This window comes from Panthera leo, chromosome A3, assembly GCF_018350215.1.
Source record: "Panthera leo isolate Ple1 chromosome A3, P.leo_Ple1_pat1.1, whole genome shotgun sequence".
NCBI classification, from domain to species: domain Eukaryota; kingdom Metazoa; phylum Chordata; class Mammalia; order Carnivora; family Felidae; genus Panthera; species Panthera leo.
Genome location: NC_056681.1, coordinates 57,571,463 through 57,715,641, shown reverse-complemented (window position 1 = coordinate 57,715,641; position 144,179 = coordinate 57,571,463). Strand labels below are relative to the sequence as shown.

General features: G+C 41.6%; 3 protein-coding genes across 7 annotated transcripts; all 3 read left to right on the top strand.

Moving 5' to 3' along the window:
• The first annotated feature begins 42,150 nt into the window (after nucleotides 1-42,150).
• IL1RL1 (interleukin 1 receptor like 1) lies at nucleotides 42,151-61,546 on the top strand. Its single transcript, XM_042931892.1, has 11 exons — nucleotides 42,151-42,523; nucleotides 43,340-43,549; nucleotides 44,104-44,314; nucleotides 45,343-45,517; nucleotides 45,633-45,795; nucleotides 48,591-48,662; nucleotides 50,069-50,210; nucleotides 50,304-50,449; nucleotides 56,062-56,208; nucleotides 57,205-57,372; nucleotides 60,055-61,546. The coding sequence occupies exons 2-11, from the start codon at nucleotides 43,489-43,491 to the stop codon at nucleotides 60,438-60,440; spliced, it is 1,671 nt and encodes a 556-aa protein (XP_042787826.1). The 5' UTR covers nucleotides 42,151-42,523; nucleotides 43,340-43,488; the 3' UTR covers nucleotides 60,441-61,546.
• A 5,333-nt stretch (nucleotides 61,547-66,879) lies between these two features.
• On the top strand, nucleotides 66,880-101,509 carry IL18R1 (interleukin 18 receptor 1). Of its 5 annotated transcripts, none has more exons than XM_042931890.1 (12): nucleotides 66,896-66,984; nucleotides 70,815-70,922; nucleotides 72,219-72,304; nucleotides 76,249-76,492; nucleotides 80,360-80,525; nucleotides 84,125-84,275; nucleotides 86,440-86,502; nucleotides 90,161-90,281; nucleotides 91,998-92,137; nucleotides 93,301-93,459; nucleotides 98,637-98,795; nucleotides 100,689-101,509. In XM_042931890.1, the coding sequence occupies exons 3-12, from the start codon at nucleotides 72,247-72,249 to the stop codon at nucleotides 101,042-101,044; spliced, it is 1,617 nt and encodes a 538-aa protein (XP_042787824.1). In that variant the 5' UTR covers nucleotides 66,896-66,984; nucleotides 70,815-70,922; nucleotides 72,219-72,246; the 3' UTR covers nucleotides 101,045-101,509. The 5 variants fall into 5 exon arrangements, with proteins under 5 accessions (XP_042787822.1, XP_042787824.1, XP_042787821.1 ...); XM_042931887.1 differs by having other exon boundaries at nucleotides 93,298-93,459; XM_042931889.1 differs by lacking the exon at nucleotides 66,896-66,984 and adding an exon at nucleotides 68,081-68,163 and having other exon boundaries at nucleotides 70,818-70,922; nucleotides 93,298-93,459.
• An 8,752-nt stretch (nucleotides 101,510-110,261) lies between these two features.
• On the top strand, nucleotides 110,262-143,336 carry LOC122215923 (interleukin 18 receptor accessory protein). Its single transcript, XM_042931881.1, is given in 13 exon segments — nucleotides 110,262-110,366; nucleotides 110,458-112,268; nucleotides 118,386-118,555; nucleotides 120,574-120,892; nucleotides 120,989-121,178; nucleotides 128,552-128,702; nucleotides 132,982-133,047; nucleotides 134,508-134,631; nucleotides 137,124-137,275; nucleotides 138,413-138,550; nucleotides 141,135-141,308; nucleotides 142,867-143,222; nucleotides 143,224-143,336. Coding segments are annotated over 11 exon segments (1,761 nt in total). The 5' UTR covers nucleotides 110,262-110,366; nucleotides 110,458-112,268; nucleotides 118,386-118,482; the 3' UTR covers nucleotides 143,242-143,336.
• Nucleotides 143,337-144,179: the final 843 nt, after the last annotated feature.

Here is a 144,179-nt window from a genome sequence, read left to right as displayed (position 1 = left end):
GGCTCAGTGGGTTAAGCATCTGACTTCAGCTCAGGTCACGATCTCAAAGTCCATGAGTTTGAGTCTGACAGCTCAGAGCCTGGAGCCTGCTTTGAATTCTGTGTCTCCCTCTCTCTCTCTCTCTGCTCCTCCCCAACTTTCTCTCTCTCTCTCTTTCTCCCTTCCTCTCTCAAAAATAAATAAACATTAAAAAATACTTTAAAAAAATTTAAAAAGATAAAATGGATTGGAGATTAAAGGTAAAAATTAAAAATATAATACTCCTGTAAGAACAAAGGGAAAAATTTCACTCCACAACCTTGGAGTAAGCAAAAATTTCTTAGCGAGGACCCAAAAAGCATTAACTTGAAAAGAAAAAATATATATATTGGGCTTCATCAAAATTAAAAACTTCTGCACATAAATATTCACAGCAGCATTATTAATTTATAATAGCCCAAAGTGGAAACAACCCAAATGTCCATCAACTGGTGAATGGGAAAACAAAATGTGCATCCCTGCATGGAATACTACTCAGCGATAAAAAGAAGCGAAGTCCTGATCCATAGTAAACATGGAAGAACCTCCCAGACATCCTACTAAGTGGAAGAAGTCAGGCGCAAAGACCACATAGTGTGTTTCCATGTGCATGGAAGGCAAATCTAGAGAGACAGAAGGCCGATGTGGTTGCCAGGCACTAGGAGTGGGCCAGGGGGTGGTTCATTGTAAACGGGCCTCAACTGTCTTGTTAGAGTGAGGGCCATGTTCTAAAATTGGATTATGATGGTGGTTGCACAATTTGCTAATTTCATTGAAAATCATTTGATTCTAGGGATGCCTGGGTGGCTCAGTTCGTTTAGTGTCTGACTCTCAATTTTGGCTCAGGTTGTGATCATACAGTTGTGACGTCAGCTCCATGCTGGGTGGGGAGCCTGCCTAAAATTTTCTCTCTCTCCCTGCCCTGTCCCTCCCCTGCTCTCTCTCTCTCTCTCTCTCTCTCTCTCCCTCTCTGTCTCTCTCTCAAAAAAATGATTATTCACTTAAAATAAGTGAATTCTGTAGAATTAAATTACACCTCAATACAGTTGTTAAAAATCATTAGAAATCGTACAATGAGTTAGAAGAATTAAATGAGAGGACAGGACAGAAGATATAAATGAAAGCACGTTTAAAAATGTTTCTACTGCGCATGTATAACCCATTTAAAAATTAAACACATTTAAAAAATGCAATGGCTTTGGGGATAAATAAAAAATGATATTACCGATGGCATGAAATATAAATACACATCAAATGCTTGAACAAGATCTGACAGACTTCTGTGATTAAATCTCTAAAGGTATAAAATCTCTTTAAAAAGCATGAAAGAGGACTTAAATCCCTGGAATGGCATGCTGCGTGTCAGCAAAAGAGCTCATCGTTGTAAAGATATCCATTCTCACTAAATCAATTTACAAACAAAATCAAAATTCTGAGGACTTTAAGAAATGAAACCAAGAATCTTGACTCTAAAATTCATCTCTCCCTATCAAATACGCGCATGGACTAAATAGACAGCCACTGCTCTGGTAATTGACAAATAGAACAATGGGAAAACATTTCCATAAGAAGACTTGCGTCTGGAAACAAGTTCAAAAATTGGAACAAGTGAGGAGGAGGGCTTGTTATTGAATTTGATTTTACTGCCAGACCAGTAAAAACAAGTTTAAAGCACAGATTCAAGGTTAAGTATACAAAGAAGAGAGAGGATGAGGCACACTTCTAACCCTCATGCCTACTTTCGTGTCACACTGGGTTGCCCCTGAGTACAGCGATGTCTCTGCCAGCCTTGTCCAGGTGTCCCACTTCTCACATCCAGGCTCTGAAAGGGCCAAAACGAGGGATGAGGTGGGGACCACCTGGCAGGGGAATGGGTGGGTTGTGTTGACAGCCTTTACCTGCATCCAGAGTCTCTGGGAGGTATTTGGATCTCTGGGTCTTTTCCCAGGAATGCTAAAGTCCTAGCCCAATGATCCTGGGATCTGGAAGGTGCTGCCCAAACACCTTAATCCCTCATTGGGGCAGCCAACTTTGCCTTTTCTGTACCCTTTCAGAGCCCAGTTCACAGAGCTGAAATCATAGACCCAGCTTAGTTATGGCCACTCCTAGAGAACCATTAGGATCCAGTAGATAATCAATCAATCAATCAATCAATCAAAACTTCTCATATTGGAAGACAGTGAGTGTTAAGAAAATGAATAAGCAAACCAGAGAACAGGATAATTACTCACAAAAATTCATATTTGATGGTTTTTTTATCTATATCTATATCTATATCTATATCTATATCTATATCTATATCCATCCAGAATATATACATGTTCCCTTTGACTCCACAGTCCCATTTCTAGGTATATATTTAAGAGAAATGAGAACATATATTCACAAATAGACTTGTACAAGAATATTTTTAGCTGATTTCTTTTCAGAATAGCCCTAAATTATGAACAATTCGAAGTTTATCCATAGGAGAACAAATAAACTGATATACATCGATATAATGGGATATTACTCAGCAATAAATAGGAATGAACTACTAGAAACCCATAACAACGTGGATAAATCTCAGAAACGTTATGGTGAGCAAAAGAAGCCATGCACAAGAGAGTACGGAATGTCTGTTTTATTTATATGAAATTCTAGAGCAAGTTGAGTCTATGATGCAAGAAACCTGAGCAGTGATTTCCATCAGAGGGCAAAGGGTTGGGAGTAGTCGTAATTGACTGAAGTGGTATGGTAACCAGCCTCTAAAATGGCCCTCCATGATTTCTCCCCTTGGTTCCCTCCCGTGTTGTACCAGGTTTGGTCTGTGTGACCAAAAGAATAAGGCAAAAGTGAAGGCGTGGAATGCTTCTTCTGAGTTAAGGTTATAGCTTGAGTCTTATAATTCTCTCTCTCTCTCTCTCTCTCTCTCTTTTTCTCTCTCTCCCTCCCTCCCTTCCTCTCTTCCTCCTTCTCCTTCTCCCTCTCTCTCATTCTCTCCACTACTCTGGGACTCTGCGTCGTGTCGTGAACATCCCTGTGGAGAGGCCAGCATTGGTAAGGAACCAAACCTCTTGCCAACAACTGAGCGAGCTTGGAAATGAATCTTCCAGTTCCAGTCAAGTCCATAGGGACTGTGGTCCTGGCCACCTGACTGACTGAAGCTTTATGATAGATGCTGAGCCAGAACCACCCAGCTAAGTCACTCCTAGACTCCTCGCCCTCAGAAATCATGTGAGGTAATAAAACAGAAAGCTTGTTGCTTTGCATTGCTAAGTTTGGGGGTAACTTGCTATTTAGCAAGATGTGTCTAGTACAGGTGGGCGTAGGGGAGCTTTGAGGGGTAGCAGAAATGTTCTATATCTCGACCAAGGCATCGGCTATTCAGGTTTATGTATTTGTCAAAAAAAATCATAGTGCTGAACACTTAACACCCGTGAATGTATGTAAATTGTAACTCAAGAAAACATTCTGTATATAAAAACACTTAGTTTCAACAGTGAAAGAGTACACGAAGAGGTGAAAATGGCTTTTTAGAGATGAATTTGTATAAAGCTTGGCACGTTTCAGAAATTTTCCAGAACAATGTGTGAATGGCTTCTCAAAAAATGTAGTTGAGAGATTTTTATGTAAGTATCCAACACTTGGGCATGGGCCTGGGAAGATGTGATTCTAAATGAACCTGTTAGCAGTTAATAGGGACACCTGAGTAGTATATACCATTGCTTCTCATGGTTTATGCCATACTTTGTAATATATGGGCAGACTCTTCAATTCTATTCTATTGCTGGCAGTTTGGGTGGTGAGATTGTTTCTGAAAATAGGTTCCATATATGAAGGCATGATTCTCTAATTGCAAAATTGTTAAAATCATAATCCTCATATGTGTAGATAGTATCTGTCAAAGTTTAATTAATGGGGGGAACAGCAGAACATCGGAACTAATTTCATAAGGTTATGAGAAACTGGAGTTTATATAAGAAGTTGGGGAAGGGACTGCTGAGACAATATTGTGAAGGTGGATACCAAATTGCTTAAGCCATTTCCATTGTGTTATCTTACATACCAGACAGGGAACAAAAAAAACTCATCCCACTGATCAGTTTACTGCAAAGTAACCTCTAACTTTACAGAGTTGCATGAGAGCTGAGCTCTAACCAATTTTGAGTCAAAATTGCATTTTTCGAGATAATATGATTTCCAGATTGGCTTGTTAGAAGATGTCCTACTACTGGGGTATGTGGGTGGCTCAGTCGGTTGAGTGTCTGACTTCAGCTCAGGTCATGATCTCGCTGTTCCCAAGTTCAAGCCCCACACTCTCTCTCTCTCTCAAAAATAAATAAACATTAAAAAATATTTTTAAAATTCAAAAATAATTTTTAAAAAGGTGTCCTACTATTTATTTTTAAATTATTTTCTTTTTTTTAATGTTTATTTATTTTTGAGAGTGAGGGAGGGAGAGACAGAGCACTAGCGGGGGAGGGGAAGAGAGAAGGAGACACAGAGTCCAAAGTAGGTTCCAGACTCTGAGCTGTCATCACAAAGCCTGATGTAGGGCTCCAATCCACAGACTGGGAGATTATGACTTGAGCCGAAGTCAGACGCTTAACCGCCTGAGCCACCCAGGCGTCCCACATTATTTTCAATATATCTTAAACACCAGTAAACCTTATGTTGACTTCAGATTGGGGGTCCTCCACTCATTTTTGTCTTTTGTCTTTGCTGTTCCACAGAATGAATGTATTGGAAGGGTGCCTGGGTGGCTCACTTTCTTGAGCGCCTGACTTCGGCTCAGGTCATGCTCTCATTGTTTATGAATTTGAGACTCACTTGGGCTCTCTGCTGTCAGCTCAGAGCCTGCTTTAGATCCTCTGTCACCCTCTTTATCTCTGACTCTCCCCTGCTCATGTTCTGTCTCTTAAAAATAGATAAACATTAAAAAAAAAAAAAAAGAATGACTGTATTGGAAAAATGAGTCAGCTTAGCAGAGGGTACACAGGAAACGAGCGAAGGCCCCAGAAATGCTGCAGGTTATGGGTGATGAGTGCCTGGACAGATGCTGGCAGCAGAAGGTAAGAGGTCTTATGAGAAAGATTCCGTGTTGTTAGAATCAATAAGGTTTGGCACCTGGTTGAACATGAAGGACAAGGGGGAGAGTTCCAATGTGTTGAGTCAGGGGGCCAGAGAACCATTATAAAAACAGAAACCTTCTGCACTTGGGGGCAGGGAGAGGGGGGCAGCTAGAAGGAGGAGTCAGTGAGGCAGCAGGAGAGGAGAGCCAGGACAAAGCAGCAACTTGACTTGGGGTGCCCTTGTCTGATGGTTCAAAGCATGGCACTGGAGTTCTATAGATAGAGGTGTATGTTTAGGCAAGTTACCTCATCTCTCCAAGCCTGTTTCCTCTCTCATAAAATAGGGAAATGATAGCTTCTTCTCTGGATCATCATGAAGATTAAAGTACAAGAGAATGTAAATGTATGGCACAGTGTTTGCCACATAATCGCCACGTGGGAAGAAGTTAGTGCCTAGCATGGAAGGGGAGCTCCAAAGGATGATGCTTTAAAGACGGATTCAGGAGAATGCAGACTGAGAAGAGCCCACTGGATTTTGTATTTAGGGTGTTGCAACCTTCGATGAGAACAATTTTAAGAGACAAGCAGGTGGGGGTAACCGTAAACAGCGAGTGGGGTCTTGAAAAATCGGGAACAATGAATGTAGGCGTTATTTTTTTGATGGGGTTGAGAACGCAAGCTTCGGGTAGATCAGGGAGTGGCATGGCTGAGGAACATTCTTCTTCATTCCAGCTTTTCTGAGAGCAGGGAAGACTGGGAAACACTTGTATCCCATTTGAAGGGAAAAAATGGAAAAAGATAAAGGGAGTTTGAGTTGAAGAAAAGTGCAGTGAAATATACATCTGTGTTATCACAGTCAACGGGGAGACAAGCTGGTCTGCAGAGACCAAGGAGGTGGGGTATGTTCTTGAAGCTGAGAGCTGGGTGGCATGGGCACAGGAGGGAATCTGATAGGGAGACCGTGCAAGGTGAATGACAGAATTAAGAAGCAGGTGTGGGGCAGGGTAGGAAGGAAGGAGGGGTGACACATGGCCTGTGTGAACAGGAACGGGCTGAGGAAGAGGATGGCCAAGGTCAGGACAAAGAATAGCTTTAGGAAGAGTAAGACATGTGGCAAGCTGGAAGCGGGTGGCCAGCTGAGAAATTTCTAAGACCAAATTTAAGTCCAAGGACGATCAATTACAGATGGGCTCCCAGGCATGTCTCCGCCTAAGTGTGACTGAGGCAGAGTAGAGGTGAACTTTGTTCAAAGTGTAGGAACCGGCGGGTGGGAAGTAAAGCCACAGAAATGGAAGCATGAGAAGTGGGTCAGCAACAACGGGGCTCAGCACTCACCCTTAGTGTCAGGGGGTCCAGACTGGAACCACCCTGTGAAAGTCCTGTCAAGCGGCCCAGGTGGGCATCATTAACAAAAGGGTGATTCTGAAACCAGTTCCTGAAACCCAGTCTGTCCCCTGGCCTGTGTGCCGAACAGCTTCTGAAGGCCTGTTGGGGGCACAGGGAACCTTTGGGTCCAGAGTCAGGGAAACAGCCTCCAGCATCTTGTGATTTAGCTTCACTCAGAGAACTCTCTTGGAGGGTCTAGGATACAGGTTCTATGCCAGCTGACACTCACCAGAACTAGAAGTCTATTACGTCTATAGCCTCCAGAAAGCCCAAACCCCATGTAACCATCACTCCAGGGGGGGGAAATGACTGTGCTTCTCAATTAAGCAACATTGGGTGGAAAGACTGAGAATTTCTGAAGAGAAGAAGTTGGTTTGGCCTCAGAGCTCTTTTTTTTTTTTTTTTCCAAATTCACATTTCAGCTGGAGAGTCTTAAACCTCTTTGGGTTATGGTTTCTATTTGTTTCTGACAGGACTGTTTTCACCCTGGAAATAGAAGCATGGGGCAGGCTTGAGGCATGGTTGTGAAATGGAAGTTTTCCAGGAATCTCTTATTTACAGATAGTCCCAGGCAACTCTGATTAATTATGTCTGGGAATCACAATTGAAAAATACTGCTCTAGGAATACATTCTAACTAAAACCCCTCTCACCTAGGTGTCAAGCAGGAAAATGAGTATGTACTGATTGATACTCAAATGTGAATGACTGATAGGAGATAACTGTGTCAGCCTCCTGTATGTCAGGATACAGTTACATTGCAGCAGCAATACACACCTAACTAAAAAAAAAAAATGACATATTAGTACTGGTGGAGGGATGTCTTCCCAGGTCATCTGAAATCACATCATATTGCAGGGGACTATAAAGAAACATGCCCTCATAAAGAATGGTGAATATATAAATGATGAATGAGTAAATGTTCTCTTGACTATTAAGAGTTTATAACGATAAACACACATTCATTTAAAAACAACAACAACAAAAGCAACATCCCTTGTGGATTAACAAGTCTTTTAATGAGCATCCGGGCCAGAAATAGATCAATGAGATAGGAACCACACCTTATGATTGTATAACTCTTTAATTTTGTAGTGTCCTTCTCACTAAATCCCCCAGTTCTATTCGTTACCATCATTATCTTTATTTCCTAGATTTAAGTTCAGAAAGCCTGCTTTGCTCTAAGTGGTGGAGCTATAACCCAAACGCATGTCTCTCAATCTAGCACCAAATCTTTCTGGTACTTCATAGTGGCCCCTGACATCATAGCTGACTGTGCAAAGCCTTCTTCAGAACTGTTCTCCCTCGGCGTGATTTACCACTTGACCCATCAGATATCTTCTGCTCCACGATAGATCATGTTCCCAGTGTTTATAAAAATCCAGCTAAATTGTTGCAGCCATCTGGTTTCATGTTGAGAAAGAGCATTTTTGTTTTGTATGAGGAAATATATCTCGGAGAACAGTAACAGTAGTTTTCATCATCAAAGAGGGTGAGACTTGAACTTGAATAAGAGAGGCCAAGAAGTACACCTGGCAAGTCTGGGAGTGGAGAGAAGGGGCACTAAAGATGTTGGGCGGGGGGAAGAGAGGAATAAAAGCTCAGAGAAAGGAATGTGGGAAGAGGCAAGAGAAAAAGGAAGGGAACCAGGAAAGAGGAGTGTTCAGGAAAGAGAGTTGGGGTGAGGAAGTATAATCGGCCCAGGGGCCGGTGCAGGATTTCTAAGTCAGATGACTGAAGGTTTAACCACTTCTTAGGGGAACTAGTTCCATGGAGAGTGTGGCATAGGGAATGTTATGTGCTGCACATTTGTGGCTGTGATCGATGCCATCAGCAAGAGGTTCTTCTTGTCAAAAGAGCTTTCGAAACTCTCTTTGTGGTGACTCTTGGAGAAGCCATCATCAAAGCAGATCCCTGCAGTCTGAACATAAATAGCATCCACTCAGAAATATGGTGCCTGCAAACATCCCCCAGGATCAACAGTGAAAGATTCATCAATGGGACCAGTAGCAACGCTTTATTTATTTATTTAGTTAGTTAGTTAGTTAATTTAAATTCCAGTCAGCAAACAGTCTAATATTAGTTTCAGGTGTACAATTTAGTGATTCAATACTTACAGCACCCGTTGCTCATCACAAGTGCACTCCTTAACCCCCATCATCTATTTCACCCATCCCCCCACCCACCTTCCGTCTGTCTGGTCACTATCAGTTTGTTCTCTATAGTTAAGAAGGACCAGGGGCGCCTGGGTGGCTCAGTCCGGTGAGCGTCTGACTTCAGCTCAGGTCATGATCTGCCGTTCTGTGAATTCGAGCCCCGCATTGGGCTCTGTGCTGACAGCTCAGAGCCTAGAGCCTGCTTCAGATTCTGTGTCTCCCCCTCTCTGCCCTTCCCCCACTCATGCTCTGTCTCTTTCTCTCTCTCTCTCTCTCTCTGTCAAAAATAAATAAACTTAAAAAAAAAAAAAGAAGGAACAAAGGGACATTGCTGAGCTGTCAGAACCAGCAGAGCAACCCCACTGGTAAATACTTGTGACTTAGGTCTATCTCTGTATCCTTAGTGATGCCAAGTGTGTCCTTTAAACTTGGTCAGATGAGCTTTTTAAAGTGCCTTTAAGGGGAATTTAAAAAAAAAAAATTTTTAACGTTTATTTATTTTTGAGACAGGGAGAGACAGAGCATGAACAGGGGAGGGTCAGAGAGAGGGAGACACAGAATATGAAACAGGCTCCAGGCTCTGAGCTGTCAGCACAGAGCCCGACCCGGGGCTCGAACTCACGGACTGCGAGATCATGACCTGAGCCGAAGTCGGCCGCCTAACCGACTGAGCCACCCAGGCGCCCCAAGGGCAATTTTTTTGGGCACAGAAGACAAGTCAGAATTTGTTTTGGGTTTCAAAACTAATCTTCTATTTGTCAAAGTTAGAAATTTTAAAAATCGGCTTTATTTTGGGTAGAGTTCACCTTTAAAATCATCTTATGCCATTTATAAGTCTAGTACATTTTAGCAAACTTTAACACCAGGTTACTCCATTTACAAATTTAGTAAACTAAAGATCTTCAAATATTTTAAAACTGCATTTATAAATTGAACGTATTTAATAATCTTTCTTAAGTACTTTGAGTATTTAATTCTTATATTAATTAATTCTTATATATTTAAGTTCAGAGCTTCCAATGCTACATATAAAATTAAATGTTATGTATAAGTAAGCTTAGTAAGAATTCCACTGAAAATTGCAAGTCTAAATCAATTGCTCAATTATACCTTTTTTTCCCCCCAAGTAAGGTCTATACCTAACATGGGGCTTAAACTCAGGATCCCCAAATCAAGAACTGTGTGCTCTACTGACTGAGCCAGCCAGGTGCCTCTCAATTGTGCCTTTTGAAAGAGTTATAGGTCTGTCATTCCAATAGGTTAATTTCTCAGGATTCCAAATACATAATTTCAAGCATGCAGATTCCTTAACACACAAAAATTATACTGTGGTCATGGTTTTCATTACACAAATGTGTGTGTATGTTCCTCCCTGGTCTAAATACCAATGAGCCAAATGTGGGTCTTGTATTTCTAGTGCCTCAAGCCTTTTAACGATTGTTAAAAAGTGACCCAGTTATTTATGGGTACCTCATGGATGTACCTCAATATGTGATCACAATTCCAAGGGCATTGTATTGACAAATTGTATAAAAATAGGCAAAGTATAAATTGCACACGCTACTCATTTCAGCGTGTGTGTTCAGGTCTTGCTAACGAATCTGTTTGAAATCGACTTAGTGTCCCTAGTTAGAGAAGCTGTGTTGGCTACATAGTGATATTTAGTACTGCTATAATGGCATTCACATCTTAGAGTCACCATGCTGGCGCCCAGAGCAAGCAAAATGAGGCAAGCAGTCTCCCTTGCAGAGTGATGTCTGGAGTGTTACAAGCCAAAGGACATTCAGGGTTTTGTGGTGAGGATTAAGTGAGATAATCTGTAAAGTCGCCTAGCAGAGCTTCTGGTGAATAGCAAAGTGTTCAAACAGCTGGCTGCAAAAGAAATGGACTGAACAGAAGTTGTAATAGAAAATTAGAGACCTTAAAGAAGCTTTAATTCCCTGTTACGATCATGGCCTCTATCTCTGTCCTTACCTTTACTCTTGGGGAAGGGACCGCAAACACTCGAAGGCAAGCTGTACTTCGTATTGTTAGTCATGATCCACACAGCTTAGTCGCTCTGTGTACACGATACCTTTTGCATTAGTCAGGATGGAAAAAAGAGAGAACCCAAATAGAGTGGCTCAAACAAGACACACATTTATTCCTCTCTCACATAACAGTGTACGGGTAGCCAGGAGCTCTGGGGCTGGCAGATGGGTATGCTTCAGAAAGTAATTCAGAATCCTGGATTCCATACAGCTGGCTCTTCCATCATTCCCCAGGGTGTGGTTCTCATCCACTTGGAGGGAACTGATTTCCCACTGATCTACACGGTACCTCATCTAAAGGAGAATATATACTGTTTCTGCTCAACTTGTGATATGGATACCAGTGCTTATCATACAGAAGTTAGCCAAGAACCTTGGTATTTATTTTGTAGATAATATAACATGTTTTTCTGTGGAGATAATTGGTTTAAGATTTTATTCTGCTACTGCTTAAGCACCAGCATGGAGGCTTTGCTTGTAGAAAGAGGAATTATCCTATATTTAGGCAAAGCATGCTATCCATGTGAAACCAAGAAGTGATTTCTTCCTAAAAATAGCCTCTCCATATGAATTTCCACCATTAACTGTGTGTTCAGTTCTCCCCCATTTTTCTTATCGCTCCAATGTACATGTAATTACTAGCTTAACTTGTATAATCTGTGCTCTAAAATGCTTAGTCTATAGTCATTTGGGAATAATGTCTTAGGGATGGAAAGGAAACTAACAGTTAAATTTCTACTATTGCCAGACACTATGCTAGGTTTTTTTTGCATATTATCTTTTTTATACCATTCAACGACTTGGAACTATCCCCCTTTTACAGATGAGGCGTCTGTGACTTATATTAGAATTTAAGTGACTTCCTCCATATTAGACAGGAGGTTCCTGGGTGGAGCAGTGGTCCCGGAGAGAAAGGGAAGCTCAAAAGACACGTGTCAACTATTTGTGTGAAGAGCTCTGACTCAGTGGCGTTGTTGGGTCTGCCTTTGGTCACAAATTAGCTATATGGCCTTGGGCACATCCTATTACATCACTGGGCTTCATTGTAAAAGTGAGTTGGGTGTAGATATTCTCTAACTTGTATTTTGTTCAAGATTTCTTCTCCATTTTCTCAACTTGGACTTCTACTGAGTATTTTGAGCGTATGCCAACTGATAACAATCCATCTTACCAGGAAGGTTATCTGATAATACTTTAGCTGGGTTCTAAAAGTGCAATGTTGTCTTTTTGGGAGCTTTTATGAAACAGCATTCAAAATCTCGTTTCATTTTTACAGTTGGCCTTGAATTGTTAAGTGTAAGAGGCACCTGTTGAGAAACTCAGAAGCTCTTTTACCTAATGTCTCTTGGCTGACGGGGGCTTTGGTGAAAGAAACACAAGACTTGCTCTCTGATTTGGCCCTCCAACCAGCTATGAGTCCTGGAAAGTTAGCTCCTTTACTCCTATGCTGAACATTAAGATTTTTTCTGATCTTTACCAATTTGGTACTAAAATGTTCTGGTACTAATCAGGATCCCACACCAAATTCCAATGTGTGTGTGTGTGTGTGTGTGTGTGTGTGTGTGTGTGTCGTGGGCAGGAGTGTTCCCCACACCAACAAACAATTCTCTGATAGCATCAGATCCCACAGGTCAAAGGCTCAGTCCCACAAGACTGCCTCCCTACCCCCACCCACCACCACTTGCAAATCCAGATGTCGTTCGTGCCTCTGACCAGTTGGCTATAGACCAGAAGCTCCAACGATCCCCTTCCTGGGTTTGATTAATTTGCTAGAGTGGCTCACAGAACTCAGAATAGCATTTTACTTACTAGATTACCCATTCGTTACACAAGGATATAACACAGGGACAGCTAGTTGGAAAGTGACATGTAGGGGGAAGTATGGGGAAAGGGCTAGGAGCTTCCATGCTCTCTGAGTGTGCCACTGTCCCTGAATCTCCATGTGTTCACCAACCTGGAAGCCATCTGAACTGCCTATTATTGGGATTTTGTGGAGGCTCCATTTCCATCCAGCCTCTCCTATCTGAAGGATAGGGAGAGAGTGGGGCTGAAGAATCCAAGCTTCTAATCATGGCTTGATCTTCCTGGTGACCAGTCCCCATCCAGGAACCCACGTTCAATAGAACAATGCTTCTAGTGTTCTTTTCACTTAGGAAGTTATAAGGATTTCAGGAGCTCTGTGCTGGGAACCAGGGACAGAGACCAAAATATATATTTTCTGTTATTTCATGGGTAGTTAAAACATACAGTATTTGTTTTAAATGTCTTTTTCATCTGATGGCCCAAAACCTTTATACGTACTTATTGGCCATTCGCATTTTTCCTTTGTAAATTGTTGAGTTGATTAATTTTTTTGAAATCATTTTTCTTAGTGACTGGTATGGTCTCTTAATGAATCAAGGATAGTAAAGACTGACATATAAGATGAACCTTTCTTTCTTCCAGTTTTCATTTGCCTTTTAATTTGTTTAATGTATTTATTTAAACTGTAGATAAGAAAGAGTTAACATTTTCATTCCAGAAAGCCTCAGATTTTGGGAGATATCACTATTCCTAGGGTTATATGGACATATAAAATTTTAAATGTTTATGTGATGATAGGTCTATCTTTTCATTGATGCTTTCTTGTGCATTTTATCATGGTCACTAGTCTAGATATGTCTCTGTGAAGATAGGAAATGCCAATTATTTCGTCTTATTATCTAACAATGACCAGGAATATGGAGCATGCATAATAGAAGTTTCTCCAGTAAATCAGTAGAAGGTGTATGGGAAACATTTGTTCTATTTGCATATTGTCCCCTGGGTCACTTTAGCACTGACTGAATAGCTGGGATCCATGTTCATTGTCGGTCCTGGCCAACGTGGGCTTGGACATTCTGGAATGGAGGTGGTTGACCACTGGCAATCAGGTTTAAATTACATTGAGGAGACTAGAGAACAGAGTTTGTAAACTGGTTTTAAATGACTACAGAAGGTTACCGGAGGAAGAATTTGCCACAGAGACAATAAACTTCACATGCCATTACTGAGGCATACATCATGCCATAATTTCCTTTCCTTGAGCCTTTACAATAAGGGGATTTGTTGTCTAAATTAGCTTAGATGTCATTTTGCCTGGACTTAGAAGGGTTGCATATCCTTTTATGTTTATCTGGGACATCTTCTGTGGACCTTCCACCTCTCAGAGCCAAAATTCAGAAACTTGCCAATGTCCCTTCATTGAGAATATCATAAAAGTGTGTGTGTGTGTGTGTGTGCGTGTGTGTGTGTGTGTGTGTGTGTGTGTGTGTGTGTGCAGGAAACAGGAACGCTCCTGCTATAAACAGGGATATCTTAGTGTTATCTTTTGCTTTAGGGTATTTGGTCTTGAATCACACTTGACCCATGGTTATATCCTTGACTTTGGAACAGCACAAACTTTTGGATTCGTATCTGTTCTAGGGTCTGCTTTTGCAGGAATAGAGGTGTATTTTCCTAGAGTGGAGACCAAAGTGTTCATCATCACTATCATATAGACATAATGTATAGAAATGTAATTTAGAAATTCACAAGTAATGGGGCACCTGGGTGGCTCAGTCGGTTAAGCATCTGACTCTTGATTTCAGCTCAGGTCATGATCTCACGGTTCATGGGTTTGAGTCCCACGTTGGGCTCTGGGCTGACAATGTGGAACCTTCTTGAGATTCTCTCTCCCTCTCTCTGTCTCTCTCTCTCTCTGCCCTTCCCCTACTCACACACACTCTCTCTCTCTCTCTCTCAACATAAATAAATAAACATTTAAAAAAATAAATAAGATTTCACAAGTTAAAGTCAGAAACATATTTGTTATAATACATGTTCACAAATAACACATTTCACTGTTGGAAAGTAGAAATCCAATGGGAGAAAGAAGAAAACACAAGTCGTTTACACTCCAACTCATGCAGATAATAATTGCTAAGAGTTTCGAGTTATTGTCTCAAACAGCACTTTCTGCGTGTGTGTGTGTGTGCATGTATACACATGTTTGTGTGCATGTGTGCACATATGGACTTGCCAGTGTATGTGTTATTAAAAATTATTAACCTATATTCCATTTGAAAACTATTTTTCACAACTTTACTGAGATACAATCAACATCTAATTAATTACACATATTGAAATTGTACAATCTGATAAGTTTTGACGCATGGATAAACCTCTGAAACCATCACCACAATCAGAATAATTAACATATTACTACACCCAGAAGTTTCCACACATCCTTTGAAATCACTCTCTACTACTCATCCCACCCCATCCCCAGTTATCCACCGATCTTTCTGTCCCTGTAAATTAGCTTGCATTTTCTAGAATTTTATATAATGGAACCAGGCAGCATCTAGCTTCATCCAGCTTCTTTCATTCCACACAATTATTCTTAAATTCATCCATGTTGTTGCATGTATCAATATGCCATTTCTTATTGTTCATAAAAAATATTTTATTAAAAATTTGATTTATTATTTTCATTGTTCATACTGTCTTCCTAATACCTGTGGAAACTTGCATTCCTGATATTGGTATTCGTGTCTTCTTTCTTTCTTTTCTTCCCCCCAGTCAATGTGGCTAGAGATGTATCAACTTTATTCATTTTCTCAACAAACCAGCTTTTGGTTTCATTGATTTTTCTCTCTTGTTTTTCTTTTATTTCCTTGTTTTCCACATTGATTTCTATTATTTCTTTCCATATGCTTACTTTGTCTTCCTTTGCTCTTCTTTTTCTAGTCTCTTTGAGTAGTAGCCAAGACTATTGATTGGTGGATTTTATTCTTTTCTGATTTAGTGCTGTAAAGTTTCCTGTAAGTACCACTGAACTGTTTCCCAAATTTTGATATGTTACGTTTTTGCTTCCATTCAGTCAAAATACTTTTGAATTTTCCTTTCAATTTCTTTGACCCCCGGGTTATTTAAAAGTGTGTTATTTAGTTTTCAAATATTTGAGGATTTTCTAGATAACTTTCTGTTGTTGATTTCTGATTCTATTCTACTGTTGTCAGATAATGTATTTTCTGTGTGTGCCTCAAAACTTTTCAGATTTATTGAGACTTGTTTGAGGGCCAACACATGGTCTATCATAGTAAATTATCCCTGTGCCTTTGAGAAGAATAAATATGTTGCTGCTGTTGGCTGGAGAGTTCTATAGGTGTCAATTAGATCGAATTGGTTGACAGTGTTTTTCAAAGTTTCTGTACCTCACTGATACTCTATTAATTCTGTCAATTACTGAGATCGGGATATTGAAATCTCTGACTCCAATTCAGGATTTTCTCTATTTCTCCTTGCAACTTTATCATTTTTACTTTCATGTATTTTGAAGCTCCATCCTTAAAAGCACGAATATCTAGGTTTGTTGTTATACTTTCTTGACAAATCGACTCTTTTATTGTTATGAAGTGACCTTCTTTATTCCTGATGATATTTTTTTGCTCTGAAATCTACTTTGTCTGATATTAAGATAGCCACACCAGCTATGTTTTCATTGGCATTGATATGGTATAGTATGGTGCATCTTTTTCCTTCCTTTTATATTAAGCTGGTTTGTATTGTATTTAAAGTTGGATTCATATAGGTAGTTTTTTGCTGGACTTTCCTTTTCAAATCCCATCTGATAGTTGGTGTGTTCAAGACCATTTTCATGTAATGTCGTTACTGGGATGGTCTGGTTGAAGGCGCTCATCTTGCTATTTGTTTTGTATTTGAGCCGACTGTTTTTTGTTTCTCTTTTCTCCATTTTCTGACTTGGATTAATTGCATGTTTTTTAATGAGAGCAATTTTCCTCCTTTTTAAACTCTTCACTGTTACTCTGTTGTTATTTTAGTGGTGTCTTGAGGGTTTGTATTCCACCCCTTTAAATAGCAGTCTACCTTCAGGGAATATGTTACCACTTCACTTACCTGAAGAGAGCTTCCCAGCAGTATACTTCCTTCCATTTCTCCTCTCCTGGCTTTTGTGCTATTGTTTTCATATGTTTCACTTCTGCCCATATTATAAACCTCACATTACCTGGTGATTTTTTTTTTCCTTTAGACAGTACATTATCTTTTAGGTGATTTCAATAGTATGGAATAAAAATCTTCATATTTCCTCCACACAGTTCACTTTTCTGGTGCTCTGCATTACTGTGTGTAGATTCAGCTTTACATCTGGCATCATTTCTCTCTGTGAAGGACTTTCCACGGAAATGTCTCATCGTACTGTTTTTTTGAACAGTGTTTTCATTGGGTCAAGGATTCTAAAGTGACTTTTTCTTATTGTACTGCAAAGACCTTGATCTCCTATTTTCTTTCCTGCAGGAAATCTGATATAATCTTTATCTTTCTTGCTCTATAGTAACATGGTTTGGTCCCTCCCCCCACACTTTTAAGCGTTTCTCTTTATCACTGGTTTTGAGTGATCTGATTCTGTTGTGCCTTGGGGTAGTTTTATTTGTTTTGAATGTTTGAGTTTCACTGAGCTTCTTGGACTTAGGGTTTTTGTAATTTTCATCAAATTTGGAAATTTGGGGCCATTACTTCTTCAAATAACTTTTTTCTTCCCGTCCCCTTTCTAGCTGCTTTCCTTCAGAGACTCAAATTACACTTACATTACATGAGTTGACATTTTTCCACAACTCATTGATGTTCTATTTTTTCTGGTCCTTTTTCTGTGTTTCATTTTGTATAATCTTTTTCTGTGTTTCCTTTTGTATAATCTTTATTCCCATACATTTTTTTTATTCCCATTTATTCCCATATATTTTTTTTTCCAAAATATTTTCGTTTTTACCTGCAAGAGTTATCTGGGTTTTTTACAAAAAGTTTTTTTTAATGTTTATCTGTGTTTGAGAGACAGAGAGAGAGAAAGAAAGAAAGAGGCAGAACGGGAGGGGGAAAAGAGCAGAGGGAGAAGGAGACACAGAATCTGAAGCAGGCTCCAGGCTCTGAGGTGTCAGCACACAGCCTGAAGGGGGGGCTCAAACCCATGAATGAATGATCCGAGCTGAAGCAGGATGCTTAACCAACTGAGCCACCCAGGTGCCCCTGGGTTTGTTTTTGTTTTTCAACCTACCATCCACTTAACACAATCATTCATGTCGTTTTCTGCAACATGGGAAAGTCAAATATATTGGCTGCTTTCATGACTTTTTCTACTGATTCTACCATCTTGTGTCAGTTCTGGGTCAGTTTTAATTGATTGTCTTTTCTTTTTCTTAAGGGTAGTATTTTTCAGCTCCTTCATGTCTTGATACTTTTGGATTCGATGTCAGAAAAAATTAATTTTAACTTGCTGGGTATTAAGTATTTTTGTGTTCCTATAGCTGTTCTTTGGTTATGCTCTGGATCACTGTTAAGTTGCACGGAAATAGTTTGATCCTCCCGGGTCTTCCTTTTAAGTTTCCTCGCGTGTAACCAGGGCAGTAGTTAGGCTAAGGTTAATGTACATTACTGATGAGATGAAATCTTTCTAAATAGGCTGAGTTTGATGACTTATGAATTATATCATTTTCCATTTCATTATATCAGGAATTATATCATGCACTGGGAATAGGTACTATTCCTGGCTCTATGTGACCTGTGATGACCATTCTCTGTCGTCATTTTGGGAGTTCCTTTCCTTGGCTTCAGATAATTTCCTCATAAGCATGAGCTGTTCAGTATCACGCTGAGTAATTGTGGGGCCCCTCTGCAGATCTCTCTATGCAGTACTCCCTGAACTCTTGACCTTGGCCTTTCCAGACCCTCCAGCTCTGACACCTCAACTCAGCGGGATTGCTGGGCTCCTTCTCTTTCCCAGTCCTGTGCTGCAGCCCAGAAAGTGTGCAGGCAATCAGCCCCAGGGGCCGTGGGCTGATCTCCTTTGCCTCTCATCTCTCATGTCAGTATCTTAAAAGCTGTCAGTTCATACATTTTGTCCAACTTTTAGTTGTTTTAGGAAGGAGAGTAAATCCAGTCACTGTTACTTCATCTTGAGTGGGAGCGAAAATCACAAGACCTGTTCTTGAAACACTTAAAATACGTCACAAACATACTGTGTTTCTTTAAGCGTCATTAGTCTATAGGATTTTTGATGACTGCAAAGTATTTTATTAGGTAGGAGTAGCATAGATTATTCAGTCAATTAGGGTGCATGGTTATTTCCCCACTCTTATCCACAACATGGCCAGTGAAAAGCTCAATATTTTTGAACATCCATGATTTCTTCAAATATATTAACAGAAAACAAATAACCAAGTTAAAGAGGAGTTTTATTCCAGTGTCCAACTTACCCTCTAGAAAGGTTGTACCAGTTTGTATATCCATCATCTTGCTGCACTTTTTGTCAGTATCAGATATTGTAGTTTTGTAAAGCTTTTTACAAATTCGATAAGTAGAAAAGGTACTTTTATGGATTTTAATGTATATTTCCTGGTTAGTTTTGAGGCATAATATTTGTAATTAGCTTATTGAAAAGTTCTATAATCTCTTTTGTGTATTGCCTATTTATGTCCTTTGACAATTTAAAATCTAAAGTTATGCATTCTGTTATTGATTTATAAAATATATTTGTATAGAAAGTATATGTGTGTGTGTCTATATATAAACTCTATAAGCTATATATGAATATATAAATTTCAAATATTTCCCCAGGCTTGCTATTTATAGTATATTCAGCTGTAATGAAATTGATTTGACCTTTGCAATTTTGGTTTCTGTCTTTATCATTGTGCTTTAGAAAGTCAAATATTACTTGCACCTCATAACCAAGGTAATATTTTACTCTGTTTGTTCACAGCTTAAGTTTTCTTAACTTTTAAACCTTTAATTCACTTGGAACTTAATTTTTTCATCAACTGAACTTTATTTTTCTCATCATAATATATTTTACAATGTTTACATTAAAACATTTACAATGCTAAGATAAATCTAAAATGTTCTTAACGCTATTTATTTAAAGCCTATTCTTGCCCCGAGAATTGATATGTTGTTGTTTTACCGTCTTGTGATAAATTCTTCTGCATGTTGAGATCTGCTTCTAGACTTTTTACTCTGTTCCATTAAGCAATTTGTCTCCTCCTGTGGCCATTCCACATTATTTTAATTACGTAAACTTTATTGAACAATGGTAGGCCCAGGAGAGAACATCTGGAAGGACCAACACCCATTCTCTTAACCTTCTATTATTTTTTAACATTTTCCTGGAAAATGTTATTCATTTTCTCAAGTATTCCTGGAAAGCTGAGAAGCAGTGCAGATATTGGGTGTAGTGTAAACTTTGCTTTCCCGGTAATTGAGTCCAAATCCCACCTCCCCAGCTGATTGACAGGGGACCCAGCAAAGTTATTCACTTCTTCATGGCCCAGTTTCCTTATCTAGAAAGTGGTGGTACCAACAGGCCCTAGTTTCTAAGTTTAGTATGGTGATGCTAGTTTGGTGGCTGGAGCCAATGCCTAGAACACATGAGAACTTAATAAAAAGCTAGTTTTGCTATTTTTATTTATTCTCCAATTTAATGTTAGAATTATTTTGTCAAAGTCCAAAAGAATTCATTGTGATTTTTATTGTGTTTTACATTGTTATGTTATTATGATTTATTATCTCTTATGAAAACATAACACGACTTCTTTTCCTTATTTTCCTTTTTGTCTCTTTCATGTCTTATTGGTTTTGTGTGTGTGTATATATATATAATATTATGCATAATTATATGTATCTTGCACAGCTATATTCTACACACACTATCAGAAGTAGGACTTAGAAATATATGAACATGTGCGAAGTTATTATATGTGAGCACTAGGGATAACACTCAGAAATACTCAAAATTTCTTCTCTGAACATAACTTATATAGCCAGGAACACATGATTTTAAAATGACTCTGGTGCCCCAATATTCCATTGTTTTGTGCTTCAGATGTAAGGATAGTACCTGTTAGATAGTACAAGCTATGTATTATGGAAGTATGTTGGCAAATAAATTGTTTGTTTGTTTTTTTAAAAAAACCATATAATTGATGAAGGAAGTTGATTTCAGGAGAATTGGACAGGACCCTGCAAAGAAACAACCTTGAGAGGATGAGTAAAGTGATTTCCTGAAAATGTGTATATGTGGTCTCTGTTGAAATCCCCTTCTTTCCTTTCTCAATTCTCTTTTCTCAGTAAATATAAGTTTTCTTGGAATGCTTCAAAGTATCTGGACTTGATCTCAGAAGACCATCTGTTATGAATATTCACAAGGGTCAAGAATTTCAGCAAATAAAGGCCATGTGTAACCCTTTATGAGCCCCGGATGGAAGCTTGCTTCTGGATTTCTAGGTTTAGGAGACCTAGGGTCATAATGGAAAATGTTGACATTTATTTAGATAACAGGAAAGAATGAGAATACGACTACAGCTGGCTTTCCTCTTGTGTTATGACAACATTAAAAGGTAAGGGAAGTGACTGAGACACCAGAGAACAAGGGCCACCACACAGGGGAAATATGGAGGACATGACCTACAGAATTGGATTTTCCTCTTACACGCTCACTGTGTTTGCTTGAGATTCCAAGGAGCAAAGGCCACTACAAGAGGAAGGTATCACATCACAGTAAGAACATTTCTGATCAAGACAAAGCCTGTTTGCCCAAAGTCACAGACCCCCTGCCCAAGACCCGGGCCCCAGCTCCCACCCACTGCCCTTGCTGACCTCTGCCTTTCATACTGAAACTTGGACTGCCTGCTGGCTGTGCTCCTGGTAACCACATGTGGGCCATCTCACTGTCCTTAGAGATCTGTCCCTCGAGGGCTCTCAGATGCCACTGCTGACCAGTACGGACATGGTACCAATCCTAGATTTTAAGGACAACACAATGAAATGTTGCTTTCTATGATAAAATGAGTTTATTTGCTTCTGATAAGTGGACAAAGGTCTGTTGAAGACATAGATTGCCTGTGTGGATAGTTGATCTGATGACACTAGGAGAGGAGGACTTTAAAGAGTGGAACAATCTCTCAGATAGGAAGTTCTGACAACACAGAGAGCAAAAAGCCTATTATGTAGGCGTAGAGGTTGCATTTTTGTAAGGGAAATAGAATGCAAAAACCCATGGAGACTAAATGATTTCATACTAGCAAGGACCCCTAGCAAAGACCCCAAGGACTAGCAAGGAGTCCTAGCAAGGACTCCTCATTGATAGAACCACAGGGAAAACAGTTGTGGACCTATTATTATCAACTAGTAGTTACCTACTGCTGTGTAACAAATTACTCTAAAATTTGGTAGCCTGCACAAGAAACGTTTATTATGTCACACGTTTTCTGAATCCAAGAGTGCCTTAGCTGGGTGGTTCTACTTTGGGTTCTTTCATAAAGTTGCGGTCACCTTGTTGGCCAGAAGTTGTCATCGCTGAAGACTTGACTACGCCTGGCAGATTTCCCTCAAACTCACTCATGTGACTTGTCGGCAGGAGGCGTTGTTACCTCTCTGTGGGCTGTTCATGGCATGGCTTCTCTTAGAACGAGTGATTCAACAGCAAGCCCTAACCCAATTTTGGAGGTGGCAAGTGCTCACTTATTCTATATCTTGTTGGCCACGTAGAGCTGCCTCGTACGGTGTGGGAAAGCACTACACAAGAGAGGCAGAGATCATTGGGGGCTATCTTGGAGGCTGGTTGCCACACCCACTGAAGGTGCTTTTTATTGGGACCTCACAATTTCTAGCTACCCAGTTGCTCATCCTTTTGCTTAAACTGCTCAAGTCTGGCAGGGGACACATGACCATGGAGCAAATCTAAATGTATTTTATAGAAGTCATTGACTAAATATTTTTCATTGTTTCCTTTGGAGAAGGAGTGTGTGTGTGTGTGTGTGTGTGCGCACGCGCGTGTGCATGTATGTATGTGTGTACGAGAGAGAAAGAAACAGAGACAGAAAGAGAATATAAAAATCTAATTTTTCAGCTCAATATTATTTCTTCTTCCAGCTGAACGTATGTCCCATTGCTCAGGTCTCAAAGTATCTCCGTTAACTCTGCCAAACAAGGACTTTTTTTGAACTTTGGAATAGGAGTAATGCTTTCATGCTTTCATGCTTTGTTTCAGTTTTGAATTTCTGAAAAAAGAGAAAGAGTACTATAATCCAAAGCTTCTAAATTGCATTGATTAGATTAGGATGAGCAGGAGATAATTATTAAGGATAATTGCTTCAATAAAATCATGAACAGCCAATTAAAGTCCTGAAGATTAAAAAAAAAATACCTATCTCTGCAATCCTGAAAGATCTGAAAAAACTTACAACAGTATGAATATGAAATAAGGTTGAATTTGATTTCCTCTTAAATATGATGAGGAGAACAGGGACCAAGCGTGAAAGGAAAGTTAGAGACACACAAGGCTAGTTTTATGAAGAAGTAAAGTTTCTGGCTACCTATTCAATTTGATTTGGGTTTTCTGGGTTAAAACACTACTCCTACAGTTTTCTTTTTTTTTCATAGATGCTGAGATTATTTTTTAAGTTACTCAGATTTAGTATTTATAAGGCTTTTCTATTCTTCAAGTAACTCTCTGCTCCTTGGGACAATAAAGCAGCAAGGTGTGCTAGTCAACATATTCAATGGGTTGTGGCAACCAGGTAAGAGGTGAGAAGGTGCTAGAAGGGGGATAAGGGTGCTCATGAGGAGTTAAAGGTGAGCCAAAGGTGGATGTGAGAGAGGAAAATGGATTTGCAATCCAGAAGCTTCAGCTTCTTTCTAAAAGGGGGGGGGGGGTGCCACCTTTTTAACTGCCTAGAAGCTTGGTGCATTCGGGGTGCGCTCATATGAGGACAGGCACTGGGACAAAGTGGAAGGCTCCTGAGCACTTTTGTGAGGGAAGGGGCAGTGATGAATGGACGAGAGAGGGGATGAAAGAGAGATGGTAGGAGGCCATGAAATCTGCCATGGGCTGCACAGATCTTAACTTGGTGCACCACGTTTCAGAACCATTTGGTGTAAAGGGATTTCTTGTGCACACTGGAAAAGGAACTGAGTTCTAGGCTGATGACAACCAGAACAGAGATGGGACTCCAGGGGCAGCAGCCAGGGACAGAGGAGACCTTGACATAATGAGCCCAGGAATTAGTGGACATCACAGGAAAGACCTGCTGTCGTTTGGTTGTCTGAGCCAATTGTTCCAAGCTCTCCAAGGGGCAAGGACCAGCCAACCTCTCCGTTTTGGCAATTTGGTGAGATTTTTGACATTTCAAAGCTGGTTTTGGTTTGGTGCAGAGCTAAGATGTCCTCTCCATGTGGACAAAACCCACATGCAAACACACGAACCTGCGCTGGGATGTGTATGTGCGTGCATGTGTGCGTGCACACACGCACACACGCACACACACACACACACACACACACACACACACATTTCAGCTCTTCTTCAGTGCCAAGTGGTTGTTCTCATTTCATATGAACAAGTTTGGCCGGTTTTGAGGTTTCCTTTCATGGCACTGAACGGTGAGTTATCACAGATGTTGCTCTGCTCTCTCATAGAGAAGCATTACCCCCCATTGGCTATGGGGTACTTCTGTTCAGAAGGGTCACCTCCAAGGAGTCCAGTCATTTTTAACGGGTGTGGCCTGAGGGCGAGTCACACTTGGAGTGCACCATGGAGGATCTTCAGGCCCGGGGAGGGACCTTTGAGGGGTTCGAGCTCTTGTCTCTTCCACAGTCTCCTAGTCTTTCCTCTGCTGAATTCAGAGATCGAGGGATGGTTAAAGAGAAACTTCCTGAAGCTGCCCATGGCTGTGAGGCCCCTCTATCTTCCTCCAAATAAACTTGATGGACCTTGATAGACATCGGCCTTTCTGAAGTTCAGATTTCTTGAAATGTTGACGGAAACACTGAAAATGCCATTAATCATCTTGATAACCATCAGCTTCGCACATACCAAAGCTAACAGTCTCTTTGAAAGATAAATTCCGCAGCAGATTTTAAATGCTTCCGTCTCAACACTCACATGATGGCTAAGGATACCAAGAGATCTAGAGTTGGGACAAGTAGCTCAACCATGCCAGGAGGATTTTTAAAATTCCATTTTTGAAGAAAAATGACTTGGTCTCTTGATAACCTACCCTACTTTTAAGAAATATTCAGGTTGTTGTAAATTTCTGTCTAATTGAAGCTCAAAATTTTCAGATTTGTAAAAGACTACATTCCCCGCCTCACACCTTAATTTTTTTCGTAAAGTTTAAGTTCCTTGAGGTCAGAAATTAGTCTTATATTTCTCTTACATCTCTCACAGTGCCTGCCAGCCTGTTGGGTACATCAATAAGTATGGGTAAGTTTCTTTGAGGCTATTTTTCCCAGTTTTCTAACAGTGGAGAAGAAATGATAGATGACCTCCTGGAAAAGCATGTTCCACATAAAGATCATGCAACATGTAATTAGATTTTGCTGTCAATTTTCATCTTTTATGTACAGTGACCATAGGTAAGGAGAAAAGGCAGTTTGGCTGCCTTGGTGCAGTTGGGGTCTTGAAGCAACCAGGAAAAAAATAAACAAATTTTGAAGTGTGCGTGTGTGTGTGTGTGTGTGTGTGTGTGTGTGTGTTTAGTACAATTGTGATAAGCACAATAGGTTGAGCATATGGCAGGGCAGAAAGCCATCGGTATCCATTAATATGGCTGCCCCCTTACACAGATTATTCATTTAATATTGATAACAACACCCTTATCACGAAAGATGTAGAGAGATTAAGGAATTTGCCCAAAGTCACGTTGTTGGTAAGAGGAAAACCAGAACTTATCTAAAACTCATGCTCTCTCTACTGTATTAGAGAACTCTTTAACAGATGGTACATCCTGATTGTTTGAAAGTCACCAACATTTTGAAAACAAAATCATGGAAGTGATTGAAGTTGGTTCATCCAGAATTCTAATAACTGTAATATGTATTCACAGATTTGTATTACAACCATCTGAGACATGCCATTTGGTGGTAAATGGAAAAAGTCCAGTTACAGAAGCTTTGCATTTTTCTGGCTTTTCCTTGTACTGCCTGTTGCCTTGGGTAAGGTAACTGTCAGCCTCCCTGAGTCTCTGATAAGGCTCTGAAGAGTGTAGGGCTTGCATGTGCAAAATCCTTGCACACAGAGCCTGGTGCACACTTAAGCACCCGATATGTATTGGAGTTTTCAAACCATTGACACTGAGGCACCAGCACTAAAACTTGCTGCAGTAATATGCATCCTTGAACTTGGAGCTGCAGCTTTCAGGAAGTTACAGCTGCCAACCCACTCTCCAGGCAATGAATGACAGGCCACCTACATGGAGTCAGGGAGGTTTTGCTGAGAAAGTCACCCACAGGGGAAGCAAAGTCTACTTAAGGTGAAATGTAACCATCTATGGAGATAACGTAACATTGGGAGGGTAGAATCATCAGAGATCTTTGAAATAGACAATGTGAAAACTGCAGTCCCCATTTGTGAACAGCACAGTTCATCAGTTTCAGCTTATCAGTAATGTGGTTCCTGTGTCTTCACTGATAAAGAAAATGGGAAGTTTTTAAAGAAAAGTGGCTATTGTATTTAGCAGAGATCTATTAGAGAAATTGTCGTTCAGGGTTAATAAACTCTGTTGGTAGAAAGTTGGGGAAGAAAGAGCTCAAGTACGACTTCCTGATGGTAAGTTCCCTTGTTTGTTTTTCTTTTTAATACTTTTATCTCAAAGGGAATGGAATTTTAAAGCAAAATCCAGGTTAAAAATAATTGCCATCCATTTTTTGTTTATGAAAAAAGAGTAATATTACCAATGGGAAAATCTCGTTACAGATTGATGGGTCTTTTGTAGTCTGGTTTGTACAGTACGGTACTCTAGCCTCCTGTGTTGGAAAATATCTGGTGGAGGTTGGGAAAGCAAGGGGCCTTGCATTGTACATGCAGAGTGCACGTATTCCAACTATTCTTCCTGGAGTCCGTGAAAATACAGATGTGGAATCTCAGATGGTGACAGGAGAAAGAACTCAGGAAGTTAGGAGCCTCAGGACAGTAGGGGAAAGGAAGAGGCATGCCGTATGGGAAGTCAGCCATCAGGGAGAAGGAAACACAGGATGGAAAGCAAGTGGTGCGTGTGAGGAGAAGGGCTGAGGTGAATAACTGGTTCAAGTTCACATGTGTCATTGGTGCCTGCTTTGAACCTCTGCTTGATGGCTCTGTTCTCTTTCTCTCTGGAGGCTGCCCAACAAAGTGTGCAGATCCAAATATGGCAGAGCTGGCCCCCAAAGCCCGCCCTACCTAATGAGTGTCAGATTTCCCAATAATTTCTTCCAGGAGCAGAGACAAGGGAGGGGTGCTTGCCAGTAGCTGCAATGGTTCTTTTATCAGCACTCAAGGCCAAACTGACCGTCTGTCATTGTCCCCCAAATATCAATATGAATATTGTTATCCAATGTCTGTTATTCTGTGTCAAGTATTTGAGACAGAAAACTTTGGAATTGTGCAGAGTTGCTTTTATGGTATTTATTTAATTTTATTTATTTGGGAGAGAGAGAGAGAGAACGAGCAGGGAGGGGCAAGGGGAGAGGGAGAGAGAGAATCTCAAGCAGACTCCATGCCCAGCATGGAGCCCAATGTGGGGCTTGATCCCATGACCCTGTGATCATGACCTGAGCAGAGATCAAGAGTCAGGCTTAACCGACTGAGCCACCCAGGTGCCCCCGTGCAGAATTGCATTTAATCCCTGCTCTTAAACTTATGTGATCCACGACTCCAAGCAATTTATCTAACCTCTTTAATTCTTGTATTCTTTACCTATAAAACCCACATGGTAATGCTAATGCCAGATTCCAAGGGTGGTTTCTAAAGATTAAATGGATGCAGAGTACTTAGTTCAGTACCAGCCGATAGTAAAAGCTGAGTAATGTCAGCCCTCATCATTGTCATTATTTTTTTCCTTTCCCGCTCCAGGAACTATTATCTCTGTGCCCTGCAGGCGGGGTGCCAGGGATGCTGATTTGAACTTTACAGAATCCCCAGCAAGACATCGGGTTCTCTCTATTCTTGAACAGGTTGTTTAGATGAGGTGATTGGTCCCAAAGTAGTTTCCTACCAGACGTGTCTACATTTGGAGACAAGGACCAGTAGCTTAAGGGGATGTGGGTAGCGGATACCTGCTTCTCCAGGAGGTGAGCTCTTCATCTATGTCCTTCGAAATACTCACCATATGATTGTGAGGGTCTGTCTTTTTCTGCTCACCCCTCCACACTTCCCAGTTTTCTGTAATTGCAGAAACAGAAAACTTCAAAGGAGTGAGTCTCGAAAGTTTTAAGCAACATTACTATGCAAGGGCAAATGCACTGTAGTGGGTAGGTGCAATGCAGGAGTGTCCCAACAGTTGTGAGGCTGAAATCGTGTGAGTGTAGCACATGTGTGTAGAAGTGCGTGCACGTGGCAGGGTCATAGTTCAGGAGGAAGGGAAAGAGCCCTCTGGTCTGGAACAAAACTCTAACAGTAACCAAGTCCAGTTTCCAGAAAGAAGAAGGGAAAGGGCCAGGCAGGTTGTCTGGATTCTAAACAGGGGTCTTAAATTTTTTTTTTTATTTTATTGTGCTAAAAATCCTTAACATGAGACTTAATGGTTTAACAAACTTTTAAGTGTACAATCCGGAATAGTTAACTATATGCACAATATTATACAACAGATCTCTAGAAATTAGTCATCTTACTTAACTGAAACTTTATGCCTGTTGATTACCAACCTCCCCTTTCCCCCTCCCCTGAGGCCCAGGAAACCACCATTCCATTCTTTTATTCAATGTATTTGACTACACATAAGTGGGACCATGTAATATGTGTTCTTCTGTGACTGGTTTATTTCACTTAGCATAATATCTTCAGGGTCCGGCCTGAATATTATTCCATTGTATGTCTATACTACACTTTCTTTACCCATTCATCTCTCCATAGCCTTATGTTTTTTCCACATCCTGGCTATTATGAATAGTGCTGCAATGAACATGGGACAGCTAATATTTCTTTGAGATCCCAATAAATTCCCAGAAGTGGGATTGTTGGATCACTATTTCTATTTCCCAGTGTTACATGCTTTCCAGCACTTATCTTTTGTTTCTTTGATAATAGCCACCCTGACAGGTGGGAGGTGTTATCTCATTGTGGTTTTGGTTTACATTTCCCTGATGATGAGTGAAATTGAACATCTTTCATGTACCTGTTAGCCATTTGTATGTCTTCTTTGGATAAATGTCTATTCAAGTCATTAGCCCATGTTTTAATTGGGTGGTTCTTCTTCTTCTCCTTTTCCTTTTCCTTCTCCTTCTTCTTCTTCTTCTTCTTCTTCTTCTTCTTCTTCTTCTTCTTCTTCTATTGAATTGTAAAAGTCCCTTATATATTTTGGAAATCAATTCTTTACCAGATGTGTGGTATGCAAATGTTCTCTTCCATTTCATAGATTGCCATTTCACTTTGTTGATTGTTTCCTGTGTTTTGCAGAAGTTTCTAGTTTGATGTAGTTCCACTATTTTTCTCTTGCTTTCTGTCAATTTCTCTGTGCTTTTGGTGTCATATCCATGAAATCGTTGCCAAGACTAATGTCATGAAGCTTTTCCCTATATTTTCTTTTATGAGTTTTACTGAAAACTGGGTGCAGACTCAGGGGAGATTAGAGATGTGGGGTGACGGGACCTGGGTAAGGGGTGGGGAGACTCTTTCCTGTCTGAGACACAATTGGTTTTTTTTTAGCACACTTGTAATAACAGAGCAGTAGCAGCAATAACTATATACTGAGAGTCTGCTCTGTGCAGAACCCTGAGCCAAGTGCTCTCCATATACCATATCCTGTTGACCTTAGGATAATTTGTGAAGTAGGGGTGAAACCCAGCTCTAGCTGATTCAAACCCTGTGCATTCAACACCTATGCCACACCAATGCTGCTGAGAGCGCAGGCTCACTGCAGCAAGACTATGAGCACGAAAAGGGTTGGGTTGAATCTCTGGGACTGGATCTGGAGCCATATGTGACTGAGCCAGGTGAAAGGGGACAGTGCCCTGATGGAAAAACATAATAAAGACAGTGTCCATAACATTGTAACTGAGATTTAAACCAGTCCTTATACCTCATTCCCTTGGTAGATGGATAACTTTGAATTTCAACAACTGCTGACCCTAAGACCGTTTATGTCTTTTGACTTAACATGATTAAAGTATGAATATTAGATGCCTGTTTGAGCCCACCGTAAGATGGCAACGGAGACTTCCCTACACATTCCTTTCAGAAGCCTTGTAGTTAAGGAGATGAAGGGACTGAGGGGTTGAGTCACTGTGCACTGGAACCTCCACACTGTTGGCCCACTGCGCGCAACTGAGAATCCCAGGATGGGGACTTATCCCTGAGGAAAGAAAATGAGATGATGGGAATTCATCTGAGGTTGCTGGTCCCTCTCCCTGCTCCTCATATTCTCTGCCCACTCCCAGGGCCAACCAGCACTTTCTGAAGCCCTCTTCACCCTGCATCCTTAGTTGGCCAGAAAGTTTTCAGCCACTTCCTGCTGGAAGCTTGACTAATTATACACTGGTAGCTGATGTCTTCAGCTCACCATCTGAGCAGTAACCTTAAATGCTAAAAGAAAAAAAAAATCATTCTCTTGAATAAGATGCTCTCTCTATCTCTCTCTCTCTATCTCTCTCAAACAAAACACATTTTTAACTAAAACTTGTTATCCAAGTTTTCTGGGATAACTCATTCACTACTCTGTAGGAATGATAAGCAAAGAGATAAAGACAAAGCATTCAGTTGTGAATTCTCTCATATTGTTTTGTCTCCTTGTGCAGAGTTCTGGTAGATTCTGGGCTGGAATGTTCAAATGCACCTTCTCTTCATTTTGATTTTTTTGAGCATTGTTTCCTGGAAATTTAAGCATGCCCCCCTCCCACCAACAAGTCTCTGTTAGATCACTGCCTACCTAAATGCCAACTTTTAAAAGACATCAGAGAAACTACCTTTCAAAAGATAAAACAGAAGATTAATGTTTTCGAAATGTGATCTATATTAAGCTTCATAAAATAAAATTTATTTTGAAATAAATCATCATGAACAAATAAATGATCTTAGAATGGGTTTGCCTCCTGTTGTTGTGAGGGAGTATTTTGAGCAAATTGGAGGTTGAAGTCAAACATGACTCCTTTGGCTTTTCTTTTTTTTTTTTTTTTTTTTTCTCTCTCTTTTGGTATATGTGTGTTTCTGCTTAAACTCTCCTTTCTTTTTTTTTAATGTTTATTACTTTTTAAGAAAGAGAGAGAGTGTGTGGGGAAGAGGAAAAGTGAGAAAGAGAGAGAGAATCTCAAGCAGACGCCACACTATCAGTGCAGAGCCTGATGTGGGGCTAGAACTCACGAACTGTTAAGATCGTGACCTGAGCCAAAATCAAGAGCCAGACGCTAAACCAACTGAGCCACCCAGGCGCCCCTTCCCTTCTTTCAATCTGTCAGCGTCGTCTGTGCCCCTGGCCTCTGAGCCAAACGCAGGGCTCATTCACCCACCTCCTATTTCTACTTCCACCTTTATAATTGAAAGTATCCTTAAGTATGACATCTTTAAAAGCAAAAGGATTCAATTCAGTAACAATCTAGTTGGAGAGGAAATGAATCCTCAGCTTACCTAACAAGGTTTGTTCATTTGTTCATTCAAAAGCTACGTATTGAGGACCTACTCTGGGATATGTACGGGAACAAAGCAGAAAATACACATATGTGATGCCTAAGTCCGGTATCTAGTGTGTTAGAAGGTAATAAAAGCCACGGGAAAAAATAGAGCAGAATAGGGAGGTTGGGAGTGCAAAGGGCAGATCTCATTAAGGAGAAAGTGCGGGAATGAGCCGGAGAGATGTCTGGTGGAAGGGAATCTAGGATAGAGGCTCAAGCTGGTGCAAAGGCTCAGAGGGGGAGGCAAGTGCAGAGCTTTCAGGGAAGAGGGAGGGGAAAGGTGTTCATGGAGTGGAATGAGGGCAAGAACACAGAATAACCTGAGTCAAAGAAGTGTGAAGGGTGGCAGACTGTGGAGGGCCTTTTTGTCCGTTACAAAGAATTTGGCTTTCACTGAGTGAAAGGGGAGGTTTAAGAAGAGGAGTGATTAAAAGGTTCATGATGATTTCTGCTATGGAAGTAGATTATAAGAGACAAGGGAAGGACCAAAGAGAGGACTCTGGAGGCGATTGCAGTAGTCCAGGCAAGAGACAGAGGTGACCCGGACCACCAGTGAGGGCCAAGACAAGGGGTCATGTGGTTGGGCCCTGAATATATCTGGAAAATAGACTCAGCAGGATTCGCTGATGGATTGGAGAGAATGTGCTGGAGAAAACGAAGCATAAGGAGACCTCCAGGGATTCTTATCTGTGCAGCTGTAAAGATGGAGTTACCATCAACTAAGATGATAGGGGTTATCGGAAGAGCAGGTTTTGGTGGGAAGAGCAGGAATTCAAAGTTGACAGGTTAATTTTGAGACGTCGAGGACCCAGAGTGCAGTTGTCAAATCTGCAGTGAATACCTGAGTCTGAAGTTCAGGGGGAAAGTCTGAACAACAGGTTTGCCAGTGTATGATCAGTGTATAGGCAATGGTCAGAACAGGGAAACTGTTGGGGGAGCTCATTGAGAGGATATGACTGCTGGTTGACACTCAGCCTGGGAACTGAGGCTCCTCACCCCCTCCACTTTCCTTGGAATATGGGTCCTGCTTGTCTTATCCATGACCAGAGGCTGCTCCAAGGACATGCACTTGAGAGAGCCATGTGGTGTTGAGACCATCTGGACGGTGTACATGGCTGAAGCCAGTCAAATCCTTTAGACAAACTCTTCAGATTTGGCAGGCAGGTACAGAGATCTATTTGTCCTGTTGCTACCCAACAAGGGTATTGCTACCCAACGTTGGTATACCCAACGTTATAAACTCCATAACGAAGTTCCCTTGCTCATTAAAACTGCCAACTGCCACCTACCTTTCTGGAGTGGCCTGCCTCTTTCTTCAGCCTCCCCCTGTCCTCCATGTACGGGGCCTGGTTTCAGATTATACCTGGGAAGTACCTGGGAACCAACAGAATCTGGACGGCGTCACGTGGGGAATGAATGCAGGTAGAGAAGAAGAGACACCCAAGGACTAAACCATGAGGTGTGGCGGCGGGGGGAGGTGGGGTGGGATATGAAGGAGCAGCCAGTGGGGGGCCTGCAGGAAAATGAAGGAGAAGTTGCTTGCCTGTGACAGAGACTCCTTCAAGGGAAGGTCAAGACTGAGGATTGACACCGGCTTTAGCAAGGACATGGGGGTAATCAGAGACAATGACAATAGCAGAATGCCATCACAATCTTACCTATTTATTAACAAGTTGAAATTTAAAGAAACAAGTAAGGCCGTGTTCCCAGAGTGGATTCAGATTCTATCAAGTCATTTACAAAACAATCAAGTGAACAAACCAAACAAGAAAAAGAAAAGAAGAGACCAAGGGTTTGAAGTTAAAAACTTATTTTAACTTATGCTGAAGTCTCAACCCTTCTCCAGTACTTTGCAGAGAGAGTAAAATTTGTCTTTTAGGGAAATTTTATGGTGAAACTAAGAAGTTGTTCTTTTGTGCCCTCATGGCCTGTCTACTTTCCCTCTTGAGGATCTCATTTATTAGTCTCACGGACTTCATTTCATCTACACTCTGACATCTCCTGAATTTGTATTCTTAGCCTGAATGTGTTTCCTGAACTTCAGAAGCAAGTACCCCACCATTGACTAGACATCCCCAGTTGTATGTCTAATAAATATGTCAAGCTGATTATGTCCCACACAGAGCTGATCTTACTCCAAAACCTGTTCCACTTGCGGTCTCCCCATCTCAGCGAATAGCAACCCCTTTGTCCATCTGCTCAGGCCAAACCGTGGCATCACTTTGGCTGCTCTCTTTCTCTCACATCCCAGAGCCTATCCATCAAGAAATCCTGTCAGCAATATGTCAACATGTATCCAGACTCCAACCTTGTCTCATGGCCTATCCTCCCATCTCCCTCTCTCCTGGACGACCACATAGCCTCCTGACTTGTTCTTCTCCTCCATCCCTGGTCCTCTTTAAGGACATTTCCTCAACACCCAGGTCATTCCTTGGCTTGAAATACTCTAATGGTTTCCATTATCCTACCGAGTAAAAATCAAAGTGCTTACGGTGACTCACGGAGCCTTGCAGCATTTTGTCACCAGACCTCTCTGACCTCAGCTCCTATTTTTCTGCTATTTCTAGCTTGGCTCAAGCCACGTGGCTCCCTGCTGCTCCTCAGACACACCAGGCCTGCTCAGCCTCAGGGCCTCCACACTGCCTGCCCTTCTGCCTGGGCTCTGCTTCGGCTGCTTATCAAATGTCCCCTTCCTGGTTGGCCTTCCCGGGACCACCCCCACCCCACCACCTGCAACTGCATTTCTCCAACTCTCTTTCCCTCCCTCCTCTGCTTTTTTTTTTCTGCCTTATTGTAACACCACCTAAAATGTTTTATAAATATTCTTTACCTATTTGTGTTGTTTACGGTCTTTCTTCTCAGCTAGGATGTGAATTCCACGTGGGCAGGTCTTTTTGTCTGTCTTTATTCTGTTTGGTGCATTGCTGCACCCCCAGTATCTGAAGCAGTGATCGACACCTAAGAGGCCCACTAGAGGTCTGGGTTCAGGATTTTGCTCTTAAAAGCTCTGTTGACGCAGAATAGGTGTGCACAACCATGGTAATTACTAAAACACTGAAATATTTCCTTATTGCTGAAACCTCAGCTCCCCACCCCAAACCCTCCACTGTGCTCCCCTGTGACCTCCTCATAATCCAGAAACCACAGGATTAAGCCCAGCTCCTCTGTAGTGGCCGGTGTCCTTGTAACTGGTCAGTGCTTACATGATGCTACTTTCATCAAATATTTCAAGCATCACCTTCACTCACACCCAAGAAACTACACAGAAGCCTACCTAGCTGGTTGCTTGTAATCTTAGCCAGAAAAATTCTGAAATGAATTCAGAAAGGAAACTTACCTGAGGTTTTTTGGAAAAAGACCACAGAACTTGCTCTGGATGATTCATTCTTGGAATCATTCTCAAAGAAAAAACCAAACCAAAACAAAACAAAAACAAAAAGAAAACATAACCAATTTTCTCTAGAGATCATTTATTATGGGAGGTTTGATGACTAAATATGGGTAAGACCTCCCGAGGCGATTTCTCATGGTATACTGGAAATGAATCTGGGTCTCTTGATTTCAGTACAGTGCTTCTCCTATTACATACTTGGGAGACTATGACCTTATTTTGTCTTAAAATACTGGGAAATAACTAACACTCAATTAAAACCATAGATCTCAAACATTGAATAAGATTTGATGGTAATATTCACTGATGTAATCACCATCCCAAACACCACCGGAAGCATTTCTTCTTCTCAGAAGTTTCCTCCACACTTTTTACCCACCAATTTCTCACAATCTCAAACACATTCTTCATGATTCCTAGTCTAAGTTAATTAGCCTGCCATTGGGCTTCATAGACACATAATATGCAATATGTACTCTTCCATGTTTAGTTTCTTCTGCTTGGTGTAATTTGGGGGCGGGGGGGCAGGGCTTTAAACTTCCTGAACGTGATCTTTTTGAGATTCTTCATGGTATTGTACCAGTAATTCTCTTCTTTCTCATTACCTTTTCTTTATCCATTCTTCTGGTTGGTAGACATTTGAATCATTTTGTTTTTGGTACATGAATATGGCGTCCATAAACACTCTTTTGTAAGTGTTTTGTGGACACGTGCTTTTAATTCTCTTGGGACAATACTAAGAGTGGAATTGCTAAGTCACAGAGTAGATGTTCCTTAACTTTATGTTTTGTTTGTCAACTCATTGAGATATAAATGTACGTGCGATAAAAAGAATACATTTTAAGTGTAAAGTTCAGTTAGCTTTGACAGATGTATACCTTATGAGATCATCATCTCAGTTCAGATATCATCCCATAAATTTCTGTTATTCTGCTTTACAGTTAATTGGCCCCCGCATCTCCCATCCCAGGTAATCACTAATTAACCTTTGCCACTTTAGAGCATTATAGAAATGGAATCATAGAGTGTGTACTCGTTTACTCCCGGCTTTTTCACTCAGCCTAATGTTTCTTAAATCCACTCATAGTGTTCTTTTTTTTTTTTTTTTTTTTGTATTGCTGAGTAGCTTTCTATCATGAGTGTAAAATAGTGTCTCCATTCACGTGTTACTGGTCATCGCGATTCTATGAACATCTGTGTATAAGTCTTTTTGTGGCCATAGGTTTTTATTTCCTTTGGGTAAATCCTTAGGAGATGAATTTCTGGGTCATATGGTAAGCAGTTACCAGAAGCTTCCAAACTATTTTCCGAGGCCATTTATCATTTGACACTCCCACCAGTGATATATGGGAGTTCTGGTTGCACCATATCCTTGCCAAAACTTGAAATCCTCAGTCTTTGTAATGTCATGAGATGGATTATCATTGTAGCTTCAATTATTTAATTTTCTCTTTTTTTAATGTGTGTTTTGGCCATCAGTGTATTTTGTCAAATCTCAATTTGAGTCTCTTTCTCACTCTTTTTTTAATTCGGCTATTTTGTCACCTTTATAAATTATAGATACAAGCCTTCCATCAGCCATGTAAGTTGTATCTTGTCTGCATGTGGCTTGGTCTATTCAAATTATAATGATGTCCTTCGAAGAACAGGGGCTCTTATTTTGGTACATTCTGTTATTTATTCTTCTTTCATGATTAGTGATTTTTTTATCTAGTCTAAGAAATATTTGTCCTACTCCAAGAGGAAAATTATGAAGATTTTCGACTATGCAATTTCCACAAATATGATTGATTTTGATTTTATTTTTATGTATATTGTGAGGTAAAGATCTTCCATCCATACAGATAGCCAGTTTTTCCATCATCGTCTGTTGAAAACCATGCTTTCCTGTAGATTTATGTTGGTGCTTTTATCAAAAATCAATTTCTATATGTTTAAGTCTATTTCTGGACTCTTTTTTTCTGATCCTTTGATCTATATGTCCATATTTATGCCATTACAACACTGTTTCCATTATTACAGCTTTATATGAAGTCTTAAAGTCAAGTTATATAAGTTCTCCAACTTATGCCTGCTGGCTAGTTTTCATATGGCCAGCACCTCTGTTTCTCTCTCCTGTGTGTCCTCAGCCCACAGAGTTCCTTCTGGCTTATAAGATGCTCACTCTCTTCTTGCCCCAGGAGTTCTCATGGGATAGTCCAAGAGTGACTGAGGCCTCACCTTACTGTGAGATAAAATAGAAAAGCCAGAGTTTCAAGGAAGAGATGTGAAAATATGGCAGAAAGGACATTGCTCCTATTCAAATTTGTATACAAACCTCTCCTTTCCAGACAAACATTTTCAAGTATCTACTTGGCGCTGGGTGCTATGCCAGGCACGTGAGCTGTGTCAGTGGGAAAAACTCACAAAAAATCTCTCCGTTTCTGGAGCTCGCATCTTAGTGGTGGGAAACAGAATACAAACAGGGAACACAATTCATAGGTAGAAAATTAAACGTTGATGGGTGCCCTAGTAAAAAGGCCAGAGCTGGGTGAGAAAATAGGGAATACGTGGGGGGGGGGGTGTGAATATCGCAATTTAAAATTGATTGATCAGATACTCAAATGAATGCTTTGACACCAATGTCCAGAACTGCACCATTCACGATAGTCAAAGGCAGAAACAACCCAAATGTCCATGAATGCATAGCTGGATAAACAAATTGTGGGATATTCACACAATGGAACATCACTCAACCACTAAAAGGAACGTAGTACCGACACGTGCTTCAACGTAGATGAACCTTGAATACACTATGCTACATGAGAGAAGCCAGACATCAAAGGTATTTACTTGATGATTCCATTTATATGGAATATTCAGAAGGGGGAAATCCAGAGAGGCAGAAAACAAACTGGTGGTTGCTAGGAGCCGGAGAAGGAGTAATTACTAATGGGAGTGAGAGTTTGTCTGGAGTGATGAAAATATTTGGGAACTAGACAGAGGTGGTGGTTCACAGCATCACGAATACACTAAATGCTACTGAATTGTCATTTTAGACCGATTAATTTTATGTAATGTGAATTTAAGCTCAATTTAAAAAAAAAAAGCTATTCAGAAGCAAAGAAAAAGAGAACATTGAGTCGTCAGGGTAAGGCTTTTCGAGAAGTTACCACAGGAGCACTGACTTGGAGGAGATGAGCAAGTTAGCCTGGTGGGTAACTGGAGGACACAGGGTTGGAAAGGAGGAACTGGGGAGGTGATAGGTGGCCCCAGGTTGTGTGGGCCCTCAGAGCTGCTGCGAGGGCATCGGCTCTTCCTTTGGGTGAGGAAGGACTAGATGATCTGCCTTGGGTTTTAACAGAATCTCTGGACCCCTATATTAGGAACAGTCTGAAGAGGGGCACCAGTGGGAGTAGGGGGAACTGACAGAAGCCATCGTTAAAGCCCAGGCACGAGGTGGTGGTGGCTAGGGAGAGGGAGGTGGCTAGGGAGATGGGGGGAGGTGCTGGCAGGTAGGATGTGTTTGAAAGTGAGACCCAGAGGGTGTCCTGGTGGATTGCAGGCCAAATGTGTGAGGAAAAGAAGAGTTAATTACACAGGGTGAGTTCTGGCTTGAGCAACTGGAGAGACGGAGTTGCCATCACTGAGGTGAAGAAGACTGAGGGAGAAAGTGCTTTTCTTAGGGGCGAGGCAGGGAAGGAGCACTGAGAGCTCCTAGAGTTTGAAGTGTGGCGAAGAAGAATCTGCCCAAGGTGCCACGGTGGACGGAGTGCCCCCCAGAACCTTCTCCCAAGACCCAGGCCAGGCCACCCACTGCCACACAGGGTCTGCCTCTGTTGGTTGTAGGCCCTACGAACACCCCATTGGGAGAATGGGAGGAACGTGGCATCCTAAATCTCTCGAATAAAATGGGGGGAAGATTTCCTCTTTGCTTATTCCTGTGAGAATTACTGAGAACCTGACCCACTTGGATTCACGTGCGTGTAACATGACAGAAATGTCCTGGCTTTTGACATGGTTTACAGTAAGACCATGGCCATTTCTGGAGTGTGAGACATACGTCTTGATCTAATTATGACACCGGCCAAGACAAATGGAGAAGTCTTGCAGGGTATCTCCTAAGCTAGGCAGTATTTGAGTGCCACGGTCCAAATGCAAGTTGCTAGCTGTTACTCTGGAAATAAAGGTTTTTTGGGTTTTGCTCATTTTTTAGCAGAAATGTCAGAGAATTAGATTAGAAATAGGGACATGTGAGATTTCAAAACTATAACCCCAAATCAGCTGAAAATTATGGCTAAACTAAAAAATCAGAAAGCAGTTATGGCCAAATTGGGTTAGAGTAATTTTTAAAAATGGAGAGTAGTTCTGAGAAATCTTAAGAGGAAGAGGGTATCCGCTACAGAAACAAGCAGACATTGAAAGATTTCTCCTTAACTTGGGGCGCCTGGGTGGCTCAGTCGGTTGAGCATCCGACTTCGGCTCACGTCATGATCTCACAGTTTATAAGTTTGAGCCCGGCATCGGGCCCTGTGCTGACAGCGTGGAGCCTGGGGCCCGCTTCGAGTTCTGTGTCTCCCTTTCTCTCTGCCCCTCCCCTGTCATGCTCTCTCTCTCTCTCTCTCTCAAAAACAAATAATCACTAAAAAATAATAATAAAAAGAAAAGTTTCTTCTTAACTTGACAGAAACTTATGGGTGCCCCAAATTCTGGTTTTTAGAAGTCTTTGCCTTTCACATTTTGTCTTACTAAGTTGCTATGAAATACTATACTTTTATGTTGGATGGGGTCTTGGTGGTCAGAAGCCAAAGTGGCTTAGTGATTTATAAAGAAGAAACTTTCAGGAAATCAGACTAGGTTATTTTTGTTTAATAACCCAGTCATAATTATAAGAAAGAAAGCTTTACACTGTCTTCTTTCTCTTTTTTAGTTGACACTGAATAAAAAAAGAAAAAAAAAAACCCCTTGGCTTTGAGGTTCAACAAATTTGGTTTTAACCCTAGCCACAAGTGGATGAGCTTGGTCTAATGATTTAACCAGTCTCATCCATGGGTTTTATTTTAATCTGTAAAATTGGAAGGGCGTTGTTGATAAGCAGCATGCTGTACTGTACTGTAGATGAAAGGACTTTATTTTTTTTAATTTCTAAAAAAATTTTTAATGTTTATTTTTGAGAGACAGTGAGACAGAGTGTGAGCAGAGGAGGGACAGAGAGAGACAGAAGGAGACACAGAATCTGAAGCAGGCTCCAGGCTCTGAGCTGTCAGCACCGAGCCTGATGCGGGGCTTGAACTCATGAGCTGTGAGATCATGACCTGAACCGAAGGTGGACACTTAACCTACTGAGCCACCCTGGTGCCCCAGGACTTTACTGTTGAATGGATTAGTTGATTATCTTACAATAGTCGTTAGATTTTACTAAATGCTTCTGTAAGTTTTCACAACTGTATTAAAATTCTAATTGAAACCTTTTTTTTTTTTAGGTTTATTTATTTATTTTGAGAAAGAGACAGTGGGAGGGGCAGAGAGAGAGGGAGAGAGAGAATCCCAGGCAGGCTCCATGCTGCCAATGCAGCCCCAAGGTGGGGCTCAAACTCACAAACTGCAAGATCATGACCTGAGCTGAAACCAAGAGTTGGATGCTTAACTGACTGAACCACCAGTACCCCTAAACCTTATTTTGAACTAAGAAATCTTTTTAAAATTTTTTTTAATGTTTATTTATTTTTGAGAGACAGAGAGAACAAGAGTGAGAGAATACAAGCAGGGGAGGGACAGAGAGAGAGAGAGGGAGACGCAGAATCTAAAGCAGGTTCCAGGCTCTGAGCTGTCAGCGCAAAGCCCGAGGTGGGGCTCGAACTCACCAACTGTGAGATCATGACCTGAGCTGAAGTTGGACGCTCAACTGACTGAGCCACCCAGGTGCCCCTGAACTAAGAAATCTTATTTGAAACTAGGAAACCAATGTAAATGTGGTCTAGTCTCATGAAAAACGCCTACAGTTAATAAAATTTTTTGAATCATATATTAGTATGCAAAATAAAAGCTCATATTCATGTATAAGAACTTTCAAGTTCATGCTATTTTATGTAACAAAATGCTATCTGGAGTTTAACCACACCCTGGGCACTGTTCCAAGCCCACTTGCTCCTGATTCTGTGGTGTCAGTATGAAACTCATACGATCTTGATAATAAGAGTCTGGACAACTAAAAGGAGGGTAGAGATAAGCAGACCCGATTCCCCGAATTTACGCGAAACATCTCAGGGTAAATCTCCTAGCCGTGACAGGACTTTGCATTTCTTCCTCTCGGAGCACGTGGCCAATGTCCAAACTATGACTGTATCCCCAAGCAGGTAGGCAAGCCTGTGCAAGAGCTTTGCCGGCCACAGTGTGGGGTAAAGAAAACCTACTAGAACTCTTCGTTAGCAACACCTCCTCACCTTGCTCACACGTGGCAGTGTGACCTAGTGGTTAGGTGTCTTTGAGGCCCACCTGCTTGGGTTCTGTGTCTTAGCAGCATGTGACTTGGCCAAGTTGCTTAACTTTTCTGTGCCTCGGTGTCCTTATCTGTAAATCAGGAATAGTAATAATAATAGCACCTGCCTTCTTGGGTGTTGGGACAGTGAAGGAGTTAACAAATGTTAAGTCGCTTAGAACTGTATCTTGGCATAGAGCGAGTTCTGGAGAGAGTTCAACTATGGTTACGGTATGACACCGGTCTGCAGTTAATCCCTGAATGCTTCTGGGATGTGGTCGGTTTTAAAAGTGAGTTGAATTTACTCATAATAGAGCATTTCAGCTGCGTGTAGCTGAAATCTAATTTTGCAATTAACATTTGTTTTACATGGAGCCCAAGGGTTGATTGAAGGTTATGGTCTTTATCAGGCCCCTTGAGGAGACTTCTTACTCATAATTTATCTCTATGTCCCTGAACTCCTTAGAAAAACTTCCCTTTTCCATCCAAACTGAGATCTTTACAGGGACTTACATGTGAGGAGCCCAGAAGCTGGAATCTGTTTTTGGATGAGTCTGGACCATAAGCAGAGCATTTACAAACCTCCATAAAGTCTGGCTTACTTCTCATTGCTTCCCCTCATTTGCTTTTGGAACTCTCTGCACCAAATCTCTCCAAACTGGATGAGCATGCTTAACTAATGTCTGCCAAATGAAGTGTCAAGGGATATTGGGAAAGGCAGACTCAAGGCCCCAAGATTTCAAGATCATTTAGAATCAACTGAGTAGTCTCAGGGCAACAGGAGCACGTGGGTGACTCAGTCCGTTAAGCCTCTGACTCTTGATTTCTGCTCACGTCCTAATCCCAAGGTTCATGATCTGGAGCCCCAGATCGGGCTTTGCGCTGACATCATGGAGTCTGCTTGGGATTCTCTCTCTGTCTCTGTCTCTGTCTCTCTCTCTGCCCCTTCCCTGCTCAAGCGCACGTGGTCTCTCTCTCTCTCAAAATAAATAAGTTGGTTAAAAATATTATTAGGGCAGTAAAAGACAAGGATTACTTAGCTTGAGAAACTGATGCCAAACCAAGGGGAGATGATAGGATTACTTCCTCTAAAGGGATTACTCAATGTTGTCATTATGTTTAAATATTTATGTAACAAGGACAAAAATTCTTGGTACATGATGCACCAGTATTTTTGAACAAGTCATGGATTTTGGCTAAAAAATCACATTTCATCGTGGGTGGAGTGAGGGATGGTAGGATGTCTTTGGCTGCCTCCCCTTCAAAATAAAAGAGAGAGTTCATGCACCTGAGGACTCTTCAAGGAAGGAGCCAGAAGAGGTGGAAGCTGTTCTTAGCTCAGTCATTGACTTGGAGTCCCTTCCCTTCTGTCCTTCAGTTTGGGTAAGCATCAATTACTTATCTAAAGTTTACAATAACAACTTTTCTATACACATAATATGAAAAGACTGATATTTACAGGAAATGTGCTTCCTTGAAGTATTATATTAAGGTCTGTTGTGTCAGTTGATCTATTGGTCAGTTTTTCTATTAGTTCAATTCCCTTCCCTGACTTTTTAAGAAAAAAACCACCTAGTTAAATGATTCCCTTGCTGGAAAGAAAAAAGAAAAGTATGTAATTATTTTGCACAGACCTTTGACTATTCTTGAAATAACTTTGGTGAAGCTTGGAGACAAGCTGAGGCAGGGGTGTATTTTTGAGGGTTTGGTGTAGGGCTTAGGGCAATTACTTGATTAATGTTTTCCCTGTCACTTTCCTATAATTTTAACTGCTTTGTGATGACTCTTTGCATGTGTGCCTACAAGTGGGTCATGCCTGTGTGCAGGCAGGCCCCAGCCTGGGTGGAAATGTGTGGTTTTGTGTTACCACTTGTAATATTGTATTTTCTAGGGTCTGTGGAATTTTACAGTTTTTATTTGTTTCAAAAATGGAAACTAGTTTTCTTTCCTCCTAATTCAACTTCTTCCAGTACATTCTCATGATACTATGAAACAGCGTGACCCCTGTAAGGCCCACATGACCCTAAGGTTCAGTAGGAATAAGTGCAGTGTTTCATGCCTGAAACCCTGCTGTGATACATATTTATATCTAATAAATAGCTGTTGATTGATTAACTCTCCGGGGGGGGGGGGTATTGAAATAGCAAAAATCTTGGCAATAAATACTTTGCTTGTGATTTTGTATGATTTATGTTTCAGTTGAGACAGTGAAACTGCTTTCCAGCTATAAATTTCAGGGGCCACCATCTACCTCCTAGGAGAGACCTTTACCATCACATGTCACGGATTCGCCTTGAATAATCTCAACAGTTAGTTACCAACACTTGCTCTGGATTGAAGAACTGACAATGCGACTTTGGGTCTTGGCACTTTCAACAATTCTGGTACATTCCACAGCAGCTAAGTTTAGTAAGTATTGCTCTTCAGTGAAAATTGTTAAAATTTTAAATTAAGTAATCCCCAAAACATTTGCCTTGTTTCACACCGCTTGTTCCTGGTTGCTCCAGTTGAATCGGAACCTGGAAAACTCGTTTATGCTCCTCGATCATTCTTTACTGCAAATCTAACGGGACAAATTCTTCCGAATACAGCATGATTTTAGTTTTACGTATTTATAAACATCGAACTTTCACATGCTGCCTGCACGCGGCAGATGCTGCAAGCATTTGCTGTCCCGCAGTAGGCTTTGTAGACGTAGATGTGGCTGCTTCTCCCCTGGGGCCAGGGTGAGGGGGTTGAGCTCCAAGTTAATTCATTCGTCTGTGCTACCCATTAAAACCTTTCATAAAAGATCTTAATCATTTACTTGTTCTTTCTCAGTGAAAGTGTCACAAAGAATGGCCCACTTCTAAATTTCATCCTAGATATTTCTATCCTAGAAGGATAGAATATAGGAATTATAATGTTTTTAGATGATGATCACTTCAGGATCATATTGATGGTTTCTGTTTTGTTTTGGGCAGGCAAATCATCCTGGGGCCTGGAAAATGAGGCTTTAATCGTGAGATGTCCTAGGCAAGGACGATCTCGATACCCTGTGGATTGGTATTACTCAAAAACCAACAAATGTATCACTACCCAGAAAAGAAATCATGTACTTGCCTCAGGGGAACGTCTTAAGTTTCTCCCGGCCAAAGTCAACGATTCTGGAATTTATACTTGCGTTATCAGAAGGTACAAGGCAGCCACCCATAATCTTTGGGCTTGCTCCCTTTTCTTTGATAGTTGATGGTCTGAGCTGTCCTCACTGTCCTTCCCTTTCTAGACCTTTCTGGAACAGATGAATTTATAAAGCAATTTGAATAGAAGAGTCCTTCTAGGAACACCATTGGGTTGGGGTTTGGGTGATTATGAACTATGTAGAGGCAGAATTGCAAGAATGAATTTGTAGCCCAATTAGGAAAAGACCTAGCTTGCCTAGTGACCAAGAGAACTGAGAGCAATCATTCACTTTGGTTGGAACAAACCAGAAAAAAGACCCAGTAATCTAGATGTTGAGCATCAGAGAGGCCTATGGTGGGTGCCATAAGGCAGTTACTAGTCCCTTAAGCCTGAAAGGTAAGCTGAAAAGGGTTGTGTAAGATTGTGTGCCTGCAAATTACTTACCCTACATACATATTGTTAAATGTTTTGATCTTGGACCTGTGTTTGGTACATACAATATGTCAGATGAACTACATCGGAATGCAGGGTGTGTATGGTTGGCCACCTAGGTTCTGAGGTCAGACCAGTTTTCGTTTCAAATTCGTGTTCTGTCACTAGTTAGCTGTGTGATGCCAACAACTACTTCTCTGTCCCTCTGTTTCCTGATCTATAAAATACACATGATAATATAGCACACTTCAAAGCATCTTATGAGAATAAATTGATATGGTGTTACCACCATGAATGCTACATAGTAAACTCTCAATAAACACTAACTATCTTTATAATATCCTGTTCTTGGCATGGCACCTGATAGAGTGTATAAAGAAATAGTGAGGGAAATATTCAGGGCTACCACAGAGGCTATGTTGGCTCTCAAATGCAACGCAAAAAGTATTTAAAATTCTAGATTTCAATACATACTTTTAAATAAGGAAAGAACCACTGTACCTCAACTGTTTGAAGAACAAAAGTAGCATTCAGCAAAAGTTAGAATGGGATGAGGTTATTTCATAATGCTGAGTAACTTTTTAAAATCGTTTGACTTATTTTGGTAGCCCTCCCTTCAATAAGACTGGCTATGTGAACGTCACCATATATAAAAAACAGCCAAATTGCAATATTCCAGATCATCTGATGTATTCAACAACATTTGGATCAGAAACAAATTCCAAAATATATTGTCCTACGATTGACTTGTACAATTGGACGGCACCTATTGAGTGGTTTAAGGTAAAAGGAAACTTGGGGGAAAAAGATAACATTACACAGGATAGCTGCAAGTGAAGAGTTACTGGAAATGGAAGGGAGGTTTTTGTTTTATTTTGTTTTGTTTTTTTAATTTCAGGATTGTAAAGCTCTTCAAGGACCAAGGTATCACACACACAAGACATTTTTGCTGATTGACGGTGCAACCAGCAAGGACACAGGTGATTATACATGTAAATTTATCCACAATGAAAATGGAGTCAATTATAGCGTGACAGCGACCAGATCACTCACAGTGAACGGTAAGCTGCTGAATTTAACAAAATTGATTATTTAAAAAAAATAATGTGGAGAAACTGTGCCCTTCTTGTTGATTTTCCTGTACTAAAGACCCCCTTATCTGCAGGGGTAATTCCAAAGCCCCCAGTGGATGCCCGAAACTAGGGATCATACTGAAGAACCTCGTATATACTATGTTTTTTCTCACACGTACATACATACCTGCGATATGGTTTAATTTGTAAATCAGATGTGGCAAGAGATTAGCAACAATAAGTGGTCATAAAATAGAACCATTACAACGATATACTGTAATAAAAGTTACCATACATCTTGGCAAACTCAGCATATGATTTTTTTGTCTTTCCTTGTGAAGTTGAGAATTTTCACCTTTTCACTTAAAGGAAGTGCTTAATGCTTCTCTTTGACTTTTCTGAATTGCCACCATCATCGCTCTTGTGCTTCGGGGGGTATTATTAAGTAATATAAAGCACACTTGAACACGAGCAGTGTCATACCATGACAGCCAATCTCATAACCACGATAGCTACTAAGTGACTAATGGGCATGTGGCAGATATCATGTGGATCTACTGGAAAAGGGACAATTCACTTCCTGGGTGGGACAGAGTGGGACATTGTGAGATTTTCTCGTGATACTCAGCACAGTGAGCAAGCTAAAATTTATGCGTTGTTTATTTCTGGAATTTTCAATTTAAACCTTTTGGACAGAGGTGGACCATGGGTAACTGAAACCCTGAAAAGTGAACCCGGGGATACGGGGGAGCTACTATGCTTCATGGTCCCTAAGATGCCCTCCAGCTTCATGTTATCTTGCACATTCTCTATAATAGCACAAAGAGCTTTTCTAAATGCACGATCAAGGTTTAAGAAATTTTAGGGGGAGATTATGTTACTAATCTAAAGCCAGACTGGTTCTCTCCTCTATGACTTCACTTTTCGAAAACAGCATGATCGGCATGCCAACTTAATAAACATTTTTGGTATGATAATACACGTATTTGGAGAGCAAGATTAACTCTTCTTCTCCCAGTTTGTTGTCAGAGGCTCTGTAAATAGAAAAAAAATCTGTTTAATCTCTAATATAACTAACTAGATTAGAAGTTTAGAAGTGCTACAAAGGACTATAGAGATACTGCTGGGTGGTTTTTAATTCTCAACCTAAAATTGTTAGGAGGCAGTGAGTAAGCAAGAGTGTTTATCCGGGATCAAAGAATTGTAAATTTGAGGTACTCAGATTTGGGTAGAACCCACATAGTGTCCCACTAGGGAACAAAAGTCAGGGTTTTTTAAAAAAAAAATGTTTATTTATTTTTGAAAGAGACAGAGGCAGGATGCGAGCTGGGGAGGGGCAGAGAGAGAGGGAGACGCAGAATCCGAAGCAGGCTCCAGGTTCTGAGCTGTCAGCACAGAGCCTGATGTGGGGCTCGAACTCACGAACCGGGAGATCATGACCTTGAGCTTACCCCACTGAGCCACTCAGGAGCCCCATAAAGTCAGGGGTTTTTAAAGCAAAGAGGGAATGCCTGTTATACATTGTTTACAAAGAATTTTGATGCATGTTGGCAGCAGAAGGCTGATCTTCACTGAATATCATTGGTTCCTAAGGCTATCACACAAGCAAAGTCTTTTATTGTACCAACTTGCAGATGTTTGGGCTTCATCTTGGAATATATGTGGTTTAGTCAGGTTACACGTTCATGATTCCACCAGTGAGGACATGGGCCCGTCTCCTTAATGGCCTCCTGGCTCCATTTCAAAACCCCTTGACATAAGTGATGCCATTCCATTTCACATAATCCTGGTTTGCAATTTGTCCAACATTATCAATGACCTCAAGTAGCTAATTTGATCCTAAAAGCTGGTTTTCAAATGTTTAAGTCTATAAAAGTCTATTCAGAGGAAATCCCTCACAGTCAAGCATGTCAAATCTATAAGGAGTCACGGTCTCTTTAGCATCACTTGATCTACAGATACAGGATGAAGTAGCACCGGTCAGTGTGGAAGCTTTCTCAGTGGAAAGCAAGCGTGAAGACAAGGTTTGGAGGTTTTTGATGCTCTATCATATAAAATAAGCACCATCAGACCACATTGTTATTAGTGTCTCTCACTATTAAACACCAGATCATGGGGGTCCTTAATCACACGATCCTGAAATAAATGAGAATCAAAGAAGGTCAGAATGTAGCAGTATTTCAGAAGACTCCCCTTCCCCGACTTGAGGCATCAGTGCCACAGAAGTTAGAATTTCCTTACAGAAGGGACCACAATGGTGGCAATCTCTGAGCAGAAGTGTGGGCTTACATGTTTATCTTTTTCATAGGCCTTTTTTTCATTCAACAAGCATTTACTCAGTACCTTATATATGCTAGCATTTCATGCAACTTTTGAAAGCTTCTTTCCTGTAATGTTGTTCTTCTTCTGTAGAATTGTAGTTTTCTAGCAATTGGCAACCCAGGTAATTAATTTAACGTGTTAGATTAATTAATTAATATTTGTTTTAATGATATAAAAGAGAATAGGAAATATAAAAGAGTATCATAAGTCATAAGAGAAAGTATTACTTGAATGTTTTCTTTTTCATTTGTGTGTGTGTGTGTGTGTGTGTGTGTGTGTGTCTGTGTGTCTGTGTGTCTCTCTGTGTCTGTGTATGTGTGTATTTGTTGCCATGGGTCATTGTCAGAAAAATTTGAAAAACATTGCTATGATATAAGATAGTAATATGAAAACACAAGCTTTATACTGATGACCATCCAATGCTATCCTAATATTTATATTTTCTTTGTCTTTGATTTAAGATGAGGAAGGCTTTTCTTTGTTTCCAGTAATTATAGCCCCTCCACAAAATGAAATAAAAGAAGTGGAAATTGGTAAGAAAACTTGAAGACTGCTGTGAATGTTACCTGGAGAATCCTTCCATATGACGCTTGGTCTGGATTCTCCAAGTATGGGTCATGCAGTTAACACGATGGATCTTGGGGATTAAATGAAATGTTACATGTAGAAACATCCACCGGGCACTTGTTAATATTAGGAATACCCAGCACTTACATTTGTATTGCAGTTCAGACTATCTTATTTCTTTCTTACTTCTCTCTGGGAGGTAGATATTGTTTCCAATTTATGCTTGTGGATACTTAGGCTCAGGTAGGATCAATGATGTGCCCAAGGTTATGGATAATCAGTGATAGAAGGATGAGAACCAAGGCTTTCTGACTCTGCCCATCTCTGCCTTCACTAGTTTCCCACTAGAAATTAGATATAACTCAAGTTCTCGGTCCATAAAACAAGTCCCTTCATGAACTAGTCTTCACCTACATTCTGGCCCATCTGAAGCTATTAACCCCACCTGCCTTGGAGTCCCCTCCACACCGACCACCTCACAGTTGTTACACCGATTGGCAGCATTTCCACATTCTTTCCTGCTTTTGTCCATGTTGTTCCTCCTTCTCATCTCTCAACACTGAGTTCAAATAGCATTCCCCATCCCGCCCTCCTTACTACCATGGGCACCACCAGAGCTTCCATCTAATGAGGTCCAAAGAAACCATTTCTGTGTGCGGCATAGCAGTCCAGAGAAGTCTGGAATGCCTTCCTCTTCTGTATTTCCATGTCATTTGTCAACCTTTCTATAGAACAGTAGAATACCTTGTGTTTTAATCATCTGTGTCTACCCTTATCATCTTCTGAGACACTCTGCGTCCCTCATCCCTCTTCAGATGCAGAATTCTTGAGTCCAGAACCAAGAGCTCAGTAAGGGATGCCTGAATGCCTGTCCCAAGCAGGAGGGCAGCCCTCACGCTTTCAGTTCTGGGCAGAGGAAGTCTCAAGTACAAGGGGTAGTAATGGAGAGCACTCTTGAATGATTAAATGCTGGGATTGTAGCTGGGTCGAGCAAAATATAGTTTTACCAACAAGGTGACTTACAGAGAGATGAAGAGAATTTGGTAAAAGGAGGAAGGTTTGGAAGAAAGAAGTTAAAAAGAAATTCCAATCTATAGTAAAAAGAAGCCCCACCTTATAATGTCTGATTGGTGAAACCAGAATTATTCACCTTTTTAGTTTCCATGGAAGGTGAGAGGGGAGTGTGAGTGGAGCTTCCTCCAAACTGTGAGCAAAGTGGGTGGAGGCAAGGACACAGAAGGGCTAAGGATGAGGAAGGGGTCTGGAATCAATTCCTGGCACACACCAGGCATTCAACGATTTTTTTCACATTAAATGCAATACTACTGGCAGCACTGAATGTTAATGGTGAGTTTCTTCACTTCTCATCTAGGAAAACCAGCAAGCATACCCTGCTCCGCTTGCTTTGGGAAAGGCTCTCAGATCATGGCCGGCATCCTGTGGAAGGTGAATGGAAGCAAAGTTCAGAACTTTGGAGAACCAAGAATTCACGAGGACCGGGAGCAAAATCAAAGGTATTTTTATACTGAAGTTAAAACATCCCCTCCTCCTCCCACACAATTTGCAACTGCAAAGCAAGCATTAAAGGTAACAGGTTGCCTCCTTAGTTCCAGCAATGAGTTGACTTGTCTGAGCACCGTTTTAAAAATAGAGCCTGTGAGAGAAGAAGATTTATCTATGGAGTATGACTGCGTGGCTCTGAATCTGCATGGTTGGACACGGCACACCATAAGACTAAAGCGGAGAAGTCCAAGTAAGGAGTGTTTCTGAGATTTTGGCCACCCAAGTTAGCTGCATCAACTGTAAGCTGAAATCACTTTCTTGGAGAACAATGTGTTGGCATGTGTGGTTCCATGGGGAGTCTCTCAGGACGAAGAGGCCCATCTCATACATTGTGTTTTTCCTCTTAAGATCACTGACCATTTGTAGTCTGGTTTCCCTAGTTGCCTCTCTTTTGTTTTACTTCCCCCTTCCTCCTCTCCCTCCTGCTCCCCTCCTCTTCCCCCTCCTCTAACCTCCCTCCTCCTCTCCCTCCAACCTCCCTCCTCCTCCTCTTTCTCCTCCCTCTCCTCCTCTCCCTCCTCCTCCTATCCTTACTTTCCTTCCTCCAGCCCCCTTCCTCTCCTTCTATCCCCCTCCCTCTCTTCCCTTCCTCCCCCTCTTCCTTTTCTCCCTCCTCCTTTTCCTCTCCTTCCTACTCCTCTCTGTTCTCTCCCTCCTCCCTCCCTCCCCTTCCCTCCTCCCCCTCCTCCTCCCCCACCCCTTACCTTCTCCTGTTGTTTCCTCTTTAACACCCAACTGCTTCCTTGGCCATCCTCCCGATTTCATCAGCTCTCTCTGTCTCACTGTATACGAAAGACAACACACTAAGAGTAAACTGAACATGTTGTTTGTTGCATGACTTTTATGACATGTTATAAACATGTTCTCTTCTATAATTTTTTTTGTCTCAAAGAAATTGTTAGTGAAGCTGGCAAAGTGGATAAAAAGGTAAAGCACTTAATTACTGCCCACTCCAGTAAGAAGATCTTAGATGTTACTTTTTAATAAGACATCACGTGCCATCATTGTTAAATTTTATAAAATATTAAATTTGCTTATTTATTTATTTATTTATACTTGCAAAACCTAAAGTGTTTACTCTTTGGTCCTTTCCAGAAAAAGTGTGGGACCTCTGCGTTCTGTCCCTTTAAAAGAAATTATTTGTGTGCTAATACTATACTGTATCACTTAGCGTAGCTTTATAATCAACCCTGATTTTGGGTAGAGTGAGTCTTCCAATTTTGTTTTCATCAAGATTGTCTTGGCTATTCTTAGGCCTTTGTACTGCCATATAAATTCTATTCAGACATATTTTGATTGTAAACATGTTTTTATTGTAGTTACATAGAGGGTTTTATTGCTTGTTTTATAATTACTTAATGTATAGTAGAAGTCTTCCCATGATATTAAATGTTCGTCTACAATACAATTTTTAATGGCTTCTTAGTATTCAATTATACAGATAGACTATCATTTATCTCACCACATACACTGCTTGGCTACATGTCTTTCTTCTTCTGTCTTTTTAAAAATTCAATTTATTTATGTTTTTATTTTTTGAAGTTTATTTTTGAGAGAGAGAGTGTGTGTGGGCACAGGTGCATGAGCAGGGAAGGAGCAGAGAGAGAGAGGGGGAGAGGGGGAGAGAATCCCAAGCAGACTCCAAACTGTCAGCAAGGAGCCCAACGTGGGGCTCAATCTCACAAATTGCGAGGTCATGACCTGACCTGAGCTGAAATCAAGACTCAGATGCTTAACCAACTGAGCCACCCGGGCACCCCCAAAATTTAATTTATTTAAACTAAAAAAAAAAAAAAAGAAGAAGAAGAAGAGGAAAGAAACCAAAACACATCTCTCGTACTTCTTCCCCCTCCACCTCTAGTAACTACCAGTCTAAATATAGGTGAGACTCAATGGAAGTCTGATAGCTCGGCTCATTTCTTTATTGTATCTGTTATTCAACATGCAATTCAGGTGCTGCCTTTTACGGGGAGCCTTCCGTGACCGCCAGTTTGGAGTATATGTTCCTTCCAGGTATTTCTGTAGGACCCTATTTCTGTCTCCACACTCATCACACTTATAAAAATTTGTTTGAGAGTCTGCTGAACATAACTGTAACCTCTGTGAGGTCAGGAATGGCGTCTCACCCATCTTTGTGTGCTCAGTCTGTAGGGCAGTGCCTGGTACCTAGCATGTGTCCAATAAAAATCGGTCCAACGAATAAGCGAATGCACACCAAAGTTATCAAGGAAAACTGTTTTTGTGCATTTCTACTGCTCTAGTGATAAGGCTCAATTATACCGCAAAACAGCAGTTTACATTTATGTTTCTCAGGTTGAATAACCTTCCCCGTAACTTGAAAGGGCCAGATTGTTTGTAACTTTCCTATAGTTTCATCTGAATCTAGCGTGCCTTTAATGACTTCATTATAATTTGCTGCGATAAAATATGGTCATAACAAAAATGTGAAACTGACTACTCTTCAAGAGATTACATTCAGACACTACATATAATCTTTTAAAATGTAACATTCCCTTTCACAAATAATCAGTGGCATATGGGGGCAGGATGTAGAGAATGATCAAATGATCTGTCTTGGGTATAGGTAACAGGAGGACACATTTGTGTAAAGAGTCCAAAACAGACCGTCTAAGAGTCATTGTGCTTCTTATCATCACCTGACCCAGACATTGTCAATCAATGTCAGTGATGACACGCTCTTCCTCTCAGGGGCAGTCTGTTCCTTCCTTCCACTCTGTCGGTGTGTCCCCACAGGCAATGATGTCAGCAAAAATAGTTTTACAAACATATCCTTCCTGAGAACCTGTCAGTTTCCTCACTTGTTTACATTTCCAGGCAAAGACATCCTATTCGTTAGATGATGCATTTAATCTGGTGTAAATGGGCGGGGAGAAAAATATGGTATTTTTACACTTGTAATTCCATGTACAGCGACATGGAAGTTATTTAATGTGTTTGTCAAACAGCAAAAGGGAGAGTTGAACCCTCAGTTTATACCCCTAAGTGGGATATAGCCCCGATTAATTTGGATAAACACAGAAGCACAACCTGACGGAAAAAAATTGGGAGCGATGAAAACGGAGGCCACCAATTTGATATGTTCGTGCTAAGTCTCTGCCTGAGGTGGTACTTCGGATTTTTGTTTTAATGTAGATTTCAACCACCAATTTGTAAGTTTGTTACCAAACAAACAGAATCATGACTTCCCTGGATGATTTTGAGTGCTATTGAGTTCCGTGGGTCTCCAGCTTTCTCAGTTATAACTGAGTCACCCCAGGACATATGGACAATGTCAAGACGTCATGTTAGGGTAATGTTGTGATGGTAGTGGGCACATTGGTTCCCCAAGGAAAGGGGAAACTGCAGTCTCCGCCCTGACACTGCCATTGCATCATTATCCCCATGTGAAGCTTATATTGTCACTTTATGAATGCTCTCTCGTTACCTGTGTATTGGAATTGTTTTCACGTTGCATGTACTTGGTGACTTTTTTCCTTCTAGTTTATTTGTATTTTCTATGTTTCCCTTGTTTTTCTTCAAATTCACATGGTTACACTCTGGGGGGGGCGGGGGCTGGCTGGCTTAGTCGGTGGAGCATGTGATGCTTGATCTTGGGGTCATGAGTTTGAACTCCATGCTGGGTATAGAAATTACTTAAAAATAAAATCTTAAAAAAACCCACAAAAAACATGGATACACTCTGTTTTGACAACTGTGTAAATTAAACAAAAACGGTTGCTACAGTAGCTCGTCACAATGAATGCCTTTATTTCTAATCACAGAATAAAAGAAATTACAACACCGCCTTGAGGCTTAGAAAACCAAAACTCTAAAAGCTTATGTTCCCATATTATTCAATGTGATTAAATAAATATTCGATACTCATAAGAATAGTAGTACACATTTATTTATTGTTTCCTTTGAACCTGTCTACTTATTTTCCATTAAATTTCTCATTTATTTGATCAATATTCCATGAAGAAGAGACTGTTACTATCATCCAATTTTGCAGCGAAGGAAACAGAAGCAAATGGAGGTTGAATAAGTTACCAAATATTCTAGTTAGAGCCAGGATTCCAACTTAGACAGTGCTTTCCTGTTTATAAACACCTTCAGAAAATATTTGGTGTTTAATCATTACATTAACAGGAAGGTATGGGACTTCAACTTCCTTTACTGACTTGGTTAACTTCTTTCCTCCTGTTGAAAGCAGCCGGTCACATGCACACTTACTTCACCAAAACCTCCACACCCCCAGAGTGTGCCTAGGTAGGACCTTTAGAGAGAGTGAACTGGGGCAGGGTGTGGACAATCCTGTTGAAATGCTTTACTTAGGGAGTGTCTATCATTTACACTAATGACAGTGCAGTCAGTAAATTCTCTGCCAATTTTCAGCAACACCCTCTGCTCCCTGGTTTTGAATCACTTCACCTTGGCCGTTCTTCATTTCATGGTGCTGGATGCTCAGCAGGCCGATGAGCCAAGGGAGGAATTTGTGACTATGGATAAGTCACAAATTTTCCATGGCAAGCCTAGGAACCCATGCTTTGAGACATCACGTGAAAATGCAGGGAGAACACTGTAAGAATCAAATCTTATGTGAGGTCCTTCTCACGTTCATCTTTCAGGGGCACTATTTGTAAGAAGATAGTTAATTCCAAAGAGAGAAGTAAACCTAAAATGTCCAAGAATACTATTAATAAGTATAATTCTTGCGTTCAGTGTGTATGTAGCTGTTACTAGGCCTTGAAAATGGGAACCATCTTGCATATGCACCTTGTGCAGAAGTGAGTACAGGACCCAGTTCAATGGTGGCTAAATGATGTCCACCATGAGAAAAGTAAGGGGTGTGTAGAACCTAAAACCCCAGTAGTTTGACTTCTCCATCAGTGATGCTTTAGTGACTTACAAGATTCTTGTTTCTTCCCCGCTTTCTTGTGCCCCCAGCCCCAGATGCAGTAAGACCCCAAGACCTGTTGATTCATTCTCTTTCATGCCCCAATACCAGGTACATCCATTCCTTTCTCATTCTTACAGGAGTCTGAGCCCTCCTTACCTCTAACTGCCAAGTATTACAGAAGCTTCCCATCAATTTTACTCTAAGTTCCTACAGCCTCTCCCACAGAAACAAACCTTCCCCTACGTTCGGATGAATCTTGCTTATAAACCACTTTTGTTGTTAACACTCCACTCAAGACTCATCAGGGGCTCCCGTGACCTTTACAGTAAAGACAAAATACCTTGACAGGAATCTCAAGTCTGGTCAGAACCTCGCCCTGACACATACTTCTTACTGTGTCTGCCTCTAACTCCCCAAAATGGATCACTCCAGTTCCTCAGAACACACACACACCACATCTCTGCCCTCGGGCTCATAGCATCCACTGTAGCCAGGAATACATTTTTCTTTTTTCTTTTTAAAGTTCTCTAAAACATACGTATTCTTCAGGGACCTCCTCCTGCAGGAAGGCTTCCTTGCCCAGTCCAGCACGGAGCCAGCACTCTTAAGAACCTCTGCCAGCTAAAATCGCACTTTTACCTACTATCTTAGTTAAGTTTACATGGCCTTGACACCTTTTTTGCTCTGAGAATCCCCTACGATGCCTAGCCTTGCACAGAGTAGGTGCTCCATAAATGTTCACTTACTGATTCTTAAAGCAGCCATGAAAATTCCAGGGAAGCATCTTTTGTATGAATCTCTCATACGCCCAATGGAGGCCAGCATCCATATATATTTGTTTATTTTACCTTGTTCTAGAAACAATAGTGATCATTTTTGTCTTCCCTTTATCTTTTGAATAGTTGACCATCAAAGTACCTACTACATACTGACAGGATTTAGCATCTTGTTAATGCTAATCAATATCATGGTGATAATGCTAAAAGTGTTCTGGATTGAGTTTATTCTGCTCTGGAGAGACATAGCTAGACCTTACAAAAGTAGGAATGGTAAGTGGCAAGTTTCAAATTTTCCTTCAAAAGGATCCATAATGGCTGATGGTTACTTGTCTGTTGATCTCTTAACAGCTGTCGACTAAATCCAGATTTTGCTGATAAATGTATTCAAAGTAGACCTTTTTTTTTTTTTTTTCAGTTCACTTAGTAGCCATTTTCTATCCTTTTTTGTTGCTTCTCATGGTTCTGAGATTCATCTCAACACCTCAGATTTCCTTCCCAACAGGATTGCTGTTCCTACTAAATAACAGAATCTGCCCCAAGCCCAGAGTGGTTTAAACAGTTTGGAAAATGTGTATTGGTGAAACTTCATGGAATTTAAAACATTAAAAAAATTTTTCCCGTTTTCCAGAAGTGAACAGTTTAGAAGGGGCCATCAGAATGCGGGTGTATTTTGCCAGAAAGCCCATTCCATAAAGAGTCCTATCTATGCACATAAGTAGACACATGAAAGAATACAATTGTGCCCCGCTAAACAAGAACACCATTCTTTCCTTTGGATGAAGATATATTTTACATTTTCCCTATGGTCCTCTCAATTCGGGCTAATTATTCGATTTGTGGGAAATGCAGATCCTTTAAAAAATTCTACTTGAGCATTTCCGTTTCTTGGGTAAGCACGGAGAAAACAAAAGATAAAATTGAGATCTGCCCCAAACAGCAGAAGAACTCGTTATCCATGACTATAAATATTTCTCAATAAATTATTACTCACACTTGACAATATGATGTGATGAGCTAAACTGGACGGGCTCTTGCCTATTCTCTCTCATTCAGTGTGAGACAGTGAAGAGGTGAACTTTAGGATTAAGATTGATTTTCTGATGACTTTCTGTAGCAGTAGATTGTCCTCACCATCTCTGGATTCCAGAATATTTTGGGGGGTGGGATACAATCACCAGCAACCATAAAATCGAGTGAAGAATGTCTAGCGAGAGTCAAATTTGGAGAACCAAGTAATAAAGTTGCTTTTCTTGTTTTCATTTTCAGATGGAAAGATCTACGATGCTTACGTTATCTATCCGCGGAACTATACAAATAGTCCTGAGAAGGCCAGCGCTGTGGGATATTTTGTTTACCAGATTCTGCCTGATGTTCTGGAAAATAAATGTGGTTATAACTTATGCATTTATGGGAGAGATGTGCTACCTGGAGAAGGTAAAGCTGTCAAAATACATCAAGGACAGGGGCGCCTGTGTAGCTCAGTCAAAGGACCAACTCTTGATTTCGGCTCATCATGAGCTCATGTTTCACTGGATCCAACCCCGCCTCGGGCTATGCGCCAGACAGAGACTGAGATTCTTTCTCCTTCTCTCACTGCCCCTCCTCCCTCTCAAAATAAAATAAACTTAAAAAAATACATTAAGGACAGAAATTCACATTCGTCAGAACCCTAAGAGATAGGTGGTCTTCTCCCTGTGTTGGATAGGGAATTGCAATCATTATTCCATGCCTTAAAACCAGGGTTTTTAAGTATTGCTCTGGAAGAAGGAGATACTTACTCTTTGCTCCTCCTGCCTCCATAGCCAAACCGATCGTGACGTTGTCGCAGGAGTGTCAGTGACGTGAACACACAGTAAGCGGTCTTTGCAGTGTGGATTTAGCAAAGCACTGCCCCTACTTACTTCCCACATCCACCACTAACATAACTGACATTTCTTAGTTCTCCCTAGAAGAATTGAAAGAGGACTCACAAAACAAAGAATTTTGTTCTAATATCCAGAGGCATTGGCTACAATAGTTGAAAGGCCTCAGAGTCTTTCTTTATGACTTTCCTTGTATAGGGGAAACATTTGCAGATGTATATTCTCACAACAACTAGAGCTGTCTTCTGTTTCATCAAGTGTAGTCAATTCCATGTACCTTTGAGAGTAATTCTGGCATTTCAGAAGCGGTTCTCCTTGTCTCTCTACACTTATGTCAAGTACCCACGAACCCTCCTTAAGGCCCTTCTCAAATTCCTCAGGGACCAGGAAGCATGTGGAATATGAATGAGGCAGGAGCATCATGAGGGTAATTCCAATAAAGCAAATGCTTAGTAGACTGTGAACTTAACCTGGCATTTCCACTGAAAAGAGGGATTCAGCATCTATAGATTTAAAGGAATACATGGAAGGTGAAGCCGGTTTGTCCGGGAATATTTATTTGGGCAATGTTAATCACCCCATAATGGCTTGGGAGGCTTATAAAATGAACAATCCAGGAAAATGTAATCCAGGTTTCCTCTGGATTCTTTCTCCCTCCTCCAACTCTCCCTTTGGCTACTCAGGCCAGTCGAGAGGAGCAAGTCATGGTGCTCGAATGTTCTTTTTCATGTGACACACCGGCACAGAGAGCTGCAGGGATTCCATCTGTTCGTGATGTCACAGCACCTGCTACACTTGGTTGCAAGCTCTTCATCTCTTCTTTCTGAGATCCATTGACCTCACTTGTAGCTCCGTCTCGCTCCAGACAGCTCGCTGATGCTCAAGCTCGTGTAGCCTGCATTGTGCTGGTTTTCATGTGAGAAGACTTCCTACTTCCCCTCCCTCAAGGGGAAGCCTTCTGACCTTACTTCAACCAAAATAAAATCAGATCTAACAAAACACCACCAAACTTTACTCTTCCCTTAGAAAAAGATCATGACTGCCTGCATCAGTATATTTCTTCCCCTCCTAGGTATCTTCCGTTTGCTCCTTCAAATCCACTCTGCATCCCACTCCATCCAATGGCCCTGGGTGGCTGGTCATTATGGAATCCATCACACCCCTGCCTTCTGCTCCACGCTGAGTTTGGCCAAGAGGGAGCACTGGGGGCAGGTCAGAGGCAGGCATCTTGTGAGGTTGCCAGGGTGGCTGGGCTCCTTTCTCCCAAAGCAAGGGCTCTTGATAGGTGCTTTCACACTCATTAGGTTCCATAACTGCTTCCTCCCCTTCATACCTGGAGGGTGGTAATGCCTCCTGTGTTATTTCCAATGTTGGGGGTTCTGAGGTATCTCTCATTGATTTCCCTTGGGTCTGCCCACATCTTTTATAAATTGACCTTTGATTAAACTCTCTTAAGTCAGTCCTTTGAGTATGCCAAGTTTCATGTTGGGATCCTGACCAACATAAGGTCTCTACCTGGCAGTATTTAACATTTATTTCCCTAGTTCCCACTACATGAATTGGCAGTCTTTCAGCTGCCAGCCTCTAGGAATATCTTGAGTGGTTTCATTCATGGTTAAGCTTCTTTGATCGTGCTGTTACCTCCTTGTGGTGAGAGCTGAGTATTTTACATGTTCTTTCTAAGTCTGTCCAGAAGTTACCTGCTATCATCTTGGAGTTGATGCTGTATTAACTCCAACTTGATAAGGGGATCTGGTCTTCCTTAAGATTTTTCTAGTCTGGATCAAATCAGCTTCTAAAACAGAGATCCTGGGGAAAGACATGAATCCAGGACTCCCCATGAATCAGTTCAGAGAAGCAAGGGTTCCTAAGAGTTAAAGTTCTAAGCCCTATTAAACACATAAACTAATATTCGAAGAGGGCAACATGTAGTTAATGAACTTGAATTCTAAGTCTCTTGCTAAATATCTCTACATTCCCATTTAACTCCAAGGACTCTGTTTTAGTTAGGACCCCTCTACCTGGGAAGGAAGAAGGCTTTGGGACTGATGTTCTGACAGTGAGAAGGAGAAGATGAACACAAGTTGTCCATCCAAGCTCATTCCCACTTTCCTGAATAAAGAATTGATCAGTGTCAGAATCTCATGGCAGGCTATAACAATAACAGTTTTTTAAAGTTCAGAACATTTATGATCAAAGCATTAGACTTAAAAATGCATCAACAGGAAATCTGGTCCATGTCTTTTATCCCCAGATGCAGCCACCTCAGTGGAAACCAACATACGAAAGAGTAGGCGGCACATTTTTATCCTGACTCCTGAAATCACTCACTGCAGGGAGTTTGCCTATGAGCAGGAGATCGCCTTGCACAGTGCCCTCATCCAGAACGACTCCAAGGTGATTCTTATAGAATTAGAGGCTCTGAGCAAGCCAGGAGGGATGCAGTTTGGGGAGCTCCAAGATTCCCTCAAGCACGTCGTGGAAATGCAAGGTACCATCAAGTGGAAGGAAGATGATGTGGCCAACAAACGGTCCCGGAATTCCAAGTTCTGGAAGCACGTGAGGTACCACATGCCTGTGCCAAACAAACCCTCAAGGAAGACATCCACTTGGGCTTCCCTGAGTACCCAGGGGCAGTAGCGCTTGCTTTGATGTGCTGGTGCACCAGATTTCCTAGATCTGTATTCCTTCTGGCAGGATTATGCCCCTGGGCCAGACCCTGGAGCAGAGGCATGAGAAATGGGGACATGTCAAGGGTGTTCAGGCCTCAGGTTTCATCTAGCAACTTTACTTCCATTTTCCTGATTCTGGATGGATGCAAAATGCCCCGAAATTTTTATCCTCGCTCCCCCTCTCTTCACCCCACATTTCCTTCCCTTTCTCCTTTTGCTGGTCTTTCTCCATAAGACCTAGGATCTTTTCACTATTCTTTTTTCCCTCTTTCTCTCTCTTTCTTGTTCTCCTGCCCCGTTTTCCTTGTCAATATTCTACATTTTGAACAAACGAAAAGCATTAGAGCGAAATTTTCATGTAACCGTGAAGAACACTCCGATTCCCACAAGCAGAATATTAGCAGCAAATCTTGTTTCCAACCTACCAAAAATTATTATATTTTATTTTAATGGATGCTAAGTTTTATCATCTCAATATTGTGGATACCATTGGGGTCCCTTACCCAACTGCCATTACAATCAGTATTTGCAGTTCTAAAGTCGCTTTGATATATTTTTATTCTCTTTAGAAATATTTTTTTCTCACTCTAAAAGTTACAGAAGAACAGAAAATATCAAAGAAGAAAAGAGTGAGTATTATCCACAAATCCATCATCCTAAGATAATGACTTTTAAACATTTGGGTAAATTCGTATTTAAAAAATTTTTAACTTGTACTTAAATGTTCTGTTAATATAGCTGAGCTGGCACAGTGTGTAGGGTTTATACATTTTTTCTACTTAACATCATAATAAAAACACTTGACATGTCACTTAAATTTTAACATTGTAACTATTCATAGAGTTCTATTTCACTGTTGTGCCACAGCTGACATGCCTAATTAGTTATTGTTGTATATTTGAGTTGTGTTGAGTTTAAATAACCATCATTATAAGTAATTTTGCAATGACCATACCAGCATATTTTATATTTCCCAGTTACAATTTTTGAACTTAAAACAATGTTTGTTTATTTATTTTGAGAGAGAGAGAGAAAGAGAAAGAGAGTGGGGGGAGCGATAGAGAGAGAGAGAGGGAGACAAAGAATCCCAAACAGGCTCCAGGCTGTCAGCACAGAGCCCAATGCGGGGCTCAATCTCACAAACTGTGAGCCAAAACCAAGAGTTGGATGCTTAACCGACTGAGCCACCCAGGCGCCCCCTATTTTTATTTTTTAATTTGAGAAATTGGTTTGTTATAACATTTCTATGAAATTAGTAAAGCATTTTGACAGAACCCTTTGATAAAAGTGACGTCAAGGTATGCAGTCAAGACCACTCCTTGAAGGAGTTCACATAGCCTCAGGGGCCACAGAGCCCATCAGTGGATCCGGAACTCAGCAGTGTCCTCTCAGGCTGGGAGTCCTGTCAGAGCTCAGATTTTACAGGTGGATGGAGATCTTACCCTCAGCTGAGCTGCTTTAAAATGTGTATGATTTCAGATTTAGCTACAAAAGAAAACTGCACTCCAGACCCTCGACAGCAAGTATAATTTTGCATTGTCACTCAATGCCTTACTGAGCCTTGCTTGAAAAGAGATCATATTTCTGGAAGGTTGCCTAAAGGATCTGCAGTTACCCATCCTTCTATGTACCCTATAATCTGAATCTATACTCCCTGGATTAAGGTTACCAGATAAATTACAAGACATCAGTTAAAGTTGAATTCCAAGAATGAATTTTCATATGAAATTGATCTGAAATTCAAATTTAGCTGCGAATCTTGTATTTTTATTTGCTAAATCTGATTCTCCCTATGCTGGTGGGCTATTGTGCTTTTCTGTGGTGACATCTGATTTCGTTGAATTAGTAAAAAAAAAAAAAAAAAGCCTGTGAGAAGGATGCCCTATAAATGATTGGTCAGCATCACCTAATTTGGAATCAACAATCTATTCTCTGCTCTCAACCAGCTGTGTGACTATGAGTAAGTTACTCAACTTCTCCAAAATGTCTCCAAAATTACCTTAGGTAACGTGAGAATAAACCATACCAAACTCTTTGTATTTTTGTGCGAATCAAAAAGCAGAAGAAGACTCTTTGGACCAGAGAAGAATTCAATAAATGGCAACATCTCATTGTGCTTTTTGAAGCGTGGATGATACTCCAAGTCCTCTCGCAATGAGCGCCTCTGAAGGATGTTTCTCCACCCTCGCCATCAGGAATAGATGTGCCTTTAATCCTGCTTCCCCACCCACCTAGACTTACAGACATTTGTTTGGTGGATGGACACAGGGAATTTTGGAACTGATTTTATTTACCTCTTTGCATTAGCTACTTGACAGCATGGAGACCAATTTGGGCTCTTTCTACAGCAAGTACGTACATAGGCTATCACAACAAGGAATTTATAATAATCTCTTCCCTGTTTTTGATACACTTTCTTTTTAAATATATTTTAACTGTGTGTATTATATGCTGCTTTGCCAGTATTCAACGTTTACATTTCCTGAACATGAGCTGAGTATCTCTTTGAGAAGGGCAGGGAGAGGAAGAGGTCTGGAGGGGTATTCAGGTGAATCGGGCATACCCCTTACTTATCTTATGGGGTTAGAACGGGGAGGGACAAGGGGAACACTTCACAGAACCAGACAGGGCTGGCCCTAGGAGCAACTCTGAGCTCTTTTCTGCAGTGCTTCTTTTCCCAAACTTACACACCACCTCCCAAGTCATCTGAGCTTCAGTTTCTGCAAACTAAGGATGGAGAAGAAGAACTCTGAGGTCTTTCTCAGCTCTCATAGCCGGATTCCAAGCATATGCTCACAGAGACACCACAGAACTTCCAGAAGCCTGGATTCTCCTGCCAGCAGTACCACCGACCTCTCTCGCTTCCTTCATCTGTACCATCAGAGTGACAAGTGCTTCATGTACCATACAAGGTAGTGTGAAATACAATGAATACAGCCCAAACCAGTGATGTGTCTACCTTGTGACCCGGGTTTAAATTCTGGTAAATTATAAAGACACAAAGAATTGCTCTTGCTTGAGTCAAATTTGCATACAATAAAAGGCAAGATTTTAAGTTTGATGAGTCTTGACAACTACGCATACTTGTGTAGCTATCATCCTAAACAAGATAGAAATAGTTCCATCACCCCCGGACATTCCATCCTTCCATTTCCCAGTCAATCCCTCTCCTCAGAGGCAGTGTTTTGATTTCTATCTCTATGGATTAGTTTTGTCAGATCTTGAAATTTCTATCAGTAAAGTTAGGCGCGCAGCATTGTGACTCCCTACTTCCACACAATGTAACATTTTGAAGATTCATCAATGTTTTGCATGTGTCAGTAGTTTGTTCCTCAGTATTACTGAGTGGTATTCCATTGTATGGCTGTACACGGTATGTTTAACCTATCCCTGTTGGTGGACACATGGGTGGTTTCATGTTGTACCTACTGTGGATCTGGAGACTGTGAACACTCTTGTGGACTTGTGTTTGTATTTTTCTTAGCTCAATACCTAGGACTGGTCCCTTTTTGGAAACTGTCAAATTGGCAAACTGTACCATTTTATGTTTCCTACAGTTATGTATGAGACTGCTCTTACGATTGAGTCAATCCTCACCGATGATTGGTATTGTCAGGCTTCTTTTCGTTTTAGTTATTTCAGTGGGTGACAAATGAACCTCATTATGGTTTAATTTGCAGTTCCCTGATGATTAATGATGTTGAGCCTTTTTCATGACCTTATTCACCAATAAGATTCATGTATTGCTCAATGAAAGTAAAGTCTTCTGCACATTTTTAGATTGTGTTGTTTCTCTTCATATTGTTGATGTGTGGAAATTTTTAAAATATATTCTGTATATAAATTCCTCTTCATATAGGTGTAAGGTGAGAATTGTTCCAGGCTTACCTCCTTACCTCTTCCTTTTTTTAAATGAAATCATTGATTAGCAGACATTTTTAATTTTGATAACATCCAATTGATCAATTTTTCTTATGTGGTTAGTGTTTTATGTGTCCTAAGTTTTTGTTTGTTTGTTTTTGTTTTTGTTTGCTTGTTTGTTTTACCTCAACATCATGGAGATATTCTCCTATGGATCTTCACGAAGTATTTATGGTTCCAGCTTTTACGTTCACTATGATCACATTGTCCACTGTGAATTAATATTTGTATATAGGATGAAGGGAGGGTTAAGCTTCATTTTTTCCCCCACAGAGATGCCCAATTTTTTCAGCAACACTTGTGAAAAAAATTTTCTTTCTCCATTGAATTGACATGGTGCCCTGGTCAAAAATCAATAGGCTGTAAATGTGTGGGTCTATTACTCTACTCTCTATTATTTTCTGTTTATATGTTCATGCAAATATCACAGTTAAGATTAGTATTGCCTTATTGTAAACCTTCAAGTCAGTGTAAGTCTTTGTTCTTTTTTCCCCAAGATTGTTTCAACTATTCTAGATCATTTGTATTTGCACATAAATTTTAGAAACAGTTTCTCGATTTCTTTGAAAATTCCTCCTAGGATTTGGATTTCATGAAATATGTAGACTCTATAACGTATAGAGTCAAAAATGTATAGACTATATAAACTCCACAGTTTGTGCAGAATAGATATCTTAACAATTTTTAGGTCTTTCCAATCTTCCAATTTTTAGGTCTTTCATTTTTCTTGGCAGTATTTTGTAGGTTCCATTGTAGACAATTTGTACATGTTTCAAGGGACTTATACCCTGGTATTTAATTTTTATGGTATTATACGTGGTATTATTAACAAGGTTCATTTTTCAAATTTCCATTACTAGTATATAGAATTACACTTGAGTTTGTATATTGGCTTTTTATTCCATGGTTTTGCTGAACTCACCTATTATTTCCAGTAACTCTTTTGTGAATTTCAAAGGGTGATCATGAAATCGACCGTCTGTCAAAAACAGTAGTTTTATCTCTTCATTTCCAATCTGTATGTCTTCTATTTTTATTTCTTTGCTTATTACAACAGGATTGTCCCAGATGAAAGATAACATCCTTATCTTGTTCCCCATCTTAGAAAAAAAAAAAGCAAAGTGTTTCGGTATTAATGATGAAACTACCTACAGGTTTCTTATAGACATTCTTTATCAGATCAAGACTGTTCCTTTCTATTCTCAGTATTCCTAGTGTTATTTGAAGAAAGTCTGTTGAATTTTGTCAGATGCTTGTTCTTATTGCATTTGAGATAATTATATGATTATTCTCTTTTATTATATGATGAATTATTTTGACCGAGTAAAAAGGATGAAAACCACTGTCTCATTAAACGTTCTTCCTGTCAGCCATGGTTTCGTTCTTCACTTTTCTTGGAAAGACCCTACCACAGACCAGTCTAAAAATGTATCCTGAGTTCTACCACACTAAAACAAAAAAGCAAAAAATTAGGAGTACAAGTTCTCCTTTGCCCTTCTTTTGTTCTAAACAATTTAAAATTTCAGTTCAACACCTCTGACACATCTCCATTACTTCCTAGGAGAGAACCGCCCCCCCCCCCCCTCCCCAACCCCCAGTACAGGCAGAAGGCCTCGGCACAGGTCTGAGGCTTCAGTGCTTCAGACAATGGCTTCCTCCTCACCTTGGGTAACTTCTAGAAGCCGTCCTGTCATAACCAAGGGCTGTTACTTGGCCTCTTTCCTGTCTACAGCCCCCTACCCCCTGCTCCTTCCCCTTGACCACAGACGGTGCCCCTCTGCCCCACGGGCCGGTTGACTTTACTCTGGCGCAAACCTTTCGGCGGCCTGTAGGGTGTGCAAGAGCAGCTCCGAGCGCCCAGGGCACTGCAGGTCCCTCGGCCACCGCCCACCAGCCGAGAGTTCCCGAGACCCGCCGTGCCCCGCCGGGGACCGCAGCCGATCTCCGTGCAAGGGCGAGGCGGGATTTTCCAGCTGTGTGCAGTTGCCGCCGCGATCAAGCAGCTCCCGGAACTCAGAGGCGGGGCGCCCAGGTGGAGGAGCCCAAACCCCAAGAACGCTGGGAGGGGCGCCCCAGTCAAGGAGCACTCCGGGGCCGGAACGCCTGCCCCAGGGCGTACCCCCCTCAGAAGAGCACCGCAGACTGGGAGGATTCCCCTCATCCCTTAGCCCCCCCCCCCCCCCCCCCCCCCCCCCACTGGGAGCAAACCTCGACCAGGAGCATCTTCGATCGGAGCAACCCAGACCTGGATCACTCTGCGGGACCCAGCAGCGCCCCACTTCCAGCACTGCAGACACTGGGTAGGGGCAGCGTCCCACCTACAGCCTTCGCGGCGGCTGCCGGACGCTTTTTCTTTCTTCTGCTTTTTTTTGTCCCCCCCTCCCCCCTTTTTTTTCCTCCAACCTTCTCTAGTTGCCTTATATCTTTAATCACACTTGCGGCTCCTCTTTCCTTTCGTGTTTCACAGCGCTGGGGAGGCGGCGATTGCAGTTTCTCACCTGCTGTTTGAACTCCTGCCTCTGTCGCCGAGGCCACCAGGGTGGAGGAGGGACGGCCGCCCCCGCGCCAGCCTCGGGGACTCCCCTCTGAAGGTAAGAAGCGGCGCCCGGATGCCATCCTCACCCCCTGCCCCCTCCCCTCTGCTGCCGGCCCGCCTGGCAAAGGGCGACCCAGCCTCCTGGGGCCAGGGTTCTGAAAACAAGATCAGCTTAGTATGTATGCCATTATGTGTACAGGTCTGCCTCCACTTAGGATGAGGGTAGTCCTGACAGACCCAGCCTAAGCTGAAAATATCTTAAGTCACTGGAACATGAATCTATTTTTTGAACATCATAGCTTAGCCCAGCCTACCTTGAAGGTGCTCAGAACACGTACAGTAGCCTACAGCTGGGCAAAATCCTCTATCACAATGCCTGATTCATAATAAATTGTTGAGTATCTCATTCAGTTGATCGGATAGTGTGATGAAACTGAGAAACAGAAAGGTTGCCTGGGTACAGAATGGTTGTAAGTGCATCTATTGTTCACCCTCGTGAACCCCTGGCCCACTAGGAGTTGAGACTAGAGAGGATCCTAGGGCGTAACACTAGCCTGGGGGAAGATACAGATTCAAGGTTCCAGGTATGGTTTCCACGGAATGTGTATCTCTTTTGCACCATCATAAACTAAAAAAAAAAATCATAAGTGGAGTCACCATATGTAAGGACTGTATATATATATATATATATATATATATATATATATACACCGATATGTATATAAATATTGAGTATATATGTGCATGTGTCTGCATATACACACACATATATATGCACACACACACACATGAATAGTTGGTGAGACAGCATCATCAACTTTCCCTGATAGTATAATTTTAAAGGTTAAAACTTCCCCAATTTTTTTTTTCCTGAAAAAGTGAAAATGGCTAAAATATTTGGTAGTTTTCACTTATTAAGCTCTTGTCTGTCATGGCGTAGAAAACTTTTAGATGCACTGTTTTTATTTATTCTTCCTGTAGGCCAAATGAAGTAGGCACTATCATTATGCTTAATTAAAGGAGGAGAACCAAAGCACAGGGATGTTTAGTTATTTATCCAAGGGCATCCAGCTACTAAGTAATAGATCACAGATTCACAACAAAATTTCTCTGATTCCAAAACGTTTGCCTTTAATTCGAGCTGCCTCCAGGAGTGAGAACCCCGAGCAAATTGCACTGCAGTTATGAGACAAATTAATGACTGGGCAATCCCAGGCAGATATAGACACCTGAGGTGATTGTATGAATTTCACCCCCTTCCCCTGGTCTATTCTTGGGAACCTCCACCAACACTCATTTGGTGCTGTGCAACGCTGGGATCTGGGGCACACATCTCAACCCAAGGTCCTTGGATGGTTTGGGAGGGTGTAGATTTGGGAGAAACTGGGTTTATGCAGGTTCTGGGACGGTATGACTGCTCCCCCCTCCCACCAGCACAAAAACATATAAAGGCTCTGAGCAAGTGGTGTGGGAACACGGAAAGACAGGGTCTCTGACCTCAGGGAAGTCCCAGGGAGCAGGGATGAATCAGGAGTAACGGGAATGCAGTGTGGTACAAGTGTGCAGGTGTCTGGGGGCACCAGCCATTGGAGAGCTTCCTTGAGAAGGCAACCATTGAGCCAGGCTGTTAGAATTCAGGGAGCCGACAGTTAGAAGCAGGAAGGGTTCAAGTAGCAGGACTGGCACAGGCACAGGTGGAGGTGGGGGAAGCAGAAGGATCACAGCAGGTGTCTGTGGAAAAGACTATGAAATGGGAATGATTCTCCTGGCCCTGCACAGGGCAACCCTCGTTCAACATAAATGCTGCTTTCCTTGGAGTGGAAGCATGGATGTGCACGCACATGTGCACATGTGTGTGTTTTATGTCCAAGATCACTTTTTCCTCTTTGCATTTGGTGGTTTTGTCATCTCGAAGGCTGAGTGAAACACTTAGGCATTGAACACTGTAGAGAAAAAGTTATTTTAAAAATCACTGGTGTTAAGATTTTCATCAAGGCAGCTTATCTTAGGAGGTACTCAATTATGTTTTGCTAATCAGGGTGATTTTCACGGAAGCAATCTACATCTATTTATGTGGGTCAGTGTAACTTTCTACAATCTGGACCTATTCACCTGGTTCTCAGCTTCCTCAGCAGAAATTCTGTGAACTATTATTATTTTTTTCTAGAGAATGGTCACTTTGCTCAGGGTGGGGTCTATAAGCAGGGCAGTTGGACAGACCCAGGGACTCAGGAATGAACATTCAGACACTCTGCAGGGGCCCTGGATAGTACCACGCTGGGTTCAGAGAAAACAGTTGGCTTGTGTCTGTATCCTCACTCTAAGTCACACAATTTTTAGGAGAGAACCTTCTTCGTTTAGAGAAAACTTCATTCCATTTGGTGATTTAGGGGAAGTTTGTGAGTATTCTTTGTGTGTGTATGTGTGTGTGTGCACATAGATACTCACTTATATACACATACATATATATGCACAGATACTTAATGTCTCAAATAATAAATATTATCGTTAAATGTGTATATTTGTGATCTATTAAATTTACTTTTAAGTATACAAATAAGCCCCCTAGATTAGTGTCTTTCTACCTTGGCTGCATATTAGAATCACCTGGATGATGTTTAGCAATCAGGAAGCCTAGGCTGTACCTCAGGTGTCTGGGTGGGGACCCAGGCATTATTATTATCACTTTTTTTTAAGCTCAAGGTAGACTTCACATTCACTATTAAAACATATTTTCCAAGATGTCATGATTTAAGAAGCATTTCAAAAGTAAGTTTATGCGGGTGTAACAGTGGATCAGGCGATCACCTAAGATGCCCAACTGTATATAGTTAATGAATCTAATGTGTGTGTTAATTCAGCAGATAATAAACAAACATAAAATAAAGTGTATCCGTTAGCGATAAGTGCTATGAATGGAAAAATAAAACACAACGGAAGAGGAGAGAGTGGTGTGTGTGTGTGTGTGTATGTGTGTGTGTGTGTGTGTGTGTGTGTGCTTGCATATATTTGCACTTCCTGAGCAGTAATACTGTTAGATTTCCACAGAGTGCTTGCACAGAGGACCCATACTTATAACTATGCTGTCAACACATAGGAAAGGCAGGACTCTTTAATTAATTATTCATCTGATAAAGAGTAGGATGAGGGTTCAAATCCAGCCAGTCTGGCCCCAGAGGCCGTGCTCCAAAAACTGATACATATCGTCTGACATGAGAAGACGGCCATGGGGTTATTTTGTAATCAAATATATCTTATAAATTATAATTAGACTCATATCAAGGAATATATGTAGCAATTAAGATGATGGTAGCAAAGACATTTTTGTGACACAGGAAGGTGCTCATTTAATGAGTGGAAAATGCAGGATATGAAACTTTTTAAACATAATCCTAATTAGTTGAAAAAATATGTAGAAAAAGCACAAGGAAACATGTTAAATTATTTTGCATATTGAGATTATTTTCTTCTTTTCAATCTTCATTTTATAAATGCCCCCTATTGGACATATAATACTGTAGAAATCAGAAAAAAAAAATTTTTAAAGAAAGGAAAGAAGCAAGGAAGGAAAGCAGGAAGGAAGGAAGAAAGAAAGAAGAAAAAAATTCAAATATTATGGAAAGGCAAAAAAAAAAAAAAATCAACATTACACATGGTACCAAATGTGACATTTCCAGAATAGCTTTTCTTTTGGAAATGAGTTCTATTATTTAATATCTTAATCTTTTAAATCCATGAAAGCACAATAAAATTTTTATGTTTACATACACAGAGCAGTGCAAATATCAGCTAATTTGTATACTGGGATCTTAACATGATTCATATTGAAACTCAGAGTTAACTCATTACAATGCTAGATTATTTCTTAGTAACTTTATCTCTCAGTAGACCTTGAAAATTAACAAAAACCAAAACCAAGAAAAAATAGCAGTGCCCTTTATAAGGCTGTGTCAACCTTCACCAGAGGAAACAACACGTTTCATTCTATCCAAGGTAAGAGAATAGATAGTTAATAATAAATACGTGTGTGTGAGTGTGGGTGGGGGATTGATTTCAAACCATAGAACCATAGAAATATTCTAATTTAGTTATTTTGAACACTTGGTACTTTCCATACCTACTTAACCCTTTACATGACTGATTATTATCTCTTGGAAATTACATCAGATGCTTTGCTTTGTGATGTTATTCATAAAGATTGATGTAAATGGTCTGACTGCATAGCGCTTAAACTTCATCCAGGATTTGGATGTTAACTGTTTTTCTTCTTTTTTAAGTATGGGAGGTGCATGGCAGTTAGTAAGAGAATTATTTGGGACTGAGAGGCCACTATGCATCCAGAAAGCCTTGGCAAACATTAGCTCATTCTATCACTCAGTAATTTTGGTCATAGGCCTTCTTATCATCTCCACTTTGGTAATGAGCAGCTCGTCTCTGAGACTTTTAAGTAACTTGCCCGAGGTTAAGTAACTTGTTGGTCGAGACTCCAGCTGGAGATGCCAACCCAGGTGTAGAGCCCCGCTGCCCCCTTCCCCTGTCCTACTCTCTAAAATTGTAATTCACAGGACAAAAGATGGGTTAGAGTACGACTGAAATTCAACACAGATTTGAGTTCATTGACCCAATGTAGATTAGGCATTTGGAGTGTAGGAAACTCTTGCTTTGTCTCTGTTTCCCTAAAATAAACACATGTGGGCATGTGTGTATAGACACATGCATGCACACATCCGTACACCTGTTCCTCTGGAATGAGCATTAGTCCTTACTATGTACTAAGCATTGTACAACTGTGTGCTGGGATGTTAGTGATATAGTAATGGACAAAACAGACTTAATTCCTAACTTATCAAGAACTTAGTTCTGACGAAGAAAGATGGATATTTAAAAATTCAAGCCATACATGAAGATCACAATGAGCATTTTGGTGTGATGAGAAAAAAAAGAACACACACACACACACACACACACACCCCTACATGAGTAGACCTGCCATACATATCTTGGCACTTCACAGAATGTTCTTTCATAGAATAGTAGATTTTCTGTACAGCAGACTCTCTTGTATTAGAAAATTGCATTATTAGGAATTTTTCCTGCCTTGAAATGTGATGAATTCTATATGGCTGAAAGTTCTGAGAACACTTGGTGACTCTATTAAGGGATATGGAAACTTACTGTGCTGATTTTTTTAAAGTTTGCATGCCAAAAGATGTTTTAAAATCTCCTTCATGAGACAGGTATACTTTTGTTTGCAAGTTTTGGCTGAACCCATCTTGCTCTGTTTTCCAGAGAAACCACTGGAAGCAGAATCCTAAATATGCGTCATATAGAACTGCTCTTAACACTTTTGGCACTTATGTTTACAAGCACCTCAGGTAAGTAATTATAATCATTCACGGACATACTTCATTGGTAGTTGAGAGGGAAGAGCAAGGTTTCACTTTTTTTTTATGTGGAGGTGGCTACTGAAAATGCTGAATTTATTAACATTAGTGGTTTTAAATTTTACTTTGAGAGTTACCAATTCGTGTCCCTGGCATAGAGAATAAAACGTTCGTAGAAATGGAATCAAGTAAAGAATCATATGGGATTGCTGAAAAGGAAATATTTAGTCCTCTGAGTTTATGTAGAGAGAGCAGGATCATGTCTGGAAACACATTACATTTGTCTGAGGTGAAACTCTGCTTTGTGTTATTGAAAACTGAAGAGTTCACACCCATCTTTATTGTTGATATTTAACAAGTTTTATACACGTTTTTCTGCCAACGCGGAGGCCAAGGTTCATCTTGTTATTTAGGTGATGAAGACAGTGAGGGGGAATACTTTACAGGTCTTGAGGGAAATATTCGAGTTAGAAGGAGTACCTAAGAAAGACTGTGTAGACTAGGGAAAACATGTAGTCTTTATATCAGATGGCAGATAGCAATTTTAACTGATTAGCAGTAGCAGTGATCACTTGGAAACTTATCGAGAATGATTCTGGGGTCTCATTAGGATCCTTTGGAGAAGAGACACGTGACTGATAAGCAAGGTTCTCCTTATGCCTTGGAAGAGAAAGTGGGAATGCCAATACTGATTTGCCTTGACCTGTCATCTAGGAGAGGGGAGCATATTAGCCCATATCCCCAACTCTGAGAATTACTGCTGGAGAGAGAACAAATTGATACTTTCAAATAATTCCTGTCTAATATTTACTTAAAGTGGATCCATTTTTATTGAGATCCATACAGTACAATACTATCCAGATGTTGAAGGAGGTAGATCTGCTCCTCTTGATATGGAATCCTCTGTTAGAAACTGCTGAGTGAAAAAGTGAGGTGCAGAAAAGTGTGCATCATGGGCACCTTGCTCTGTAGACATATACTAATAACTAACCTTGCTCCCAAATTACAATGAAACATGTTTCAGGCTCAGAAACAGCCAGACAGCCCATTCTGTAAGTTTACTAAGGTCCCAGCTCTTTGTCCTTTCAGAGAACCTTCATTAAGGCTTTAATCTAGGCAAGTACGACAGTATTCTACATGAGGTTTCATTTAACCTAGTAGAAGTTGAGTGACAGCATCCTATTTACTGTCCAAACTCAAGACAATTCCAAACACAGATATCATTCCAAAGGGTCTAGGTTGTTGACGCTTTTGGATTCTTACTGTCTGTTCATGTAAGAATGGGAGTGAGTACCTGCCTGGGCAGTCTGCACAGCTTAAATTCCAGTCATTTTTTCCAACCAAAAACCATTTCTTTTTTTTTTTTAATGTTTATTCATTTTTGAAAGACAGAGAGAGACAGAGCAGAGATGGGGCAGAGAGAGAGAATGGGAGACACAGAATCCGAAGCACACTCCAGGCTCTGAGCTGTCAGCACAGAGCCCGACACGGGGTTCGAACTCACGAACCGCGAGATCATGACCTGAGCGGAAGTCAGTCGTTCAACCAACTGAGCCACCCAGGCGCCCCCAAAAACCATTTCTAATCAACAAGGCCTGTAGTGTTAAGCATAGGATTAGGTAGCTGAAGCCATTAGTTGCCAGGAGAATGTGAACTTCCAACTCCAACCATCTACCCCTGGAAAGAATGTAATCCAGATTAGGGTTCTTCAAAGGATAACTACTCCCAAAAAGAAATGGTGGATATGTCTATCACAACACAGGCACAGATGTTTATGGAAGTTTCTGGTTTTTTTAAAAGACTGGCCAAAATCTGGAAGTAATCCATATGTTTAACACCACTAGAATGGCTAAATTATCATATACAAACACAACTGGATATGGCATGGATACTGCCTAACTATGAGACAAAACAGATCACTGCTACATGCAGCAACATGGATGCCTATCATAGACATGATGATGTAAGAAAGAATCCAGGCACAGAAGAGCACATATTGTACGGCTTTATGTGTGTCGTACTTCTAAAACAGGAAAATAAATTACATTGTTTTGGACATACCACCCTTTCGGATGTCAATTGAAGCTAACACTAACACTTACACCTGTATCACACCTTCTACGTTGAAGGACCGAAATGTAAAATGGAGCTTCTATAACCACCAAACACAAGGTTGGTGTTCAGTAACACTTGTACTTTGAGGTAGATTTGACATCCATGTTTTCAAAGAATACGTCTACCATTTCAGCCACTTCCTCTTTACATTGTGGTTAACGACATCGAATTAAAACCAAACAACTGCTTTGAGAAATAGACCCTAAGTATGGAGGAGGCATTTTCTCCATGCCTTCCGCGAAGTGCTCTAGTTAATTTAAGGATTCTCGTTCTCAAAATTCAGTTAATCCTGTTTGTGGGCATATAAATTAGTGTGGGAACATGTGATGAAATATTACTCATTCACAAAAAAGAATGAGATCTTGCCATTTGTGACAACACGGATGGACCTGAAGGATATTATCCTAAGCGAAATAAGTCAGACAGAGAAAGACAAATACCATATAATTTCGCTTATATGTGGAATCTAAAAAACAAAACAAATGAGCAAACAAACAGATCCAGACTCTTGAATGCAGAGAACAAATTGGTGGTTGCCCGAGGGAAGGTGGGGCACTGAGTGCAATAGAAAAAGGGGATTACAACTTCCAGTTATAAAATAACTATGAAATAAACTATAATTTATAAATTAAACTATATAAAATTATACTAAAATATATAAAATATGTAAGTATTTCAATATATGATATATAAAATATTTATTTTAAACATAGAAAGTATTATTAAGCATAATTATTTCAATGTATGATATATAAAATATTTCTTTTAAGCACAGAAATAAACTATGATTTATAAAATAAAAATAAATAAGTAAGTCACGGGGATGGAAAGTACAGCATAGAAAGTATGGTCAATAATATTTTTAATAACATTGTATGGTGACGGTGGCCACAGTTACCATGGTGAATACTGAGTAGCGTATAGAATTGTTGAATCAATATGTTGTGCACCTGATATTATTATATGTTAATTATACTTCAATAAAGTAAAAGGGCACCCAGCAGCCACTGGAAAACAGGATATGGAAAGGGTCCATGAGGGCTGACTTTGAACTATCACAAATTCAAAAGGACGGGAATGATGACTCTGTTAGCTGACAGAATTAGATAAATTTCCGAAGCTAGAGTATCTGGGTTAGTTGGGAAAGCGGAAGGTAGGGAGGCAGGGAGAGAGAAAGAGACAGCTTGCAAAAGCACTCAAGGAGGGAAGTGACATATACCTGGATTTGGAGTGATATTATATTAATCAATTCTTGATGATCCACGTGGTAACCTGGAGAGATAATGAACTCACACACGCTCTAAGCTACATAGGAGCCCCTTAACCATCCCTCTCTGCCCAGGAAATGGTTAGGTAGGCTGGTTGAGAACAGGCGAGGTGACACTTCTGCTGAGGCAGATGATGAACTCTAAGGCCTCCTGGTTTCTGGTTTTCATTTCTACGGAGACTCCCCAGCTAGGGGTGTTTGGGCGTAGATGTGGCAACATTGTGACTTCTGTGGCTTTCCTTACAAGGAAATTGTAATGTGTAGCGTTTTCTTTGAAAAGCTTACACTACATTTATCTGTCTTTCAGTTATGACAGGTTAAGTTTTGGTACCTTCCTGTTTGGGAAAAGCTGTTGGAAATGTTGTCTTCCTTTACGTCCTGAAAGTGCCCTGATGTTGGAAAGATTGACCCTAAGATGAGAGAACCCACCAGACTGAGACACTGAGATTGCTTACAATTTTCTTACTAACCTGGCTTATTCTCCTAATGCATTAGGAAAGAAAGAATTTACCTGTGTTTTTTTTTTTCCTTTTCCTTTGCTAATCTTATGAAGAAACATGTATTTCACGTCAAAGCATCACTGCAGTGGAAGGGGAATTTTTCTATCTGAGATACTGCTCATCAGCATCTGAGCACGATAGTGAAAAAAACACCATAAAATGGTACAAGAGCAGTGGATCACATGGACGCATTGAGCTAAACTCAAGCAGTTCCCCCAGAATTACTTTGCATGATTATGTTTTGGAGTTTTGGCCAGTTGAGTTGGAGGACAGTGGATCTTACTTTTTCCAAATGGGGTGAGTATAGCTTCTCTTTGTGTTAGTATGTTTCGTAGCACCCCTAGACTTAGCTCACCCAGTCACATATACAGCAGTCTGAAAGAATAATCCATGCATTTATTCCCCCCTACTCTTCTTCCAGCATGTAATCAATACTTCATCATTGGAAAATCAAATTAAATATTGCCCTTGTGTCTATCTTCTTAGTGATCTTAATGAAAGATTCCCTTAATACTTCTTTCAGGGGATCCTTATCAAAGGTAAGTAGGTATCAGATGAAATTCATTTTAAAACTCAACTGTTCCTGTTATCTAGAGTTGCTGGCCAAATGGACTAATTGGTGAAGCTCCGTAATGAACATGCAGTGAAGGGGGTAGCCTCAGCTTCCTGGGTGATATCCGCAGGCTGAGGAGAGGGATTGGAATTGATACAGACACATCCTAGTTCAGTGTTTCGGGGTCTTTTGGGGACAAGGCCGTAGTGTTCATGATGAGTGTGTGGGTTTTGCAGCCAATCACAAGCCTACAGCCAGGGGCAGGGGGAGAGGCAGCGCGGAAAGGGCTTTGCACAGCCTTCGCAGGCCAGACCGCGCCAGTCTACGCCAGGACGCTCCTCATCAAGAGTCATAAGTTCTATGAAATGAGAGCAACCGCTGCGTCAGTGATTATCACTGAGCTGGGTTCTCTTTATACATTATTTGGTGAGGTGGAAAGGAGTAACTTGGACAAGCAGGGCTCTATGTGATGGATTAGTAGTGTTGGTGACATAGTGTTCATCTGGCACATTTGTGATGTACTGTGCGTACTTGCGTAGGTGTATACGTATGTTTCTATGGAGATGTGAGACCGACCTGTGGAAGATAGCTCAGGGCCAGGTGAGTCGTGGTGGTGTGCTGGCAGATGTAGTCGATTTCTGGGGTGGGTCCCGATCATCGTCAACAGTGCTGTTGAGAGTGCAGTGAGATATCACAGTGAAACCTTGTTATCGCTCCTGTGGTTTTACACAAAATGAGGTCATTTGGGTTTGTTTTTATGCATAGGAACTCCCAGGAGTCAGAGAGAAAATTTGAGAACTCTTTCTGTTGTTTGTTTTGACCAGCAGTGGATTTTATGTGACCCTTTAAGAGAGATGATTCCAGAAATGGATCACAACTGGGTCTTCTCACACTAACGTAAAATGAATATTCACAAATGGGGTAAAAAAAAATCTCCTTAATCCTGACTGAATAAAGGCATGATTGAAGGAAGCATTCCAGACTGGACAGAAGGAGCACATGGAGGGGAAGAGACAGTTACCTACAAACGTCGCTTAGAGACAGGGAGGGAAAGCATTAACTGTCTTTCTGATATGGAAGGTGGGGAACACAGCCTGGGTTAGGAAGGAAAATTGGAATAGTCCAACAGATAGGCTGTCAGAGACATGTGGAGAACCAGGAAGAGGGTGCAAGAGGCCAGGAACAATGAGGTGACTCAGGGGCTGTGGTGACGAACATTAAAGGGTATTTGAGGCTGACGAATAACACGAGACAAAAGTGATGGTATGAGGAACAGCCTCGACAATCGTTTTGAAAATAAATGGGAACCCACACAGGTTGTTTGGACACCTAGAGGCATTGAAGATGGGGGCTTTTTCAAATATGGTGCACTGGTTTGCCTCAGAGGGGTGTGTGTGTGTGTGTGTGTGTGCATGTGTGTGCACATGCATGAGTGAGCCTTTGGAATTTTGTGTGGAATCCTTCAAAGACCAGATTCCATCCCTGGAATCCTCCTCCACACCCCCCCCCCCATTAGAACCATAATCCTTTCATTTCTAGGGAGCCTTCTGCTAATAATCAAATGCTTCTGGAGACTGATACTTTAATCCTAAAGTCAGATAAAATTTGAAGGGGGAAAATCCACCAAGAAGGGAGGGGACACAGGAGAGAGGGGGTTTTCAGTGGTAGAGGGGAGGGCATGAAGACAGAGGAAAAAAGCACATACAAATCATGTCTCAATCATGTTCTGGATTGACAAACAGCAAACTTGGCTTGGTAAGGGGCTTTAGAAGAATGACCCAGAGCTTTTCAAGTCCCTTCCTGTGTGGCAGGAGTAGCTCCACAACCAGGACAGGATGGCCTTGTATGAGAACACAGATGATCACAGGTTTGGGTCAGTTGGCCTCAGCTTCACACCATCCTTTGAGTTCCTCTAGCAAGGCCGGCATCTGCCTGTTCTGGCACTCACAGTGTGGTGGCAGGGACACGGAAGCATTCCACCAGTCGGGACTTACTGAGTGTTAGGAATTGAGGATTGCAGAGGTAGAGAACAATATGGCCTGATAAGATGGAAATATGCATGCACTCTCTTCCTCGTAAGTGACGGGATAGAAATATCTGGAAATAGGTCTCTGCTCAGCTCAGTGGGGCTGAAGTAGGGGAAACAGTAGACACACTTGAGAAGAAGATGATACCAACGGGATTCCGAATCCATTTCAAGGGCCAGGTAGCTCTATTATGTTCCATGGCCATTGACCTACTGCTTTTAACCTTCAGGACAGCCTGTCAGCCCACCCATCACTTCCCTCCCAGTCCTGGTCAATCTTGTATGAATGCATACCCAAAGGAGGGGCCAGAGTCACATCGACTGTGAAAGCATAGTATTGGGCAGTGCAGTCCTGTCCTTGAGGGCCGAGCTGATGTGCGTTTGCATCCTGGCCCTGTTGCTACATGAAGCTTAGCTTTCTTATCACAAGTAAGGGAAATAGCCATCTCCATTGTACATATTCAGTACAATCCCTGGAGCTCAGTGAGTGCTAGTCTTCCTCCCATGCTACCACAGATGTAAGAGTCGGGGCTGTAAGAGCCTGTGGTCGGTACAAGCGTGTCACACACACAGGACAATTTAACACACGTCTGTTGTATTTAGTATGTGGATCCCTGTAGTTCAGTTTAAACAAACATCAGGTTGCAGACATTTCCTTTCTTAGAAGCTCCTTTCTAGGGGCACCTGGGTGGCTCAGTCAGTTAAGTGTCCAACTCTTGATTTCAACTCAAGTCATGATCTCACAGGTTCATGGGTTCGAGCCCTATCAGGCTCTGCACTGATAGCAAGGAGTCTGCTTGGGATTCATTCTTTCTCTCTATCTCTCTTTCTCTCTCTGCCTCTCTCTCTCTCTTTCTCTGTCTGTATCTCTGTCTCTCTCCCCCTCCCCTGCTCTCTCTGTCTATCTCAAAATAAGTAAACTTAAAAAAAAAGGAGATCCTTTATAAAAACACGGTTAAAGTTGTTTCCTCTTCCAGATTACTAATTTCTAATCAGAAGGAACAACAACAATAAAACTATTCAAACTAACTTTTGCTCAGTAAGGCACCTAAAGTGCTACTACAGCTACGGTGAGGGCAGGCGCTCCAGACTTGGGTTTACTCAACAGTAAGAGAAAAGGATTGGAAGAAACAGCCCAGAGAAATATAAAACCCAATGCATATATACAAACTTCCAGAAAACAAGTTCAGGAGTTTGTTTGTGGACCTCATGAAACCAATGCCACTGTCCCATCCTGGGTTAAGAATCTTTGAACTTGTCCATCTCCAAAGCTCACTGAAGTTTTAAACATTTCTGTCCTGGTATCTATAATATATGGTATGCAATAGGGTGTTTGTGTGTGGGGGGGGGGGGGTGTGGGTGTGGGTGTAGGGCCGCTAAGGTTCTTCTCTTTCTCCGCCCCTCGCCTCTGTCCCATGACAATTGTTACATTTCTTGCTGCACAGGGCCAAAACGGGGCAGGGTCTGGGCGTCAATGAATAAGTCTCTTTATATAATAATAAGGAAAGAATTTCATTGGCTACTGAAAGGTGGTATTTGCAAAGTCTCTGTACTAATAAAATATCTTTAAACCTTTATTTCATAGAAATGATACTCGTAAATGGAAATTAAATGTCATTGGAAGAAGTAAAGGCAGCTGTTTTGTTGAAAAACTACTAACTAGTAAAACTGTAGAAGTTCAGAAATCTTTGCACGTAGCCTGTAAACATGACTACTTTCAACCATTGGCCAATAGAACTTCACTGTATAAGGTAATGCTTTTAAAATATTTTAACTTAAGACTTGAGGAAAGGGGCGCCTGGGTGGCTCAGTTAGTCACCGGCTCTCGTTTTCGGCTCAGGTCATGGTCTCACGGGTTCTTGAGTTCGAGCCACACAGCAGGCTCTGCACCACCAGTGCAGATTCTCTCTCTCTCCCTCTCTCTCTGCCCCTCCTGTGTGCTGCGCACTCTCTCTCTCAAAATAAAGAAATAAACTTAAAAATAAAAGACTTGAGGAAACAAAGGACAAAATTCCAAAGTAAGAATCTGATGGCTGTGGAGCATTTTGGTCTCATCACATGCAGGTCGCATGACCCCCCACCACACACACAGCTTAGCCGACCCCTCTGAGCCAGGTGCCAGGCGGGGTGGCTAAAATGAGCCCCTGCCCCATCCGAACTGTTCAGTGAACATAACACTTCCTTCTTCCTTGCCCTTCCTTCCTTGCCCTTCTGTTTTGGTAGATTGATTTTTAGGATTGCTAGCTAGCTTAAGCATTTGCATTTTCTCTTGCCACGTATATTTACATTTTTAAATTCCATTGTATGTACTTTTCCTCCTAAACATATGAGCTCCTTTTGTGAAATTGGAAGATGGAAAAATGGACAATGAAGTTAGCAGAACTCACTCATGATCCCACCAGCCAGAGACTTTAGGGTTTGTGTGTGTGTGTGTGTGTGTGTGTGTAAACATCTACTTTTATTTTTATTTTTTAAATGTTTGTTCATTTATTTCGAGAAAGAGAAAGTGGGGGAGGGGCAGAAGGAGAGAGAGAGAGAGAGAGAGAGAGAGAATACCAAGCAGGCTCCATGCTGTCAGCACAGAGCCCGACTCAGGGCTCGAACTCACGAACTGTGAGATCATGAGCTGAGGCCAAAATCAAGAGTCGGAGGCTTAACTGACTGAGCCACCCAGGAGCCCCAACATCTACTTTTAAAAAGTGGTATTTTTAAAAAAACCTTTTAAAAAATAAAAAGTGGTATTTTATGCCTGGATTTTTCCTTTATCCTCTACAAATTATGTTGTGATTATTCCCGTGTCTTTAAACATTTTTTTTTTTCAACATTTTTTATTTTTATTTTTGGGACAGAGAGAGACAGAGCATGAACGGGGGAGGGGCAGAGAGAGAGGGAGACACAGAATCGGAAACAGGCTCCAGGCTCCGAGCCATCAGCCCAGAGCCCGACGCGGGGCTCGAACTCACAGACCGCGAGATCGTGACCTGGCTGAAGTCGGACGCTTAACCGACTGCGCCATCCAGGCGCCCCAATTCCCGTGTCTTTAAATATTCTTCCAAATCTGGGATTCCATTGTGCTTTATACTTGCATCTAATTAATCCCCTGGTATTAGACATTTGTTAGTTTCCTACTTTCCACTATTGTTTATAAGGCTAGAATAAATATCATTCCTGTAACTGTTAGGGTGTATGCACAATTTTATTGTTTAATCGCATCCCTAAAAGTAGCATAATTGGATCAATGGCCATGAGCACATTTACAGCTTTTGCTGTGCATTAGCTGGCTCCTCTCTGGGGAGCTATGCTAGTTCAAAACGCTTTTTTCAACCACCACTACCACACCAAGAAGTCGTACCTTTAGAACATTTAGAAATATGACATGCAGAAGTTCTGTAATTTTTAGTGGTTTTTCCCCATTTCTTTTCTTAATAATAAATTAAACATTTTTATATCTTTATTGCATCTCAGTATTATTTTTTTTGTGGATTGCCTATGTTCTTCAGCTGGTATAACTTGAATTGTAAGAACTCTTGTAGACAGTACTGTGGATATTATATATGCAGTCACACATGTGTTACATACAAATGTACAGTATGCACATGCATAACATACACATGCGTAATATACATACATGCAGACACATAACACAAATTATATTATTTCTATAGGAGAACAAATGTGACTCTGTCATGGAAGTTGTCTTTTGTGGTTTTTTTTTACATTTTTATTTATTTTTGAGAGACAGAGAGAGACAGAGCACAAGTCGGGGAGGGGCAGAGAGAGAGGTAGACACAGAATCCGAACAGGCTCCAGGCTCTGAGCTGTCAGCACACAGCCTGAGGCGGGGCTCGAACTCACAAACTGTGAGATCATGACCTGAGCCGAAGTCGGACGCTTAACCGACTGAGCCACCCAGGCGCCCCTGTCATGGAAGTTTTAATGAGCTGTATGGAAGAGTGATCCAGACAGAAGCCCTTTGGAAAGTTGAAGCCACAGATGATTTCCTAGAAACTTCTGTTTGCATATTTTGCTTGACCACTGTTTACTTGTGAGTTTTCAAGGAGAGCTCTTACCCACATGTTTTCCAAACGTCTGAGTTAGTCCTGAGTTCACTTGATTCTATTTCCTGTCAAGTGTGCAAATACTTGACAATACATATAAATTTGTAAGGTTCCATGCACTAGGTTTTAAGAAATGTCACCATGCGGATGTTTAAATGTAGAAAAGAGATCTATGAGAGGTTATTTTTAGCTAGATGATTAACCACTTCAATATTCTCAGCCTGTTTAGAGATTGTGGCGTACCTGAGGGGAGGAGAGCAAGGAAGCTAAATCAGTAAGCAACTGATTAGAAATAAAAACGAAGAGACATTGATATTTTAATGTGCTTTCAAAAACACAGTTTGGGTTTATAAAAATTTGACATACACAGAAACAATTTACTGAGTTGAGGGACACATGTGGGTGCTTCACAAACCCATTCCTAGTGACCTCTGGGCCTCGCCCCAGTTGCTGCCAGCTTTGACAGGTTCGAGAGAAGTATGTGCGCAGTACGTTCTTCTTGTTGGCGTTTGCAGGAACAGCATCACATAGTCAAGTTTAGCAGTGTAGTTCCTGTTCTCCGTATCTGGACCTTAGATTGCTTCAGAACCTTTTCTATGGGTGACCGATGGCTCGATTGAAGAAGGTGGCTTTTTTCCTATTATTCATTCCTGTGACCCGTATGGAAATTTGTGACGGAGATACATGTTTGTGTGTGCCTACATATTTGAATATGCTTAATACATTTCTGATCAGTCCACTGTCTTCTGTGGAAGACATCAAGGGGGGGTGGGTAGTCAGTTAGGTACTCAGGTCTCTGCCTAATTCTGCTCCTATCTCCACTAGCCCCACCACGGATGTTCCTGAGTACATGGGTTAGATTGAAAGTGTTACGAATGCAAAAAGGTTTCACCCAAGCAGGGATTTTGTTGTTGTTTAGTTTTCTCTATCTCCTCCTTGTGCTCCATTCTTCCACCCCGCCCTCCTTCCATTCTCCCTCTCCCTCTCTCTTTACCCCTTCCCTTCTTTGTGTGTAAAAGAGAGATCAAAAGAAAATGATGGAAGCAGCTATAGTTCCCCCTATATTCTACTTCCCAGCATGTATTAATAACCGTAATAATAACAGGTAATGGGACTGCGTTTCATTGTTGCTCTACAGGCAATGCCAAATCACTGGGATATCGACTCAGAAATTTCTACCTTTCGTCCTGTTTCCCTTTTTCTATAAAAGTATTTCTAAAATTTGAATCAATGTAATATGATACTGCTTTTACTTAAAATATTTTAACTTGATTTTTTTTTTCACAAAACAGAACTGTAAAAAGATAAACAATGGTACAAACCCAGTTTTACAGAAGAATGCAGAGTTTAAAGATCAGGGATATTACACCTGTGTGTTTTCCATCCCTCATAATGGAAAACTATTTAATGTCACCAAAACCATCAACGTAACAATCGTTGGAGGTAAGAGGAATGTTAGAATTGGAAAGAAAGAAATGTATCTTATGAAACAGAGTTTTCTTTCTTCTAACCCAGCACAGGAATCCAGAGACAACTTATTTGGAGTCATGACCGCATCACTAGCTCAAATATAGGGTCAAATAATTTGGGCATCATTCACCACCCTGGAGAGATTGGTGGTGGGGAGGGGGGATAGTAAATGACTTGTATGTAGTAGAATGTCTCCCTCTTATTTTGTATTCGAGTAATTTGTGGATTTTTTTGTTGTTCAGTGTATGCTTTCACTCAACAGGTATTTATTGAGGGTGCCTGTATTCAATAAACTGTACTGAGCATCAGGAGGTAAAGGAAGCAGGGAAATAAGCAATGAAGTGAGTTCTATACTATTCTCGAGGAATAGTCAGGAGAGGTGATAAGCCACATAGAAGTACCTAGTGTATGAAACCGGACACATCTGTGTGATGTTAGGGTGCAGAAGGAGTCCAGAGATAGATCGGAGACAGGAGACTCTGAGCTGAGTTTAGAGGTGGGACATGACGGATGAGGAGGAAAGCACGCTGGGGACAGGGTACTTGGGGTTTCCAATGATATACTTCAAGTTTTAAAATTGTTTTTAAGGTTTATTTATTTTTGAGAGAGAGAGAGGCAGAGCGTGAGTGGTGGAGGGGCAGAGAGAGAGGCGGGGAGACGCAGAATCAGAAGCTGGCTCTAGGCCCCGAGCTGTCAGCACGGAGCCCGACGCGGGGCTTGAACTCACGAACTGTGAGATCATGACCTGGGCTGAAGTCAGACGCTTAACCGGCTGAACCACCCAGGCGCCCCGATATACTTCAAGGTTTAGCAGATGGCATGCTGTCTTAAAGACGTCCTGTCCTAAGGATACCCTTTGACACTACCTCTTCCCAGGGGGGAAGAAAATGGATCCGGAGAAAGATAAGCAATGGCAATTTTCAGCAAAATCACCTCTTGCCCCCTTGTCCTTGAATCGACTCATGTTCCTCCATACTCTCAAGGCCGAGAGTTCCTTCTTTCTCTGGGGTCCCGCTGTCCACTTATAGCAATTCCAGGCTTGCCCAGAGACTCTGAACCCCAGAGGAACCAAATCCGACTCACCTGGGCTTTCACTTTGCGAGTTTCATCCTCCAGTTCTCACCCACACATTCACCCCTCCCGTCTCAACCCTCCACTCTTCAGCATCACACTTTCTGAGAGAGCTCAGGTAGGTGAGGGCACTGCGGGAGAGCTCCTGGGTTGCCTTTTACTCCTTGTCCTCAGGCATCGTGTTTGCTGAGGACAGGTATGTCCCAGGAAGGCTGCTCTGGAGGTTACTTGTAAATGCCCTAGGAGTGCCAGATGTGCTAGAAGGGAGAGTCTAGGTCATGAGGAAAGTTGCCAATGCTGATCAGAAGAGTAACGAGAACTTGACAACAGCAATTTCAATGTATGACCACAGGCGCTCTCAGTGTTGTGCAGCTATCAGCTGTCCTAGGTTTTAGGAGAGCATTCAGTGGGAGGCTGCTAGGGGAATCATTTACTTTTGAAACATTACTAGAGGGAGGCTGGGGTGGAGAGTATTATGTACCTCTGGTCAAGGTCAGAAGCCACTCGGGAACAGAAGTAGAGCTGAGCCCACACATGTGGACACCTTGCAGGGCCAGGGCTAAGGTGAGGCAAGTGAGGTATGGAGAGCACAGAACTGAAGGTGTGCTTCCTTTAGTGCCTGTGAGGGGAGGGTTGGCACCTGAGAGAGAGTGTCTTGCCAAAGCACGGATAGAGACCCTGTGCCCAATAAACCCATCTTCGAGGGGTTGAGAAGGGCAGACAGAAGGAAGAAAGAGCAGAAAGGCACGTCCCAGTGACTTTGCATCTAAATCCTACAGATGTGGTTGTCCCTCCTGGATGAACATTTTCCTCTGCCATATAGCTGCAGAAGCCACAGATTTGAAGGAAACCAAATTTAGTGTGTTCCCTCCATTTACATTAGCTTTGCATTGATGGAAAGTGAAACAAACAATATTAGCTGCAACCATTACTTAACGAAAATATGACATAGTGATGACTATTTAGAATTTTTGTTACATGGTATAAGCATATTGCAACAAAAACTTGTCTTAGAGAAGCTCAGTGCAACGTTGAAACATTTTTCTTTTCTTTTTTTCACTTTTAGATCGCAGTAAAATAATTCCTGTTCTTCTTGGACCAAAGCTTAACCGTGTGAAGGTGGAATTAGGTATATGTTGACATACATGTATTCCACATTTAGGAATGGGGTGCATAATTGAGTCTTCCAAGGCTAAATGTGATTCATGATTCACCAATATTGTGCGTGCATAACACATACCAGATTTAGTGAGGAAAGTTAGAAAAGCAGGGAAAGTATGTCATTGTTTGAATGTTGCCATTTTTAGGCTGATGAAAATGAACAGTATGTTGAAAACATTGTAAGTTCTATAATGTGACGTGCCTGTGGTTTTTACATAGGGTTTTGGTCACCCCATTGTGGCTTTTCTCTAATAGTCTTTATGGTTATTTTTAAAGACGAAAACCCTAGAAGAGAGCACTCTGGAGAAATGATTCAGACTTATCCTGTGTTCTGAATATTTGACTGATTAATCAATGGACTTTGAATCAATGGACTTAATTGACCATCCAGACAGGTCTTGATGAAATCAACATGTCCAGTTGAGTAATTCCTTTCCATAAGGAAAGGAGGGAAGGAAAAGAAGAAATTCACGTATACTAAATCATGTTTTGTATTAGGTGTTTGAAATATATTCTTTTTTAAAATGTTTATTCATTTTTGAGAGACAGAGACAGAATGTGAGTGGGGGAGGGGCAGAGAGAGAGGGAGATACAGAATCCGAGGCAGGATCCAGGCTCTGGGCTGTCAGCACAGAGCTGATGTGGGGTTGAACCCACGGACCTGAGATCATGACCTGAGTCGAAGTCGGACACTTAACCGACTGAGCCACCCAGGCGTCCAGAAAAACATTCTTGAATTCAATCCTCCAAAAAACTCCAAGGGGTATTATTCCCATCTAATGGATTAAATGACCAAAGCCCAGAAGGGTTCACAAATCTGTCTAAAGTTAAAACAATAAAAAGTGGTGAAGCTGGGGTTCAAGTTTCTGTTAACTGTTTCCTAAGCCCACACCTTTGGACCACCACCACCTGTCACAATCATTTGTGGACCACAGATGCCCAGCGTAGCTTAGATACTTTGCCTTTTGTGTTTGTGGATTGCCTGCTTTTTATTTTTATTGATTCCTGAACTTAGCTTTGTTATTTCTTTCTTCTCATTTTGGGCTTAATTTGCACCTCAATTTTCATTTGTTGACATGGAGACATAGATAATTGATTTCAATTATCGTCTCTGGTAGCACATGAATTTTAAGCTCTACAATTCCCTCTAATCGCTACTGTAGCTCTTTCTAACAAATACAGGTATGCTGTGTTTTCATTACTATTTGGTTCAAACATTAAAAAAAACAAAAAACGAAAAACACTTCCCTTGTGATTTCTTCTTTCATCTATGGATAATTTGTTCTTTTTAACTTCCAAATAGTTGGAGGATTTTCTAGTTTTTGTGTTGTTGTTGTTATTGATATCCAGTTTAGTTTCATACTGGTCCAAGATTGTATTCTGTATCATTTCAGTCTGATGAAATTTGCAGTAACTTGCTTAAGGAACAGAATGTGGCATCTTGATGAATGTTCCCAGTGTGTTTGAAACAAATGTGCATTCTGCAGGTTTCGGTTTTATCATTCTGTAAATACCAATTATGTGAAGTTAGCTAATGGCATTGTTCAAATCATGTATATTGTAACCAATCTTTGAAGTGTTTTCTTTATCTGTTAAAGAAAGAGATGTTAACATCTGCATCTACGATGGTTAATTTGTCTACGTACCCTTTTGTTCAATCTTTGCTTTATACATGCTGAGGTTATCTTGTGGGCACATACGTACTGATGCCTGTTGAACTGACACTTTATCATTATAAAATTTCTCTCTTTATCTATCATGTTACTTCTTTCCTAAATGCCTACTTTCTCTAGTAATAGACAGCCATAGCAGTTTTCTTTTGTTTGGGATTGGCATGTTTTATCTTTTTTTTATATCCTTTTAACATTTCTTTGTAAATCAGTTACACATGCACTATATTTCACGTCAACTATATCTATTTGGATCTTTTTTGAAATCCAGTCTGTATAGTGTCTAGTCCATTGACATTTAAAACATTTTTTTTATGTTCATTCATTTTTGAGAGACAGAGAGGGGTAGGGAGTGAGTAGGGCGGGGGGACGGGGCCGTAGAGAGAGAGGGAGACACAGAATCTGAAGCAGGCTCCAAGCTCTGAGCTGTCAGCACAGAGCCCTTTGCGGGGCCCCAGCCCACGAACAGTGAGATCATGACCTGCGTCATGTGCCTAACTAACTGAGCCATCCCGGCGCCCCTCAGTCCATTTATATTTAATGATGGTGATCCTGTGAAGCCTCTTATCTTGCTATGTGTTTGTTAGTTGCCTTATGTGTTATTTGTTCCTGTTATTCCTCCCTTCCTTTTGGATTCATGAAGTATTTTTTCTTTCTTTCATTTAATATGATTTGTTTTCTTTCTAGTTATATCTTTTTGTGTCCTTCATTAAGTTGTGCTAGAGGGGCGCCTGGGTGGCTCAGTCGGTTGAGCGTCCGACTTCGGCTCAGGTCATGATCTCGCGGTCTGTGAGTTCGAGCCCCGCGTCGGGCTCTGTGCTGACAGCTCAGAGCCTGGAGCTTGTTTCGGATTCTGTGTCTCCCTCTCTGTCTGCCCCTCCCCCGCTCATGCTCCATCTCTCTCTCTCTCTCTCTCTCTCTCTCTCTCTGTCAAAAATAAATAAATATTTAAAAAAAAGTTGTGCTAGAGACTTGTATTTCCTTTTGTCTTCTTACCTCACTTTGTGCTATTAGTTTACGTATTTCCCTACTGTGAGTTGTAAAACTCACAATAGATTGGCACTGTTATTGCTTTAGGTGACCAAAATTCTTTTATATTTACTGAAATACTTGTATTTTCTTGTACTCTTCATTTGTTCATGTAGTGCCTTGCTTTCGTCTGGGATAATTTTTTGTGACTCTGAAACCTTTCCTTTGGCATTCCCTGCAGCGAGGTTATGGGGCGGGGTGGGGCATGCAAGGACTTCAGTCCTGTCTTTGTTGTACATCTCTTCCCGGAAGTGGGACTTTCTCCCCTAAGTACTGTGAGACTGTAGGAGAGACCCTTGAGCCTTTGCAGCCTCCTGTGTGTTGTCCAAGCCCTCGGCAATAATTCTGCAAGCCCGTGTGGCTGTCAGAATTTCCCCTGGGCTCTCTTTTCTCTGGGAGATTCCCCTGGTGCTGTACAAACCCAAAGTAATTTCTCCAAAGAATAAGATGGCCGGCTATCTCAGCTCCTCCTGGAAGGGCTTCTTCCTGGCTGCGTTTTCAGCCCGGCTGTTTCTCTTTGTTTTCCCTGCACTTTAATGTCTTTAATTGCTGGCTAACTTAATTTTGTGTGATTTACCCATTTTGTTTTTCTAGAAGTTGCTGTGGGAGTGTTGCCCCGACACTACCTACTAAACTGTATGTTGAAAAGAAGGCCCACCCGCCACTCTAAGTTTTAATAATTTATTTAAACATAGACATTTGAAGCGAAACCAACTCATAGGCTGTGGATGACTTAAAATTGCTACCTAATTTCTCTGCTTTATACATGTTTTAAGATTTAAAAACCAAGCCTATCTTTTTCTTTCTGAGAGGTAGCACTACATTAGCTCTATGTATTAAGTTAATATATGTTGATTATATTAATTTTATACCTTTGGGAATTCTGAGTCTGTAAGATCAGAATATTGGTTGTCAACTTTTACGTAGGAAAAGATGTAAACCTCAATTGCTCTGCTTTGGCGAATGAAAAGGATCAGATTTATTGGAACTTGTGGGATGAAAATGGAAAGGAGCCCAATGTACATGAAGAGAACGTAAAAAAAAATAGGTACGTATATGTGATGTATTATGTATCATGATATATACAAATCACATTGTATCATAGATCCATGCTATAAAAAACACCAGAGTCCTGAATGGCTGATTGGGTGTTTGAGATAAGTTTAAATTTTAATTTATAATTTACATATTTTATAATGATAATTACCATGCGCTAGGCTGATGGATTATGCAGAAATCTATTGCTAAGATCTAAACTAGAAAAAGAAGGTCAGTGAGGTTTTTTAACATAGCCTTACAAAAAGTAGCTTTTGGTTGGTCAGGATCTGATAGGGATGGGCAATTTACTTAAGCATCTGATAAAAGAGGGATTACCTAGGCCATAGTTTTTTGGATTTTGAAAATTGTGCTAAGCCTGTGGTCATTTGAGTGTTTTTGAATGACTTTGGGTCATTAATCAGTATTGTACTGATATACTCAGGTGGCAGAGAGTAGGGATCCCAAGGTATCTGTTACCTTAGCTGCACTTTTGAGGATTTTTTTCTGCTTTTTACACTTAAAAAAATTCTTTAATGTCACAGCAACAACTCTTGATTCTTGCTAACACTTGTCTGCAAGCTCCTTATGGTGCAAGGTCTGTCCGCTTGCTTGTAGTAGGCACGTGACTAGTAACTCAGCTGAATTGCAGGGCTGTCTTGCCATTGTGTCTTTATCCTCAGCATCGAACCTCCCCTGGAGTTCTGCATTTCCCCCTTCTAGCGATCTGTTGCTCCTGTTTGGAGGGATAGAAGACCAACTCACCAAACTATCTGCAATGGAGCTCAAACTAAGCTAAGAGTAAAGTGGTCTTTCTTTAGAGTTATGCCTGTGCTTTTTCTGTCATCTGTCTTGGCTTCTTACTGGCCTTTTGTGCCTTACTTCGGGATTTTTCACTGATATGAGATAGTTGCTATTTCTGGATTGGTGACTTCTTTACAGAATCATGTTCAAATTATATTTGACACAGTTGGAGGCTACAGAGGGTGCCATGTCCCAAGAATAGAGGCACCTGCTGCTAGGGGCACGGCAGGTGAGTGAGCGCACCTGGGGAGTGCTGGTTGACATGGTGCTTTCACGGCCTATCATTGACGGGGAAGCAGATGTCATGAGCAGTTGCCTTGCATCGACGACAGGACAACTTGGATCTTTTAAGAAGAGAAAGACAGCTTGCTGCTAATGGTTGTCTACGTCATTTTCTGACATGTGCTGAACAGCTTAATTGGTATTTTTCATATGCCTGCAGGTGCATCTGACAATAGTGTCATTCTTCAGTTTGTTTTCGATGCTGAACAAAATAAAAGCGATCTTCAGGATGGCATGGACAAGCTTGATAGGAATCTGTATCTCTGCTGAACTATTTGCAGCTTTGTCACAATCGGTGGAGACTTCCCCATGGGAAGAACGCTAAGTCGTTGGGCGAGGAGAAATAGGGGAAAATCATTGAGAGAGGACTTAGCATCATTACCTTCCAGACATTTTCATTCTGGGGGGTTCACAGGGTGGTCCCCATGTGGTCTCAGGAGGGCTGTTTCTGTCCACCCTGATGCTCCCCGGAGGAGCAGAGGTTTGTGGTGGCCCACACTCTGAGGACCCACCAGAAAGAGAAGGTTCCATGGGGCCAACAGAGCCACTGCCTTTGAGTATTTGTGCATATGAATTCCTCCCTCATGAGCAATGTTGCTGGCAATGAACAAAGCCTGTCACTGAATTGTTTCTTCTTTTACAGGGCTCTGGACGGCAAATTGTATGTGTCAAGAATGTTGAAAATTGAGAATATTAATGCAAAAAATCTAAAATTTTCATATAATTGCACTGTGGCCAGCGAGGGAGGCACAGACACCATAAACTTTGTCTTGTTGAAAAAAGGTATGAGCAAGTTTTACTTTGGAAGTTTGTGGAAGCTTAGAAAGTTGCTGCTGAGGGACACCTCAAAGATCACCACTCCCTTCATTTTACACCCCAGGAAGCAAGCTCCCAAGAGGTGAAATTGTCTGCCTTGTGTCACAGGTATTCAGGCTAAACTGGGGCTCAGTCCCCTGCCAGAGTCCCCTGTGCGTTGATTTCATGCAGAAAATGAAAACGCAAACTCTAATCCTTTGCTCTCGATCAGATTGCAGTCCTAGATAAGCACCAGGGGCCCAAGAGAGTGGAGCAGATATAGCCCGGAGACAGAGATGTAGCTGAGTGTCATGGGGGAGGCAGTCATGGCAGCCCTCACACACCCGTAACGATGGGAGGCACGCTTGCAGCTCAGTGTAGGGTGAGGCTAATGATACTAGGTACTGCGGCCTCCAGCCTACCTTAGCTGGGCGCTGGGCACAGGGGGCCCTTGCGTGTGCTCATGCATTCAACCAAGATTAGCTGAGGCTTCCCTTCCTTGGACCAGTCCCTGGATCTGGCAGGTGGACAGTTGATGGCTCAGATCTGCGGACTCCTAAAATTTTTCACTGCCTACCTGATGGAACATTCCAGAGTCACCCCCTTCCATCCTCCACCAATACAATACAACCCAGGGCCATTGGCCTAATAGCTGCTCAGAAATGGGTTCATATTATGGATGAAGACGCTAAGAATGAAGGGAATCAGTGACTTTCCCTAGGACACAAACTAAGTGACGGAGCCAGGCTGGGGGCCCAGATGAGCTCAGGTCAGCACTTGCTCTCTCAAGACTGTGTACTTCCATTTATGTTCTCAACATACCAGCTGAGATGTATGTTTGGGTCCCTGGACATTTCACCCTGGTATCTTATCATCCTTGCCTTCCCCAAGTAGGGACAGGCTATATCACAATGCTTTCCATTCAGGTCTCTGAATATCCTTTTACACATTTTTATTCTTTAAAAATTGGAGTAGAAAGGTCAGTACTCCAGACTAAAGGCAGGAATGTGGACTAAGTGAACGGAATGCGTTGGATAGACAACTGGGATTAGTGCTAAATATAAAAACTGACAACTATGAGGTAAGATGGGGGGAGACACTGGTAAACCATCTTTCATTAATCATTTCCATTTTCTTTTCCTCTCTAGAAGATATGGCTGATATCCCAGGCTACATCTTCACCAGAGGAATGATTGTGGCTGTTTTGATCTCAGTGGTAGTTGTGTGCCTAGTGATAATGGGTGTCATTTATAGAGTTGACTTGGCTCTATTTTATAGACATTTCATGAGAAAAGATGAAACATTAACAGGTAATGAATATCACAATGCTGGATTTTCTTATCTTCTTACTTCATTAAGAAACCAAATAAAGAGGGGCACCTGGGTGGCTCAGTCAGTTAAGTGTCTGACTTCGGCTCAGGTCATGATCTCACGGTTTGTGGGTTCAAGCCCCACATCAGGCTCTGTGCTGACAGCTCAGAGCCTGGAGGCTGCTTGGATTCTGTGTCTCCCTCTCTCTCTGCCCCTTCCCCACTCACACTCTTTCTCTGTCTCAAAAATGAATAAACATTAAAAAAATTTTAAAAAGAAACCAAATAAAGAAACATTAATCTTCATTTCATTTTGATTATACTTCATGTGTGGTAGAGGTTTGTCCATGGGAAAAATTGATTTGAACGTAGCATCCCTCACAAGTGTTGTCTTGTATCACCTTTTTTTGTGCTTGCTCATATGTTGCCAAAACCTGTTCTCTAACTGTTTTATGCACGCATGTCACGTCCTTCTTCATGGCCTGTGAGATGCTTGTGCCCATGAGCTGTCGTTATTCACACACAATCTGGGCATCTTAAACAATATGCACGTTCAATAAACTTCATTTCAATGGAATTGAATTGTATTATGGTTCATTATTTTAACCTGACAAAGAAGGCTGCATGATGTATCTACAGGAACCCCGGACTAGAAGTCAAATGACCCGGGTTCCAGTTTCCTAGAACTGCCTGTTTTTATCTATGGCTGTTTCTGTGTGGCAACTCTGTGCCTAGGTTTCTCTACTTTTAAAGGTGATTTAAAGAAGTCCTCAAGTTTCAAGACAGTTACTGAATTATGTGTACTTTAATAAAAAAGAAAGATGGCTACTGAATTTAAAAAAATCAGTCTACCCCATTGCACTTGCTTGTGTGTGTGTGTGTGTGTGTGTGTGTGTGTGTGTGTAGGACACACATAGTTCAAAACACAAAAAGTCTGAGAAATGATACAGCAGAATATCTCCCTGTCATCCTATCCTATGTCTGTTTTTCCCACTTCATCCACCATTGACAGTATAGCCGAACAAATACCAATATAGAATCAAATTCCGCTCCAACGAATGTTCGCATATTAGGTACACTATTTTTAACTTTGATTTAATATGCCTTGGATGCACTTCTATAGTAGTTTGTAAAGTCTCTCAGTTGTTAGGCTTGCCCAGTGTTTTATTTCTGCAGCTGTCTCACTGCCTATTTGGTCACCTTGTGGGTTATTTAAAACAACTTGTTATTACTGAAATGATGTGACAGATAGTTTTGTACAGTCATCGGTTCAACTGTGGGCAGTATAACTGAAGGAAGAATTCTCCTAAGTGGAATTGCTGGCAACACCAAGGGTAGACACAATTGTTACTTTGGCGGATATTGCCAATTTGCCCCCCATATTACTATACCACTGCCACCTTCAAAGAATGGGGTCACTTTTGTCCCATGACCTTACCCAAAACCTTTTGAGTATGTGCCAATCTGATAGGTAAATAGTTGTATCTCCGTGTAGTTTTCGTTTGCCATTTCGCTTCCTATGCAAGAGTCACTGTTGATTTGTGTAAGACTCTTTTGTACTTCTTTTCTCAAAGTACTCATTCACAGCCTTTGCCATTTTTTCTTTTGGGTTGTTGGCCTTTCCTTTTCTTGTTTATATCTAGGAGCTATTTCTAGTTTAAGGAGGCTAGCCTGTTGTCTATAATATGAAATGAAAATGTTATTCCCAGATTGTAATCTGTCTTTTGACTTTGCTTATAGTAGTGTCACATGTGGAAGATTTTTTTTTTTTTGTTATTCTTGAAGGATAATTGAACACACTGCTATGTTAGTTTCAGGTGTACATTTTTTTTATTATGGATTTTTTAAATCTAGATCTGTGATCAGAAGTAGAAAGACCCTCCTCTCCTCAAGTTATGAAAGAAGTCTCAGATTTTTCACATTTGCAACTTTTAATTAATAATATAAAATTAGGAATACCTGAGTGGCTCAGTCGGTTGAGCATCTGACTCTTGATCTCAGCTCAGTTTGTGATCTCACGGTTTGTGGGATCAAGCCCCGTGTTGGGGTCTGCGCTGACAGCACGGAGCCAGCTTGAGGCTCTCTCTCTCTCTCTCAAAAATAAAAATAAATTTAAAAAATAATATAAAATTAGCAAAGCTAATTAATTTAGCTTTGAGCCTGTGTGTGTGCAATTTTGGAGATGGAGAGAAACACTGCAAACAACCGAAAAGTCTCTTGTTGGCCCTTTCTGAACAGGTCTCTACTTACATTGACCAGAAAGTATCTCAAAATGAGCATTCACTAATATCTCTCTTTCTGATCTTCAGCTAAGATTTTTTCCCCCTCGTTGTTGTGTTTGACCCAATCCACATTTTTTTTTCAGTTCACGCTTCCTACCTCCCAATGTGGCGGTGCATGGAAACATTTACAGATGTGCTCTACATCAGCTATATTGAAAAGTGTGGTCCATGACAGAGATCAGTTGTGGAAAAGGGAAGAAATGGAGATAAAGTGCAAAAATTTAAACTTTCCTGGCCAATTGATATTGCTGCAATATCCAAGAATGTTTTCAGTACTGGTTTATGAAGGACTGGAAATGAAACCATCAGCCCAAGCCAGTCAAATTAAATGAAAACATGGTCACTCGCTGAACACAGTTTGAGAAGCTCTGGCCTGATTCCTTAAAGTCCCAAATGCCCATTCACATGAGGACTTCATTTATACAGAACCCCAAATAATTATTATTAGCTTTCCGATACCTTATCTTAAGCACTTTACTTTGTTATCAAAGCCAGCAAGCCGTTCATTACCTGGGTTTAAAGTAAATTAGAATATAAATTACAAGATTTGCTAAACCAAGAAGAGAATTGCTTGAAATAAGGCATTTGAAAATTAATTAATAGTTGAAAAACTAATTTTCCATGGGTAAGAGTAAAGCTATATTACTTGCATATTACAGTATAAATTTGGCTGAATTGTCTTTCCAGTTTATTGCAATTAGTTACATCATGATGACAAAAAAAGAGTACCTTTTAAAAAAGTGTACTTATTTATTTCTTACTCCTTGGCGCCTATTCTAATCGTTGACATAATGACTATTAATGGAAACACTAGCTCTTACACTAATAAATAGCTGTATTTCACAGCAATCTAACAGAATTACTTGGGGGACCCACTTACTGATTAAACTAGGAACTGGCTCTTTTTTTATACCAGCTTTTCCTACCTCCGATATGCATATTAATTCTACAGTTTTTACCAAAATGTCCTTTCTTTTCATTTTTTTTAAAGGTGACATTTATTTTGAGAGAGAGAGGGAAAGTGGGGGAGGGACACAGAAAGAGGGAGAGAGAGATAATCCAAAGTGCTATCAGCACAGATCCCAATGCAAGGCTCAAACTCGTGAACCGGGAGATCATGATCTGAGCCAAAGTCAGACGCCTAACCCACTGAGCCACCCAGGCGCCCCTGTCCTTTCTTTTGTATGCATGCGATTCTGCCAACCAATTGCTTTAAATCAACAGTAGGCTCTGACTTGAACTGCTGTAGGTGGAATTGAAGAAGCTTTGCCAGAAACAGAAATTGTTGTTTTGTGAGCCATTGAAGGTACCAGGCTGAATTGTTGAGCATGCATGATGTGGCACCACAAAGAACATGGAACTGGAATGGTTTCATCCTATTAGATTTTCATAAAGGACCCAGTGATATTTAGCTTTCAACTCAGTAGCAAGTTCATGATTCCAATAACACAGGCAAGCATATATCTAACTCCTGTACCATCTAACCAACTGTCACGGCTTAGGCATAGACCACGCCCCACCCACTGCCCCTTCTTCCTCTACCAATCCCAGTTAGCATCAATTGTATCATTTAGGACTTGGCTCAAAATTTCTTTTTCTCGGAAAGCGTGTCCCCTGGAGATCACGCTGTAGTGTCTGACTGTTTTGATTCGTTTGTTTTGCTGGTTTTGTCACACCGTCTGGCATCTGCTAATGTGTTCTTTGTAAACTTTTCAAGTTGTTGGGTCTGTCTGCTTTGTCTTCTCAAACAGATTGGATGAAGGTAGAGGAGGCAGAGATGTATGTAATTTTGTAGTTACCCAATTAGTACAATGGTCTTTGTTGCTTAGGTAACACTTTCATCTTGGCTTTGTCGCCTTAACCTCCTGAAAGCGCTTCATTATCAGGAATTAAATAGGAGCAGATGTTATTATCAGTGAAAACCTTTCAATAGACTGGAAGTTTTCATATTGGCATCTAGTACCATGTGCTCTTGGTTTGGGGAGTAGATTCCCGGGATTCGTCACTTACATATAACACCTAGTGCTCATCCCAGCAGGTGCCCTCCTCAATGCCCATTACCCATTTTCCCCTCTTCCCCGTCCCCCGCCCATCAACCTTCAGTTTATTCTCTATTTAAGAGTCTCTTATGGTTTGTCTCCCTCCCTCTCTGTTTGTAACTATTTTTACCCCTTCTCTTCCCACATGGTCTTCTGTGAAATCACCTCTATTGTCTCTTCTCACTTGCCCATGTAAACTCTCAGCTTTGTTTCTGTCTTGGCTTTCCAGTGAGTCATTCTGAGAGTAGACATATGAGGATGCTGTAGAATTAGGTGATACAAGAAATCCAAGATGAGATTTGCTTTCCAGTTCTAGACTGAGGGTATATTTGGTCTCCTGGGCTTTAACTGCCTTTAAATTCCTTGAGCTCCTGGATCTAGTATTTATCTCCATCATTCTATAGTTTCCAAAAAGGGGAGTCTTAATGTACATGCAAAAAAATAATTTTCTGGTTGGTTGCTTGATTAGCATCTGAGATTTGGTGATGTTATTTTTTGTTTGTCTTAAAAAGTCATAGATAAAGAATAATGTCTAAAAAGACTCCGAGAACCAAAATATATTTGATGAACCTTACGGGTTACCTAGTTTAAACATTCTTGCTCTAATTTTTAATTTGTTTTCTAGCAAAAATATTTTCTTTATTCTGTTTTAAATGGCTTCATTGAGCCCCAATTGATATACAAGGAACAGTACATATTTAATGTGTACAATTTGATTATAGATGCTGTACAGATAGATGCTCTATTTCATTTTTCCTTTTCATTGGTTCCACTCCCATTTTTCATGCCTTTTGCTCAAATTCGTACTTAAACTTTTATTTGCACTGTAATTAAAAGAGTAAACCTTATTTCCTAGATGGGAAAACATACGATGCTTTTGTGTCTTACCTAAAAGAATGTGGACCCGAAAATGGAGAGGAGCACACCTTTGCTGTGGAGATTTTGCCCAGGGTGTTGGAGAAACACTTTGGGTATAAGTTATGCATATATGAAAGGGATGTAGTGCCTGGAGGAGGTAAGAAAGGGAATACAAGATAGGGAACTGGTGGAGAGATTTTCCTTGTAAAAGATGAATAATTCAGCCTTACAAAAAACAACCCCGTTTTGCCTTAAAAACAAATGAACACGATTCTCCAAACCAAAAGTGACCAGCTAAACCAGTAGAATCAATAGTGACAAAAAAGCTAAGTACACTACTTCTGAGAGTCACCTCTTTGGGCCCCAGGCTCTTCAATGTGCTTCCTACTTCTCTGAACCTTTGGGGAAAGGGCATTCCACTTTCAGAACCAGGCCCAGAATCGGCATTGTCGTGATGCATTTATCTAGAGATGCCCCACAGTAGGAATATCTCTTTTGGTAATGTTTTATACAGCAGAACGGTATTCTCTGCACTATAAACACAGTTCATTCTTACCAGAAAATACTTATTCTTTGTTGGGTTGGCATTGGTGTGAAAATTACGGTCAGAAAAGGGTGAATAAAAGGAGATTGATGATTCATGTCGGATTTTAGTCATGAAATTCAGTTTTTTACTAGTATATGAATATAAACAACCCTAAAACATACATTGAAGCAAATTCCAGTTTGAAGCCAAGAAATTTAGTAACATTTCCTTATATTTTCTCTGAAGTCTTCCAGAGCAAATATCTGAAATCTGCGTCAGAATGTTTTGGGGGCTGGTGCATTACCAAGGATACAATATAAATATTTTCATTGTCACTATCATCCATTCATGCAACATATACTGAGTTCCAGCCTTGTGCCAAAATCTGAGCTTGGCATTGAAAACATAGCAGTAAATAAGGAATAGTTGTGGTCCCCTCCCACCCACCCAGATTACAAATGAGAAAGGGAAAATACTACCAATTAGAAGGAGAAAGCATACTAATTTTTAATAAATTAATTAATCAAATAGATTTCTTCTCGGTTCTTATATAAAAATAAAGAATGTTGTATATTTAATTGTAATTAGTTTGGATTAAAACGTCTATTTGAGAAAGGGTAGAGGTCTAAACCAGAAATTGGCAACCCATCACCCACGGGTCAGATCCAGTCTGTCACCTTTGTTGAAACACAACAAGGTGACATCTGTTCATGTGTTGTCTGTGGCTGCCTTTGAGCTACGTGGCAGAGATGAGCAGTGTGACAAAGATGGTGTGAAAAGCCTGGAATATTCGCTATCTGGCCCTTTACAGAATGTTTGTCAACTTCTGGTCTGGACTAACTGTGGGATGGATGTCTATCTATATATCTATATCTATATCTATATCTATATCTATATCTATATCTATCTATATCTATATCATCTATATCTATCTATATCTATATCATCTATATCTATATCTATATCTATATCTATATCTATATCTATATCTATATATCTGTATCTCCATATAGATCTATCTCCATATAGATATAGATATATAGATATATAATCTTTAAATTTGGACTTTAGTGTGCTCCTCCCTGCCTGTGGAGAGGCAAGCAAGATAGCATGATGGTTAGGAACAGGTGCTCCAGAACTAGACCACCTAGGTTCTGATTCTGCCATTTACAAGCTGTGTGACTCCAGGCAAGTTACTTAACCACTCTGCACTTTGGCTTCCTCATCTGTAAAATGGTGGTGATGACAATACTTTCTTCATAGGATCATCATGATGCTTTAGTAAGTTGATATACATAAAACATTTAGAAGAGGGAGTGGCATAGAATTAGTGCCAACTTCATTATTGTTATCTAGATGATTGTTTTCCATAGGTGTATAGAATTAAGAATAAATGGTTTGTCTTGAAAAACTTACTAGTGAAGTAAGTTAAATAATACAGAATTAGACTGTGCAAAATGATTTTCATCTCCTGTCTGCTCTTTTAGTTCTCTTTAATTACTTTGCCACATCTTGCCTTTTCAGCTATTGTTGATGAAATCCACTCATTGATAGAGAAAAGCCGAAGACTGATCATTGTCCTAAGTAAAAGCTACATGTCTAATGAAGTCAGGTATGAACTTGAAAGTGGACTCCATGAAGCTCTGGTAGAAAGGAAAATTAAAATCATCTTAATTGAATTTACACCTGTCAGTGACTTCACATTCTTCCCCCAATCACTAAAGCTTTTGAAATCTCACAGAGTTCTGAAGTGGAACGCTGATAAACCTCTGTCGTATAACTCAAGGTTCTGGAAGAATCTTCTGTACCTGATGCCTGCAAAAGTGGTCAAGTCTCGTGGAACTGAATCTGAAGTCTTCCCTGTTCTTTCACAGTCCTGATCTTTAGAAAAGCCAAATGTAAGAAAGAGCTCTTGACTCTCTGGGCTCGGAGCGGAGGAGCCTATTTTTAACAAAGGGCACTATTAAAAATATTTGGCTCTCTGAAAATCTTACTTACAGTCTGAAGATGAAAGTCATCACTAGGTTGCCAGAGATAGGACTAAACATTGAGCTGTGGTCATGTGCTCCCAGTGGAACCCAGAATTCAAAAGCAACAGACCTCTTCTGTTTCTTCCTCCTCCGTAACTGTCTATAGGTGCTCATTCTCAATCCATATTCAGCAACGGTGAGGCTGGGCACAAAGCAAAGGAACTTACGCCCTACAAAAAGGGTACATCCTCACGTTTTTAATGCTCATGATTGAACTAAAGGATTTTAAGTTCATGAAGTGGCATTTTCTTTTTTTTTTTTTCAGTATATGAAGTTTATTGTCAAATTGGTTTCCATACAACACCCAGTGCTCATCCCAAAAGGTGCCCTCCTCAATACCCATCACCCACCCTCCCCGCCCTCTCACCCCCACCCCATCAACCCTCAGTTTGTTCTCAGTTTTTAAGAGTCTCTTATGCTTTGGCTCGCTCCCACTCTAACCTCTTTTTTTCCCCCCTTCCCCTCCCCCATGGGTTTCTGTTAAGTTTCTCAGGATCCACATAAGAGTGAACACATATGGTATCTGTCTTTCCCTGTATGGCTTATTTCACTTAGCATCACACTCTCCAGTTCCATCCACGTTGCTACAGAGGGCCATGTTTCATTCTTTCTCATTGATGAAGTGGCATTTTCTATGATCCTGTAGGTGACGTAGTAACTGCAACGGTGCCTTCACTTCCCCACAGTGCCTCCTACCTCTCAGCACTGTGGAGAGTGCCTGGGATGGGGCAGAGAGCGGGTGGGGCTGTGTGCAGAGTAGGGGACCGAGGTGTGCCAAGTCCTTGGCCTCAGGACGTGTTTGGTGTGTGCTGACCACAGCTACAGACCCGCAGTTACTGGAACCCCCCTAAAGCACTGCACAGGGCTTGCTTAATTGGGCCTGTTTGGAGGGAACTTCCCCAAATGCTGAGACACACATTTTCATTGAAATCATTCTCAGGGTCTTTCAAAACTGGTCTAAAACATTTGTTGATTTAATGAACAGGAATGTTTATAGACAGGATGGTGCCAGACCAGATTTTCCATATTCACTGTTAGCCACTGTTATTCATTAGCCACAGCAAAAAAAAAAAAAAAAAAAAAAAAAAAGTTACTTGCTTGATTTTTTTTTTAATTATGTATTTTAAATGCCGTTAATGTGGAGGCAGCAGGGCATGGTTGTCGAGCATGAGCCATGCAGTCAAGATGCTGGGGTTCGGATCCTGTGCTAGCTACTTACTTCTGTGTGGCCCCTGGAATCTTTTCTAACCGGTCTGTGCCTCAGTGTCCTTATCTGTAAAACTGGAATTTAGAGTAATTGTACCTACTTCATAGGGGAACCAAATGAATAAAGTACCTAGCACAGTTCCTGGCCCAGACTTAATAGTTCATGTGTTGTTATTACTATTATTAATTGTCACTATTAATTGTCATCATTAATTGTTAGCTCATTTATTTAGCAGTGAACTAAAATACTAGCCAGAGAGCAGGAAAAGGAAAGAGATCTGGAAGGAAGGCGGTTTTGACTTGAGGACATTTGTACATGGAGAGAAGCATATGGGAGAAGCACATCAATAGGGAAAAAGAGATTTCTTCCTTGGAGGCATGAAACTTGACATTGGGAGACATGTGTCTGTCTCCCTAAAGCAAGCACAGCCCTGTGGGCCTTCTTGGTGGCCTCAGCAATAATGGCTGTCCATGGAAATCACTGAGTGAGTGACAAATATCTGGCTTACACAGAAAGGAAAGATTTGGGTAGATCTGGAAGCCTGGTTAGGCTATATGGATGCAGCCTGAATGTTCCAGACAGATTTAAACCAGAGACTGTTTAAAACGGCTGTGGTAGATATTGCTGAAAATTAAAAAAAAAAAAGATTTTATTAGATTTTCAGTGGTAGAAAGTGATTTGCTTTTTGGAGAGCTTAAAACTTTGTGTGCTAGTTGGATGGATAAAAAAGTAAAAGAATTTAATTATGTGTGAAAACATACAGTCAAGAGAAATGTTATTGCTATCATCAAAGTCTCTACTATGTAGACTGATTTTGCTTTTCTCTTCTATTATGTGTGCTGTAAAATATATTAAGTGTGTTATTATTAAGTTTTGCATTAAGTGTGTTAAATGAGCACATTAAACATATTCTTTAAAAGACATTAATAAACCATTGGTCCAGTGCCCTTAATTTTGAAATGTCTCTGGATGCCTTTTTCACTTATGTGAACATTCCCCTTCCTCATTCTCAATATAGATGTCTACCTGTTTTAATAAGATATGGGTCATTCTAAATGAACTTCTACATCTATCTTCTTCTGCCTTTTTTTTTTTTTTTATGTCAACTCACTTTGTGTGTACCTTCTTCGGTCTACCTTCCATCCAGGAGCAAAAAGAGAATTCTCTTCTACAAAGCCACAAAGCCACTCAATACGCAGCACAAGAATTAGCTCTTCACACGCCAGTTAATTCGCGTGCATATTTTTAAGTCTAAGTGCAAACAGTTCCAGCTGGGACCAACAAATAGCTATTATTGGTAGAATAATGGCATTCTCTTCTGTGGATTCAGGTGTCCTTAAACGGTGGGGTCCATTTCAGAGAATCAGTGAATAGCCAGCCATCCAAGATGGATAAACTACTCCATGTATGTCTACTATGTGCTGCAACATTTATTAACATAGAGTTATATTCTTTTAAAGCAGAGAGCTTATTACCCACATAGTCCAAAGCCAGGAACGGGGTAAGTCCGGGGATTGACCCAGGTCACACGACTAGCTAGTGTGACAGGCAGGGGCAGACAGGTGTATCATCTCTTCTCTTTGGAATTGCCTGTTGGGCAGTAAGTCTTGAGATGAGTTTTTGGAAGTGCTGGCACTTTCCCGGGAAGGCAACTTATTCTAGGGGAGTCTAGGACACGGCCTGCAGAGAGGAAGCGTGGCTGCTTAGGACTACCTCCAAGGAGGACAAGAGAATATGAAGGCTCTTCAGTCTTTCTTCTAGGACACTAGGGTAAGGATGGAGGGGACAAATGGCACTCCAGCCCTCACAGGATGAAAGTGTACACTTGACTGGAGCATGTCTGCTGTGGCATCTGCCAAGGTACAGGGAGTGGGGCCTCTGGCGGGTACTAGGAGCTCATGCTATGCTGATGCTGATGGTTGGCCAGGACTGTCGGCCAGGCCCACAGGGGGTGAACTTCCCTCCAGCTGTCAACATATTTGCCTAAAGCAGGACACTGGCGAACCCAGTGCTCAAGGCAGATCTGAGGGAGGACACCCAACCTCTGAGGAGGCCAACTTCCTGAGCAGAAGCTACTCTAAGAGACGGGCTCAGGAGCACTGGAGGGCTCTTCAAAGGGTGACCAAGCCACAAATCTAACAGGAAACGGTATATGTGTGCCATGGGTGGGACACTGGGTCCATCCCGTGTGCTACACTGATAATGATCACAGTCCAGGCTGGGGGCTCTAAAACTAACGTCTCCATTTCTGTGTGAGGTTTGTGATGTCAAGCTGTTGTCTCTTTACAGCCTGTGTTGTGGTGGCTCATACATCCCCAGGCAATGTAATTTATGTTATACCCATTCATATATCAAGATCTATAATGTGATGTGTGTGCTTAATAATTAATGGCGAACATGTTAAGAATAGACTTCCAGATTGTGTTGGGGGAGTCCTAGGGCTCCTCAAGGTGCCTTAGGGACCATCCTGGGCAGCAGGGTGGAGTGAGGGGGAAACAGGTGAGCTTCCCCCAGCTCTCTTCCCACTGCCATGCCTTCAAGAAAGTTCAATCAGTGCAACATTGTTTTTACCCATTTTTATGTTGAGGTTGCACATAACGATTTTATTTAACAAAATAAAGTATCTCTGAATGGGTCATGCTTTAGATGTAATGGACATAATCTTCTTTAGCTAGTTTAAACAGAGATGGCTGGGGGAGCCTGGGTGGCTCTGTCGGTTAAGCCTCCCACTTCGATTCAGGTCACGATCTCACAGTTCATGCGTTCAAGCCCTGCCTCAGGCTATGTGTGGACAGCTCAGAGCCTGGAGCCTGCTATGGATTCTGTGTCTCCCTCTCTCTGCCCCTCCCTTCCTTGAGCTCTGTCTCTCCCACTCTGTCAAAGATAAATAAACATTCAAAAAATTTTTTAAAAAATCTTAAACAGAGACAATTCTAGAATTGCTTAGAGAGGAAAAGAAACCGACCTTAAGCTCATCTTCCAAGAACATCTTTCAAAGTCACAAGGCACCGGGCTACCAAAGGAGCTGCTGATCCTGCCATAGACAGGAAGAAATCTGCCAAATCTGGAAGCTCCTGTTTACAGCTGCCAGTTCCTGACCTAGTCTATAGTCTAAGTTGAGGGAAAGCCCCATACTGTGGAATTGCCAAGGGCTGGAAAAGCCACTTGCTTCTGGGCACCTGAGTCCTCCAGAACCGACGTCATTATTAATTTGCTTTACCCTACAATAAACATAATAGCCTCAGAACAATTCATAATACTAACACAGCCATATACATTTTGTTTAGTAAAAACAGTTCGAGATTTTTTGGGGGGTGGTATTTTATACCTTCAGAATATCCCATCAGAATATAATAAAGTCAGGCTCTTATAGAACCATTTGGAATTATTCCTCTTGATACAGTTTTGCCAACCCAATAAACAGTTCGATTCCTTTGATTTTGATTTTTAGGGTTTGCTTGTTAAAATTTTGTTTTGTTTTATAATAATGCAAAAATAGCTACAGCCTTCTAGAGCCAATCTACAAAATAAGGTATATGCAGAAAATTCCAGTTTCTATTCCCTTCCCTATTTGTCTGCTCCTTCCCCTATAGGCAAAGCTTTCTAAAAATGTCAACGTAGCCTTCCATTTTTAATGTAAATAAAAATGCATACATATTTAAATCCCCTCCCTTCATACAGACAAATGGTAGGATATCAGAAGCAATTTTTCCATCCTATTTTCCCATTTCAGAATATATTCCAGAATCACTGCCTAATTGCCTATGGTGCTATTTCTCATTCTTATAGCTACATGATACACCATTGTGTGGCTGTACTACAGTTTATTTGGCCAGTATCAAATGTTTCCAGTTTTTTTGCAATTTTAGATACCATTGTGAACAGTAGTCTTATGCATACATCTTTTCACATTTTCCCTAGAATATTTGGGGGATATATTCCTAAATGTAGGATCTCTGTGTCAGAGGGCAATGCATGCATACTTTGGCCTAATATGGCCAACTTCCTTTTCACAGGGATTGTCATTTGGTATTCCCATTAGCAACGTAAGGGGTAATTATCCCTTAGCTTCTGCCAATTTTTCTGCAAAGGCATTGATCTTTTTCATCTCTGTTGTTGGAACTTCTTTACATAGAAGGCCTTAAGGCACTGCAATGTACGTTGCAAATATTTTGTTTTTCCAATTTATCACTTGTCTTTCTATTTTGCTATTGGCATTTACCCATTTCCTGATTATAGAGAGAATTTACCCATTCTTCCAATATTTGTATAGATTCGCTTTTTAAAATTTAAATCTTTGGGAGGAGCCAACATGACGGAGAAGTAGGGGAACCCAAAGTTCCCTCATCCCTCAAACACGACAGTGTTGAGGCCAGAAGACTTGGAATTCCAGGAATCTGGGCTACAGAGTGACAGAAAAATCTCCAGGGGACCACGGGGACAAGTTGGCGGGCCATAGGTACATGATTGCGAATAGCTGGCATAGGAACGGAGGGGAGGGATCCCCTTCTGTGGAGAGACAAAAGGAAGAGAAAGAGAGGCTATGGAAGTGTAGGGCTGTATTTGGACCAGAGAAAACCACAGACTGGGGAATGGAAAAAAAAAAAAAAACAGAGAAAGAACCAATTTCTAACATGATCCAGGGTTGGGGGACTTTCTCTGGACTGGGGCCTGCTTCCCTGTTGCAGTGCCTGGGAAGGAGGGGAGCCAGTCCTGGGCTCATTCATGAGCTCACAGGCGCAGTAAGAGAGAGTAATCCCCTTCTTTGAGAGCTGTGGGAAGAAGGCATATAGCCGCTCCAAGGACAAAAGACCCTGCAGACGCCACCCAGCCAGAGGCCCTTTGTCGGTGGGGCAGAGTGGCACTACCCGGGGCCCAGGGCACGTGGAGCAGGATCCTTTAAGACATCAGGGTTTGAATCCCAGCCGAGCATCCTGGGAGGCACAGGAGACTGTGGAGCAGAACAGAACCGGCCGGCTTGTGCCCGTGGCACTGTGAGGACAGCCTGAACAGAGTGGTCTGGGACACCTGGTCTGGGGAGGGGAGGCTGGGGTGTTGCCGCTTTTCTCCCCATCACCAACGAGGTGAGGCTTCAGGCACCGGACAAGGGGCCCACAGTGGAGGCGGGACCTCCTACCTCTGGTAGCTGCTTATGTACCAAAGCTAGATTGACATTGACCAAACCAGACAGCCCCTCCTCCAGGCCACCAGTTCCAAGGTATCAGTCCAGCAGTTTTGCATTTTCTGATTTGATTCTTGGTCAATTCTTATTTTATACACACACACACACACATATTATATTATATTATATTATATTATATTATATTATATTATATTACATTACATTATATCATATCATATCATATTATATATTATATTATAAACATGTAATATAGTATTATAGAATATATATATGTATATATATGTATATATATATACGTATATATATTTTTTCCTTCCTTTTCCTCCTCTTATTTCTTCCCTTTTCTAGTCTAGTTATTCTGGTTGTTGTTTTGTTTAAGCAGACATTTTTAATCTATTCTTTTTACACTGCTTCTGTATCTCCTTCTTTATTTTCCTCTCTCTCTCTCTCTCTCTGGATTAAGCCATATAGCTTCTCTGATTCTCTGCCTGCTCAATTTTTTTTTCTTTTCTTTTGCCCTGCCCCTGTCCTTTCTCTCTTTGTATGGGGTAAGGCTTCTCTACCACCCCACCTTCTTAAAAAACTGAGATACCATCTCACAGTGGTCAAAGTGGCCAAAATTAACAACTCAGGGAACAACAAATGATGGTGAGGATGTAGAGAAATGGAAACGCTGTTGCACTGTTGGTGGGAATGCAAACTAGCGCAGCGCATTGTTCTCTGTATTTAAGAGTCTCCTATGGTTTGCCTCCCTCCCTCTCTGTTTAAAACTATTTCGTCCCCTTCTCTTCCCCCATGGTCTCCTGTTAAGTTTCTCAAGTTCCACATATGAATTAAATCATACGGAGTTAATCATGCTAATTATAAAGTTCATTAGGAAGAAAGAAACACGCACCACTTTCTTACAGCAGACACAAAGATAAACTCAAAATTGGTGAAAGACCTCAATGTAAGACAGGAAGCCATCAACGTGCTCGAGGAGAAAGCAGGCAAAAACCTCTTTGACCTTGGCAGCAACGGCTTCTTACTCAACACGTCTCGGGAGGCCAGGGAAACAAAAGCAAAAATGAACTATTGGGACCTCATCAAAATGAAAAGCTTATTGGGTACTTATCGGGATGAACACTGGGTGTTGCTCATAGACTCAACTTCTGGGCATGTAAAGCAGAATGTACACGAGGGGGACAGAGGAAGGCCCATACAGGATAGTTCATCAACTGCAAGCCTATTCAAATTCTATTCAGGTGATCAAATTCAGTGTCGAGGTCTGCATTAGGATTCTGAAACTTCAGAAGGACTGCTTCTACTTCCACATGACTCAAATCCAGTTCAATTCAAAAGTTATTGAAGGGGCGCCTGGGCGGCCTAGTCGGTTGAGCGCCCGACTTCAGCTCGGGTCATGATCTCGTGGTCTGTGCGTTCGAGCCCCGCGTCGGGCTCTGTGCTGACAGCTCAGAGCCTGGAGCCTGCTTCAGATTCTGTGTCTCCCTCTCTCTCTGCCCCTCCCCTGCTCATGTTCTGTCTCTCTCTCTCTCTCTCTCTGTCAAAAATAAATAAACATTAAAAATATTCAAAAGTTATTGAATACCTGTCATAAATATCGCCTTATGTTGAACTTTCTCCTTCCATGCTGGCCCCCAGCATTCCATCCTTTCCCCAGCCTCCAGGTCTCCTGCCTTTCTTCTCATCAGTGTGTTGCCCCCATAGGACACTGGGAGCCTGGAGTTCTACATGCCTTTCAGCTGCTTCCTATGACCTCTCCTGCAATAGGTCTGAAAAACAAACAGACAAACAAACAGTCACATTCTCTTGGAATCCCACACAGATTTATGATTAGTGGCGGGTACATTTGAGGGCTCATTCCTGGCTATAATTGCTAAACCCCTCTTCTACCCTAACCGCAGGTAAACACTTATTTTGCCTTCATCCCAAAGTGAACTTAGTCTTTACTTGTGTTTTATGTTCTCCTCCAGTTTTGTGTAGAGGTGGTCGTGGGGCTCTGCTGCGCTCAGATGAATCAGCCTTATCTTTCTTAGAATATGAGACTCTTAGGGCCCCTGGGTGGCTCAGTCAGTCGGGCGTCCAACTCTTGATTTCAGCTCAGGTCATGATCTCACGATTCTTGAGATCAAGCCCCACATCAGGCTCAGCACTGCCAGCACAGAGCCTGCTTGGGATTCTCTCTCTCCTTCTCTCTCTCTCTGCCCCTCCCTGGCTCATTCTCTCCCTCACTCAAAATACATAAACTTAAGAAAAAAAAAAAAGAATATGAGACTCTTAAGGGAAGCCAATATCAAGGCTTAACCAACATGCTTTCTAGGCAGAGCTCTTTCGGACCATGTGGTCTCAGGATCCTTACAAAGTGATTTTAGTTGTTCTGTCAAAGGAATAGTGGTGCTCTTAATTATATGTTATATTTTGAAGCTTTCTATATTAATGAACAGGTACCGAAAACCTTGGTGATTTTAAACTTTAAATTTATTTCCTCTCTGTCAATAAATTATTGCTTTATGTAAATAGCATCAGAGAGATACTATTTTTTTCCTTTTCCAGAGTTAATAAGTTAGTCATAAGAAAGGCCTAAGTTTATGTCTTAAGGGTTACACTTTCAGAGGTTGGTGTTACAAGATGAAAAAAAAAAAAAAAAAACAACAAAGTTGAGAAATTGAGTGCTATATTCTTTACAGGAAATCCCTGTAAAGGAAACAGGCTTACTCATTCTTTGAACTAAACCTGACCACAAACCTTATCTAGTCGAGGAGGTGGGTCAGAGAAGAGTTTCAGATGCTTCATCTTCAGCACATTTCCTTCTACTGATACAGGTAGTTAATTTGATTTTTCTCTGTGTGATCACGGATTTGGCAAAGACGATGGTCATTTGCAAACTAATAAAAGTTTTCTTTTGTCCTCCAGGTATAACTCATTATTTCCAAGCATGTGTGAGCCAAACGGCTGTTGCATGTCCTCCAGATATTTCTCTGGCTAGGAAGAAATAATAGTAGAGTCCTTTGAAAATGGATATTATTTACACGTTCTTCGGATGCAAAAGCCGGCAGTTACTGAAATAAGGACTTGAAGTTCCTTCCTCTTTTTTTCTGTCTTCAGCACAGAAAATAAGGTAAGAATTAGTACATTTTTCCCACTAGATTTCCTAACCAGAAAACATAAGTTGAGAAAAGAACTTAAATAATTTTCAAAGTGAATTTCTCACACAATTCCTTTTCGTGAGGTTTTTAAATAACAGATTGCCATCTAAGAAAATTGAGATCTTCCTATCTATGGAGTCTTCACTTTATAAAAACATGATGGTTATGAAATATACCTATGTACCATGATTTGAGCATTTTGTGGGACAGGTTCAGAGTAAAAGGACTCAAGATGTTTGTCAAATTCTAATCCTTATCTTGGCTTGATCATAAGATCATAAGGTCAAGTGAGTGAGAGCAGGCACTACACGCTGGATTTTCTGTAATTCCCAGCCAATCAGGTATAAAGCTCACATGGACCATGTGAAAATCATAATAACATTAATTGAATTAAACAGTTACTATTGTCCTAGACCATATCTCTCTGTGCACCTGTGTTCTCAGTGTAGAGTCACTGCTGATCCCGTGAGCAATTATAAAGTACTTTGTTTATCTTTGGCAGTAAGATTTTCCTTCCTAAAGCTCTGTTGACACTTACCTTCTCTAGCATTTTCCTCTCTTTCGCCTTATCTCATAAAAAACTTAGGCCAGCAAAAATTTTAGTTCATTGTCAACCAAAGATAATTGAAGGTGTAGCTTTGACCAATAGAGGCGGAGGAATCTTCAACTTCTAACAAAAGAATTGTGCCTCTCAAAAAGCAGGTATGAGATGTTTTGGAGAAGAGACACGTCAGATACTTGAAGATGCCCTGTTGGCCTCCTGTCTTCTTCTGTGACAGGATAGCATGTAGTGATGGGATAATCAGAGGCTTTGAGACCTCTGAATCTGGAAATATTAATCTGGAATAATATTCTTCTAATACTTACCAGATGTGTGATTATCATTAATATTGGGGACTTCTATTTCAAACAATGTGAGCTTTGGTGGTCCATCAGTAAAACGTGAAGGACAATCATCTTCCCATCTGTGACCAGAAAATAAATGAGAGCAGTGCACTATATTCAGTGACACCTGTCCATGGTTTTAACTCCCATCAACAGACTCTACAGACTGTTTTAGATTAAGTTGTCCTTGCCCAATAAAGCATATACTATGCCTCTTGTGTGATTCCATATGATTCGTGAAAGTGTTTTGGTGATGGTGGAATGAGAGTCATCACATAGATGTTAAATAGTCTTCAAAAGCAGACATTGACAAACAAGCCACACAGTATGTTAACCCACATAAATGGGGTTTCCAGAATAGGCTTGTCTTTGTGTTGTTCAGTTGCCACCAGTGCTGACAACAGCTGTTATAACTCAGCCCGGACCCACCTCCCCAAGCTCTATTATTTCTTGAGCAGGGCTTCCCGAGGATGCTCCCTGGACCATAGTGATGGTCCTGACACTCGTTTATAAGGTAGATTCCAATGTTCTCCTGGCGAATCTGATTTAATATGATTTGGAGAGTCCAGAAATCTGCATTTGTAATCAGTATTCCAGGTGACTCTTGAAATCAAGAAAATTTCAAAAACGATGTCCCAGAGAGAGCTGTAGCATGGAAAGAGCTCCAGGCAACCTGAAGTCCTAGACCAGCAGGTGAGTGTATCATGGAGAGAGATTCTGTTGGCTCTGGTTGGGATGGAAATTTCTGAGGTCTGGAGACTGCTAGGTGTGGTAATTAATTTGCTATAGGCTTTGGATATTCAAACATGGAATCACAGAAATGTTAAAGCTGAAATGATATTAGCAATCCTGTTCTCATGGTTCCCTAGCCAAGGAGCTTAAAAACAATACACATTTCCTATCTTAGACCCCAGAAGTTCTGATTCTCTAGCTCTAAGGTGAAGGAACTACTGACACAGTCCAAATAATTCATTTTGCAGATAAGAAAACTGAAGTACACAGAGAGGTTAAGTATCTTAACTGGAGTCACACAGCAAGTTAATGGTCAAACCTAGATTGATGTGCATTTGTTCTGACTCCTCTCGAAGTATTCTGTATTTATCTGGATGACAGAACTGATCGTGATTTATACACAAAGCTTTGTTCAAGGATTTGAAGATAAGATTTCTGAAACAGGATCCTTGTTCTTAAGGAGCTCCCAGTCTAGTGGGAGAACACAGTATATGAAATAACAATTACAGTGTGGTGTGGATAACTTACCAACAAGGAGTTACTAAGGTCCTGTTGTTGGCCAGCCACTATTCCTGGAGAGAGCATGAAGGCTGGAAAAGACAGACTCAGTTCCCGCTGGCATGGAGTTTTGATTCTAGTTGAGGGAGAACTTTTTTTTTAAGTTTATTTATTTTGAGAGAGAGAAAGGGAGAGAGCATGCATGAGTGGGGAAGAGGCAGAGAGAGAGAGAGAGAGAGAGAAAGAGAGAGATCCCAAGAAGGCTCTGTGCTGTCAGCCCAGAGCCCAACATGGGGCTCAAATACTGAACCGTGAGATCATGACCTAAGCCAAAATCAAGAGTTGGACACTTAACCGACTGAGCCACCCAGGTGCCCCGGGGAAGAAATTTTTTTAAAAATTTTTTTTAACGTTTATTTATTTTTGAGACAGAGAGAGACAGAGCATGAACGGGGGAGGGGCAGAGAGAGAGGGAGACACAGAATCAGAAGCAGGCTCCGGGCTCTGAGCTGTCAGCCCAGAGCCTGACGCGGGGCTCGAACTTATGGACCGCGAGATCGTGACCTGAGCCGAAGTCGGACGCTCAACCGACTGAGCCACCCAGGCGCCCCAGAAGAAATTTTTAAAACAACATATTTTGAGACGGTAACGTGAACTAAGACAAATATAAAATGAGTAATAAAAGATGGTTGCTGGCCAGTACAGTGGTGAGGAGGGAGGGATGAGCTTATTATGCCAATGGCCAGAGAGGGTCTCTCTGGAGAAGAAATGCAAGATAAGACATGAGAGAGCCAAATCAAGTCCCACAGGGTTTTATAAATGGTGGCCAGGATGAATTCGGTGTCTCACATACAGTGGAGCTGGTGAAGTCTATAGCATGAAAATGGCACACTCAGGTTTGCTTTTTAGGAAGATGTCTCTAGAAGTTGGAGATGGAGAGATTATTCTATGAGGCAAAGGGAAGAAAGGCGAAGGGGAGGCCACATCTTAAAAGGCAGTTGCTGATCTTGCCTTTTTCCTCGACCACAGTCTTTATAAAAAGAGCCACCAATGGGGATAAACAAAGCAGTGACTCTAGTCCCTGTGCCTGGCTCCCTTCAAGGTGCTCCGCCGTCTCATGAAGCCTCTTGCCCCCTGAGCACACTCTCTTCTCAGCAGGTCAGTGGCCAGGTGGAAACATCCTGTGCTCTGGTCCCCACCTGGGCAAACTGGTCTGAATGGACCTTACTGCTATGCATGGCCACGTGCCTCCTACCCAGTCCTGGTTTCTCCATGGTTTTGGGGATTCTATCGCTTCCTAATTCCTCACTCTGACCTGCTAGCCTGCAAACTCATTCCCCCAAATGGTGTATACGCTCTGCCCTTGTCCACAAGCGCTCAAACACCACCTCTGGCTTCTCTGCTCCGTGTGTGCAGCCTGTGGACTTCACGGCTTGTCCCCACCCCTCACATTCCTCCCACTACTTCTTTTTCTTGCCCTGCTCTCTGTCAACTCAGCCCCGGCCCCTGCCCAAGCTGATCTGATCTATTGGAGCCAAGGCCAGAAGCCATTTCTCAGTCCATTTTGTGCCTACTCAGTAGCTTCTGACACTAACATCCCATCTTCCTTGCAGACTCTCTCTGTGCTTAGGATGAAGATAGTCTCTGTGTTCTGTTTCTTCTCTTCCTTTTTCGGCTTATTTCGTTTCATCCTTAGCCCTGACCCACCCTTGCCAGGCCGGTGTTCTTTAGGGAAATCTGTCTGCCCTTTCCTGGCAGCTTACAGATGCTCCTGGCTTGAATGCTTCCCCATGCTGCTGACCCCCAGAAGCATTTTTTAAGTTTAATTGTTTATTTTGAGGGGGGAAGGGGAAGAAAGAGAGAATCCCAAGCAGTTTCCACACAGTCAGGGAAAAGCCTGATGCGGGGCTTGAACTCATGAACCCTGAGATCTTGACCTGAGCCAAGGTGGGACGCTTAACCAACTTAGCCACCCAGGCATCCCACAGAAAAATTTCTGAGTCCTACCCAGCTGTCTTCGCAATGCTCCAACTGGATCCCCAAAGACAGCTCAAGCTCACTATTTCTGTTAGGGAAACAGTAATTATTGACAAAAAATTATAGACATTAAAATCACTTTCTTCTCCGGCATCTGAAGATGTGGGAGATAATAGCGTGTGTTCGTGTGTGTGTGTGTGTGTGTGTGTGTGTTGGAAACTAGTTGAAATGAAGAATTTTATAAGATGAGGAAAGTCAAGCATTTATTTATGAGAAAACATGGGAATACCTGGAAAGAAAGGTCCTGGGCAAGTTGGGGGGTGGAGGCAGTGGTTGCAGGAAGGGCAGCAAGGCAGGGAGGGGTGAGGAGAGGAACTTGGTTGGCTGGTTAGATGTTGAAAGAGAAAGAGATTGATTTTTTCAGCTTCCTAAAGAATATGGATATTGGGGGGAGACTTTTAAAGGGGCCAAGTGACATTTTATGTAACCTTTCTTTCCTTTCTCTTCCTTCCTTCCTCTCTCTCCCTCTTTTCTTTCTTTCTTTCTTTCTTTCTTTCTTTCTTTCTTTCTTTTCTTGTCTTTTCTGTCTGTCTTTTCTTCCTTCCTTTTTACTTTTTTTCTGTCATCGCTGTGTTTATTTCTGTAATGCATTCTTCTGTATTGCTTATTTGCATGTTTATGTTGACAAAGACACTCTTCTCTTTCTTTTTTAACTGTATATTTATTTTGCAGAGAGAGAGAGAGAAAGAGAGAGAGAGAGAGAGAGAGAGAGAGAACATGAGCAGGGGGAGGGGCAGAGAGAGACAGAGGGAGACAGAATCTGAAGCAGGCTCTTCACTGTCAGCACAGATCCTGACTTGGGACTCAAACTCACTCATGAACCGTGAGATCATGACCTGACCTGAAGTTGGATGCTTAACTTACTAAGTCACATGGGCATCCTGACAAAGGGTCTCTTCTTGACCAAACTTTAGTCCAGCTCCTCTGAGACCTCTTCTCCACTAGGCCTCCACCCTGGCCCCAGTCATATGTTTTGTCTGCCCAGACCAGCCTTAGCAAAGCGTCCTGCTAAATCATCCTTCTACACTTGATATCTGATCAAAGTCCTCTTCTCCCATCCTTGATATCTAAGCCCTTGATTCACCTTGAGCAAGAACTCCATTAGATCCATTTATTAAGAATCTCTCTACCCTTGATGTCTCTTTAGTAACTTTCCATCCCCTGACCCCCTCACCTTGCTCTTTGACTATAAATTCTCGCTCGTCCTTGCTGTATTCTGAGTTGAGCTTGATTTCTCTACCCTATTGCAATAGTTTTGAATAAAAGTATTTCTTACTGTTACTTACAGTAAGTGTCAGTAAATTTTTTTTATTTAACATTGTTCTCACAAAAAACATGTTTTTGACGTGAAATAAAAGTGTCAATGAAATTTAAAAAATAAAACAAAGAATTCAAAATGAAAAAACAACAACATTGTTTTTCACATTGTGACAGATCCTTGAGGATAGGGACTTTACTGTTTATTTTGTCCACCCCCTCTCCCAACTTTAAAGAGCCTAAGACAGTATAGGAGTGTCTTAGGGGGAATTCTTAGACAAAACTCAGGGATAAGTTTTCTTATACCTACCACCCCAAGAGTAACCCACAGAGTAATACAGAGTAATTTTTACATTAGTGACAATAGTTCAGGACTCTAAAAGGACAGATGAAAACAGTCATATAAAAAAATTACTTTTATTTTCTGCTCGAAACAACATTAAACAACAATCAAATATTACACACACTATTCTGGTCTGAATGTGTTCTTCCCCAAATTCATATGTTGACATTTTAACCTCTAAAGATGATATCACTAATAATGAGTATTAGGAGGTAGGGCCTTTGGAAGGTGCTTAGGTCATAAGGGTGGAGCCTTCATAAGTAGGATTAGTGTTTTATAAAAGAGACTCCAGAGAGATCACTAGCACCTTTTATCACCTGAGGACACCGTGAGAAGGCACTACGAACTAAGTAGAGGGCCTTCAGGATAATATGACCATGCTGGTGACCTGATCTTGGACTTCCCAGCCCCCAGAATTGTGAGCAATAGATGTCCATTGTTTATAAGCCACCCACTATGTGGTATTCTATTATAGCAGCCCATTGGACTAAGACCCACACCCAATATCCTTATCTCGCATCTCTTATAATTCATTTGAAAGTTGCAATGGCCACCCTATCAACAAGGGAGTTAAAAGTGCCATGAACGCAGGGCAGGGCTCTCATTCTCTCTTGACGTGATCTGCTCCTTTACTTTTTCTATTTCAGAGGATTATTTTGTTCCCCACCCCACCTTTACTTTAATTTTTTTTTATGTTTAGTACTGTTTTTTTTACTTTTAAATTAATTGTTTAAATAGAATTTATTGTCAAGTTAGCTAACATACAGTGTATACAAGTGTGCTCTTGGCTTCAGGAGTAGACTCCCATGATTCATCACTTACATACAACACCCAGTGCTCATCCCAACAAGTGCTGTCCTCAATGTCCATCACCCATTCCCCCCACCCCTTCAACCCCCCACCTTCACTTGTTAAAATTTATTTTTAACATTTATTTATGTTTGAGAAGAGAGAGACAGAGCAAGAGTGGGGGAGGGGCAGAGAGAGAGAGAGAGAGAGACACAGAATCTGAAACAGGCTCAAGGCTCCAAGCTGTCATCACAGAGCCTGATGCAGAGCTCGAACTCACAAGCTGTGAGATCATGACCTGAGCCGAAGTTGGACTCTTGCCTGAGCCACCCAGATGCCCCAACCCCCACTTTCACTTTAAAGAGCCTAAGACAGTATGGGAATGTTTTAGGAAAAATTTTTAGGCAAAGCTCAGGAGAAAGTTTCCTTATTCTAACAACCCCAAGGAGTAATACACAGAGTAAGACAATAATATTGATATCCAGTGACCATTTTCCTTTCTTATCTGGGGAGAAGAGAGTCTATTCTCTAACAGCTATTACAACTACTAATAAAAGCAAATAAAACAGACATGTGGACATTCTCAAATTTTATACATATGAGCTATAGTACAGGCTTCCTAACTGTGGAGAACTTGACATTTTCAATCAATTTGGGTCCCCTTTTCTGGAAAAGTTTCACTTAACTTTTTCCAAAATACTCATGGAAATATGCATGCTAGGTGATAACATGAAGAAGAAGAAGAAGAAGAAGAAGAAGAAGAAGAAGACGACGACGAAGAAGAAGAAGAAGAAGAAGAAGAAGAAGAAGAAGAAAGAGGAGGAGAAGAGGAGGAGGAGGAAGAAGAGGAAGAAGAGGGAGGGGAAAGGGAAAGGGAAGGGGGTGGGGGAGGGACAGAAGGAGAATTCCATGAAGAAATGGCACCAAAAGAACACATGGTATGGTGCAGAGGTCCAAGTGGTTGCCATGAGTTTGAGACGCTGCTCTTCCTCCTTTAGATGTACAAGAAATGACACGTTCAACGAGACTGCCACACACTATTGTGGGCATGGGAAGGCTCGCTTGGGTGTGACCTGCCCTTTCAAAGCTTCCTGTGTGACTTGCATTTTGATAACTGGTTCTGATTTCTCCTTTTCTCACCTCTTGACTTACAGAAATGAAGAGGGTTCTCAGGGAAGAGCTCTGAAACACAACGTACCACAGCCTGGCAAGGGAACAAATTCATTCAAGTGATGACAAGACCCAGGGAGAATGACGCTTTATTTGGGCTGGATATTTCTCTGGCTTGTCACAGGAGAGAGAACTAAAGGACTGAATATTTCAGGTAGGGATTTCACTTTTCATGTTAACACTGTGTGTCTTGTGGTCAAAGTATAAAGTGACAGATATTCTGATATATCAGCAACTTGACCTGTTAATACAGAGCATTTCCTTCTTATTGTTAAGACGGGTGCAGAGGGAGAGAAATGACTGGGGTGAACAGCTTTCAGCTTATACCACACATCAGTGAGGAACCCATTTACAATAGCTGGGTGTTCAGTGGGAGCAGCTGAAGATGAACGAGGGGTGGTTCAGCCTTCTCTAACAGGAAACTGCTATGGCTAGTGGCCCCTCAAGTCCATGAAGAGAGAGTTAGAACATGAACTTCTAAATGGAAACAGTGAAGAGGACAGACACACAAAAGAGCTTAATCCCTTGTTAAATCCAGCACTGTTTGTAAATGTAAGTTAGAGTTTGATCTTTTCTTCCTTCAGTTTTGTTGAGATATAAGCGATATATAGCACTGTGTAAATTTAAGATATATAGCAAAATAACTTGACTTACATATATTGTGAAATGATTACCACAACAAGTTTAGTTAATACCCATGATCTCATATAGCTACCAAAAAAAGAAAAAATAAATTTCCTTGTTTTTCAGTTGTAATGAGGACTCCCAAAATCCATTTTCTCCCCCTTCTTCTTCTTCTTCTTTGAGAGCATGTGAGTGAGGGAGAGGGGGAAGAGACAGAGAGAGAGAGGAGAGAGAGACAGAGACATACACACAGAGAGAGAATACCAAGCAGGCTCCACACGCAGCACAGAGCCCAACATGGGGCTTGATCCCACGATCCTGGGATCATGACCTGAACTGAATTCAAGAGTCAGACACTTAACCGACTGAGCCACCCAGGCGCCCCTCAGAATCCATTTTCTTAACAACTTTCAGATGTATCATACAGAAGTGTTAACTGTGGTCACTGTATTCCCACCAGTCATGTATCTTATAACTGGAAGTTTGTACCTTCTGACCACCTCATCTAATTCCCCCACTCCTCACCCCAGCCTCAGGTAACCACAAATCTGATCTCTTTTTTTATGAGCTTGGTTTTTGTTTTGTTTCTGTTGTTAGTCTCCACGTATAAGTGACATCATATGGTATTTGTCTCTCTGTCTGACTTCTTTCACTTAGCATAATGCCCTCAAGGTCCATCCATGTTGCTACAAATGGCAGGGTTTCCTTCTTTTTTATGGCTGAATAATATTCTATTGTGTACGTGTGTGTGCACAACTTCTGTATCCATTCATTTGATGAACATTTAGGTTGTTTCCATATCTTGATGATCATGAATTATGCTGCTATGAACATAGGGGTGCAGAACATCTCAACAGAGCATTTCTATTTCCTTCAGATACATTTCCAATAAATGAAATTTCTGGGTCATATCATTGTTCTATTTTTTACTTTTTGAGGAACCTCCGTACTGTTTTCCACAGTGGGTGTACCAATTTATAATCCCAACAGTGCACAAGGGTCCCATTTTCTCCATCTCCTCACCAGCATTTATCTCTTGTCTTTTCGTTGATAAGCCATCCTCCCAGGTGTGAGATGATATTTCACTGTGATAGCGATTGTTATGTCAAGACCATTTCCCTGATGATTAGCGATGTTGAACAGCCTTTCATGTACCTGTTGGCTAATTGTATATGTTCTTTGGAAAACGCTTATTCAGATTCATTGTCCATTTTTAAGTGGCTTATTTGGGTGTTTATTGTTTGTTTGTTTGTTTTTGTTGGTTTTGCTTTTGAGTTGTATGCATTCTTTATGCATTTTAGATGTTAATCAGATATATCTTATTAAACATAGTGTTTGCAAATATTTTTTCCACTTCATAGGTTGTCTTTTCATTTTTTTGATCATTTCTTTTGCTGTGCAGAAGCTTTTTAGTTTGATGTAGTTCTACTTGTTTATTTTTTATTCTGTTACTTGTGCTTTAGATGGCATATCCAAAAAGATCATTGCCAAGGGAGAGTTTCATCTTCTAATGTATCTCTTTGTTGTTTTGTTCCTTGTGGTTTTCAGATTGCATCACCAAAAAACTTCTTTGGGAATATTCTTCAGGGAGTGAGAAGTTTGTCTTATTTTGTGACTTCACAGAGTCACAGAAATCCCATTTTCACCACAGAAGTCAACTCTCACCAACCCAAGCCCCTGAAAACTTGCCCTGCAGTGGTAGTAAGGATCTGTCTGATGTCCAGTGGTACTTTCAACCTCAGAATGGAAATCCATTAGGGGAAATAACTAACAACTATCATCACATCATCCAGGACAAGAGCATCCTACACTTTTCGACCACAGGAATGCATAATGCTGGGTCGTATATCTGTAGACCCAGGATTCGGTATGTCCCGCATGCATTCTTATGAGAAAACGTTCCCAAATCTTATATTACCTAGATATAACCTCTACGTTCACAAGACCTTGTTAACTCTCCTAGGAGCCCTCAGGGTGAGGCCTGTTGTGTCAAGACCATCTTAGAAATTAAGCCTAAGACCAATGTATCATGTGTACCAAATAACTTCGTATCACACGAGCAACAACTTCTTATTGGCAGCACTGCCTATATTAATTGCCCCAGCTTCAACTGCCAACGTGATGCCCAAAGTTCAGAGGTGACCTGGTACAAGGTAAGAGCGACTCCTCCAAAACCAATGTGAGAATATGGTTTTCACGGTAACATCTCCATAGGTACTTTATGGAAACGTGGGTTTGAGAACCTGAGGTCTAGAGCTTTGTGAATACTGACCTTGTGCCTACAGAGAAGGCCTGAATCCCTAAAGTGGTCTTTCTCCTAGGTAGCCAGAGTCTGATATTATCATCGTAAGAACCGTCTTTTTGATCAGTGCCAGAAAAATTTCTAGAATACCAGTGTATTACACATGAGGTGAGACATAACCTTAGGGCCATCTGCCAATACAGAAGGCCAAGTGGGTTCATTTGTACTGTCTTTGGAAAGCAGTGGGCATTCCTTGGGGGAAGGGAGACCCCAACAAGTGAATCCTGGAGGGTTTCTGAATGAAATCGCAGACTGGAACACTTTCCAAAGAGAGCATATCCGAGAGGGCAGTTACAGCAAACACAGGAGGCCGGGGTAACAAGTGTTTTGCGCAGGTGAGATGGGGGTGGGGGTGGGGAGTGCAATGTGAGGATGAAGAGGGAGGAGGGGGAAGGAAGAGGCAAGTTTCCTAATCATTTCGGGTTATGAACCACATGTGAGTAAGCTTCATAACAAAAACACTTCACAATATCATTACATCTTACAGTTTTTCCAAGTGCTAGCCGATATATAAATGCTGCATAGGTGTCTCCTTCAACATAGCCTTATTGACAGTTGACCCCTTGGTGGTGGAAACCAAGAATAGAATTTAAATTGCCTCCTGCGCTTGCAATAATTGTTGGAAGTCCAATACTTTGCCTTCAAACATCCTGCAAAGCTTTAAATTAGACTTCAAAATACATCTGTTAGTATAAAAATGTCGTTTTAAATCGCCAGTGATCAGTCAAGAAAGTGGCTCATGTTTACCTGGTGGCTCTATGCGTTCCAAGGCTCAGCAATCAGGGTCATGGCGGCACAGGTACCATGGTGTGGAAGACATTTCATCACTGGATTCTCTGGCGACTTGGTGACGATGGGTAGACAGGTGTTATCGTGTCCACTGGGGAAATAAGTACACAAGGAGGAAAAGTGGTGTGCTCTGGGTCTCACATTTGTATTTTGAAGGGACAATGAAAATATGCCGGCCTCAGTAAAATCATAATTTTAAGAAACACCTTAATTTCATCATCTCTAAAATGAGGTTAGCCAGAAGAGACCACGGTTCTGCTTATTCTTTTCAGTTCTCTTCAGAATAAAACTTCCCGTGGTTCAAAAGTATTTGTGATCCAGGAAGACAAATCTGACTATGGCAAGGTGGGTTTGTTCCTAGGCCAGTAAAGAAGGCTTACCCCTAGTTGTTTCAGATGAAATCGCATTTGAATTTTCAATGATTAGTATCCTGAAATGAAAGCTATTTTCACTTTCAGGTAAGCATAAGCCACACGGTAGTTGCTAGCTTTCTGCATATATTGTACTTGTAAACTAAACCCGAAAGGCATATGGCATTCCCAGAAAGAAGCTTCATTTCCCTTCTCCCGGATCTTGACAGCAAATTTCAGGGTGTGTTCGGTGGTGAATAGGCATCCGCCAAAAAGTGGGCCAGCAATGGCGCTCCTTAAAATTGTACTTTCTGATGCAAATTTGGGGAGGTTATCAATCAAGTCGTGTTTCCTAATTGCACGCGTGCGCGCACGTTACATATGCACATATGCACACATGTACCTACGCTGGCTCGCACACACACACGCAGTAACCTGAAAAGTCACAGACCTCACAGAAGGAGTGTATCGCCAGAACTGGTGACATTAGGCAGCAAATAATACGCAATGCTCCTTTCTTCATGCTAAGCCCCAGGTGCTCATGTGGTGGGCAGGTCACACTTAAGCCATCTCAGAGTAGATGACAGGTGCTAAACACTGGCTGAGCAGAGGAGAACATGGCGTTTATTGAATTCAGACGAAACTCCTGATCAGGGATGCACCTGCCAGATGCATATCCAACAGGGTGGAGGCTCTAGGGGCTTTCAAAATATTTTTAATAGACACATCAAAAAATTTAGGCTTGGAGATTCTTCACTGAAATATTAAGTGACCAAGAAGTCAGGATTCAAGTGAATTATCTGGTATTTATTCAAAGAACATTTCCTCTGCATTTTGCTAATTTCTAAAAATACGATAAAAAATGGCCTCAACAGACTTTATCTGAAATAAATGACAATGACATTGAACGAGAGGGCATTTTTTGCTCTCCAGCTAAGGAAATCTGTGACGTGGGAGAAATTATATAACAGGGCGTTGGGAGAGGTCCTTCTGCACTGGCACCGAGATACAGGTGTCAGTGACACCACTGGGGGCCTCTTGTCAGTTAGAGCTGTGCCCTGAGTACCCTTGCCATTGGTGGTTTAAGACAATCTCCCTCACATGCCACATTCACTCGCCACAATGATGACATGGCTGCTGCATCGTCTCTGGCCGGGCATTTAATGGAATGTGCGCACGCAGACCGGCCACTTCTCCTTCCCATTTCCTTTTGGCCTAGTTTTCTTGTAGTCACTAGTGCTGCCTGGCATTCTGAGAACTGGTGAGTATTTGAGACTGGCTGAACCCAAGATCGATGGGATTCCCAATAGGAAAGAAGTAAAGATCATTTCGATTAGATTTTTGGAAAGTATTTTCAAGGTCCCTACAGTGGCCCCTTTTGTTGTTCTCGCTATGGTATTTCAGAATGCTCAAAATCCTGCACAACTTCCTAACATCTGTTCAGTGCTATAACCCCCATGTGGCCTAACCCATAGTGAAAACAGAGGCTACTTTCTTCCTTATTTTGAATAGTGTATCAATGTGGTCTGGATGACATTAGCCTTGGGACAGCTCCATTATGTGGTTGATTCATTCGTAGTTGGCAGGTAAGCAGTTTTTTGTGTTTTTTGTTGTTATTGCTGTCGTTGTTTTCTCACAAGCACTGCGATCAGGCCAATGCAATTTTGTGCTGGGTAGAATTTGTAACTCGTCTTCATGATTTCACATTTATTCCTCTTAAATTCAAATTTGTTGGTTTTGGCAGCATATCAAGAGGATGGAATTCTGAGTTTGAAATCCACCATACTAGCCATCACTTCCAGATTTGCGTGACTTGTAGATGAGAGGCAGGCATGACAGGTCTTAGCAAAAATACTGAAAAGACTGGCACTGAACAGCCCGTCGACTCAGCTATTGATTCTAGCACGATCCTTTTAGTTATACGTGGTCCCTTGATCCACAACTTGGGAGGTATTACTACTCAACTAACTGAAAAAAGGCATCTAAATGTTGACTCATTCAGCCCATGTGTATACATTTTATTTAACAAAGACACCGTCAAAGTATTTTCCAAATGAGTCAGTCACTACAGCGGAGACAGAACATCTACTGTAGTCCTGTATTCCTCTGAGGCTCTGGTCTATTCATTCTATCGTGGAAGGAAATGATCAGACAACATGCCACGGTCTGAATGTTGACAGTGAGTGCGAGCTGGCTGATGTTAACCAACGTTTCCTTTTTAAGAGTTCATAGGCATCTGTTCAAATAACCCATTCAAGATTTTGGCTAGAGATTAGCATCTAGCTCATCAGTCTATACTGTTCATAATGTACCCTTTTCCAATTAAGAGGTAAGCACTAGTACAAAATTTATGTCTGAGTAGAATGTTACCAGTTGATGACTGGGGCAAGAGACCGGGAAGCTGCAAGAACAGGCACATGGGCAATGGAAAACAGAAACACGAGGGGCACATTCTGTGAATGATGAGTGGCTCAGCATGGTGGGAGCGGAGAGTTCCCGAGAGGTGTAGTTAGGGTTAGAGCTGGAAACAGAGGCTGTAGGTTGGTTATGTGGTATGGTTATTGGGGGGTTCCTGTTGGTGTGATTGAACTTTGTAAGGGTGAATCCTGATCTAGGGAACTAGCAGTGGGAACAGAAAGAAGGTGGTGGGTGCCAGTGATATCTTCAGAATTAAATACAAGATTAAATATTTAGGGAAACGTGAAAGAGATGACTCATATGTTGGGTCTTTCTGGCTCAAATATACTCACAGCATTTAGGAAGTTGACAAAATAGAAGTAAATTCAACGAGGGGTGAGAAGAGGTCACAGACACAGATCTGGACATAACGAATCCTTAAAACAGACGTGAAAACGTCAAGTCCATCAGGGAGGATAGGGCTGAAGATGTACATGCCGAGAGTCCTCCCAGACTAGGTAGTGAAAGCCCCAGTAGGAGCTCGACTGTGTCACCCAACTCCAGGCAGCACCATATGCATAGTACTCCCTGGAGTGGCTGCACTGCCCGGTAGTATTAGAGCTTGGTGATATTAGAGGGTAATATTACAAGAACAGTCCTACTAGAATACATTTCCTTTGTTTTTCTGGCTTCACACATACCTTTAAAAGTTCTATTTTCTACCTTTAAAAGTTTCTATTTTCATGTGTTCCTCTTTTCTGCATGCCTCAGTTCTGTCTCGGACTTACCCAATTCATACAGGTTCACACTGGAGATGCCCCTCCTTCCATATTTTGTTCCAAGACTGTTTCACGGCTGAGCAAAACAGCCCTATTAGCACCCCTCTTTTCTGTTGGAATCATTTGTGATCGTCTTACCAGAATGGGTCTCCCATCATTCTCGACACAAATTGCCTCTCCCTTATCCGTTTTCTTTGATGTTTCCTTTTAGTTCCATCTTATTAAGTTCTTTTTTAAGTTTATTTATTTATTTTGAGATAGAGAAGAGTACATGTGAGGGAGGGACAGAGAGAGAGAGATAGAGAGAGATAGAGAGAGAGAGAGAGAGAGAGAATCCCAAGCAGCCTCCGCACGGACATCACGGAGCCCAGTGCGGGGCTCGAACTCACAAACCATGAGATCATGACCTGAGCCGAAATCAAGAGTCGGAAGCTTAACTGACTGAGCCACCCAGGCGCCCCATTTGTTAAGCCTTAATAATACATATGAAGCCATACTTTTCTTTTCATGGAAAAAAAAAATCAGGTTGACTTTGTTTTGACCCATCCTCCCTGCAGCTTAGCTGAGGTCTTGGTCACGACTGCATCTTCTCCCCATTACTTTCTCATGGGACTCATGAAACACCTCCACTCCAATTTCTGCTCTTTGTATGTATGTTGTCTAGGGTTTTAGCTCTGAATTTTACCCCATGCTCTGAAAAGGGGTTCTTGACCCCTGAGATCAGCTGACTGATATTTAACCTTATCTGCCCCATTTCTTCGCTTCCTTTTACTTCCTGCAGCCTGCAGCTGCCCCTCTCTGATCAGTTCTGACACCCCACCTTGGTCTCCCTGCCAATCTACTGAGGTTCCTTCTTGGGCCACAGGAACCACAACAGAGACTTGGAGTGGGGAAACCCTGCTCCTACCAGTCAGCAGGGAAACAGAAGGGAAACTCCTCAATGAGAACATGAAACTCAGAGTCAGAAAAATTCAGATTGACCCTCAGCCCTCTCACTCGCTAGCTCTGTGATACAGAACAACACACAAACGCCAGAGCCTCAGTTTCCTCCCAAAGCCTGTGCAACCCAAGTCAGAGAGTCCTTGGAATGAGTCATATGAGGTAATACACGAGAAAGAATTTTATAATCTGTATAGATACTAGGTGATTTCGCTGTGTATGTCTTTGCTTTGGACTGTGTGGTAAGACACACACTCCAGGTGCTACTTGCTGGAGATTGGAAGGCCATGGGCTACATGGAGGTTAGGGGCTACAGAATTATTGGCAAAAGGATACTCAACCGTTCAACAAAGATTTTTTGAGCCCCTACTAGGTCCTAGCCCCTACTGATAACTTACATGATTCTCACGCTTCAAAATGTTTCAATTATATATACTTTATTCACGCATCATTTACAAAGAGCTTACGATTCCTGGCCTGCTTGCCATATAGTAGAGACACAAAGACCAAATCCGTCTACATGCATCAGCCTCTTCACCTTGGCCCTATTTCCTGTATATATTCTCCATTTCAAATATTTCTGAGAAGGCACTTAGCTTAATGGAGTGATTCCTACATACTCCTTAAGGTCTGATTGGCCTGGAGGGAGTAGCCCTGCTTCTTGTGAGTTGAGGCAAGGTCGCCCAAGTGCATCGCACTCTGGCTTATTGCTTGGGACCTGCCTTCTTAGACTGAGTGCTCTCTGCAAGGAGGGATCTGTGTTTATTCCTGCCAGTGTGTGTAGGAGCAGTTATGTGTCTTGGCACAAAGGCTGGTCTTCACAACTTCGGAGAAGGAGGTAACTATACACATCGTTATGATCAGAGGGCTATGCGCGATCATGGAGGTCTGGGAGCACGAAGGGACTGGTTCTGCTCAGGGAGTGTGTGATCACCCTCTTCTCTCTGTGAGAATCATCCTTTTGAGTTGGAGTTAAAGACTGAGCTGCAGCCTACCCAGGGGGAGAGAGTGCTGGGAGAGACTTACAAACGGGTAGCTGATGAAGGAATATGGTTATTTCGGGAATGGCAAGTGAGTGGAGGGGCAGTAGCAGGAAAGGAGACCAGGAAGGAATGGCAACTGCAGCCGGGGGAGAACTCCAGACCTTAGAAGAGCATCCCTGAAGGATATGCTGAGTAAGGGAGAGAAATGTTCATAATTGCATTTTAGTTCTCACGTGACTTTGGGTCCGCCATGAGTTCATTGTGTCTCACTCACTAGTCATTCCTTGTCATATGTCTGTACACCTGTTTAGTTATTTACTTAATATTTTAAATTTACACTTCACCTTTAAAAAAATAAATTTCACCTTTTTTTAGAGTGAAATTTACTTATTATTTTTTTGAGAGAGAGAGGGCACAAGTGAGAGAGGGGCAGAGAAAGAGAGAGGTGGGGCTCACCCAAAGCAGGGCTCGTGCTCACCAGATGTGGGGCTCGAACCCATGAACCGTGAGATCATGACCTGAGTCAAAGTCAGATTCTTAACCAACTGAGCCACCCAGGTGCCCCAAGAGTGAAATTTATTTAAACAGGAAGTTTTATATTAGCCCGTCCCCACCACAAAACTATGTCAATTTCTATAACCATAAATATACATGTTTTCAAAAAATTCATTGAGATGTCAGTTATGTAGAGTACTATGAGTTTTCTAGAATATTCTCAGGGTTCTGCGTCATGTTTTGGGAAATACTAGGCCACATAACTCTTGGAAGATTAGTCAGATTTGGTGCCTTGATCTTAAAAGATAATGTAATTGCATGTGAAAGTGCCTCTCATTAACAAATAAGACTCTTACCAATACAGTTTTTGAACAGAAGCTCTTCATACTTGGGTGATGCCCTTATTTATGAAGTTTTTCTATAAGTTTGACTAATATTACTAACAATTCTCTGGTTAGAGAAAGTTATTCACTTTTTTGTCCCTTGGATTAGAATGGAAAACTACTCTCTGAAGAAAGGAGCAACTCAATCCTAGTGGATGAAGTTTATGACCACGACCAGGGCATATATGTATGTGATTACACTGATTCAGATAACACAAGTTCATGGACAGTCAGAGCTGTTGTCCAAGTGACAACCATCGGTAAGTGAGATTTTTCATTTCAAGATTTGGGATTTGAACCCCTATTACCCCATTAAAGCTATCTTCCTTCGGTTTAGTAATGGTTTCCTTTTTGGGAAAGAAAAAAGATAATCATATACTGGTAGTCACGTGAAGCCTTAAATGTGGGAAAACATTAATTTCCCCATAAATCTAGATTCTGTCCCCCAAGGAAGGCCTCATTCTGGATCATATTCATGTTGTCACAAGTTGGGTTTTCCATGCACTGATGAATCCTGCTAAGTTTTTGTAATAATTTAAAAAATGATTTTAAATATTTCACACACAGCAGTGGCACCATGAACCTATCAGCTTTAATACATATTACTGTTTCTCTGCACACTTAAAATCTTGCTTTTTCTTTAAAGAAATGAGACATTGCAGAGACAGATTGAGGCCTATGCTCTTACCCCTTCCTGCTCCTTCTCTTCCCAGCTGTAGTCCAATCATGTACCCTATATGCTTTCCATTTATGTCTTTATGCTTTTCGACAAAAGTATATATCCATTAATAAAATAGAATACTGGGGGCGCCCGGGTGGCTCAGTGGGTTAAGCATCCAACTCTTGCTTTTGGCTCAGGTCTTGATCTCCTGGTTTCATGGGTTCAAGCCCTGCATCGGGCTCTGTGCTGACAGCATGGAGCCTGTTTGGGATTCTCTCTCTCTCTCTCTCTCTCTCTCTCTCTCTCCCCCTCTCTCTTTGTCCCTCCCCTACTCATGCTGTCTGTGTCTCTCTCAAATAAATAAATAAACTTAAAAAATTAAAATAGAATATCGTTTTATATTACAAAATGTGTTTTGTGTTAAAAACACATGGTACTATTCTATCATTTTGCCAGTTTATAACCCCCTTAGTGAAGAACAGATTCTCGTTATTACCAAATAATGTTTGATGTTTACAGACTTTTTGACTGGTGTCAAGTGAGACCTCTTTCTCTCTCCCCCTTTTTAAATCCCAATTTACATCTCTCTGAGTACTAATGAAGTTTAATACCTTGTTATATGTTTGGTGGTCTGTTGGGTTTGTTCTTTTGTGCTCTATTTTGGCCCAGTCTTTTCACTGAGCCGTTCTTCCCAGATTTATAAGTATCCACATGAATAAATTATATGACGTCATTAATTTAAACATGGTTCTTGTCAAAACACAACAGGGTCAGTCATCCATGCTTTGTATTAAAGAGCTACAGAATGGTTGACCTAGCTCTTAGTAAACATATCGATTATTTTTACCTCTTCTTCTTTTAGTGTAGGATACAAATTACGTTAAACACCTTGAGGCCAAGGTAACCACTTCTGCCTACTTTCCTGGACTTCAGCAATGAACATTTACATTAGACTCTTCCTTGGAGGAGAAGTTAGAGCACAAGCACCCCACTTGTGCCACTAGCCCCCTCCAAGGGATGTGTGATTCCTCTTCCCTCGGACATGCCACTCAGCCCATCAAGTTTTCAGGGGCTGAGTCTGCTTTTCTCGCTTGCCCGAGGGATTCCCCGCAACATCGATTGCGTCTCTTTCGACCAAGCCTTCTCTGTCATCATTCCTGTCTTCCTCAGTCATTCACTTTTTCACATATTCATTTTCACACAAGTATTTGTGGGACATCTAATATGTATCAGGCGTTGGGCTTGGTGCTCAGGCTCTAAGAACGAATACCTGGACACATTGTCTGTGATCACCCGGAACTTGCCACTTTGTGGGCACACAGGCTGTCACTAGACAGTATGATGAGTGGGGAGAAAGGGAAGCAGTGGGGCATACGAGAGGCCCACTAAGCCCAAACCTGGACATACCACGCTCGAGCAAGAACAGACGGGTGAGGACCAACCAGCCCAAGGAAGGTGGGAAAATGCCGTTCCGGGCAGAGAGCTGCAGTGGGGATGGACAGATGTGGACAGACTCAGAGACTACGGAGAGGGTACAGCTGAAAGGACTTGGAAATTGGGAGTGAGGAAGAGGAAAAAGGAGGGATCCAGGATGAGAGAGAGTTGGGTTTTAGGTTGGGCAACTAGGTGGATTTTCTGTTGGACGCTGATGGAGGATGGCCTTGCACGGCATACATAAGAACTTACACAGCAGGTGTGATGCACATTCTTGGAAGATATCTCTGATTGCTCACTGCACAGCCTTAGCAAAGGAGGTGAGGAGCGGCTTTGTTTGTGCATCCACAGAACTTGATGATGGATTTAATGTGTGAAGAGGGAAACCAAGGATGTTTTTGTTTTCTGGCCTGGATAAGATGGTAAATGGTGACACCATTTCATGAAACAGGAAAGGCTGCAAGAGAAGAGGGTCTAAGGAAGAAATTAAACATTACGTCCGAAAGGACTTTCGGTGATCCAAATCACAATGACAAGGAGGAATTTGGACAAACCAGTCCGGAGATGATAGGGCCAAAGGTGTAAATGTGAGGGTGGTCAACATGATATCTAAAGCAAAAAGACTGGGGGTGCCTGGGTGGCTCGGTCGGTTAAGCGTCCGACTTAGGCTCAGGTCATGATCTCACAGTCCGTGAGTTCGAGCCCCACGTGGGGCTCTGTGCTGACAGCTCAGAGCCTGGAGCCTGCTTCAGATTCTGTGTCTCCCTCTCTCTCTGCCCCTCCCCTGCTCATGCTCTGTCTCTCTCTGTCTCAAAAATAAATAAAAACATTAAAAAAAATAAATAACTAAAGCAAAAAAAAACTGAATGAGCTCATCTGGGGAGTGAGTATAGAGAGAAGAAGGCCTGGAACCGAGGACTGTAGCATTGCAACACTTGGAGAGGTTAGGAGAAGGGAAGGGATCCCCAAAGGGGGTGGAGCAGGGGTGTGAGAACAGAGGGAAACTGTCCCAGGGCATGGTGGCTAAAGTATCTCCGGGCAGAGGGAGTAACGCTCTGCCTCAGGGGTGAGGTCTGAGAACTCATCGCTGGGTTTGGGAAGGGCAACGGAGGTCATTATTTACATAAGTTAGTGAGTACCAGTGGGAGAGTGGGGATAGGAGCTGTAAAGGAAGTGAAACTGATGATGGAGGAGAGAGATCATTTAAAGGTTCAAGATCTTTAGTAGGGAACAGTTCTAGAGAATGAACGGTACCACCCAGCGAGAGTAGATAGAACAAAAGACCACTAGCAGAGAACAAGGGAGAGAACTGATGTTCACGAGAAGCCCAGAAGAAGAGCCCCCAAACACACAGGGAAGTGAGCAGAGAGGCAGAAGGTAAACAGGAAAGTAGGGAAGCAGGGAACGAAAAACGAGAGGATTCTAAGAGGCCATGCCCAACAGTGTCCAAAGCTGCTGAGAAATAAAGCAGAAGAAAAACTCAGTTGTGTCCAGTGGATTTAGGGGCAAGGACGTCACTGGGAACTTTAGCTGAAGCAGTTTCCGTGGAGTGATGGGGGCAGGAATTGAACTCCATGGGAAGCGAGAGAATGGAGGAGATGAGCACATATCGCTCCTTCAAGAATTTGGCTTGGAAGGAAGGAGCATGAACGTGACAAGGACATAAGGTGTAGGGAATGTTCTCTCTTTTAAAATGAAGAGACTGAGCATGGATAAATGCCAATGGGCAGAAACCCAGAGAAAGAGTGTGTGTGTGTGTGTGTGTGTGTGTGTGTGTGTGTGTGTATGTGAGAGTGAGAGAGAAATATACAGGGAAGATAATGGAGTCATTGAAGGAAGGAGGTCCCCGAGAAGTAAGAGGACAATGTCCAGAGCAGAGGTGATGAATTTTCCTTGATCAGGAGATGGGCCATATTCAGGAGGAAGTCTGACCACAGAGCCCTATTTGACAGTTTGTGGCCGGAAACTCAGGCATAAATGAGTAATGGAGAGTCGGACTCACTTTTATCTTGAAATAAACCATGAACTTAAGGATGGAGGATTGGCCTCCGGTCTGGCTGATGTGGGCATTTTCTCAAGTGCATTCTTCTTCTGGACTACTCAGCCAGATGGTACCAAAAAGCAATGTTGTAGAAGACAGGAATGGGGGCTCAGGTCTGTAGCAGTTGAGCAGGGTTGGTGTGGAAGAAAACACACCCGGGTGGACAAGGATTTATCAGGGACTAATGTTTCACTAGCACCTGCAACCTGATGTCACGCTCATCTTTGGAGGCTTGCTTTTCATGTGGAAACCTGAGTTCCTACTAACTTTGTAGACAATGCACCAAAATCGAAGAGGGAGCGCCAAAGCATTTAGATCAAAGTGCTACTTTGCACGCACATCTTCAGCAAGGAGGCCTTCTGATTTCCCAATGCAAATAATAATCACTATTTTCATCTTTTAGTGAAAGACACCATTTTCAAGCCAGATATTCTGGACCCCATCAAGGACACACTGGAAGTAGAACTTGGTAAGGTGGGTTGTATTATCACCATTGAATGACATTGTGCTTCTGGGAGCAGGTCTAAGTGTCATATTAAGGAAAAAAGTATTGGGATTTTAAGTCAAACAGAATTCCGTGTGAATCTTGACTCAGCCACTGGCTAGTTTGTTGACCTTAGAGAGTTATTTAATCTTTCTAAGCCTCAGGTTTTAAATCTATAAATAGACAAAGGAAAACTGACCTCATCTGGTTTCAGTGAGAAATGTAGGATAATGTATGTTAGGTGGCTAGTGAACTGGTCATGTTCAATAGATTTTAGATTTCTCCTTACTCATCCCAGAAACAGGTGGTTACGTATATTAGGTCCATTGATTAAATCTGTAAATGTAACCAATTTACCACCTTGAAGAGCATTAACCTTTAAAAACGTGGTGTTCGGTGTGGGCTTTAAGATACCTATGGAAGAACACTACATCTCCTGCCCAAGTAATTTGTACTCCCAAGTGGTGTCTTTTTTGTGTAGAGGGGCAAAGTGACTTTTCTCTGGTCCCCTTTTATTTTATCCACTTCAGTAACATCTACATTTTCCCCACACAGCCAAATAAGAACTTCTCTATTTAAAACCAAGTGCTGGTTGTTCCAAGAAAATAAGTGATTCTTTTAAATGCTAACACATCTATACTTATAGAAATAAATGTCAAAATAGATACTATGGTAAAAGACCACTAGGTGGCGGTATCAGGGTATAGCATTAGCAATACCCACAGCATCACAAGAATGTAAGGAAGGAGGAAAGAAAAAACATTAATAATTCAAAAATAGCCAAGTTACCTACAGCTTCAATGAATTTGAAAACCCTAAAGGGCGGGGGCGGGACATTATTAAGGTGCGAAGATGATTTTTAATGGAGTCCTTAACCATTTCATGGTGAAAATATTGAATTTGAGGCAGAGTGTATCTGGAGACCCCTTGTAGAAAAAGAGGGTAGGAAGAGGGTAGTGTCATCACATGCATGCCCACCCATAGTGCATTGTTCAAGAAACTGCTGAATATCTAAATAATTCCTTCTTTAAGCTACATTACAGTAACCTCACGATTTTAAGTTAATATGCAAATGTTGGTTAGTAGTAAAATGTTCTTTGTTGACACATTATGTACTCAATAGCAGCATTAGAAGACCAGGCTGGTCACTGAGAGGACTCCTCATTTTCCTGGTGTCTGCCCTCAAACCACATCAGAATTCTTAGCGCTGTGACCAAAGAGTCACAAGTCTGAGATGTAAGTGTTGCTCAATGGAGAGAAACATACCTGGTCTTATTTGCTTGTGAATGAAAGACCGGTAGATGTTTGGTTATTTCTGGCACACCTATTTATCCTGCAAACGTGATTGCAGCAGTGAACAGTGTTCGGATGGCGTCTTCCTCCTGCACAGGACAAAGTGTCCTCACGGACTTCCTTCCTATTTTGTGTGTCTCTCTCATTTTCAGGAAAGCCTTTAACTCTTAACTGCACGGCACGATTTGGCTACCAACGAGATTTTAAACCTGTAATAAAATGGTACATTAAAGATTCCGACCAGGAGTGGGAAGTTCCAACACCTGAGCAGAAAAGGTAAGAAGGAAATTAGCAGATCATATTCTTTGCAACCTACACTGAACACTTTTTAAAACACCTTTGGAAACCTCTAAAATGGACTCACCAAGATGAACAAGCGCGCAGTTGATGGTGTGGCCACTGGCGCCAACTAGTGGTGAATAGAAAAGGACAGAAATGCAAAGTGCAGGATCCTCTTCAACCCTGAGATCAGAAGCAGTTTCTTAATAGGGCCATAAAATGAAATATTTAAGCTGTTTGAAAGCTCAGGGTTTTTAAAAAAAATGTTTATTTATCTTGAGGGGGGAGGGAGGTAGGGACAGAGAGAGAGGGAGAGAGAATTCCAAGTGTGCTCCACACTGTCAGCACGGGACCCAAGCTGTGTTGGATCCCACGAACCATCCCACCAACAGAGAGTTATGACCTGAGTGGAAATCAAAAGTTGGACGCTCAACCAAACGGAGCCACCAAGGTGCCCCTAAAGCTGAGTTTATAGCAACAGTTTGACATTTAAACATCAAGCTGACAAGAAGACAGACGTACCGAGCCAGGATGGCAGAAGAGAAGTAGCACGTCCAACCAATGGGAAAGAATGCTGCCCTCTGCCCACACCCCATTTTTCCCAGTGCCATTCATTTAGAGTAGTGGTCAGTTCAGGGATCCAAATATGTAGAGTCATTAACAGTCTGGAATGTATGGAGAGGAAAATGCACAATAATAAGGATTCTGACCAAAAATATGTGAAGCGAGGAATAGTTGAAGAAATCCAACCTGGAAAAGGAAATGCAGAGGTGAGATATCTTGAAGTACTTGGAAACCACAGTGTTTTATGGAAACGAGGCTTAGTTTGTTGTCCAGATTAGTGGACAGAATTTACGGGGAAGACAGTTGGGCTCAATAGAAAGGAAAACTCTGTTATTCAGAGCTATCCAGTGCCTCACAAAACTGGACTCCGGCCGCTGGCGGGATTACGGGTTTCAATCCGATTGGTCAGGCCTGTCACTAAAAAACAGAGTCCCTCATCTTTCCAAGATCCGTTCCACAGTAATAGACTGTGTATTAAGCACGTCCTTCTGAATTTTAAAAAGATTTCAATGAACAAATGTAATATCATTTTGAAAAGTTTATGTCATTACGAAAAAATAAAGGATGAATTTTGAGAACAGCAATAAAAGTTATCAGGAGCTTCTAAGACAAAGGAAGTCACACAACTTATTTGGGTTTGGATTTCTGTTTTCCACCCCCTGGCAATGTGAGACTTGACCCCTGTAAGCTTCCACTGTACCATCTGTAATCTGTGGACACTTACGTCCACTTTACTAGGTCCCTGTACGGAGTAGATACAGTAGAGGTGAGAAGGGCATCACGGTTCCTGATTGGTAGGAAATATTCAGTGAATAAGTGTTGGTATTGTAGGGTTCCAAGCAACACAGCCTAAAATATCATCCACCCAGGCAAGATGCCTTAGCTAGTAAAGAGAGACTGTAGATTGGCAACCTTAGAGAACACAAATTGTGCATAAATACTGAGACTTATAACTTGCTGGATGGGGCAGAATGGCCCAGACCCAGGGCATGGGCTGCCACTTCCAAGCAGAGTGACCATGCACGGTCACCTACCTTCTATGCCTGGTCTGCGTTGCTGGCCAAGTTAGGACGATCATACTCTTACCTTGTGGGGGTTCCTGTGAGGAATGAAGGAGACTTGATAGTCTACATTTAGTGTTAAAAAGGGTGAGCACAAGGGCACCTGGGTGGCTCAGTTGGTTAAGCGTCTGACTCTTGATTTCAGCTCAGGTCATGATCTCACAGTTTGTGGGATCAAGCCCCACATCTGGCTCCATGCTGAGCGTGGAGCCTAGTGGGATTCTCTCTCTCTCCCTTTCTCTCTGCCCCTCCCCTACTCTCTCCCTCTCTTTCAAAATAAATAAACATTAAAAAAAGAGTGAGACGGGGAGCCTGGGTGGCTCAGTTGGTTAAGTTTCCCACTTCAGTTCAGGTCACGATCTCACAGCTCATGGGTTCAAGCCCTGCATCAGGCTCTGTGCTGATAGCTTGGAGCCTGGAGCCTGCTTTAGATTCTGTGTTTCCCTCTCTTTCTACCCGTCCCCCACTTGTTCTCTCTCTCTCTCTCTCAAATAAATAAATAAATATTAAAAAAAAAATGAGTGAGCAGAGAAACATGGTCAGCCCTTGGTGGAAGTGCATCATGTTCAACATTATTCTTAAATTATTATTATAGTCTGTTTTCAAGGAGAATGCTTCGCGTAATGGAGGTCAGATGAGGCCCACAGTAAATTAAATTCTGGTGATGCATAAAACGATGCCCAGAAGATTCAATAATCAAAAATGAACCCCCTCTGACCATCTTATGGTCTTCTGGCATCTCCTTCTATGCTTTGATCCGATAGCTCTCCCGAAATCCAAACTGTTGGCCACTAATAAGAATTCCAAATAAAAGTGGTCAATTTATGCTGCTGAATGAGTGGGGTATTTCCCCTTCTTTCCTAGAGTTAAACACACCAAAAAGGATGACGTTATAGAGCGTGTTGTCCACTTGAAAGAAGTCACTCAGAGGGATCTTCACCGGAAGTTTGTTTGCTTTGCCCAGAACTCCATCGGGAACACGACCCAGTCCATCCAGCTGAGAGAAAAGAAAGGAGGTAAGCCTGGAAGGTTGCCGCAGAAGGCACACAACTGCTTTTATCTGAAAGGAGAGGAATTTTCCTAAAGAAATATCCTGCTGATGATGTTGATGATGACAGCAATTAACATTTGTGAGAAGCCAGACATTATGCATTTTGCTCATATTAAACCATTTAATACTTTGACCAAGGACACATCACTAGTAATCACAAAATCACAATCACATCACAGTGATCCAGAACTGGTCCTCTTGACTAATACTCTTTGTACGGGGCCTGTGTTGGAAAAGCCTGCCATCCATTCATTCATTCATTCACTCATCCGTTATTCTACAAACACCTAAAGGGCATGTCTTGTGTAACAGGTATTGTGCTAGGACCTAGCTCCCTTTCAGGGTTTTCTTTTCCTGGCTTCTGAATCCAGAGACCATGATGGTAGGGTACTGGAGAGTGGAGGAGAGAAGAGTCATCTTGCTCACTGCTCAGAGTGATATGTGTGTATCACAGACCACAGTCTTTGACAGGAGGAGTGGAAATTCCTGATAAAGAATAGCTTTGAAATTTCCTTAAGAAGATACTCCGTGATGGAGTTGATATCATTCATTCATTCAATTAAGAACCGATTACAGAACAAGCAAGTTTTGACAGCTAGTGAGGCTTAAATAAGACAAAACTTGTGCTCGGTGTTGTGGATGCTCTGTAGTGGGGCTCCCGTCAGGAGAGGCATGTGAAAGTTCTCACGTGTTAGGTACTGTGAAGAGTATGAAACCGAGCCACGCGTGCCTCCTGGCCTCAGGAAGTTTAGACTTTTGTAGGGAAGATAGGGCATGAAGATAATTTATAATATGCAATGAGAAGGATGCGAATGGGTTTTGTGGAGGTTTATGGGGGAAAAATAACTAAAAGTGACCATGATTAGTTTCCCCATCCGTTTCCTGTTCAGGAACGTGCCATTCCCGTGGGTTCTTTCCAGTTCATTGTAAGACAGTTCCCTCAAGATACGATTTTAAGTGTTTCCAGAGTCAAGAGGAATGCTCCCAAGAGCAGTGATTTTGAGAAAATAATAGAGCCTGAGAAGGCGCTGGGGGGCCCACAGCGTCAACCCAAATGTGGTCTCGCAGAGACATTTGTTCATGGCTACCGTGTTTCCCCCAGTGGTGTTCATCTACATCCTACTTGGTACCGTCATGAGCCTGGCAGGCGTGCTGACCACAGGTGCTCTGCTCTACATGTACTGGATTGAAATAGTGCTGCTGTACCGAACCTACCAGAACAAGGATGAGACACTTGGGGGTAAGGTGACCCCGACCTGCCTCTGACATTTCTTCTCAGACTTAGAGGGAGAAGCTCAAGAAATGGATGTTCCCTGATGGATAAAGTCATGCCCCTCAGCCTTTTAAACCTCCTTCCAGGTGTGGTGGCTCAACCTGGGAGAACTGGGAACAGGTGGAGAAAAAATTTCTTTTCATTCCAGTTTCCAGGAATCTTGCTGATCAACGATGCTATTGCAGAGCATGTTGGGCTCGAAAACAATCTCTCTGCTCACCAACCTGACGCAATATGACAGATGAGCTAACATCTCCATGACTTAGTTTCCTCTTCTGGAAAAAGGGATTATGATCACAATCACGATGAAATCTATGAGGACCCATTGGGTTAAGAAATATTTATCATTTAGAACAGCATCTAGCACGTGGTAAACAGTCCATGCCAGTCAGGTGTATTAGGTACTTTGTCACTTGAATCCTGCAATCAGACAGAGAGACGTAAAATCGCGTGCCCAAAACCGAACTGCAAGATGGTGTTAGAACTCAGGATTTGGACCCAGGTGATTTGGCTCAGAGCCCCCATTAGCTATTACCTCAGCCTCATCTGTAAAATGAGGGGCTTGAAGATGGTGGCAATGTCCCCAAACATGTGACACTCTGTAAAAGGCAACCACTATTACAATTAGTGGAGCTGTCTGCCCATTTCCCCAGGAGACAGGATGATAGTGCTTCTTTAGAATAGAAGAGCTGCTGGTGTGTTTTTCTAGCCCTGGAGGTCTCTAAGATTAGGTGTACTGTTTTACTGGATGGTTCTCTTGCTTGCAAAGGGCAGCATCCACTCTGCTGGAATCCGGGGATAACTACTTACCTGCCTGGGATAATTAATTCCCACACCGCTGCTCCTCCCACGCCGGGAATGCAGCGAAAAGCTGTCAGATTTACAGGAAAAGGAGAAGTCGAGATGCATCAATCATACCTTCCTTTCAACTAATTATTGAAAATTCACGCTAGAAACCCTTCAGCCAAGAGTGTTTTTTGAGATTTATTTTTTTAATTAGCTTCTTAGCGTTTTTGAATTGAACAAATTATTTAGCCAATGCCTCAATCATCCCCCTAAAAGATTTATATTTCCTTTACTAAAATGTTATTTATCTTAAGATTCTAGAGCTTGTACAAAAGAGCCAACTGTGACACTTTTAAATCTGCCCTTTCTCTTTTTACTTTGCACAAGACACTACCCTGATGAGGACGCAGACGCCGGTTTTCAAGCACGGTGATTCAGTGCCCTCTGTAGCTGATCTAATGTTTTACAGCAAAACGGCTGTGTCCTTTGAAGTTAATGCCGAATATCCAAAATTTTAGAGAGATGCAGAATGTCAGAGTTGCAGAGGACCTAAGAGAGCTCTAATACTCCCATTTGTTAATTTTCTTACTAAAGAAATGTAAATGTCTCCAGATGATAGAAAAATCCAAGCCTGTTGGAGTTTCACAGGGACGTGGAAGGAATCCGAGGTGACTGTGGTGTCTCACACATTTAAACTGCACAGCACTTCCTGCCGGCCATGCCCCATGAGCCTCCTCCTTCCCACCTGGGCAATGAGGCGCTTCCCAGATGAGCCTCCTGGGTCTCTTTCTTGTCTCCTGGACCTCCTCCACTCCCTCTTCTTCTTCTTTTGCTGGCATTTCCATCCAGGAAGGCCTCTTCTTCCGTCCACATTAAGCAAGCGTTCTGCCCATCACATCAGCCACCGGCGCTATTGTTTGCTATTTTGTAACACTGCTATTTGCCAGCCATTGTGCAAAGCACTGGAATATGACACCGAATGGGTATGTCCAGACTCTGAAGCCCATGAGCGAACTTTTGAGATTTTCTGCCTCTCTTGGTTAGTTCGGTAGCACATCCCAGTAATCAACGTGCATTTGTACTAATCGACTCAACAGAGGCCCATGAGACTTTACAAATATCCTAAAACAAGTTTCATAAATAGAGTTTCCCATCTGGAAGGCAGGGGGGAGTGGATATTTATCTTGTGCCCTGCTGTGAGCCAGACACCACGCGCTTTATATACGTTATATCATGCAACCCTGAAGACAGTCTGCCAGGGAGTTACTATGATCTCATTTTACACGGCGGGGATTCTAATAGAGGTACATGTGCCGTCAGCTCTCTCGTTCACGTGCAAGGTGCTGGGTCTTGGCCGTGCTCTGCTTGCTGGATATTATCATGCTTTGATGGAACAGACTCTTCTTTGATGTGTAACTCATGAGACAGCAGCACTGCAGTGCAAAAAAAAAAAAAAAAACCCAGAGGAACCCCTGACTAATATGATTTAATCACAGAAGCCGCAACTGTTTGATCTGACCTCAGTGAAAATGCAGGACCGCGTCATAAATCAGAATTCGAATTTGGTTGGGCAATCGATACGGCTCAGCAGTGTGATTCTGAATTGGACGCAGCTGCTGCTTTTTATTGTTAAATCAATTCAGTAAGGAGCCCGGCACTTAATTCTTGCCCATTTGCCATATGACTCAAGCACGTGTAGATATGCCACGATAGTGAGAAAAACGTAAATGGCTGACTTTTTTTTCCTAACATTTCTCTTCCTCAGATAAAAAGGTATTTGATGCTTTCGTATCCTATGCGAAATGGAGCTCTTTTGAGAGTGAGGCCACTTCATCTCTGCATGAGGAATACTTGGCCCTGAATCTATTCCCTGAAGTTTTGGAAAACAAATATGGATACAACTTGTGTTTGTTTGAAAGAGATGTGGCCCCAGGAGGAGGTAGGTCCTATAAGCCAAGAGAAGATATAGAACAAAAAGAACAGTTGAATGCAAGTGCTCTATGGGCTTCCCTGCTATTCCTTCTGTTGGGATATATACCCTCTGGAATATTTCATGAGCTTAGAACATGTTGGGCAACAACACAGAAAAACATACATTGCAGACATGTGCTGCATCATCCAAGAATAAGCCATCTTCAGAAAAAAAAATTATTGGGCCCTAGGGATGCCTTCCAGAACAAGATATTGCTCCTGGGTCCCCTGTAGGAAGTCACCTCTGTCAATCTGAACAGGTGGTCTCCCTGCTTTGTAGGACTCTGCTGGCCACAAAAATGAACAAATCAGGAGACTATAGATGCTGGAGAGGATGTGGAGAAACGGGAACCCTCTTGCACTGTTGGTGGGAATGCAAATTGGTGCAGCCGCTCTGGAAAGCAGTGTGGAGGTTCCTCAGAAAATTAAAAATAGACCTACCCTATGACCCAGCAATAGCACTGCTAGGAATTTACCCAAGGGATACAGGAGTACTGATGCATAGGGGCACTTGTACCCCAATGTTTATAGCAGCACTCTCCACAATAGCCAAATTATGGAAAGAGCTTAAATGTCCATCGACTGATGAATGGATAAAGAAATTGTGGTTTATATACACAATGGAGTACTACGAGGCAATGAGAGAGAATGAAATATGGCCCTTTGTAGCAACGTGGATGGAACTGAACAGTGTTATGCTAAGTGAAATAAGCCATACAGAGAAAGACAGATACCATATGGTTTCACTCTTATATGGATCCTGAGAAACTTAACAGAAACCCATGGGGGAGGGGAAGGAAAAAAAAAAAAGAGGTTAGAGTGGAAGAGAGCCAAAGCATAAGAGACTCTTAAAAACTGAGAACAAACTGAGGGTTGATGGGGGGTGGGAGGGAGGGGAGGGTGGGTGATGGGTATCGAGGAGGGCACCTTTTGGGATGAGCACTGGGTGTTGTATGGAAACCAATTTGACAATAAACTTCATATATAAAAAAAAATTAAAAAAATAAAAAATAGTATATATAATTTGAAAATAAATAAATAAATAGATAGATAAATAAATAAATAAATAAATCTATTAAAAAAAAAAAAAAGGATGCTGCTGGCCACAAATGTCAGCATTGGGTGAGGCGAGGCGCAGTTCTTGCCACTCACCAGATGTACAGACATCATTCCTTCCCCCCATTTCCTCTGCCTCGGACACCCCACCAGGGAGCCTGGGACATCCCATGCCCCTCTGTTATCCCAGCCTGACTGGTGCCAACAAGGTCTTCTCCTAGAGGGAGTGACAGTTTGAAGAGACAGAACACAAAGAGAGGAATGTAGAGTAGAGAGTCCCCAGATACTTGAGTGTATCTTCAACTGTCCATAGGGTTGATACAGGAAAGCGACATAGCAAACCAAGCTTCCTTTCCTCCTTCCCTAAAAACCTTTGCAGGGAACCCTCTGGGTAGGTCTGGGAGATTTGGGGTTATGGAGACTCCGGGTTCAGCAATACAATAGCAAATGATTCAATTCCTTATTTCCAGCATATGCAGAAGACATCGTAAACATTATTAAGAAAAGTAGAAGAGGAATATTTATCTTGAGCCCCAACTATGTCAACGGACACAGTGTCTTTGAACTACAAGCAGCAGTGAATCTTGCCTTGGATGACCAAACACTGAAACTAATTTTAATTAAGTTCTGTTCCTTCCAAGAGCCAGAGTCTCTACCTCATCTGGTGAAAAAAGCTCTCCGGGTTTTGCCCACCGTCACTTGGAGAGGCTTAAAATCGGTCCCTCCCAATTCCAGGTTCTGGACTCAGATGCGCTACCACATGCCGGTGAAAAACTCCAAAGGATTCAGGTGGAACCATCTCAGAATTATGCCTGAATATTTTTCCACTGGAAATGACTCCGTAAAACAGAAGCCACTGGGAGGAGCTCCCAGCCTACAGAATGGTAAAGCAGACCCTGAACCACCTGCCCTCAGTCCCTGGGCGAGTAGAGACGTTGATGGACAGAGCACAGAGCATGAATCGGGCTGACATAAGATGGAGAGTGTTTTGCCGACCCCGAGCAAGCCTGACAGGCAAAGCAATGACCCCGAAACTGTGGTTAGAGCTTCTGATTTCCTCTGGACAGAGGAAGAGTAAATTCTGCAGACGCATGCACACGTTCAGCACACAACGCTCTTAAGATTTGCCAAGGGGTCTGAGCAGAAGTGGCAGATACAGCCGCTTCTGCGTTGGGCTACCTATTGGATGTCACGTCTACTATGGATTGTACATATAAATTATATATATTTGCAACCAAATAAATATTATTTTATTAGGAGCGATTGATTTGAACTTTACCTAAAGCTTCCCTGTAAAAACAAAGCAACACAAAACAATTTTTATTCAATGTCCACCCATTAACTCTGGAGCACAGAAAGCAAGTAGGAAAGGCAGACACCGGGGCGGGAGCGGGGAGGGGGGGGCAAGGGGCAGACAGGGCCCCAGTCAATCTCTACTCTGTCCCTGCCAGAAGCACCCCCTGTAAGCAGGTGAAATAGAGGAAGGAGACCCTTCTGGTGGGCAGTGCAGCCCTGTGCTAGACACAAGGCTTGGAGAGCAGAGTAGGGCTAACCTCAGCATCTCCTCATCCCCTTGGCCTTGGTGCAGGGCAGGAGGTCCCCAACTTTACCCTGGGCTGCTGAAAGTAGGAACGAACTAGGCCAAAATGCTCAGGCCAATGAGGAGGCAAGGAATGGGCCAGCACATACGTACAAAGTAGAAAGACAGTGACAAGAGCTAGCAGCCAAGGTAAGAGTTTGGTAAGTAAATGTAGAAATTGGTTAAAAGACAGCAAGAATGGAG

Bases quoted from the DNA above. Each gene is read 5' to 3' on its own strand.
- IL18R1 (XM_042931888.1), top strand. From the start codon at position 72,247: ATGCGTCATATAGAACTGCTCTTAACACTTTTGGCACTTATGTTTACA. The intron at 80,526-84,124 runs GTAATGCTTTTA...TTCACAAAACAG, and splicing joins ATAGAACTTCACTGTATAAG to AACTGTAAAAAGATAAACAA. The intron at 98,796-100,688 runs GTAAGAAAGGGA...TTGCCTTTTCAG, and splicing joins GGATGTAGTGCCTGGAGGAG to CTATTGTTGATGAAATCCAC.
- IL1RL1 (XM_042931892.1), top strand. From the start codon at position 43,489: ATGCGACTTTGGGTCTTGGCACTTTCAACAATTCTGGTACATTCCACA. The intron at 50,450-56,061 runs GTAAGGAGTGTT...TCTTTTGAATAG, and splicing joins ACTAAAGCGGAGAAGTCCAA to TTGACCATCAAAGTACCTAC. The intron at 57,373-60,054 runs GTAAAGCTGTCA...TTTTATCCCCAG, and splicing joins AGATGTGCTACCTGGAGAAG to ATGCAGCCACCTCAGTGGAA.